The sequence below is a fragment of the Thamnophis sirtalis genome, unplaced genomic scaffold (genome assembly GCF_051295495.1).
Source record: "Thamnophis sirtalis isolate CommonGarterSnake01/CBP01778 unplaced genomic scaffold, rThaSir2_p1.2 scaffold_2, whole genome shotgun sequence".
In the NCBI taxonomy this organism is placed as follows: domain Eukaryota; kingdom Metazoa; phylum Chordata; class Lepidosauria; order Squamata; family Natricidae; genus Thamnophis; species Thamnophis sirtalis.
The window spans coordinates 79584316-79728494 of record NW_028261382.1 but is presented as its reverse complement, the minus strand read 5'-3'; the positions used below and the strand labels follow the sequence as shown (position 1 = coordinate 79728494).

At 39.7% G+C, this 144179-nt stretch overlaps 2 protein-coding genes across 2 annotated transcripts; both read right to left on the bottom strand.

Annotated features, from left to right (window-relative positions):
• Window positions 1-53509: 53509 nt before the first annotated feature.
• Window positions 53510-90368, bottom strand: LOC106549216 (zinc metalloproteinase-disintegrin-like MTP9). Its single transcript, XM_087703600.1, has 17 exons — window positions 90302-90368; window positions 87711-87817; window positions 81861-81937; window positions 79762-79840; window positions 78782-78858; window positions 76879-77071; window positions 72904-72966; window positions 72164-72235; window positions 71006-71175; window positions 70064-70148; window positions 69260-69390; window positions 66513-66690; window positions 60315-60404; window positions 58941-59139; window positions 56247-56361; window positions 54629-54752; window positions 53510-54065 (listed from the first exon to the last, which is right to left on the bottom strand). Exons 1-17 carry the CDS (start codon window positions 90351-90353, stop codon window positions 54021-54023), a joined length of 1857 nt encoding a protein of 618 aa, XP_087559726.1. The 5' UTR covers window positions 90354-90368; the 3' UTR covers window positions 53510-54020.
• Window positions 90369-112440: 22072 nt separating this feature from the next.
• On the bottom strand, window positions 112441-143408 carry LOC106546180 (zinc metalloproteinase-disintegrin-like BmMP). Its single transcript, XM_087703607.1, has 17 exons — window positions 143250-143408; window positions 141578-141684; window positions 140768-140844; window positions 139324-139402; window positions 137015-137091; window positions 135915-136110; window positions 131257-131319; window positions 129817-129888; window positions 127406-127575; window positions 125667-125751; window positions 124449-124579; window positions 122225-122402; window positions 120290-120379; window positions 119055-119256; window positions 116545-116650; window positions 113844-113967; window positions 112441-112895 (listed from the first exon to the last, which is right to left on the bottom strand). The coding sequence occupies exons 1-17, from the start codon at window positions 143299-143301 to the stop codon at window positions 112824-112826; spliced, it is 1881 nt and encodes a 626-aa protein (XP_087559733.1). The 5' UTR covers window positions 143302-143408; the 3' UTR covers window positions 112441-112823.
• Window positions 143409-144179: the final 771 nt, after the last annotated feature.

The window sequence follows — 144179 nt, the reverse complement described above, 5'->3', positions numbered from 1 at the left end:
TTTATTAGGTGGTTTTTTTTAAAGAATTCCAAACAAAAGCATTTTCCCATGGCAAGGATTTTTTTTATAATTAATTCCAAACCTTATTCCAAATTTATCTGGACCCTTAGTCTATTTACAGCTTTCTAAAATTAAAATTTTAACCATCTTTTCCCTGTTTATTCTATTTTTTTTAAAAAAGAACTTCAATACCTATTTGAAAATCTTTTGCTAAAGATTGAAAAGAACCTCACTCAGGGCTATAAAACATATTGATGGAAAGATTTTTTTTTGTAGCAGAAAAGCAGTTAACAACCAATTTCTGAAAGTGTTTAGAAGAGAAACAAGGTGAATTTAGTGTCCTTTCTAGTCTTCCATTTTAGAAAATGTGAAAATAAATAAATAAAAAGGATAAATATGGTTATTCCTTGGGTAGTTAATTATTTCCCAAACAATTAACAAAAACAGAATTTGGCAAAAATATATGTTTCAACACTTCAAATCAGGAGCAAGTAGTGTTTTGATGGCTGGTATAATGATAGCAAGTAGTGAGTTAATACACACCGAAATCACTATTTGGTTGCTAATATAAGTAAATGGGTCTGTTTCAGAGCTGCATAGATGCCAGTAGTCCAGCATCATTGTTTGAACTGTTTTATAGCAATAGAGAATTTTTAGAATTTATAGCATTGGGCAAACTCTAGTTTTCCTCTGCTAAACTTCGCGATCTCCTAGGACCTAAACCAGTGGCGGGTTATGAGCGGTATGCCCCAGTACAGGCGTACCGGTGCCTGCTGGAAACACCAGGTACCGTTTCAGTATGGTGATCCAGAGGGCCACCCACCCACCCGCGCTTCTTACCGGTATTTGAGGTTTTTGGGGCTTACGCGCATGGAGCATACGGTCCCTGCGCAATGCTCTGCTGAGCAGCTGGAGCATCATGGAGCATCGCAGGTGGTAAGTATGCATGCACATTCTGCACATGTTCATGTGGTGGATGCCCAGCCTCATTGTACCGTACCGGTTGCAATGGGATCTGGAATCTACCATTGACCTAAACATTTTGCCTTTTCTATAATTGCTTTTGTGACCCAGGACAATCTCTCCCCAATATACAGCAGGCCTGCAACTCTTCTCACTTTCAGGCATTTGGATCAGGCTGAAGAGAGTTTTCTGCTGGTTGTTTTATCATGGTTTTTGCTGCCATTTTTTCTGTTACATTTTGGCTATGTTTTTAGTGTTATGTGGTTCTTTGGAGCTTATTGATTGTTCCTTGTGATACACCATTCAGAGTCACACTATTGAATTGAGTGGCTCTATAAATAAAATAAACACAATTGATATCCTCAATTTGTCCCTGGCCATTGGCAAGAGCATTGTTCCCCTGGAGTTTTAAGGAATCTTCCCTCAAGGTTCCAGATGGGTCTAATGCTGTGATGGCGAACCTATGGCAGATGTGCCAGAGGTGGCACACAGAGCCCTCTCCAGGTACATGCACCTTTTCCAGCTGCTCTCTGGTTTCTGGTGCACACATACATGCTGGCCAGCTGGTCTTCCTTGGCTGTGGAAAGCGGCCTGAAAATGGCCCCAAAATGCCCCCAAATCGTATGTATGTATGTATGTATGTATGTACATATGCATGCTTGCTTGGAAACAAAACCTTGTAAATCCCCACCTTACTGAGTTGCTAAGAGGATCACTTAAATATTCATTCAAATACCTATTCTTCTTATGACAAGGATGCCATAAGAAAAAAAGTAAAGCAAATAAGTTTAATTTAGGAGGCCTGGAAGATAATATTAATTTTATTTCATTTTGGTTACATCTAAACGTAAATTCAAATATTGTTCTTACTAGGATCCTTTCTACTATTATTGCATTGTTTAATCCTCTGTTCTGAGACCAACTCCAACTCTTGCAGAGCATGTGGGAGGAAGATTCACTTCTCACCTGAGCTAATATAGAATATTTCACTTCTCACCTGAGCTAATATAGTTCTTAAGATGCTGTTCTAGGACCAAAGAGCCAAGTTTTGGGAAGTTCACTTTTAGAATTTGAGTTTTGCACCTTGACTTCCTGATGGGTGAATCAGGAAAGTTTGAGTTAAAATGTGAAACTTCACCAGTGTACTTCAAAGTACTTCAGAAGAGAACCTGACTCATTGTAACTCTTCTATGTTGGGAAGAATTCTGAAACTGTGTAAGAACAACCAGCAATCTTCTTATTATTGGTGATCCTTTTTCTTTTCTTTTTTTCTTTATTTTACAGTAAAATAGATCCCTTCAGCCAAATTTAAAAGCTTAATAACCTTGAAAGAAAAAAAATGAAAGTGTACTGGGGATAGATTTGAATCTAGATTTTCTAGGAGACCAGCTGCTGCTCTGCAAGATGAATAGGGCAAATGCAGCATTGGGTGTTACCTCCTGTAGCTTGTTCTTCAAACATGCAAGCCAGCTTCAGCCTCAAGCTACAGATTTGGTAAGTCTACCTGGCTGGATACGGTTGCTAAGAGCTCAATGATAGCCTGGGGCTGCCTGAATATAGAAATGCAATATTAAATGTCCTAGCTAGCAATGCTTTTCCCATCTCCTTTTAATGGTAGTGCAGTTGTGCTACTTTTAAATATCTCCTGCAATGGCAGAAGGAGTAAGAAAAAGCAGCCTTAATTACTGCAGATGAGATAAATCAGGCTTGTCTTGTTAGAAATGCAGCAGCTTCCTGAGTCATTCTGCCAATAAGGGCTATTAATTTTAGATTTTGAGAGACTGTCTACCTAAACAGAGAAGCACTAAAAGCTTTCAAATCCGCAAGACTTGGAAACCTTTGAAAAAATGCCCATATCTTGTGGGTGGACTAGCCAGGAGCTATAGAAATGACTTACTTGAAGGTCGTTTGAAGGAAAGAAATTGAGATTATGAACTCTTCCATATTGATGGGTAGGCTTTATGAATATAGATAGAGTGATTTGGGCTCTGAAGGATTCTGCAGCCATTGCTAAACTGGGAAGACATTTTAAATGGGAAATCAAATTCAAAAAGTTGATCACAACATTTAAGAGAACTGTAATCTAAAAGCCTAAATACACAAAGAGTTTACTCTCAGAGGAACTAATGATGGGATGGTCTGATTAATATGTCCTTTCCTCAAAAATCTACTCTATTTGTCTATCTATACCAGGGGTTAGCCCTTCCTGGAATGTCAAACTCGATTTCATTGGGGGCTTCATCAGGGTTGTACTTTACAACGGGGGGCCATGATGGGTGTAACCAGGGTGGGCATGCCCAACTTGACATCACTTGTGTCGTGGGAGCCGGTGGTGGCCGGAGTGCTCTGCCAGAGAAATCGGGCTGCCAAACTCTGTTTTCAGCTGGGATGGCCTCCTGCAACCCTCTGCCAGTGCAAACCAAGCTCGGGGAGAGGGCACACATGGTCCTCCCAATTTCCATTTCCAGATGGGACAGCCTCCTGCAACCCTCTGGAAGAGGAACTGTGGGCTGGTCCTTCATTATTTCCAGGGCAGCCCTGGAGAGACAATACCTCCACATCTAGTGGGTCTAAATACCCCACAGGCCAATCCTGTCTGCAGGCCTTGAGTTTGACACTCCTGATCTATATCATCTACATCTATGTCTGTCTGTCTATATCAGAGGTGGGTTCCTACTGGTTTGGCCCAGTTCAGTTGAGTAGGTAGTAACTCGGTGGGCCACACCCCCAAACTAGTTCTATTGGTGCCATGGTAGGTGCCACTATCTTGTTTTTTGCTTCTGCACATGTGCAGAAGCAATTTTTACTATTGTCCATGCGAACCAGCAGTAACAGAACCAGCAGTAACAGAAGCCAGAAGCCACCTCTGATCTCTATCTATCTATATCTAATATTGCATGATCAGGTTGTCATTCCAGGAAGTTCTAGTGAAAAGAAAATTCGTCAGAGGGTAGTTTTCCAATGGGCTCTTAGATGTTTGACATGTCTTATTTTTCTTCAGTTCCTTACTTCCTGAACTAGAGGTGGGGATATTGTCTCTCTTAATAATGCTGCACTCAATCTCCCAGCATTCCTCATAATTGGAAATAATATTTGATGCCATTGAAATTATGCCCATGACTTGGGCACTGCCCATCTCTTGCTGGAATAAGTGAAATGTAACTTTGCTGCAGGCCTATTGTCTACCATAGTGTGGTTGTGAGTAGAGAAGAAAAGGAGATTTATGATGTTGACACTTAACTACCCATGGGCATTCCAGGAACTGCAGTCAGGTCTATCTGTTTATATTATATCACATGGAAACAATGCAGCATAATCAATAACAAGCATGTTTCCTTACTATATTGACCTGTGTATAATTTCACCATATATTGGTAGTTGACCTTTCTCCCCAAGTGCTTCAAAGTACTCCCATTTCTTTTTCATAGGCTTGCATCTATTGATAATTTTCCACCTCTTTGAGTTCTATTGATTTTTAAACAGAGCTTGAGCACAAGGTCTCCAATATGTACATATCTGTCCACACTTCACCAAACAGCTAAAAGTCAAGATTTATCAATGTTTGCTGATATAAGCTGAAAGCAGGAGATGTTCAGTAGGCAGGAACCACATTTTCAACTTTTAGGAGAAGGAAGAGTGACAGCCATGGTCAGGAGGGTGATAACAATGTAAAATGAACTGAATCATATCCTGAAGGAGAAGAGGGAGGGCTTTTAAACTGGCATTCTGGAGCTCCACCAGTGACGTGCGGTGAGGTTTATGGCTTGTGAGGCAGTCTCCTCCCCCAACATCCCACTGTCTAAAGCACTTTCTTTCTTTCGCTCGCCTGAGCTCTTACAGGAGGGCGAAAGAAAGCGCTTTAGACAGTGGGATGTCGGGGGAGAGGAGAGAATGCCTGAGCATTCTCTCCTCTCCCCCGACACCCCACTGTCTAAAGCACCTTCTTTCTTTCACCCACCTGAGCTCTAACAGGCGGGCAAAAGAAAGCGGCAGCCCACCAGCACAAGCCGGTGAAAGTCTCTTTCACCCACCTGAGCTGGCGGGCTGCCCTCCCTGCCTCTCCTACCCCCTTCCCCCTCTTCACTCATCTCAAACAAACAAACACACACACACACACACACACACACACACACACACACACACAAAGTTGCACCAGGATTATTAAGTTTGAATTCCTCCCCCTCCCTCCGACACACACGTACATGTACCTTTTCTTTTCCAGCTGTTTCACAGAGGATTTCAACTCTGTTCTTGCCTGCCATCAAAAAAATGTAAAAATGTAAAAGGAAAAAGGCAAGAGCTGAGGTCAGGCTGGGCTAGTTGCTGCCAGAGTCACCATGGATGATTCTGCTTAACTGTTTAAAAAAGCCTCTAAAAAAACACCCTCTACAGAAGGAGGCAAGAGAACTACGTGCCTTATCTACATCAGGATTTTTTTGGCTTTTAACTCTTGCTTAACTCTGCTCGAGTGATCATAAAGTCAGACTAGATGACGTGGTTCTCCTGCCTCCTCCTGTAGAGGGCATTTTTTAGAGGCTTTTTTAAACAGGTAAGCACTAAGCAGAGTCATCCACTGTGACTCTGGCAGCAACTACCTCAGCCTTTTTCCTTTTACATTTTTTTTCTTTTCATGATGACAGTGGTGAGCTCTGCCTCCCCTGCCTCCCCTGACTGCACGTCCCTGAGCTCCACCATACCATAAACCTGTAAATGGAAGTTCTGCTTGCCAGCTGTTGTTCTGGTATCTACTGTCAATGTTAAATTGTGTCAATGGATGCAATTACCCTTGGGCAGATGAACTTGGCTGGGTCTGTCTGTAATAAAATCATATCCATTCATGATTTGGTGACTGGTAAACAGGCACGTTTGGTGTATACTGTATATACTCGAGTATATGTATATGCTCTACATGGGGCTGCCCTTGAGGAGCATCCGGCGACTTCAGCTAGTGCAGAACGCGGCCGCGCGAGTGATTGCGGGTGCACCTCGATTCACCCGCATAACACCTATCCTCCGCGAGCTGCGCTGGCTACCTGTCGATCTCCGGATGCGCTTCAAGGTGCTATTAATCACCCATAAAGCCCTACATGGCAGTGGATCTGGATACTTGAGAGACCGCCTTCTGCCAATTACTTCCCTGCGACCTATAAGATCCCATAGACTAGGCCTCCTCCGCATTCCATCGGCCAGCCAGTGTCGGCTGGCAACTACAAGGAGGAGGGCCTTCTCAGCAGTAGCCCCGACCCTTTGGAACGAGCTCCCCGTGGAGATTCGTACCCTCTCCACCGTCCAAGCCTTCCGCATAGCCTTGAAGAACTGGCTCGCCCGTCAGGCCTGGGGATAGGATAGTTACCCCGCCCGAATGATGAATGTATGTTGGTTATTATTTTACTATATGTTGTTATCTTAATGTTTGTATTCCCCCCCTTCCCGGTTTTGTGTGAGCCGCCCTGAGTCCCCTCAGGGAAAAGGGCGGCCTACAAATGCTAATAAACCACTAAACCACTAAACCACATAAGCCTAGTTTTTCAGCCCACTTTTTGGGCTGAAAAAAGCCGCCTCGGCTTATACTCGAGTCAGTGAAAAATTTGCCCGAAATGGAGGAGAAAAAGGGGCGGGGCCATGCCGCTGGGTGACACTCGTGAATGGCCCAGTGCCCCTGTGAGTTTCCCCTCCCTCTGTGTCAGTTTGCCGCGCAGCGCGCACCGCACCATCCCCCCTCCTCACGTTCTAATGTAATGCAGGGCTGTCTTACGATTCCCCTTCCTCCCCCTCCTGCCGCTCTGCAACGATGTCCCACCTCCTCCTTGTTATGGCAAGCAGCCACATAGCGATGTCCCACCTCCTCTGGTACAGTGATCCAATGATAGGAATCACTGTGCCGTGTGTCATAGGAGGCGGGACATCGCTCCTGCGGCTGCACGGGACATCATCATCACAGCGGGACATCAGCATCATGAGGTGAGTGAAGTATTTCATTGAATACACCGCTAGTTTACTGTTTTTCTTTGAAATAAATATTCAAAAACATTATTGGTATCTATTTTTATTTTTGAAATTTACCGGTAGCTGCTGCATTTCCCACCCTAGGCTTATACTCGAGTCAATAACTTTTCCAGTTTTTTGTGGTAAAATTAGGTGCCTCGGCTTATATTCGGGTCGGCCTATACTCGAGTATATACGGTATACCAAAACTTGGTTGAACAAGGACAGCAATCTGCTTAGCAGGGGTTTCAGCTCATAAACAGCTTTGGGATCAGGGCTGAAGAAGAAGTGACTTGAAGATCCTACTGGATTCGCAGCTCTTGCAGGAACAGCAGGTGGAGACTGTGGTCAGTGGGGTCCTTGCTCAAGTTCAGCTGGCACATCACCTTGGGCTCTACCTCAGGTGAGAGGATATGGTGGTATTGGGGCTTATGCCCCTTTTACTCCCAACTGAGACTCTATTCTAAATGGAACTGCTTATAAAGATCACTCAAAAGCTTCAGATGGTCCAAAGTGCAGTGACTTCCAGTATGAGTTGGAAGTTGCTGGTGGGAGAGCATTGCACCCATGCTCTGAGCCCTGCTCTAGTTAGCATTAGATTTTTGGAGGAAATGGAAACTGCTACTCTTGATCGTCAAGGCACTTTTATGTTGTGGGACCAAGTGAACTTCAGGATGACTCCATTCTCCTCCTGGAATCAGTCCGACCAGTTTTATTTGTTTCCTGGTGATTTTTCACTTTAGAGGGGATTAGCTGAGATGTTGAGATGCTGAGATTTTGGAATGGCATCCCAATGGAATTAGGCTAATTTTCACTTGAATTGAGTTTTGGAAGTAGCTGAAAAAGGATTCCTCCAGATGGCATTTGGGGCATTTTGCTACCTTGGATGGAATTTTATAAATCGATGGCTGCTGGTCATGTTTTATTCAATTTTATATGTTTATAATTTTCAACTAACCACTAATGTTTGGCTATTACTGTAAATCCAGCTAACCACTATGAGTCTTTTGGGATTGTGGTGGGATATACATAAAATTAAATAAACCAACTAATTAGTTAATTAATTGAAAATCATGTATGTGGGGAGGATTTCACGTTTCCATTTCTGAAAGTTAAGTATATTTTAGAGTATACGTTATAGGTGCCCAAGGACCACAAAATCATGACTTGTTGTATATCTCTAATCTTCTGTTCAAAATTACAGGAATGATTTTGAAAGTAGGGGAAAGCTACATTTGTCAAAAGCAAGGGAAATCAATGTACAATGGATTTTCCTTGGGTTGACTTCTATTAGTGGATGAGTAAGGGTCTGTTAGAGAAAAAAAATCAAACAGGATCATTTCCATATAGAGCTGTGAACATAAAACAATAATGTAAGATAATGATGAGACTATTGAGTCTAATTTTCAAATATTTAACTAGCCTAGAGTGTTTTACAACATTTTGTAGCTGGACCTTTAATTATAAATTGGGCAGATTGAAATTAATGTGGAGGCCAGCCAGTTTATTCCCAGTTGTTTTGTGTTGAGAATTTCATTTGCTTTTTTGTTTTGTTTATTATTCACAAAACAATTGCTGAAGAAGAAATGTGGGAAGAAGAAAAAAAATATATGTGCAAAAAAGGAGGGAAACATATCAACTAGAATCTTGTGGGATAAGGGGACTTTAAAGAAGTTGATGGACTTGCTTTCACACGATGTACTGTTTTAACTATGGTCTGGAAAAGAAGATTGACCTTTGTGTAATGTCTTTCTGAATATGGTAACCTGCAAAGCTGTGCAGCGTTAAGAATCTAAATAGCTCAAGATTAATTTTTGAAGAGCTTGATTAATTGATTGATTGATTGAATGAATTTATATGGTGCTTATCTATCTCCCAATAAGGCAACTCTGGGAGGCTTTCGAACAGTAAAAAAGATAAATAGAAACACAATTAAATTGTATTAAACTATGAAAAACAAATAAACCCTAGGACCAAGGAGATGGAGGACATGGGGTTGAAATATTCTTAACTAAGATTTCCAAAACTGAATGGAAAGTCATACTTCTTAAATCATTATTTAGAGCCCTGAGTAAGGAAATGCCAGATTCTATGAGGTTGTTTGGACCATAGCAATAGACCAAGAAACATTGAATTGAGAACAGACTAGAAATGATTTAATCATTCTGAGTGATGGTGCTTTTAAGTTGGATTTTATTTGGGTTGGGAAAAGGTTGCTGGTCACAGAAAAAGACTGCTTCTTCATTTACTTATTTTATTTTTTTATTATTTACGTGATTATTATTATTTTGTATTTTTTGTTGCCTGGCCCAGTTGGTTATGGCTTTTGGTAATGAATAACACCCGTTGGACACTGTTGTCCTCTTTATTTAACTTTTTTGACTTTAGCTGTCATCTTATGGGATGAATGAAGAAATAGTGCTTTGAATAACAACAAACAATTTTTTGCAACGATCCTGGATCATGGCCAGTCAAGAGACACTGTGTTCTGAGGTAGGTCACCCAGTAATAACCATTCCTCAAAACTTCTTTCTTTCCACCTACTTCCAAAGCCTAAAATGAATTATCTCATACACTAAGAATTCTAATAGGATTAAAATTTGGAGATCTTCTTAACATGAAGACAGTTGCCCAAATGTGCAATTGGAATCTACCCAAATGTAATTGAAATCTATGGGAGCCGGTCTTTACAGACTTCTGTGTGACAAACATTTATTTATCAAATTTAGATATCACCAGTCCAGATGTGAAATTCAGCAGGTTGTGACAGGTTCTGGAGAACCGGTAGCAGAAATTTTGAGTAGTTCGGAGAACCAGCAAATACCACTTCTGGCTGACCCCAGAGTGGGGTGGGAATGGAGATTTTGCAGTATCCTTCCCCTGCCCTGCCCACCAAGCCACACCCACAGAACCAGTAGTAAAAAATTAGAATTTCATTACTGCACCCATCTCATTATCAGCACCAAACACATTAAATAAACTGTAACATCATATTACCATTTCTGTCTTCAGGTTTTATCCAATTTCTTTAACAATTTCTCATAAGACTTTTTGTTTTACTGTTAACCATTTTTGTCTTCCTGAAACCTAGACCAAAGACTGAACACGGTATATCCCAATGAGCTTGCATACAATTCTTCTTGGATACAAGTCAGTTGTCTTATTTTTAATCACATTGGACTCCCAAAGCATGTTCAGATTGTTATCAAATATAGTTTAGGATCTTCTTTGGGAAGTTTGACTGATATACTCCCAGTAGTGGGATTCAGCCAGTTCGCATCACTTCGGAAGAACCAGTTGTTAACTTTCTGAGCAGTTTGGTGAACTGGTTGTTGGAAGAAATCATTAGGGCAGAGAACTGGTTGTTAAATTATTTGAATCTGCAAAATGGGTTTTATTTTTTGTAGAAGTCATGCAAGAATATCCCATGACACAATAGATCCTGGCAAAAGCAAAATGAGAGCAGGATCTAATTGTGGACATCATTCTAGGTGGCACTTTCTGTCTGCCAGCAGCTCCTTGCTGTGGCTTATGCAGCCAGTGAATAATTTGCTCTGAAATACAGATATGATGTAATGCCTGCAGTGGAACCCTTTGGGCCTTGAACTCAAAAGGAAGGAATACATATTCTGAATCTGTATCAGGAACAAGGGGAGATTAAATGAAATGGCACATTTTATGGTGCTGAGTCACTGAGGCTTTGAGAATCAATGTTATGGTGATAGAGCATCTGAACATCTCTCCTCTTTCAGGATTTTTAACTCTTTCTTCCTCACCTTCTAAAGATCTTCCTTTTCTCTCCATATTTTTGCTTCCAGAAGGGATTCCAAACCATGTCAACCTTTAAAATAGTATTCAAATCAAGACTAATTATTTTAACATCTGCCAGGCCAACAATGTGTCATTACAAATACCTTTTCTTCTGAATGTAGGCAGTTTAAGCTGTTCCAATATTATCAGATGAATCATTTTGGTACAAGCTAGACTAAACCATTGGGGTTTAACTTCCTGGATGTTTCCAAAAGAAATTGGCAAAAATGGCTGAAATGACAATTTGGAAGGAAATTGGGGAGGTTGCATCATACATATATGATGAGAACATAACTTTGCCTATCACCGACTTGCTGCCCTCCAAAATAGACTTTCAGATGATACCGCCTCCCTTTCTCTCTTCTCAGTTGCTGTAATAAAAAAAAACAACAAGATGGGAGATCCATTGCCTGCTGGCTTCTTACAGCTCTAAGAGGAATTCCAGATCATGCATAGGAGAAGAAATAGCAGAATCTGCAGGCAGGGTTAAAAGAGGGATTAGTTTAGAATACTTACATAGCCATAAGTGGACTAAGGTCAGCACCCCCACCCTCCAAATTCTATGTACCCAACTAATTCCAAACAGCTGCTAACCATTAGGGAGAAAATACTTGTGCATAGACTGCTTAGCAATAAATACATTTAATTGGACCTTCAAGTGTGGATCTAGTCTTTCACCCCTGACATTACTCCACTATACTTCCACTACAACAGCCGTTTTCAACTTTCTTTTTTGCCTTCAGAAGATGCAAAATATTATAGGTACACTAAAAGGGAGACTGGAAGGAGAATTTCCATAGTGTGGACATATTCCAAGAAATCATAAGCTTTAATTTAGCTTGGATATTAAACCCAATTAGCAAAAGAAGCTCTGAGGATTTGAAAACATGATTATAATTTAGGAGAGATTCATGAGCCTTTCTGGTTAATTTTTATCATTGCATTGATCATGTGAATAAGATATTTACCTTGCTGTCAATATAATCTCTTGGAACACTTTCTTTTTAAACAGGATTCATTAAAGTTTGGCTTTACCAAGCAAACAGGGAAAGGAAGTTAAATGCTTTTGCTCTAATTAAATTGTTTTGTTCTTCTGCATAATGGGTTGTTGTTTAAAAAATATCTCTGTAAATATTGAGACTTCACACAGATGATGGGGAAGAGGAGATAAACATAATAATAATGGTTGCCTCTTTAAATACCTCAGTCTTTCAGCCTGATTTTTTTTCAAAATATCCAAAGCCCCGCCTTGCTTTCTGCAGTGTCTGCGTATTGTTTTAAAAAGTCTTCTGGGATCCTTAGTCAGGAATGAGCAGAGCTGACATCAGTCTGCAGCACATGCCCACATAAAAACATGCTGCAGATATCTTGCTGAGCCAGTTCTTATAGAGAAGAAAATCCTATTTTCTTTTTGTCAATGCAATTAGAACTGCAAAATGTAGCTTTCTGGAAGGATGTTCTATGCTCTGAATTCCTAGGGACTTATCCTGTCCCTGGGTTGGACCATTTCCAATTCCAGGGACAGAAATTCATATAATGGAATGTCCCATTTCTGCATCAATGAATAAGTAAAAGACAAAAGCAACCAAAAACATTGACGAATGAAGGCAAATATACATTTCCCAGGATAATGTTGCAGGGCCCATCTGGGTCAGTTACCAGGACCAGAGGTTTAGTCTTCTGAGCTTTTGGACTCCTTCTGGAGTCCATCCTCAGGAAATGTCTAACAGAATATACCAGATGTTCTCTGAAGATGGGCTCCAGCACAAGGAGAGGTCTGATAGAGACAAGTTCCCTGAGGATCAGCTCCAGCACAAGTCTGAAAGCTTAGAAGACTAAACCTCTGGTCCCAGTGACCGATCCAAATTGCATCTTGCAAAAAATAAATAAATAACCTAGAGACCCCAAGGGTGCTTTTTCAGAAGGCAACTGGACTTTCTTGGTTTTTTTAAAAGATGTTTTGCTTCTCATCCAAGAACCATCCATAAACCTCCAAGTGCTTCAATGACCCTGTAAAACAGGACTGTCAAACTCCCAGCCCATGGGTCAGATGCATCACATGCTGGTTTAGCGAAGGGGGGGGGGAGTCCCAATATGTCACCTGATGCTGTCATGATGACGTAGGTTTTACACCTCTGCTCTAAAAGAATGCCGATTACCAGCTGTCTGTAAGGAATATAAATCCTTCCATTCCCCACCTTCCTGTCAGAGCTGAAGAAGCTTCTTGGATGAGAAGCAAAACATCTTCAAAAGAAAGTCCAGTTGCCTCCCGAAAAACTATCTTTGGGACAACCATGACTTGGATGACTGAGAATCTGTACAGACTTTTAACCTAGAGACCTTTTTGAGACATGCCACCCTGGAAGACTCTAGGTGTAGCTCTAGATGTCCATGATAGAGAGGGATGCACTTTTGTTGTGAGAATTTAATACCTAGTGGGGAAAAAAAGCAAATATGACAGAACCTCCCAAATTTATGGTTTGAGTACTGTACAGTCTTCAGAAGATTTCCTTACATCCTTATCTTCCTCCTTCTCCTTGTTGACTGTGGAGGTAAAAGGATCTCCCTCAACCCAGCAATGAAGAACATTGCATTGCAGATGTGGGTATCTGGTCTGTTTTGAAGACATGGATTGGGGCAGGGAGTAACACAGGAAGATTTAAGAATTTGTCACTGTATCCAGAACATGTTTGTAGATGTGCAAGTTGCAATGCAAGGGAGGGCAATTTCACCAGAAAAGGTATCAACTAGCAGTAATGGGCTTTACACAGCCCAGTAGCACTTTGAAAAATAACCGTCAAAGGCCCCCTTCCTTCCTTATTGCACTTTTAAAGTAAAAGACCAACTTCTGCCTTTTACTAAAGAACGATCTGAACTAATGTGCTACATTTTCAGTAGTCATGATATATTTTATCAAAGAAAAACAAATACATGCAGAAATGAAAATTTGCGCTTCAGCCTTCTATAGATGACCTTCTTGCAGCCTTTCAAGATCGGGACCCCGATAGATGTTGTACAGAGCAGCATTTTTTCCAACATGGTAACTTTAAGTTGTGAGGATTTCAACTCCTAGAATTCCTGGCTAGAAAATCCCTGGCTGGAGAATTCTGGGAATTGAAGTTCACAGGTCATAAATTTGTCAAGTTTGAAAAACATTGTGTATTGGGACATTGGGAAATATTGATTGAGTTTGGATTAGAAGACCTCCAAGGTCCCTTCCAGCCTTAAGATTCTATGATTCTATGAGTTCAATTCCCTCTTTTTGTAGCTACTTTTGTCCTGTTCCCACTGTAACTGCCCATGGTCACCTTGCAGGGGAGATGGGAGACAGAATAAACAAACAAAAAATAGTTTATAGATTAAGCTGTCTGAAAATACATGGAGAATCTATTTTCCATCTTTGTATGGTTTTCCAATGGTGGGATCATATTAATTGATAAAATGCCACATCAATTGTGTTATGCATTGGACGGTTCCTTTCATGCAGTTCACAAGACTCCAGAATCTAACATGACCTGAAATGAAAACTTTAATCACTTGTAATGATAAGTCTCTCTGACTGATAAGGCTACAGCAATCTTTGGCCATCAGGAGGCAAAACATGACTTTATATGGATTGCCTGTAATACTCAATGATTGTATTTACTGCAGTAATACTTTTCCAAGCATTAACAATATGTTGAACAATAGGTAAAGGTAAAGGTTCCTCTCACAGATATGTGCTAGTCGTTCCTGACTCTAGGGAGTGGTGCTCATCTCCGTTTCAAAGCCGAAGAGCCAGTGCTGTCTGAAGATGTCTCCGTGGTCATGTGGCCAGCAAGACTAAATGCTGAAGGCACACAGAATGCTGTTACCTTCCCACCAAAGGTGGTCCCTATTTTTCTACTTGCATTTTTACATGCTTTCGAACTGCTAGGTGGCAGAAACTGGGACAAGTAATGGGAGTTCACTCTGTTACACGGTGTTAGGGATTCAAACCGCTGCACTGCCAACCTTTCTGATTGACAAGCTCAGCATCTTAGCCACTGAGCCACTGTGTCCCTCATGTTGAACAATAAGCTAACCAAATAAGTACTGTATAATAGCCATGGTTAAACCACCAAAGAAGCCCAACTTATGTTGTCTAAATTCAGCTTCTGGTGTGATGGAGGAGCTAGTTTCTCACACATTTTTATGTTTGCTCTTGGTACTCAATCATAATGTTTACATGGTTTTAGCCTGACTTTTTCCCATGACCTCTGATGGAGTGGCCTGCAGATCATGTTTATGCTTTAAGGTTATGCAAAAACAATCCATTATATTTAATTCCCCAATACTTGATGAAGCAAACCCTGCTTTAGACTGATGTGTGAACTGCTATTGCAATTGTCATTGTAAGCCTGCTTGTTTGGATATGAAGTAGCAGCTTTACATTTATGATGTTTGAGGATTGACTGCCAGAATTCTTTTGGCACAAACCAAATTGCTTTGTAAATGAAGCCTTGATTCCTGCAGATTTACAGGATCAATTTACACTTGCATCTATGAAAAAAATATAACAAGGGATGGAACCTGCAAAGAATCCCCAACTCTTAATCTTCTTCATCCTTTAAAATTTTCACAGTAACCTCCAGAGGCCTTCCTTTGCTTTGTTTAAACATCTGTATACTGTACTTCTTTGCTGCTCAACAGAGGAGTGGCCTCAAATTTGCAAGCACATGCTTGCCTGCATTGCAGCTGAAGGAAGCTGGAACTGGATAGCAAGTGAAAAAAAAGATCTCTGTTGCCTGTAAAAGTGGTCAACTGCTGTTTAGGGGTGGAGGAGGGTTATATAAATTTTAATAAAAGTTTTATAAAAATATAAAAACTAAAATTAACAAAGAGTAAAACGAGCAATGAAAGGAGGGAAGAAAAGGGGAAGAAGAAAGTGAAAGTGTAAAAAGAGAGCACCGTAGAAAGAGAGAGGTCAAAGAAGTTTCTGATTTCTTCAGCAGCACATAGGCAAAGGTAAAGATTTCCCTCGCAAATATGTGCTAGTTGTTCCCGACTCTAAGGGGTAGTGCTTATCTCGGTTTCAAAGCCGAAGAGCCAATGCTGTCCGAAGATGTTTCCATGGTCATGTGACCAGCATGTCTAAATGCCGAAGGCACACGGAATGCTGTTACCTTCCCACCAAAGATGGTTTCTATTTTTCTACCTCCATTTTTACATGCTTTCAAATTGGCAGAAGCTGGAACAAGTAACGAGAGTTCACTCCATTACGCGGCGCTAGGGATTCCAACTGCCAAACTGCTGATCTTTCTGATTGACAAGTTCAGTGTATTAGCCACTTAGTCAGCAGTACATATACAAGTATAATTATGGTATTAATTCTTACACTATGTTTGCAAAACAATCTCACTTTTGATACATTTTTTCCTAATCATCAAAACCACAAAGCCTGAGTGCATGTGTTTCTGCTTCATGCAAAAAGTCCATAAGAATTTGCAGTCATCCATAAATTCACATACTGTTTGTTCTCTAATCAAAGATGCTAATTTAGTGATCTTATGGGGCCTGATAATACTATAAATTAATTAATTTACTATAAATTTACTATAAATTAATTAATTAAGCTGATATGGCTGCCCCTCTCAACATGCTGGTTAGGAGCTGAAGTCCACTTATCTTAAAGTGACCATGTTTGAAAAATTCTTATTTAGGCAATGGCTCAATGCATTCTCATTGTAGGTTAATTTAGCAGCCACTGTCAATGTATGGTAGAATTGGATCTATTGGAAGACAAATTTTCTGGGTTCAAGTGTTCTTTCTTTCATTTGCTCTATTTTCCATCACAACATGGTGTCTTAGCCAGTTACACAGGTTGAGTATCATTTGAGAAATGGTTACTTTTAAAAAATAAATGTTTGATTCACACAGAGATTAACAGAGTTGGAAGGTACCTTGTAGGTCTTCCAGTCCAAAAAGCAGGAGACCCTACACTATTTCTGACAAATGGGAGTTCAATCTCTTCTTGAAAGCCTCCAGTGATAAAGCTCCCAGAACTTCTGAAGGAAAGCTATTCCATGGGTTGATTGTTCCCACTGTCAGAAAATTTCCCCTTATTTCCAGAATCTCTCCTTGATACGTTTCCATCCTCTATTCCTTGTCTGGTCACCAGATGCCTTGGAAAATAGTTTGACCCCCTCCTCTATGTGGCAGCCCCTTAAATATTGGAAGACTGCTATCATGTGTCCCCTGGTCCTTTTATTCTTGAGACTACCCATGCCCAGTTCTTCATATGTTTTAGTCTCCAGTCCCCTAATCCAGTCCCCTAATGATGCTCTAACCTTGAGGGCCAAAGTGGGACTCCTTGTGCATGTGTGTTTTAAGCTAGGAAATGGATCCCTTTCTGGAAAGGCCCAGGTTCTATGACCACAATTTAAGCAGCTTAGCAAACTGTTTGCTTGAATTCTAAAAGCCTCTAATCACATCCTTCCCTAAAAAAATGCTGATGAAATGAGCTCCACTGCAGGATATTTTACACAAAGCTGCAGACAAGCAGTCTTGGCATGCACACCTGGCTGGTATTCAGAAGAGCAATTAATAATGGAAAATGGAGATGACAGGTGCTTGCAAATAATTATTCTTTCAGACTCTTACCTCATCCTTTGGAAGAGCCAATGCCAATGTTCTAAAAATGTCCTGGGATAGCTCTCTTAAGATGAACTCCTTTGGACTTCTGTAGTGACCACCACAACTGAACTACAATGACCTCTTGGCCAACAGTTTTCATTTGCTTTTGTATTCATTCTGCCCAGTGTATTCCCAATTGCCAGGAGAGAAGACAGATAAAAATGAAGGGTCATTAGGCTGCAGTCCAAAAAAGAATGTAGATGGCTGTTAAACCAGCCTGCTTTGTGTTAACCTTGCAGGACATATTTCTTCTCCAACAGATTAATGATCAACTTTATCATGTAATATCTTTACAACAACATATCCAGAGATATTATCCCAGTCCATTTTAGGACATGGGAGATGGTTCTTTATTTCTGTGAATGTATTCTGGATTTTACACTTGGTTTTTATTTTATTTTCACAGTGAAGGTTACAGAGAATACTGTCCTTTTTTGACACTTCTGGAATGATTTTGTAGTTACAAAATATCACAAGCTCATTCCCAAAAGTGCTACAAAGGTGAATCTGCCTCACAATGCAACATAGTTGCAATTTATTTTTATATTCATAACTGAACTGATTTAGGGGGGTTGCATATAATTACATAGATACATATAGATATGTAAATATGTATATATTTATATGCATGTACATTTGTTCTATGCATTTGAATAGTATTTGCTGTTGTACATTTATATTATGCAGTTTGTTATTTTTAATTTCTTATATATGTGCATGCTGAACAAGCCTTCTAGCATAGTTTATTTAATACTGTTTTGAACAAAATACTTTCTTAACTGTCCTGGCATTGTCAATTTAGTTTTGGATATTTTGAATATCTGAATGTCAGTTTTCTTGTGCTAGTTGATTAGTGCAATAAAGTTTATTTAAAAAAAGATAAGTATGGAGAATCTGGGCTGTTGGTTTTTCAAAGACAATTCTGTTTCTACAGCAGGTGCATTGAAGTAGATCCATTTTGCAATTTCTTATCATAATGACTACGCTGACCCTAATCCAGCTGAATTTCAATGTATTCATTAGCTTTGAGCTTGGCAATGGACAATTTATGATATTCCAGATGTTCCATGAGTCCCAGCATCCTTCACTATTGTTTGATAAAAGATGGAAGGTGAGGATGGGTGGAGGTTGCCCATCTCATTCATAACTCAGCATTCTGGATAGTAAATTTTCCCAGATCTTCAATTAACATATCTAGAAGCATTAGATTGAAGACAGATGTTCTTGATATCTTAAAGCCTCTTGACACTTTCTTTCTTCCTAAAAGTACTTTTGACTGACAATGAGACACACAGACACACACACAATCTGTGTAGCCAAGGCACTTTTCATTCCTTATAATCAAGAACAGACTCATTAAAGGAAGAGTAATCATGCATTCACTGTATAATTTTTTCTCCCTAAAGTAATGAAGTTGGAACACTTATTTACTTATTTTGAAATGTGTGAAAAAATGGTATTTCAGGGTCACTTCAAAAGTACTTGCAGTTTCATGAGATAGTCATCTATATCTGGAATGTGTTATTAGTATAATCTGCAAATTTAGGATACATTTTAAAACATTTTTAAAATGATGGTTATGTCTGACTTAGGAGGAACAAGTGATATCTATCATTCCAAATATAAATGAAACCTCTAAGATGAATTATAAATTCTGGCTTTTCTTTTGTCCATGAGAGGTTGACTTAAATGACAAACCACAGATATTAATTTTACATTGCACTGAATGGAATGCTTTCTAAATACTTAGACAGTTTGAATAAGTCAGCATAAATTTTCAGAGATTCATTTTAGCAGATGTCCATGTCTTGGTCCAGGCTGGAGAGATTAAAGTATCTCACATTCTGGTCAGGTATCCATTCCACAAAGATGCCTCAGCCTTCTGACTTTAAGAAGTGGACTGCAAATTCCTTGAATGAAAAAAAACCCCTGACCTCATGGATGCTTAGAAAAGCCAGAACTCACATGAAAAGGATGCCAGATATTCTATATTGGTGATATAAATTAAGATGACAGAGTTTCTAGGCCAGGCATCCCTAAACTTGGCAACTTTAAGACTTGTGAACTTCAATTCCCAGAATTCTCCAGCCAGCAGTGGTGGCTGGAGAATTCTGGGAGTTGAAGTCCACAAGTCTTAAAGTTGCCAAATTTAAAGACCTCTGTTAAAGGCAGACTCTTCTGAATGGCTATTAAAAGGAGCAAAAGCTCCAGACTCACATGTCTCTACCTCCAAGCCTTGTAGAACTTTCAAAGCTAACCTCAAACTAGTCAGATAGGAAGGGGACAGACAAAAAATACTAAGGAAATAATTATAATTGCTTTAATTTTAATAAAGGTCTCTTTTTACATGACATTTACTTAGTCTAAGAAAATTGTTATTGATATCTAATGCTAAGAGTAAAATGGCCATGCAGCAACTGACTTAGTGCTCTCCATGGTCCTGAAGCATTCACCTCAATATTGCAAACTGGACCACTATCTCCACTTCGATAATGTGGAGTAATGACAGTAGTTATGCAACTTCTGTGTTTTTCCAAGTCCCTGCTGGTTGCATTAGAATTATGCAAAATCACAGCGCTTGTTGTGAGGTCAAACAAGTACACTTCACAATAAAAACTACTGAAGTGTTGCATGAAACTGAAAGCAGCAACTTTGTAGATTCTAGTGATTGACCTTTCTCTGCATTGAAACCAGGCTTTTTTTTTTTTTTTAAAAAAAAGTCTACTTTAATTCTCTTCTCTGATTACAAATCTATTCCATGTATGATTTGAAAGAAAGATGATTACATCCTTCACCTTTTCCAAAATGCCAATTAATAATCCTCAGTTATTAAGATGCTACCTGCCTACAAAGCCAGAGGTGGTGTAATTGCTGATGCTATGTACTGGCTGTAGGGAGATTCAGGTTCTATTCCATTTTTAGGTTTCAGAAGCACTTTCAGTGTAACAGTCACTTTCTCCGAGTCCTATAGACAATACCTTGCAGGACTGCTCTTGTGGGGAATAATAGGAAACAGAAACACACTAAGTGGGATTCTATTTGTGGTCAAGAATTTCCAGTGAGTTAATGTCATGCAACAGCATTCCATGACCAATAGTTAGCAATCAAAAAGAGTGTTTTTCCAACAAGCTTAATATAGTTATTAAGTGAATACATTTTCTGGGGTTACATAATACAGTGAATCATAAACTAGCCAAAGAAACTGAGTTCATATAATTTGCAAAGCCAACACCCACACACCTACACCCACAAACAAACACCCCTAGCTGATTTTACAATTTTCTAAGTACATTGTGCAATGCAATTACTCTCTTTTTAATTGCACCAGTCAACTATATAAAAAGGATGGGAAAATATTTTTTGGAAATAGCATGATAGCTATTTTTTGGAGTGTTATTTGGATGGTCTAACAAAATACTAGCAAATTAGTAAATCTTTTGCAGAAAGAACCTCAATATGACTATGACTTGTATAGGCATAAAATGAATCTTGGCACTTTGGGTACTGTTTTAATAATCCATTAAAACCTCTGTTGGCATAGAGAGGAGGAATATGTGGAATGCATTGAGGGGGAAAATATCAGTGACATTTGCTGCTCTGTGCAAGGTTAAAAAATATGAGAGGGATAAACAGAGAATATGCAATATATAAATTGTATTCTGGAAGAAAACCAGCTAACATAAAACCAGGAGAGTATTTTAGAATTTAACAATATTGTAGACTGGAAAATATAAAGCAGAAATCTGATTTAGTTTTTTTTTTTTTTTTTAGTTTTATTTGTATTTGTAGGCCGCCCTTTTCCCTGAGGGGACTCAGGGCGGCTCACAGAAAACCAAGGGAAGGGGGAATACGACATTGAGATTACAACACATAATAAAATAGCAAACAACATGCATACTACATTCGGGCGGGGTAACAGTCCTTATCCCCAGGCCTGACGGGCGAGCCAGTTCTTCAAGGCTATGCGGAAGGCCTGGACGGTGGAGAGAGTACGGATCTCTACGGGGAGCTCGTTCCAAAGGGTCGGGGCCACTGCTGAGAAGGCCCTCCTCCTTGTGGTTGCCAGCCGACACTGGCTGGCCGATGGAATACGGAGGAGGCCTAATCTATGAGATCTTATAGGTCGTAGGGAGGTAATTGGCAGAAGGCGGTCTCTCAAGTATCCAGATCCACTGCCATGTAGGGCTTTATGGGTGATCAATAGCACCTTGAAGCGCATCCGGAGATCGACAGGTAGCCAGCGCAGCTCGCGGAGGATAGGTGTAATGCGGGTGAATCGAGGTACACCCGCAATCACTCGCGCGGCTGCGTTCTGCACTAGCTGAAGTCGCCGGATGCTCCTCAAGGGCAGCCCCATGTAGAGCACGTTGCAGTATTCCAGCCTAGAGGTCACAAGGGCCCGAGTGACTGTTGTGAGGGCCTCCCGATTCAGGTAGGGTCGCAACTGGCGCACCAGGCGTACCTGGGCGAATGCCCCCCTGGTCACAGCCGCTATATGGTGGTCGAATGACAGCTGTGGATCCAGGAGGACTCCCAAGTTGCGAACCCTCTCTGAGGGGTGTAAAATTTGACCCCCCAGCCTGAGTGTTGGATTATTGGTCAAATCTTTGGGAGGAAAACACAACAGCCACTCGGTCTTTTCCGGGTTGAGCACAAGCTTGTTAATCCTCATCCAGTCCATAACGGCTTCAAGCCCCCGGCCCATCACGTCAACCGCTTCATTGATTTGGCACGGGGCGGACAGATACAATTGAGTATCGTCCGCATATTGATGGTATCTGATCCCGTGCCTGCGGATGATCTCCCCCAGCGGTTTCATGTAGATGTTGAATAGTAGGGGGGATAAGACCGAACCCTGCGGCACCCCATATTTTAGGGGCCTTGGGGACGATCTCTGCCCTCCCACTGACACCGACTGCGACCTGTCCGAGAGGTAGGAGGAGAACCACCGTAATACGGTGCCTCCCACTCCCACCTCCCGCAGTCGTCGCAGAAGGATACCATGGTCGATGGTATCGAAAGCCGCTGAGAGGTCAAGGAGGACCAGGATGGAGGGATGTCCCTCATCTCTGGCTCTCCAAAGATCATCCATCAATGCGACCAAAGCGGTTTCTGTGCTGTAACCGGGTCTGAAGCCTGACTGGAAGGGGTCTAGATAGTTTGCTTCCTCCAAGGACCGTTGGAGCTGAAAGGCCACCACCTTCTCAACAACCTTCCCCAGAAAGGGGAGGTTGGAGACCGGGCGATAGTTGTTAAGGGCAGCTGGATCCAAGGATGGTTTCTTCAGGAGGGGTCTCACCACCGCCGCTTTCAGTGCGGCGGGGAAGTTCCCCTCCCGAAGGGAGGCGGTTACAACCGCCTGGATCCAGCCTCGTGTCACCTCACTGCAGTTAGAAACCAGCCATTTAAAATAAACACTTTCAAAGGTTTTTGCAATGGTGTTATTTAAAGATGATAATGCTGTCTAAAAATTGCTGGAATAAAGTTAAAGCAATATTCTTCTAAAGCTAAAACAGCATATTTTGCATTAGCATTTAATCTGAATGAGTATCACAAGGATATCTAGGCCATTATTCTTAATTGTTGTGAAATAATCACTTATTTAACAACATAGAATGCTGCTGTTTGAATACATCTGTAGGTCACTAGGCAGGAGAAAGTGACATAGGTCATAGTCCAAACAATTAGTAAATATATTGTTTCATTACTACTGTTGAGTGAAATATAGTTTTCACCCATCAAAAAGATTCAATTCTTCAATAATGTCCATTTTTGTTTGTGCTGGAGAGCTGTCTATAACGTACAGTAACTTTAAAGTAGTGTTTCTCAGCCTTGACCCCTTTAACATGTTTGGACTTCAACTCCCAGAATTCCCCAGCCAGCATAGCTAGGGTGATTACAGATTACAGACTAACAGAGTGGGAAGAGATCTTGTAGGACATCTAGTCCAACAGACTCTACACCATTTCTGACAGATGACAGTCCAGTCTCTTCTGGAAGGCCTCCAGTGATGAAACTCCCACAACTTCTGAAGGCAACTTCTGTTCCATGGGTTTATTCTTCTCACTGTCAGGAAACTCCTCCTTATTTCCAGGTTGACTCTCTTTTTGTTCAGTTTCCATCCATTATTCCTTGTCTGGCCTTCAGGTGCTTTGGAAAATAGCACAACCTCCCTCCTTGCTATGGCAGCCCCTTGAATATTGGAACACTGCTATCATGTCTCCCATAGTCGTTCTCTTCTCTGGACTATCTATGCCTAGTTCCTGCAAGTGTTCATCATATGTTTTAGCCTCCAGTCCCCTAATCATCTTGGTTGCTCTTTTCTGCACTCTTTCTAGAGTCTCAACATCTTTTTTATAATGTGGTGACCAAAACTGGATGCAGTACTCTAGGTGTGGCCTTACTAAGGCTTTATAGAGTGGTATTAGTACCTCACTTGATCTTGATTACATCCCTCTTTTAATGCAATTTAGGATTACATTGGCTTTTTTGGCTGCAACCACACACTGTTGATTCATATTTAATTGGTTGTCCACTAAGACTCCAAGATCCTTCTCATAGTTACTGCAATTAAGCTTGGTTTCAGCCAGTCTATGTGTGTACTTTTGGTTTTTCTTACCTAAGTGTAAGACTTTACTTTTCTCTACATTGAATTTCATTTTGTTAGATAGGGCCAAGTGTTCAACCTATCATCTAGGGTGTTGGCTATTCCTGCCAGTTTAGTATCTTCCGCAAATTTGAAAAGTTCCCCTTATATTCCCTGTAGGGTGTTTATTAAGATATTGAAGAATACTGGGCCTAAGATGAAACCTTGTGGTACCTCACTGCTTACTTCCCTTCATGTAGATGTAGTATCATTAAGGACTACTAGTTGAATACAGTTTGTCAGTCAGTTACAAATCCATCTGATGGCGATGCTATCTATCCCACTTTTTTCTAGCTTACCAAGAAGTAGGTTGTGGTCTACTTTGTTGAATGCCTTGCTGAAGTCTAAGTATATTATCTCTACAGTATTTCACTGGTCTATCAATTTAGTCACTATGTTGAAAAATGAATTGGTTTGGCATGATCTGTTTTTAATAAACCTTGCTGACTACTAGTTATTACTTTGCTTATTTCTAGATGTTGGCAGATCTGTTTTTTTCATTATCTTTTCCCTGGTATTGATGTTAGGCTGACTGGTCTGTAGTTTCCTGTGTCTGTCCCCCCCCCCTCCTTTTTTTAAAAGATGGGAAGGACATCCTCTGGTAGTTCCTTGGTGCTCCAGAATTTTTGAGAGATGTGTACAGTGGTTCTGAGAGGACATCTGCCAGCTTCTTTAGAACTCTGGAAGGTAATCTCTGGAAGGTCCTGGTGATTTGTATCCATTAAGATCAGAGGGGTGTTCTCTTACCATTTTTTTGCTTATTTTATTTTTTGCTAATTGATAATAGGAAGCATATTACAAAGTTTAGATCATGTCTGTAATAATGGACAATTGGGAATCCTTTTCAAACCAAAACAGCCACACCTTTAGCTTTAGTTGAAGTATCTGTGAGATAGATACTACCCAATTTTTCATTAATAGAGATTTATTCTGTTCCATTAAATGAGTCTCCTCTAGATAAGCAATATCTGCCTTTAATTATGTTAAATATGCTAAGATTACATTTGTTCCCTTGGGTTCTCGCAATCATTTTACATTAAGGCTAAGTAACTTCATTCTCAGTTGGATCAGATTTTGGAGGATGGGCCTAAAGTAGTAGATAGTATAGAACAGGGTAATAGCTTAATTCATAATATCTCCATATTTTGCCATCCATTTCCTATCAGTTCAGTTGTTGATAATGAACTTCACTCTAAATTAATGCAAAGATAAAACATGCTATAAAATATTTAATACTCTTCAAAACCAGAAGATGGTAAATAAATCAACGAGCTCTTATAATCATGTCATCTTGTTCAGATAATTATAAATCAGATTCAATTAATATGAGCCATCTTTGGAGATGCCGTTATCAGCATGTTCACAGTTAATTCTGCTTGTAAATGTTTTAGAAAACACTGATGTTGCTTAATGAGACAATACTTAATCTTTCGGATTCTTCCGTGACAGTAGCAAAATTATTTCTTGGATCAGGATAAAAAGAATTTAGGAAGAAATGAATTGACATTGGGAAACAAAGACAAACTGAATTTTTAAGGGGAAAAACTCTGGAAAAAATTCAGTGGTACCTCGGATCTCGGCCACCTTCTGTCTAAGGGTCTGCTGCAGAGAGGAGGGAGATCAACCTATTCTCCATAGCACCTGAAAGCAGGACAAGAAGCAATGGATGGAAACTAATCAAGGAGAGAAGCAACCTAGAACTAAGAAGAAATTTCCTGACAGTGAAAACAATTAATCAGTGGAACAACCTGCCTCCAGAAGTTGTGAATGCTCCAACACTGGAGGTTTTTAAGAAGACATTGGACAACCATTTGTCTGAAATGGTATTTCCTGCTTGAGCAGGGGTTTGGACTTACAACTCTGTTATATTCTGTTATTTTTCAATGTTTTCTCTTTTTCAGCTTATACCAACCTTTCCCAGGATCAACAATTTTTCTCATATCTTTTCTGCTCATGTTGTCTGTCCCAAATGCATGAACTTCTTGCTTCATCCCCTCAAGTGAAAAAGCAGCCATACTATTTCCACGATTCACTGCTTAGTGCTTCTTGCAATAACTCTTAGCAAGTATCTCCAATTTCATATTTTGAAGGGTTGTTCTCTTACTCTTACATCAAACTTTCATAGCCATATACAAAAATCACTGTAATTTGTTGTCACAGACTTATGTATAGACTTATGTAAGTCTTCCATCAGCTTTCTCCGAAGGATTAATGTTATCTTTATTTTCTAGCATGCTGTTCATTACTTTATTCTTGAACCCAAGAAAACAAAGCTATCTACCACCTTCTGTTCCTTCCCATTACCTTAATGAGAATTCACTAAGCAAGCTGCTTAAAGAATAACATTAACACATTTCTATTTCACTTTATTTTTATACTTTCCTGATGAGGCCTTCTTTACTTTCATCTTGCAAAGTGGTATAACCTGCAGCGTTATTTTTTGTTCAGTTGTCATTTTATCCAAATTGCTATTCTAGATTAAACAGATGGGGGGGAATATACTGGTTAAATAAATATGAGGACAATAAGCTTTTTTCTCTTGCTTCAGGTCCTATTCTTAATCACTCTTCTTCCCTAAACTTAATTCTTCCTTGTTCTTCTGTAACAGATCCTCAGCAGAATATTTGCCTTGTTGTGTTCATTATGCATCGGATTTCCTCTTCTCTTGCCTTTTCCGCAAATTGCTATTTAATTTGGCACTCCTCTGATAACGTGTGCCTCTATGTTTCTTTGTAGAGTCTAAGCAAAATTTTGTTTCACTTAGGCATTACCTTGGTAATTTGCAGATTTTGTTTTTCCTCCAGCCTTTTTCATCAATATCTTTTCCATAGCTTGGGCCATATTTCCTGATAAAGAGTTGTAATTGCCTCTTCTGCTAAAACTTAAGTTCAGCCTTCATTTGTGCCTGATGTTTTTCTGTTTGACAATTGATTGCCTCTCACCTTTCATTTCAATGGTGTAATATCCTACGCAGATTTCTATCACTCTATAATTCCATTTGTAAAGGCTTTCAGTACAGTGTTTCCATCTTCCTTCAAACGTATTTGACTCTATAATGTTCCATCCATTATTATTTTTGAATAGTCACAACCACACCTTTAAAAATGTATCTTCTATTGTTGCAGTAGTTTTCCTCTGTTAATGGAGAGATATTTTCCTTTTCTCTTTCTTGTTTGGAAATTGAAAGTGTGAATCCAGGCACTATAAATCGCTCTGATTGCTCAAGGTTTTCATCTTCACCCTGACCCTAGTTATTGTGATACACTAAGAGTTTTTCTTCTGTAATATTTTTGAAATATTGTTTGATTTGCTACCCCTTTTTCCATTTGATTAGGGGACATTTATCCACTTTCCATTTCTAGTATTGAAATGGATGTTGTCTAATACATAGGTCTCAACCTATGACAGAAGTTGTGTTCCAATTTTCTGTTGCTAAATGAGACATTTGTTAAGTGACTTTAGCCCCATTGTATGACATTTCTTGTCACAGCTGTTAAATGAATCATTGCATTTGTTCATTTAGTAACATGGTTGTGAAGTGACTCTGGCTTTCCCATTGACTATGTTTGTCAGAAAGTTGCAAAACATGACCTGGGACACTATAATTGTCATAACTATGAGTCAGTTACTAACCATTTGAATGTTGATCATGAGCACATGGAGATGCTGCAACAGTTGTAAATATGAAAAATGGCCATCAGTCACTTTTTTCAGTGCCTTTGTAACTTTGAATGGTCACTAAATGGACGGTTGTAAGTCGAGGACTGTACAGATCTAAATCTTCATTTACATTGCAAGGAGAAGGTGTTGTCAATGAAAATTCTCTATTGGCCTAGTCCTGGCTGTGTTGCGTTTACACAATCAAAAAGGAATTGTGCGGTGGGTGTCCAAATAGAATCAGAGATGCTGACGTGAACATGTCATTTTATATAAATAAATATATTTTACAACTATGTATGCAGCAAACTAGAGAGTCAGGCAAACAGGAGCATCATCAGATAAATCAGCATAGCAGGAATATCATGAGGTAAATCACAGAGCATCCAAGGCACTCAGAAGAAAAAGGCGGGAAAAGGGGGGAATTCCCCCTCCCCCTCCACACCCACAGCAACCAATCACAGTGCAGATTGCCTCATGCAGAAGCCAGCACTATGGTACCAATCAACCACAACTGTGTGTTCTGGCTCACTTGCACAACCCCACTGCTCCAGCTACCAAATTTAAATATCTCAACAAAGTATTCCTACCATTTCAAACACCAACCTTTAAAAAAAAATATCTTTGGTATTCCAATCACCTATTTCTAGTTCAATATTCTTTCTAGAAGTGGCATTTACAAGCTGCTGCAATTCTGCACCTGTCTTGGTAATAAGAGCAGCAGCTCATTAAGTGGTATGATCCTGTCATGTGTACAGTAATTTCATTTTTAAAATACCCCTTTCTAGCAAATCTATCTACAGTACTTAGATAGGCCAACAAATATCACAACAAATTAAAACAAAAATTCTATTTGAATAAAATTTCCAAAGAAGTTAACAACACAAGGTAAAGAACTGGTAGCTGTGATTTCATATTGTTGTGTAGATAATTAATAGGTTGAGATTGCTGTTTAATCTGGGATTACTCTATGTAGGTAGGACTCTAAAAGTGGCTAAAATACCAAATCCAGTCTAAACATCTGGAGGACAGGTATTTTCAATGATAGTTACAACATTATTCAAAGAAGCTTTTATCTGCCAAATTCTAAATTGCTATTGCTAAGTTGGAACCAATTTAGTCATGCTGAATGTACAGCGATTAATGAAACTTAAATTAGCTATAACTAATGGAAGTCTTGGAATTCTAATGAATTTAGAAACAGAGAAAAATGGCCTATATTTCATTAATCCTTTTCTCCCAATATTCTATGTACTGATTAACAGCAGGTTGCCAGAGATTAAGGCAGTGAATGTTATTGCCCTATTTGGCAGAGATTGAACCCAGGACAAAATCTCTTGAATTTTGGGGCAGCTCCAAAGGTTCCTGATTGGAGGAATCCATTCTTTTTTAATTGGGGGAGTATTTAAATGAGCTCCATAGCTTTGTGCAGACAAACCACTATCAATTCTTAACCATAATGAAAATATGTGAGTATAATTGTGCCTTTCCAGATGTTGCTGACTACCATTCTATGCAACCTCAGCCAATGGTGAGCAACACTAGAGTTTTATTCATTTCCAAAACTTCTACAAAGCCTTGCATTATAGCAATAGCAGTAGACTTATATACCGCTTCATAGGCCTTTCAGGCCTCTCTAAGTGGTTTACAGAGAGTCAGCATATTGCCCCCAACAATCTGGGTCCTCATTTTACCCACCTCGGAAGGATGGAAGGCTGAGTCAACCCTGAGCCGGTGAGATTTGAACCGCTGAACTGCTGATCTAGCAGTAGCCTGCAGTGCTGCATTTAACCACTGCGCCACCTTGGCTCTTATGCATCTTTCTTAGAATCAACTACATTATTCCAGGTTTAATAACACCAATTTAACATAATTATTTATCCTGAATTCTTTTTTAAAATCATAGGAATTATCAAGCACTTGGTCCCCTACCATTATGCTGTGGTTAACAAGTACATTGGGTATATGAAAAATATAAGTCATTTTCTTTGCCTAAGTGCTCATTGACAGTTTAAAATGAAGAGCAGAGTCCCCCTTACCCAAAGTGAGCTTAGAAGAAGAGGATTTTTTAAAAGCTGCCAATGTACAGACCTAGCTTACTTCTGCAATTTTATGGTCAGTGATAGGAACATGGCCAATTTTTCATGCATCCCTAGTCAATATTCTAAATCAATGATAGAGTGAGTGACATTGCAATTTGGACTTAGCAGTGGTACAAAGCAAAACCTTTGTGCATGCTGGGGATAGGGTAGAAAAAGATCTGGCAATAATACAAAATGTAAAATTCTTACATAAAATTTGGATGCTGTCAGAAAGAAAAATTACAAAAGTACTGTTCAGAAGAACCCTGGACTTTCCAGCCAGTACCTGCATAACATGGAGTGAACCCTCTTGTAATCAGTAAGTTAGATTTCTGAGTAAACATACATAGGGTTGTACAGTGAGTGTAGTCTAATCTCCCATCTAATGTGTTGGACAAGAATTTCCAACTGCTATAGATTCTCACCCTGCTGGTTGAAGCTCTAGGAGATACCAGTGTATCTTGAGCCACTACTGGTAAAGGGAATAATAAGCCTTCAAAATGTCAGGCATCTATTATCTTGACTATATTTTTATATTTTAAAACCTACAAAATTTGCATTCCTTCTTTAAGGCACATATATTCCAAAACAATTGAAAGCTGCCTGATGGAGCTAATCCAATGAAGATCTGTGTAAATACAGATTGTCCTTCACTTACAATCACAAATGAAACCAGAATTTTCAAGATGGTTGTTAAGGTTCCTGATTTAATTCCTAATTTTATGAACTTTTTTGCCATGGTTGTTAACATTTACATTGTATGTGCATAGCACCAGAGGTTTCTGAGAAAAGTAGCTCATTGTGAATGGAAGAGGAATGAAAATTTGTCTGGTGGATCAGTGACTCTGTCACTGGTTGCATTTGTATTGCATTTGCATAGTACCAGAGGTTGCTGGGAGAAGTACTTTACTGTGAGTCGAAGAGAACTGAGACTTGGTCCAGTGGATCAAGGGAATGACTATTTGTATCATCTTTGGAAAATGCTTGTATGATTGCAATTTTATTTTAGAATGTCAGGTTTAGTTCACTGCAGTTGTTTTTATGATATTTTTTAAAAGTTTGGATACTATCCTGCTTGAAAGCTGATTGTTAGTTTACATGGACTGATTGCTTGGCTTTATCCACAATTATCTATGCATTTACTAGTTCTCTGCACAATCTATCTTAAGACTGGAGTCTCTTCTGCAAAGAAATTAGAAACAGTTGTGCAACCTTTTGGAGACACTTGCGCAGAAGCAATATGGTGATAATATATACTATCTTTTCTGAAGCTTGTTGCAAGGATGAAGTATTGTAAAATTGCTATTGCTATTGCTATTGCTATTGCTATATTGCTATAAAAGGCAGAACTGTCCAGGAACAAGCCCCAACCAATTAGCTATCTTTCTGGCAATCAGTCAGGAATGGTGAAGTTAGAAGATAAGTAGCCGTTTCTTCTCCTCTTCCTGAGGTTGTTGTTCCAGAAGATATTGCCATTCTGACATGTCTATTAGTTATAGTACTTAGAGGTGACAAAGCAACTACAATTTTGAACAGAAAATGTTGACCATTGTAATGACATTTCCTGTACCATAAGCAGAAAATACACTACTAAGATTGCTCTGCGTGACTGCAAGATATCCAGCAGCTGAATCCCTTAATTTTTAATGCTGTGAGGTTTTTTTTTAGTGAATTTTGGTGCACTAGTTCTGCATATTTACCCAGCAGCAACTCCCACATTATTTAATCAAATATTTCCTCAGCAAATATGTTAAAGGATTAGTATATAATTGTTCTAAGGATAGAGAAAAAAAATCTTAGAGAAGCAATGGATATCCCATAGGAGCAAGATATTCATTTTCTTATTTTCTTCTGCCTTTTTTGCTTTCTCTTGGTTTGTACACCTAAAACCATAGTTTAGTTCAGCAAAACTTAATTTTTGAAAGTCTTGTTCATGGTGAAGTGTTTATCCTTATGTATATGCTTATTTGGAGATAAGATACATTGAACTGAACATGGATATGATTTATTTTTCATCCTACAATGAGAACTGTTTGGTTTACTTTCAACAAGATTTTTTTTAAAATGCGTAACTGTGACTAATGAGATTTTTCTTCTTTTTTTAAAAAAAATTGCATCTAGAAGAAAGGCAATGATCCCAAAATCATCCATGCCTTCCAAACAATTTTGCCATAGGTCAGTCACTAATTCTCAAAATAACATGAGGGCACTTTGGGGAAAAAGCATAAAGCAGGAAGAAAGGAGAAGCTATATTTTCCTTGGAAGGGCAGCTGTCTAGAAATGAAATAAACACATCAATGGGCTCAAGTGTTCTATTTCAGTTTCTTGTGTTTCTCAAATGAATAACTTTGGCAGTGAATCTTCTTAGTGAAATCCAGTCCTCCCCTTGGGCCGTTAAGAAAAAGAATTTCGTCAAATCAGCTTCAGACAACCCTAAAAGGGTCTCAAAGAAGTATTTTTGTTCTGCTCTAGAGAGTAAATGGCCCAGATCAAACTTTTCAATATCCCTCATTTCCCATGACAATATCCTACTTTATTGACATTTTTCATCCTACAGTGAAAAGAAACCTGGACTGTCTAATGGTATTGTGAGCATTTGTAATGTATCTCTTTTACAGGTTGGCCAAGAATTGTCCTGAAGGACACTATGGACAGTGTTCCTTGACAGCGCTAGTGTTCCTGCTGACAGCTGCATTGAATTTTAATAAAAGAGGAGGCAAAAACTTTACTAACATTTTAGCAAGGAAGAATAAGGGGCAAATAAATGTCTGAGGAGTAAGAAATAGAGAAATAATTCCCAAAGGTTATGTTTCTTTCTTTCATTATTGAGAGATACAAGGTTAGCATGTTACATAGCATCTTTGCAAATGAAAGCCCTGGCATTCATTACCTTTGTGATCAAAGAGCAATTGAGATGTTGATGTGTATTGAATTGTATTGTTGCCATTAGGCTGTTTTATGCTAGGAACAAATATCCTTCTTGGTCAGGTTCCTTTTTTCTACTATACTTATTGTTGTTTGGAAAGCCATTTTGGTGTGGTAGTCAAAACATCAGGCTAGAAACTAGGTGATTGTGAGTTATAGTCCAGTTTTGAGCATAAAGGCAGCTGTGTGACTTTGGTCCAGTCATCCCAAAGGTGGCTTTCCAAAAGACCACTGGACTTTCTGACCTGAAGAAGATTCTTAGATGAGAAGAGAGACATTTTCAAAGAAGAAAACCAAACAAGAAAATCCAACTGACATCTGGAAAAGCATCTTTGGGACAATCATGACCTGGATGATTGAGAATCTACATTGACACTTGGTCCAGGACCTGTCTTTCAGCCCTAGGAAAGAAGCAATGGCAAGCCCAATTCCTGAGAAAGCCTTTTCAAGAAAACTTTAGAGAATTGTCTAGGCACTCTACAAATTGTACACGATTGAACAGAAGAGAAATAAATTGCTGTCTGAGCAATCTGATTCTGTCTCAATGAATGTAATTAAATACTGTTTTGCTCTTTGTTGCATTTACCATAACACAAACAGCTTTTAGATTTTGGCCAAAAAATCTGATTACTGTTTTTAGTTTTATCCTTTCATTTTTAATCAGCCATACATAGCTTTCATAGTTTAGTACAATAATGGTGAACCTTTTTTTGGCTCGCATGCCGTAAGGGGGGGAGTGCAGAGGGGTCATGTGCGGGTGTGCCAAACCCATAATGCAATGCGCAACACCCCATGTGCAAGCACTCATGAGAGACACTCCCCCCATGTTTTGCATGCTTTTTTTGCCCTCCCCAGACTCCAGAGGCTTTATAGGAGCCTGGGAAGGGTGAAAACTCCCCTCCCACCCAGAGGCCCTCCAGAGACATCAGGGACCTTTAGGAGGCTTTCCTGAAGCCTACGGAGACTAAAAAGGACCCTACGAGCAAACCAGAAGTCTCCAGTTTAAGCCCTCCTGAGGCTTCAGGGAAGCCTCCTGAAGGTCCCTGAAGCTCCAGGAGCGCTTAAACCAACCCTACAAGCAAGAAAGTGACTTCTGGTTTGCTCGGAGGATCCTTTTTAGTCCTCCAGAGGCTTCAGGGGAGCCTCCTGAAGGTCCTTGAAACCTCCGGAGGGCTTAAACCGACTCTAACTTAACCCTAACTTCTGGTTTGCCCATCGGACCATTTTTTTGTGCTTCGGAGGCTTCAGGAAAACTCCTGAAGCCTACGGATGGCCTTGTGGGGAGGGTGGGGAGGCTCTTTTCACCCTCCCCAGGATCCTATAAAGCCTCTGGAATCTGGGGAGGGCAAAGAATGACTTTTAAAAAGACTGAACTTTATTGGCCAGCGCACGCATGCGTGCTGGTCAGCTGACAGGGCAATGCCTCACGTGCCCTGCCAAATGGCTCCACGTGCCATAGGTTCACCATCTTAGGTTTAGTATATTACTGTTTATTCTCACAACTGCCTAACGAGGATTGTATGTTTTAATTTTGAACTGATTTTGATCTGGTTCATGTTTATAATAAATTAAACTTACTTTCAATAGGAGAGAGAGCCCCTTCCAATCCTAAAGAAGATAACTGAAACAATTGATAGAATCTGGTACCTCAGAGAATAGCTTGCTAAAAGTGATGGCTGGTAATTCCAATAAATTAGCATTAGTTTGATGTTGCAAACAAAGTACAGACAGCCTGTCCAGACTTTGGCACCAAATCTGGCCTTGGCAGCATCCATGTCTCAAGGTAGAACAGCCCAATTTCACACTGTGTATGAATAACTTCCCTACAGGAACAAACAAGCACATAAATTATCCCACCTTCTTACATATCCACCTGATGGAAATCCTTCTGCTGCCAAAATTTAAATAGTCTTCCATCAGACTCCAGTTACTTAAGATTTTAATTTCTGTAAAAGTCAGGCCATTGTGTTTTGAGGCTACAGCTTGTCTACGCACGATAGAGCTCCAGATATTTTCAAACAACTCTACTCTCAGTGAATTATCAGAGATCTCTAGCAATCTCAGGGAATTTGTCAAGTGCCAGGGAAATCAGGAGATTCAGGCAGTTCAAATGGGTGTAAAGTTTTAATGTAAGCTTAAGCTCTGTACAAGAATCTGACCAACTAGCGATTAAGGTAAATGCTTAGGAGATAAGACAGGCTGGACTTAGATCTCTTGCAGGTGCACAGAGACTCATGACTTATGACATGTTTGAACCCTTCCTCAGACTCAATCTGATCATCTACTACAGAATTAACTCTACTTCAGGGATGTGTGTGTCACACCAAATATTGGCAATTTGCAGCTTCCAACATTTTTTTTTTATCATCATATTAGCTAACATCTCTGGAACTGCAATTCAGCAACACTTATAAAGTTCCACCCTAATTAACAATTAAAAGCTACACCCAACTAGGAACCATATAAATACAATGCATAGAACAGTCCAGTGCACATATTCTGGAAAGAGAGAAGTTCCCTGATGATGGACTCCAATATGAACCCGAAAGCTTGACAGAATAAACCTTTGGTCCTGGTGACTAACTCAGATTGGATCCTGCAACATTATCCTGGGACTCATATATTTACCTTCATTTAGCCAGGTTTACAATAGATACACACCTCTAAATTCATACAAGTTCAGGTGGCTCTTCATATCTCTTCTTTAGCCAGGTCACATCAGAAATGAAAATGAATCAGTACCCCGCTTATCTGCTTTGAGTGAAATGTTATGGAGTGGCACATTCATATCTCATGATGGTGTACAAAATTGTTTTTCTTTGGATAAATGTGTGCAAATAAAATCTAATCATATTTAGACATGAGTTGGTTCCAGAGCATTCTATGTTTTGCCATCCAGTCTGTATTCACTGAATAAGATTTGCACCTAACTTAACTTATCTAGGACACAGTGCTGCAAAAAAAGGTTCTGATATTTTGCTGACTCTATTTGCATATATTGAGTTCCCCATGAAAGCTAGTTCTATTCATATTAACAACTAATTATGAAAGCCCTGGCATTTTCCATCAGTGACAACCAAAGAGAAAACCTTCCAAAATTTAGGGACTGGTATTTGATTAAGATACCTTTCTGATAGGATTGGCTGAGAAACTATTCAGAAAGACATTTTAGGTAGGAGCAAACAAGGTCCAAATCCAGAGTGTCCTATTTAGGGTGGTAAGCACCCATTCATAGGGCATTCAAAGAGTAGCTGCCAAGGAGAGACCTCAAGATTTTAGTTTCATGTCCAAGAAGAACTAAAGAGTCAGCCCAGCTAGAAAGAATAGCAATTTGCACCAATAATAGAGAATACAAAACTAGGCAGAAATTTCTGCTTTGGAAGGACCAGCTTCATAGTGTAAGACTATGCTGGGTATGCAGTGGGGAGCCTGGAAATTAGTCTTCAGAAATTGGAACTGAAGACTTCCTTGCAGAAGATGGCTTATCTGGGTCCAACTGGGCTCCAAAAAAAAAGTTGTGTATGATCCTTCGCCAAGGCCTCCCACATAAAATGTAATGTAATGAGTATATATTAAGTCCTTTTGTGGAATTGAAGAGCTGAAGTAGGTTTTTGAGTCTTGAGCATAACACAGTTGTGTTAAGAAAAACATAGCTTTGTGTTTGCCAGGAGCATGTAGAGCAATAGCTAAATATTTCAAGGACACAGATTTGTACTATCAGATGGTTGCTGGGTCTTAGAATATTTGGTAAATCTTAGTTTTGAAAAAAAAATGTTTTCAAGTCTTTCTTCATGGCAGAACTCAATAAGAGTATTGTAGTAAGTGTTTTCCTCAAACTGATCTCTGCCTGTGAGGGAAATAATAAATCTTCTCACAGTGACATGGAGGAGGATTCAACTATATCTGCTACAATTAGATATGAATGGCTGGAGATTTCAATTTGGCTACAAGAGAGTTAATGAGAAAATTAAATCATGAAGGTGCCAACATGCGCCCTTGTCTGACAGCCTTGTCTGCCCATATGGGAAGTCATGGATGGAAGTTTAAGATTAAGGAATAGAGCAATCTATGAATCCATGCAAAGCAATTTTGACATGGATGATTACAAGCTGAGTGACCTTGAAAGTGGGAGTTTGATTTGTTCGCTGTTGCAAAAGGGTGAATAACAAATCTAAATTTAAATCCTGATCTCTCTTATTAGTTTGGAGGCATCTCTTCTTGTCTAACTCTTTTTTTCCATTCTTCTCTTTAGGAAAGTAGGGGAGATATTGATCAAGCTTTAGCTTCAAAACACTCTGGAAAAGATTATTTCTGTTTTAGTCAGGTTTTTGGGATAGCCTAATAAAGGCTGCCTTTAAAAAAAAATCTTAGTGTAATTTACAATGTTTGCATCTTAGTTTAATATACAAAGGTACATTTTCCCATTAGAAAATGGCATCATAAATTTTGAAATTATAAAAATGTGAGTTTGTTTCAAATAAATTATTTTTTAAGGAAAGCTGAAAAGTATCAGAAGCCATCTTTTCCTTTTGGATTTCAGGCTTGCCACACTTTCTACTGTGGGAAAATGTGAGGGGGGAATTATACAGAGTTGGCGGATGTGTAGCCATAATAAAATGGAAGTTTGAGGAAAAGCAAGCCTCAGAGTTTTCTTTTGTTGGGGATGTTTCTTGGAATCCTGACACACAGCTGTCCTATTGCCAGAACTCAGCTTATATTAACCATGGTGGGGTAGTGGTTAGAATGCAGTATTGCAGGCTATTTCTACCAACTGCCAATTACCAGCAATTTGGCAGTTCAAATCTCACCGGCCTATGCCTTCCATCATCCAAGGTTGGTAAAATGAGGACCCAGATTTTAGAGGCAATATATTGACTCTGTAAACCACTTAGAGAGGGTTGTAAAGCACTGTGAAGTGGTATATAAGTCTAAGAGCTATTGCTATTGGTCCATCTTAGCCCAACATGACACAGCCATGACTTTCCAGTCCATAGGAAAGGATGTCCCATCCTTACATGGCATTTGATAACTCCCTTTCTAGTGGAGATATCAAAACCTAAATTATGTGCAGGGGGTTATGTTTGCATGCCACTTATGAGCCAAGTCTTATTCTCTGCTTCTGGATGCAATTTCACTTTATTGGTTTGAAAAATTGAGAGAGCCGAGGTGGCGCAGTGGTTAGAGTGCAGCACTGCAGGCTACTTCAGCTGACTGTTAGCTGCAGTTCAGCTGTTCAAATCTCACCGGCTCAGGGTTGACTCAGCCTTCCATCTTTCTGAGGTCGGTAAAATGAGGATCCAGATTGTTGGGGACGATATGCTGACTGTAAACCGCTTAGAGAGGGCTGAAAGCCCTATGAACCGGTATATAAGTCTAACTGCTATTGCTATTGCTATAAGCTGCCAATAGACCTAGGTTTCCAATAGGACAGAATATCTGTAGCTCAGTGTAGAATTGTGGAGTTCTTGTTCTCTGAGCTTTGCTTGTAGTGATGTTTCCAAGTCAGGGAATTAAACATCTGCAAGCAAGCAACCAAATTCATTGAGCACAAGGGACTCCAAAGACCTATGTCTTTCGTGCTCATTGTCACCTCAGAGCTTGTATGCTACACAATACATATTTCTTGAAAAGATACTAACTACAGGAGGCAGGAAAGAAAGCAACATATCCTATCTGTCACCTCCCCCTTGCCCCTCTTTGGTCAAATAAATTAACTCTCTTTCCTTGCCAATCCCATTATGAGGTTTGGCATGATTGACTTTCTTTTTTTATAAAGTGAATATTAGAGGATGTAGGTTGATAAAAGACATGTCACATTTGATCATGGCTAATGAAGATGAAAGCTTCTGGGCTTTGATGTCCTGCCCGGAGCTTAAATGTGGAATTGCTTACTCGCCATCATTCTTAATCTTGGCTCCAGGTGTCTGGAAAATATATGAGGATTGCAGAATAGTTTAGTCCAAAGCTCCTTTTGTTTCCAGGACAACAATGTCATGGTATGTCTTACCCATGCAAGTTTTTCCTCAATCATTAGGATTGATAGCACAGGGACTTTTGTTTTTACAATGCATCTCTAATGCATGGTCTATAACTTTGAGAAAGAGAGGAAGAAAGAAAAAAGAAAGAAAGAAGGGAGGAAGGAAGGAAGGAAGGAAGGAATGAAGGAAGGAAGAAAGGAAGGAAGGAAGGAAGGAAAGAAGTTTCATTAGGCAGAGGTGTAGCCTTGTATGCCTAAAAGGAGATAGCAATAGCATTAGCACTTAGACTTGTATACTGCCCTATAGAGCTTTACACCACTGTCTGGGCAGTTTATAGTGTCAGCATTTTGTCCCTGACAATCTGGGTCCTCTTTTACCAACCTCAGAAGGATGGAAGACCAAGTCAACCATGAACCCTATCAAGATCGAACTCCAGGCTGTGGACAGTGTTAACTTGCAATACTGCATTCCAACCACTGCACCACCAGGGCTCTATGCTAAGAAAGTAAGGAAGCCAAATAGAGTTAGTATTTCTTTGATTCCCCCATTGATTTTGCTTATGAGAAGCCAGCTGAGAAAATTGCTAATGGTGCTCATATGAACCTAGGACAGGGCTCAGCAAGCATGTGGCTCTTTCCTCCCTCTGCTGCGGCTCCGTCATCGGTCAGCGCCACAATTTTGAGAGGAGCTTCGGAGGGAGGGGAGAGAAGCACAGTGTGCCAGGAGACTCTATGGCAAGGGGAGGGTTTTCCAGTTGTCTTCACAATTGATAGGCCTTTTAGTTATGACAGGTAGAGGAAAAAGTATGCCGCACTAGGAGGAGAATCTATGGTGGTGGAACTGAACTTCCTGTCAGTTCCGGAATTGAACAGGGGGCTTCCAGTTAGGACCTTTGTGGCTCCCAGTGTTTTCTTTTCTGTGAGAAACGGGTCCAAATGGCTCTTTGACTGTTTAAGTTTGCCGACCCCTAACCTAGGGAACTGCAACTGTCATAATACATGATGGTTGTCAAGTGCCCAAATTTTGATCATGTGACTATGAAGATGTTACAATGATTGTGTGTGAATCTGTCATAAGTCATTTTTTTTCAGTGCTGTTGTAACATTGAGCAGTTGATAAATGAATGGTTGTAGGTCAAGGACTATCTGTACAACTTTCTAAATTAAAACTTACCTTTGGCTTTTGAGTGAGCTGCTGAGGCCATGCTTCAAACAGTAATCGGTGGGGTCAGGAGAGAAAAACAACCCAAATTGGATTCTGGGTTGCATATACTTCAGTTTGTCTAAAATTAAATATAATTAGTATGATTTATCTCCAATATTCCCCATTTTGTCGCATTAAATATAGCAACTTGATGACTTCTAGAAGCCTCTTTGGGCCATACCCAAGGCAGGATCGAATGTATGTTTGTGAATGTGTATGTGCCTACAGAAGCTCTGGTTCTACATACAGTATCTACACTGATACATTTAAGCAAATCTTTGCAAAAAATCCCATCGAAGGCACAGTGGCTTGATAAATGATATTTTCAGTGAAGTTATTTATTTAGTTTGTTAAACATGTATGAGATAACAGGTATAAGCATAAACATGGACATGAACACAGGAAATGGGTACAAATAAATGAGGACAAAAAAACAGGGATGGTAGGCATGCTGGTGCACTTATGCACATCCCCTACAAACCTCTTCGGAAAGGGGTGAGGTCAACACTAAATTTACTATATTTCCAAAGAAGCAGTGTGCTGGTCTAGAAGTACAGACTCTCGCCTCACTCACAGGAGCTTGAAATGTCAATCCTAGGCAGTGACAGATGTTTCTCTATCTGGGCACAAAGAGAAAATATCTGCTGTGAACTCCATGTAAGCACCAGGAAGAAGGGTATCTGGCCAATAAATGCTCAGCTCCATTCAGTTGCCCTGATCTTATCCCAATGCAAGGGATTATAGGGACATTTTAAAAAAATACTATATTCCCAAATATTTTCACTTGTTAATTGTAAATACGTTGTCCCTTAATTAATATGCTTGTGGGTGTACCCATGGATATATGCAATGTTGGATCATTGCTTTTCCCAATAAATATGATTTTAGTGTTTCATTTTCACATACAAGCTTATGAAAAAATCACCACTGTTAAAAAGCACTTGAGTATCTTAGATTTTCATTGCTAGCTTTCCTGGAAACTAGAAGCCTACCTTCAGAAAATTATCTTTGATTGTTGCATAATATTAGCTTGGATACCTAGCATTCTCCTTTTTCCCCCAACACAATACATTTGGGGTTCTCTCTGCAGCATTATTTCTGACAACAGTATTTGGATTGGCTCCTCCCATCCATAAGTGAAAATAGGATTTTGCACAAGCAAGCTTTAAAGGTTGTTACTTTGCAATAAAATGTTAATTTTCTGCTGCTTTTTCCTTTTCAAAAAGATATATTGATTTCCATAAGAAAAGTCTATTCATATTGTTTTTTCCCCATCTTAAGACCTTATCCAGTGGATTGAATGCCATTCAAGATGCCTTCTTTTAAGTTTGCTCAGCACAAAAGGAAACTGCAAAGAAAGTAGAATCATATATTTTTAATATTCGGTCCAAAGTCTGGCACAGAATGCAAGTAAATTTGATTATAGCTGGGAAGGATAATTAAATTCCAACAACCAGATACATTAAATGTTTAATTTAAAAGTAAGTCTCCCTCCAAAAATTAGCATCCATGAATTAGTCCCATTAAAGCTTAGCATAACTCAAAGAAAATGAGTTGTAGCAATCCCATTGACTTGCCTCATTTGTTCTGAATTTTATCTAGGGTGGCTTATCACTGTTAGAGAGAAGGGACAAAATGACACTGTTTCATTAATACAAACAGTTAATGCAAACAGTTCAGAATTGTTCTTCATTCTTCTTTAACTCAGGTGGTGCACCTACACCCTCTATTGAAGTAGCTAAGAGGTGAAAAGCTGACCATACACATAGCTTCAGTATCTGTGGCTACTATTATCAGCACTTTCCCCCACCTGTAGCCTGATATTACAGAATAACAGAGTTGGAAGGGACTTCGGAGGTCTTCTAGCTCTCAGGCTTCAGGCAGTTATTTCCTTGTACAAATAATAAGCCCTAGCAACTGAAAAATAATACATATCCCTACTGAAATTTGCTGTAAGAAATGTTTGGTTCACCATTTCTCAGTCATCCAGGTCCTAGTTATCTCAAAGGTACTTTTTCAAAAGACAAGTTGACTGTTTTTTCCCTTAAGGAAGAAGAAGAAATTGTTTTACTTCTCATCCAAAGAGCTTCATCAGTTCAGTGGCTTCTTCGTTTTCCTCAAGCAAAAACCAGTCCACTTATCTTTTGAGTTCTATTCATCACGTTGGTGAGTCTTTATTGCAGGAAATTTTATGTTTTCTATATTATTCATTTTTTCTCTTCCTCTCCTCTCCTCTCCTCTCTTCTCCTCTCCCAATCCTATATTCAGTAGAATATATCCTTCTGAAAGTTGAACAGTGTTCTCTAGAGGCAGTATGTGGAAAGCACATGATTATTTCAATTATTTTATAATAAGCTCTTGCTGCACTCAGTGGTGTGGATGAGGCCTGAAGTTTTCAACCAAATACAGGTGTTAGCTGAGTAGGAGAAAACTATCTTTCAGGTTCCAGTCTAAGAGTACAAAAGATTGTGATTGTGTCTGGCTAGGAGTCCCAAAAGAACCTGGGAAATCAGGAATGGAAAATTTAATGTCTACTTAAGAATTGCTGCCAAAATTCCTGAAAGCTGTTGAAATTTCAGTTTGGCAATATTCTGAAATCCACACAAGTCCCCCAGCCTAGTCATAAGTAATGACTCAATAACCATCATAGAAGAAATATTGGATAGAAGCAAGTTTCAGTAATTATATTCTTACTAGTCTCCTTGATGTGAACATATGCAAAATAATTATTGCAAGCAATTGAAAATATTCCTCTCAAGGTTTTTGTAATCCACTGAAGGTAGCAAGGATGAAAACAAAAAGCTTCTTACAGATTGAAGAGGCCTCTTCCATAGTCAAGGCTGAGAAATTAATGCAAGTAATCCATATTCACACAAATTCAAGTGAAATAATGCAAACCGATATAAATGTGGATTGATTCCTAAACCCTACCATAGCTGATTTCAGTTGGTTGATTGATTGATCAATTGATCGATTGACTTTAGCTTAGCAAGAACATCAGATTTAAAAGTTATGATTAGTAGTTATTACTTCTAACTACTTGTACATTATCATCTCTCACAAATCTTGACAGAGGTGCTCATTGTTGGAGGAGATGGATCATTAACTACGAAGAGGCTGTCCCCATATTGATCATAGGCTGAAAAATCAACTTATTTCTCCAAGCTTTCTCTTTCACTCTTTATTGCTATAAAATATAGCCCCATGCAATATGGAAGTCTTTAACCTAACAGACAGTTAAGCAGCTGATTTATTGTAGTATACTTTATTTTATTCCATTACTCCCAGCTGGCTTGAACAAGCATGGAAATTTCATTTTTCAGACAATTAGCCTCATCAATCTAAGACAGATGGTTTCATTGTGCTATACAGCTTACCTTTTCAGATGTGATTAAGTTTTGCACTAGTGCTTGCTTTCTGAATGAAGAGAGAAGGCCTTTCAAAACCTATCATCAGTGCAATATAAATAGAAGGTTTAGATGTTTTGTTTTTAAATTTGCTGCATTGCACATATATGTGTATAGAACTTTCTTAATTCCTGGTAAACAACCTCAATCATAAAAATTGCAGATTGCAAATTAAGCTTTTGAGGTGGGGATCCTTCCTTCCCATGCAAATTCATTCAAATTGTCTGCAACAATGAGCATAGGGAAGAGATTCCCACATATCTAAGAAGAGAGGATGGAATCCATTTCAGATGCTATGGAATAGGAATAAAACACTATTTTCATTTCTTTCCCAGGGGAATGTTATAGCTCAAGGGCTAAAATGTAACTCAGAAGCCAGCCAGCCAAACAAACTAAAACAAAATCACCATTGGCTTCTACCCTTTCAATTAGTAATCAAGAACATTCAATTGCATGTGTGCTTCCAAGCATTTCTTACAAAAGCAAGCTTAAAGGGAAGTTTTTATATTGGAATTACAGGGTAGGAAAAGGGAGAACAAGGGAGAAATGAAGAGGTTTTCCAAACTGTGCTTGGAAAATCTGTTCACAATTAATTTGGATTACTCCATTTTATTATGGTGTATATTGTGACCACTTCTCATTTCCCCACCTTAAATCAAACCCATAATTAGTAACTGTAGCATTAATGCTTTCATTCCCTTGTGGCTGTCAACATTTCTTCATTTTCCTTCCTGAATAATTTATTCTTATTTCTTCAAGGTTATATATGCCTAATATTTCTGCTGATAAACTCAAGGAAGTAATTCTATCCACTAAGCATCACTCAATGGGCAAGAAAGTTCTGCTATCAGAGTTGGCTATCTAGTAGTCATGCGGAAAAGAACCAAGGTCACTGAGATTGGGGACAAACAATGGGATAGCAATGAATAAGCCAATAATTTCATTTGGATTTTCCTAATTAAAATTTTCCCCTTCTGTCTCTGTCTCCTCTTTGTAGTGTATTTTACAGTAATGTATGATGAACTATAGTTACAAAAAATACATTCTGCTTCTAAAGAAGCAAATACTTTTAACATAAAAAAAAATCTTCCTCACCCCTCACCCACCCCAAAAAGAACAGGGGCAAAAGAAGGATTGATGAACTGTTGAAACGATGGAAAATATTATTTGTTTATTTATTATTTTGCAATACCTGTCACCTTGTCCAGACCCAAATACACCCCATCAGTAAAAAGATAAATACATAACAATAACTATGGAAAGAAAAATAATGTCACAACTCAAACATAGTAGTAAAAAAATAATCCCACAGAGAGGTATGATAAGCTTTCTTAGTCAGTTCAGCCTGTTTCAGGAATAGCAGAAAAGAGGTGTATCTCTGTGTTTGTGTTGAATGGACTGCAGTATCTATAATGGAGTATGAGGATGGTCTTGGGAGTGGGGGTTGGTAGGGGAGAGATGCTGCACAGGCAGTGGTGGGCTGCTGCCAGTTTGGACCAGTTAGGGTGAACCGGTAGTTCCGATCAGCAGCTATGTCCACTCGCCAACCCATCCTGGTGCTATCACATCCTATATAATCACTGTATTTTTGATGCCACTTGCATGCATGGAAGGCACACATGTACATTTTCAGTTTGGAGCGAACTGGTTGTTACAGTATGTGATGCCCACTTCTGTGCATAGGAAATGATCAGACAAAGCGAGTAGGAGCCCACAACTGAATAACAGCAGAGAAAGAAACTTAGAAGCCTTATCAGTTTATCAGAAAGTAAAAAGCGACAGTGGAAGATTTGTATTTTCAGACTTTCAATATGCTGTTAATGTAGCCTTGCAATAAAGTAGAATTAACTCATCGGGTTGTTTTTCCTGTCTGGTCTATCTGGGAGATTGACAACCGTGGTGGGTTCAGCCAAACTGGTAGTGGTTTGGTAGTCTGGGTCACTGGAACCAGCAGTAACCCAGGCCTGTCATGCCCCCAAACTGGTTTCCCGTTTTTCACTTCTGTGCATGCGCAAAACAATTTTATTTGTACTGCACATGCACATGAAGTGCGCACAAGAGCGAACTTGCAGTAGTGCCTGCCAGAACCCACCCCTGGTTGACAAGTAACCCATAAGATGGGGGCCCTTATAGAGAAGTCCTGCTGCCTGACTCTTGTACTGTGTGGAGCTAATGTTTAGCAAATCTTCAGCCAATGATTAGACTGGAAAAGCAGATTCAACCTTGAAAGGTGTTGTCTGGTTTATCTCAGAGCAACACTATTTGGATTTTAACATTTAAGAGCCATGGTGGGGCAGTGGTTTGAATGCAGTACTGCAGGCTCCTTCTGCTGACTGCCATCTGCCAGCAATTTGGCAGATAAAATCTCAGCAGGCTCAAGGTTGACTCAACCTTCCATCCTTCCGAGGTGAGTAAAATGAAGACCAAGATTGTTAGGGACAAAAGGCTGACTCTGTAAACTGCTTAGAGTGGGCTGTAAAAAGCACTGTGAAGTGGTATATAAGTCTAAGTGCTATTGCTATTAAAGAACTGGACTTTGTAGCCTGCTGACAACTAATAGAATAGCTTTAGTATGAATAGATGATATGGTTTAATATATAGTACCAGGATTGTGTTCACCTTGACAAACACAATTGGAAAAAGGCAGTCCCACAAGTAGAAGTCATCAGTAAAAATCTTCATGAAATAGCAATAGCAATATAGCAATAGCAGTGGACTTATATACCGCTTCATAGGCCTTTCAGGCCTCTCTAAGCGGTTTACAGAGAGTCAGCATATTGCCCCCAACAATCTGGGTCCTCATTTTACCCACCTCGGAAGGATGGAAGGCTGAGTCAACCCTGAGCCGGTGAGATTTGAACCGCTGACCTGCTGATCTAGCAGTAGCCTGCAGTGCTGCATTTAACCACTGCGCCACCTTGCAAATATAAGGAATTGGAAATCAGTGCAGAAATCCAAATTAAAGCATCCCCGAGAGCTGGCTACATAAAGAAGCATATTGAAATGCTAAGAAGCTTGCAAAAATTTTTATTTTTTTATTTTTATTATGTCTATATTTAAAATAATCCCAGCATTAAATGAAGAGTTGCGGAAGGCTCAACTGCAGAGAATATAGATGATAAGATTTAATCCATAAAATTACAGTAAATTACAGGAGCAAATTGGATCACCTCTTATTAGCTATTTTGTAAGGCCTAATTTCTCAGTCATTAAGATTTTTTAAAAATCCTCCCCTATAAATCTACAGTTGCTATCATATAGATTTTATATTTATATGTTTATAAAATAAACATATTTATATTTATACAAACATTTTATATTTATATCCCCCCCCCCAAATTGTATATTTTCTATACAATTTTCAATTATACGGTGTCTAATGCATTGATTCTTCCAATACATCAGATACTACATTTAATGTCTATCTAATTTTCCTAATTGACTTTAATCCTCTCCAATTTTTCTCCAAGATGGGCTTTATTAAATGCATTTTAACTCTAATGTATTAAAATCATTTTCTAAAACAGATGTTGATTTTTCATTATTTTCTATGAACTTTTAAAACCCAGAATGACAATCAAGAAAGGTTGCTTTTCACTAATATTCTCTGTGATAGAGTCATTAAGGTCACATGTTTCAGAGGGGAAAAAATCATGAAGGATTTCTTATTCTGTCTTAAGCTTCCATTTCTGTTTTTAGGTTCTTTCTTCCTGCCAGTGGTGAACCAGGTTTTGCTGCACTGAACATGAGAGAGTGGAAGACTAGGACAAATAGGTATAAACATAGAGGTAATGGCTTTTTCACATAAAATATAGATTTAGATATATGATATAGAAGAGAGAACTAATAAGCTGCTTTAAGAATTATACTCTAGAGGTCATTAAGTCAGTAGGAAATATACTGCTGATATTTTCAGCAGCACAATAAGAGGTGTTTCAGAGACTGCATAAAAGGGAGGTCCAGGGGCCATATATTATCCTGGCATATAAGATGTCCATTCCTTTTCCTAGCCAAGAAATCATGCCATGTTTGCAATAGCCTCTGACCTCTAGGAAAAAACCCTTTATTTCAAGGAAATCCAGGGAACTAACAAAATGTCACACAATAGAGACTGAAGAACAGTCGAAGGGTAGAGTTCAGATTGTTCTATTTTGACTCTGTAGCATATTGAGGGTTTTTCTCTGGATTAATCCATAATTTCAGAGTTACAATATGTTATTATTGTACCTGTTACATTTCCTGATGGACCAATGGATGATCAAAGAAGTCTCAAAGAGCTGGAGAAAGAGACAAAGAGACAGAAATCCTATCAAAATAGATATGCCTTTTTTTTTCTCCAATAGCTCTTATAAAGACATCAATCCTTGTCCCAACCTATGGTTTCCTTCCTTTAGGCTCTTAGATCACTGAGGTCATGCATACCTGGGGAATTCTTTTATGGCTGTAATCTCAATTAGAATATGTCAATATGCCAGTCTTTGTTCTGAAGACTGGTCTAAGCATATGAGTGGTCCCATCACTGTTCTACACACACACACACACACACACACACACACACAGACACACACACAGACACACACACACACACACTCCCCAAAACTATGCCCAGGGGGATGGGTGTGGCCAGCATGAGAGGTAATGAGTGCACAGGAGTGCATGATGTCTGGCATTGTGAGCCACCAGGCCCCTTAGCACAGCACAAATATTGATATGTCCGAGCATGGAGGCAGAGATGGGGGTGGGGAAGAGAGACAATTCAAACATGCTATGCAGCTGTCTAACTCATGGGAGGCTCACGGGAGGCTTGCATAGTGGCACTGGTAGAAGGCAAATTGGCACTGGTAGAAGGCAAATTGCTCATTCCCAAGTGCTCCATAGATGACCAAACTTTTCACCTGGACGGAGAAATGATGGAGACTGAAAGCTTCATGTGCTTCCAAAGGGGACTGTTTGAAAAAGAGTGATTAGCTCCATTTCAAAGTGTGCCCTTTGCAAGGAGACAAAGCTTCATCTCCCTCTGGGTGAAAAGTGTTTGGGTAATTACTACCGGCCTCACCCTCTTTGCCTTACTGTCTGCTTGCCTGCGGCCTCAATCAGCACCAAGCTGTCAGCACGCCGTGGCCTCCAACCACCCTACCAGGAGGGCAAACTGCTCCCCCCCCAAAAAAAAGCCAGCAGCATCATGGGCAGATGTTTGGTGGCTAACACAGCTCCCATGGTGGCCAAGAAGCAGCAGCTGGGCCAGCAGGCAGGGCATGTCATGAGCTTTGCCCATTGCAGCTGTAGGCAAGCAGACAGTGAGATGGAGAGGATGGGGCCAGTGGTAGCTGTTCTCCCACTCCGGTCGGCCCCTGTGTTTGCCACCTCCTGCACTTAAAAAGACCTCCCTAAAGTTTTACCAGATCACCTTGTAATGTTCTCTGATAGTTATTGGTTTTAAATCCATGGAATGAGATTTTGACAAGGAATGAATGAATGAATGAATGAATGAATGAATGAATGAATGAATGAATGAATGAATGAATGAAGGTAGGTAGGTAGGTAGGTAGGAAGGAAGGAAGGAAGGAAGGAAGGAAGGAAGGAAGGAAGGAAGGAAGGAATGAAGGTAGGTAGGTAGGTAGGTAGGTAGGAAGGATCAGTTTGGCTGGATAACTTTTTGGTATTTTCCCAAAAAAGAAGATATCCTGCAACATGGCATTCTTTTTCTATAGGTTTAGGTTTAGGTTTATTGGGATTTATATGCCGCCCTTTTCCCTGAGGGGACTCAGGGCGGCTTACAACCACAGGGGAGGGGAAGTGCAAGGTCAAAACAAACACTTTGTGAACAAAAGAAAAATAATAAAACACAACTTTCATTCAACAATCAAACACTCGGGCGGGTAATTGAAGCCTATCCCCAGGCCTGCTGGGAGAGCCAGATCTTGAGGGCTGCGCGGAAGGTCTGGATCGTGGTGAGGGTGCGGATCTCCATGGGGAGCTCGTTCCATAGGGTCGGGGCAGCAACAGAAAAGGCTCTCCTCCGTGTGGTCGCCAGTCGACATTGACTGGCAGATGGAATTCGGAGGAGGCCTAGTCTGTGCGATCTGATTGGTCGATTTAGGGAGGTAATCGGCAGAAGGCGGTCTCTCAAGTACCCAGATCCACTACCATGGAGTGCTTTAAAGATGGTCATCATTATCCTGAAGCGCACCCGGAGACCAACAGGCAGCCAGTGCAGCTCGCGGAGGACAGGTGTAACGTGGGCGAACCGAGGTGCGCCCACTATCACTCGCGCGGCTGCATTTTGGACTAGCTGTAGTCGCCGGATGCACTTCAGGGGCAACCCCATGTAGAGCCCATTGCAGTATTCCAGTCTAGAGATCACAAGGGCTCGAGTGACTGTTGTGAGGGCCCCCCGATCTAGGTATAGATTTGGGAAAGGCGGGGGAGAATTATAGAAACTGTCCCTGAAGTAATAAGTTTTATGAGAAAAGCTACTTCTGCGGACTGAATTTCCCCTGACTTTTCCCTTTACATTTATGCAAATTAGTAACTGTCACTATTCAATTTGTATTTGATTCATAGTATAAATAATAAACTCTCTTCACTCTGTAGTTATGGTGGAAGCTTGTTACAGACTTAAACAAGTTCATACTCTGACAAAACTACTGAAAATCCAAGAATCTTTGCTTCTAGAGATGACATAGCTAGTTCAGATGTCAAGTTTTGAATACAGTTTGATACACACACACACACACACACACACACACACACACACACACACACACACATATATATACCCAGATATACCCAGTCTAGAGCTCGTTTTGATTTTTCTGCTATAGGTCATTCACCCATCTTCCTTAATTTCTGGGTTCCGCCCTGCAAATTTTGCAATTGAGCAGCTAATCTGGAACCCAATTTAAATCTATGAATAATGTGAGATTACATTAAAAAAAAAATCTAAGACCTAGCTTTCCTGAAAATATGATTCCCACAGGCACTGGATTGTTTAAAGAAAAAAAAATTAACTTTACTTATTGATTGGCTTTGGTGCCATATTGTCTGAGGCTTTTGTACTGCTAGGTTAAAGCTGTCAGAATTAATGTATATGTCTGCAAGGAGACATGGACAGAGTTTCATAATTAGTTAAGGGTAAGTGAAGTTTGACATAAAGGAGGCAATCTATTATAGTATAAGGTTCTTAGTAATGCTTCTTTTTCATTCCTTGCGGGCTAAATTCTGGTTGTCCTCTTGCTCCCCCCTCTGGCCATACTTCAATGGTACCAAAAAGAAAAGAAGAAGCAGAGAACAAGATATCAAGTTAGCCACATTTTGTCTTAATTAAACAGGTAAGTAACACAGAGGAGAAGCAATTTGTCTCACTGGGGTACAGGACTGGTACCATGTGCCTTACTAAAGCACTCTGTGCTTGCTGGGGACTTTTAAGAAGCATCAATCTACTTTTTGTAAGCAAATAGGACATTGGCAAGATGCAAGCCCATTGAATTAAAAAAAGGGGACTTGCCTACCATGTTTGCCCATATTTTCTCGTGCTGAAAAACAAAGAATGAAGCAGCCAGGAGTGGAGTCTTTAAACAACCCTAATGCCTCCAAATTTTGGTATCTGCTATGGTAGGAGGTGAAAATATTTCTTTGGGATATGGGGGCTACACATTCTGTACTTACTAAATCACTGGCTCTTAAATCTAATCATGCAGGAAGCAGCTTTATTACAGAACAGTTGAGCTAAGTCATGGCCAGGCTCCTTCCTGTCTCCTTCTTGCCCACACGGCAAATACTGTTTCACTTTCAAAACAGCCCTCTGATGCTAAGGAGGGCTGCTCCTCCTACACACCTAAAAAGAAATCTGTTCCAAATGCAAAACACAAGCAGAGGACAAGAGTTTCAATTTCTGTTTTACTTTCACAGCAGCAAACAGCTTTACTACAGAACAGTTGAGCTAAGCCATGCCCAGGCTCCTTCCTGTCTCCTTCTTGCTCACGCAGCAAATACTGTTTGAGTTTCCAAACACCCCTCAACTCTCTCACACACTGACAGGATGCTTGCCAGATGAATACCGATGGATCCTGGTAGGCAGAGGCAGATTTTTCCCCCTCTTATCTTCTTCCTCAGTTCAGATGAATCTGTTCCTTCTACTGTAACACCAGTTAAAGGGAAAAGAGGTAAAAAACACAGAAAAGGATTTACAGATTAGGAAAACACAAGTAAGGGAAATTGCACATCAATATTGTCAAATTCACCCCCAAGTCAGTAGACAGGCTATAAAACATATACATTTAATAACCCCATGTGTTAATCAGTCACAAATGAGACCAATGCCTTGGAGTAATAAGTATTTTTCTGGTTTTAAATATGAACCTCAGATTGATTACTCCAGGGACAAGGTTGTTGATCTCGGACCCCGGCTACCCTGTACCAGGTGCCATGAACTGAAGTGGCAGGATGAGAGTCCCGGGATGTACTGCAGTGGTGGTAATCAGGTTTCCTCCTGATTTCACCGGGCCCAGGAGGTCATTTTACCCAACTTCTGCTCCTCACCTAACCATCTTTTGGAGAGACAGTGAACAAGCTGGAAGTGCAATGGGCCCTTAAAGTCTACATCAGTCACACTTCTGACTTTAGGAGGTCAGAAGCACTTTTTGTATCATTCCAGTCCACGATGCTAGAATAGAAGGTGACCTCCTCAATTATCTGCAGCTGTATAGCTAGGGCATACAATTCACAGCATGAGCCGGTGCCTAGAGGTATAACTGAGCACTCTACGAGAAGTGTGGCTACTATGGCAGCCTGGGCAACACAAGCCTCTCTCAATGAGATCTGCAGGACGGCCACCTGGGCTTCACCTTCCCCGTTCATTACCAACTATAACAGTGGTGGGTTGCAGGCGGTACGTCCCAATACAGGCGTACTGGAGCCTGCCCAGAGCACTGTGTACCGTTCTGGTATGGTGCTCCAGAGGGCACACTTACCTGCCTGAGCTCCTTACCTGTCCTTTAAGACTTTGGCGCTTCCACGGACGGCACGTACGGTGCCTGCGTGACGCTCCACTGAACAGCTGGAGCATCATGGAGGCTTGCGGAGGCATTGTAGGCAAGTACGACACATGCACACACTGTGCACACACCACACACGTCCATGTGGGCGACGCCGGGCCCATTCCAACAGGTACAGTTGGAACGTGATCCGGAACCCACCACTGAACTATAAATTAGATAAATTTGCATCCGCAGAAGTGTCATTTGGCTGCACGGTCTTACAGACTATTCATTCTGCAGCACCTGTTCCAGATCAGTCTCAATCCCTCCTGTAGGGACAATAGGGCTTGAGTATGTCCCATGCATGGATATTATCTCCACCTCTTTGGGAAAGGGTGTTGGTACTTATGTGATTCGCTTCTTCTAATGGGGTGGAGATAGCATTCATCTCCTCCCTTCTATAGGACTGATCTGCATTAGACCATTCTCAAATATCCTTGATATCATTCAGGTTATTCATTGTAGAGTTGTTGTTGGCTATAACCTAATTGTTGATGAGTTACTGTTTACTAAAGTTAATGTTCAATGACACATTGAGTCTAAGTTCTTTCACCAAAAAGCTGGGTAAGGCTAGCAACAGGGGTGTGGCTTAACTAATTTTAATCCAACGCAGTCCAATCCAAAGGCGGACAAGATCAACCCATGCATGGTTGCTATCTCCATCCTATTAGAAGAGATATATTAGGTAAGTACCAATGCCCTTTTACTCACAGTGGCAATTCACCCTACAGTGCCAAACCCTTACACTTTGAGTTCACCTTCGTTTTTCATGGTTAACTATATGGCACTTGAAGGATGCCTTCTTCTCTATTCCCCTTCAAGCAGATAGCCAGAAGTGGTCTGCTTTTCTGTGGTCTGACAATGAACAGGTACAAAAGCTCAGCTATATTGGACTGTTTTACACTAAGTATCTGAAAATAGCCCAACCATTTTTGGTGAAGCCCCTGGTTCTAATCTATTCAGATGGAACACCCCCCTTCCAATCGGGAAGAAATAGCATTGTGTTGCAGGTCATGGTTGTCTCAAAGGTTATCTCAAAGACCAAGAAAGTCAGTTGCCTTTTGAAAAGCCCATGTGTTGCAATATGTGAATAATTTATATTTAGGGGCTTTCTAAGATAGAATGAGACAGAATGTCTCAAAATGAGACAGGTGACTGTGAATAAACTAAATCCAACTTCTTTAAGGCCAGTAGAAAATTCACCTGGATGGTTAAATCATGATTGCATACAAGTTCTTGATATGATTTACTTCATCAAACCAGATTTGAAAGACAAGCTTTTACATAATGAGAATAGTTTATTGATGGAAGCAGCTGCATCTTGGAAAGCCAGTGTAAAATTTTGGGATAGGAAGCATTGCCTTTGAATATACCAGCTCAAAAGGCAGAACTTGTTGCATTAAATGTGCATAGCAATTGGCAAGCATATTTTTTCTTGACAGCAAAGAAGGCTTTGGTGTTGTATATGGAGCTTTATGGCAGGTAAAAGGTTTAATTATAGCAAAAGAAAATCGGATTAAATATGGAGAAGAAATATTGCAAATTTTAGATGCCATCTGGAAGCTAAGAGTGATTTACTGGTAGGATAAAGACAAATGGGTCTCTTTGGACTTGAGGGAAGCATTCTGGAAGGAGGATCTCCAAAATCAAATTTGAGACAAACCAGTGTTTGCTCAGTAGGCTTTTTTCATATCAACACACTGCCCGTTGCTGCAGACCTGAAAGTCAAAGTAGGAGATTATCAATAGACTAACACAGCACTTGCCTCACAACTAAACTCTGTCATTCCTTAGAACTAACCCATACTTCTTTCAGTTTCTACACTGTATAAAAAACAGAGGGAAATGATTCCTCATCTGGTCACATAAGTTTTGGGATTGTTTCAGCACTGCTAAGTGGCTGTTGTCCTTTGGGTCACAACCAGCTCTGCCCTGATTTTCTCATTTCTCTCTTCCACCTTCCCTACAAGTGAAGAGAAAGGACTGTCTCTGTCCAGAAAGTGCTCCAAGGGAGAAGCACAAGGTTCTCAGAAGACCAGGCACTTTGTTCTTAGAAGAAAGAAACAGCCCTGGACATTCACCTCATTTGTTGTGGCTGCTGTTTGAAAGAAAAACAAAAGAATAAGAAAACCCAAAGAAGGCTAGAGAGATACTTTTTCTTCTGTGTACATTCATTGTAGCTTGGAAAACCTAAACCAACTTTCAGCAAAATCCATTATGACACTTATAGTGATCAACCCTTGGAATCTGAGCACATAGATTAGAGGTAATCTTTTACTAACCTTTCTATCTCCACATTTTGTTCCAGGTTCAACCATTCCATCATCTGGCCTATTTGCAAAATAGCGGAGTATGCAAAATGTGGTGTTTACTGTTGAGCAGTATAACCTGCCACACTTTATATCCCTGAAAAGGAAACAGTGAATTAATTGGACCCATATCATGAAGGGCTTTAAAAGTAATGACCAACTGCTGGAATTGGGCCCAAAAGCAAACTGGCAACCTGTGCAGCTTGTGTAACAATGGTGTCATATATGCCATCTGTCAGGGGTCTCCAGCATTGTCAGCATCATTGCCTTTTGTACCAGTTGTAGCTTCCAAATGCGCTGCAAGGGTAGCCCTATGCAGTAGTCCAGCTAGGACCAGGACATGAGTGACTGTGCTAACAATCTTGATCTTGGGTTAACCTTTATGTGTTTTTGTTTAATTAGAAATGGAAAACCAGACGTTAATAGGAACTAGTTGCCCCGACACATAACTGAAAAATCTCACAAGGTTTCAGGTTTTGGAGATCACAGTTCCTGTATCTCCAACCGGCTCACTGTGATTTCCCTGTTTTTAAGGATGAAGATGGTTGACTCAGAATTCTAATCTTAAGAGCAAGTAATGCATCCATTATCCATCTGGAAAACCCTTAAAGCAGATTTAGGAGACTTTAGAGATTTTCCAGATCTCTAGCCTAAAATTCTCATAATCTCTGATCAGTGGAGGACAGAGGATGATGGGAGTTGAAATCTAAAGACTGGGGCAACTGCACTAAACATTGGAAAGGGAAAATTGTCCTGAAAAATAGTTATTATTCCATTTCAATCTAATAAAAATATATGAGTAAAGGTGAATAAAGGTTGAAATAGGAATGTATAAAATAAAAGGTCCCCGTGTTTTAACAAAAAAACAATGGTACAGAGGTCTGTCTGTTTGTGTAAGAGCCAAAAGGAGAATCTGGATTTATACACATGACTAAAAGATAATGTGGCTTATTGCTTAGTTTGGGTTCAACATGTGGTGCAAATTTGGCCATTGTGATTTCTAAATCATGATTTATAAGTCTTTGACTTATGACCACAAATGTGTGAAGAATTTCCATTTCTGAACAAGGCTCTTGGTAGGTGAGCTGCACCCTTTTTGGCATGGTTGTTAAGTGAATCACTACAATTGCTAAATAAAACACATGGCTATTAAGCAAATGTGATCCCCCTCTACCCCCCAGTTGTCTTTGATTTTTTGGAAGCTGGCTGGAAGGTCACAAATGATGAACATGTGATCTTGGGACACTGGTGTACTCATAAATATATATTAGTTGCCAAGCACCCAAAATTTGGTCACATGACTATAGGAATGCTGCAACAATTGTAAGTGCAAGGGCTAGTTGTAAGTCACTTCTTGGAAGTCATTGAATGAATGGTTGTAAGTCAAAAACTATCTGTCATTTCTGACACAATCTTTTAAAAGGCAGTTTCCCAAGATAGAAAACAAAGAAAATTAGCCATTCAGAAATTTATTCACATTTCTACGGTTTTAGCCAGATGGCAGAATCAAATTCCCACAGATGTGGACCCTAAAACATTTCTTATTATCCTTATATCATCATCATAGAAGGAAATGATTTAGATTGCTTACTGTGGTTCACATGGAATCTTTACACCATTTTCCCTTCTGCAGTAGCCAGCCTGATTCTCCTCATTCACTGGTGATTGGTTATTCTCAAAACATTCATCTGAACCCACAGTCATATCTGCAAGAGGGAGTGAGAAACCAAGACAAATATCTGAGTGTGTAACATGCCAGCAGGATAAACAAAGGCTTAGGAGATCCCAGAGGATTAAAGAAACTATAGTTAATATTTGTTTATTTGTAACCTATTATTTTGTAACCCATTATTTATTTAATCCTCATTATGCCTGATTCAGTCTCTATCTGATACAGTGCTACATTAAACTTGCTTATTGAATTTTATGGGCATAAAAGCTGAAGCCACTTTTATGCCACTTGCAGAACATCATGCAGAAAATCAATGGCTGGAGGCAAATCTGAATGCAGCTGCATTCCTCTTTGTGCTCATTCTCCATTTTCCAACTTTAACACTGTTGTAGAAATATCCCTTTGCAGTAATGCAGTTAGATGGGGGATTCCTGGGTGCGAGGGGGTGCAGTCCAGATGAGTAAGAGGCAATTCAGACACCCCAGATATTACATGTGAGAGAAAGTGTGTGAAGACAGCTCCTCCCTAATCATTTACAGCAAGATTTTGTTTACAAGAGTGAAAGAAGAAAGAACTCAGCTTGGAAGAATTATCCTGTGTCATTCTTGATTTGAGGCCTGTCAATTCCTGGGTATAAGTCTTTTTGAATATAGCTGGAATTCTTGCAAAAGATTGAGCTATTATCATTCATTGGAATGTTACATCATGTTATGCTATTTAACTGACCAAAATAAAGATTTCTTTGTTTGAACTGAGATTTCCATTTTCAAAGCAATGGAAATAATCCAGCAAGTGTCCATTTATTGTCTAAATCACATCCTGCATAAATCCAATGGATCAATTGATTATGCAAGTGGAACAATGTTCTGATTTGGAATTCAGATTTCCAGTCACCATCACATGTCATCTGAACCTTCATAAACAATTTAGAGAAAGGGATAGAAGGGAACTCATCAAATTTACAGACAATGACTAGCTGAAAGGAATAGCCATCACTCCAGAAGATAGGCCTAAGATCCAGAAGGATCTCGAGAGATTTCAACTAGAGATACCCTATCTAATGAAATAAATTCAATGGTGAAAAAAGTTTTTAAAAAGTTTTATATATAGGCAAGAAAAATCAAATCACAGGTAAAGAATAGGTGATACCTGGCTCTATACTATAACTATAAGAGGGATCTTGGAGTCCTTAGTGGACAGCCACTTAAATATGTGCCAGCAGTTTGCTGCAACTGCCAAAAATCCAACACAGTCCTAGTCTACATTAACAGAGGGATAACATCAAGATTATGTGAAGTGTTAGTATTACTTTATAATGCTTTGGCAACACCACATTTGGAATATTGCATCCAGTTTTGTTCGCCACAATATTAAAAAATGTTGAAATTCTACAAAGAATATGGAGAAAAGCAGCAAATATGATTAGTGGATTGGAGGCTAAAACATATGAAGAACAGTGGCACAAATTGGATATGTCTAGTTTAATGAAAAGAAGGACTAGAGGTGACATGATAGTAGTGTTCCAATATTTAAGGGACTGCCAGAAAGATGATGGAGTCAAGCTATTTTCCAAACACCTGAAGGGAGAACAAGACCAACGAATGGAAGCTAATCAAGGAGCAAACTAACCTAGAAATAAGGAGAAATTTCCTAACAGAACAATTAATTAGTGGAATGGCTTGCTTTCAGAAGTTGTGGGTGCTTCAACACTGGAAACGTTTAGATTGGAAATGCTATACAGTTTCCCTCTTGATCAGGGGGTTGGGCTAGAAGACCTCCAAGGTTCCTTCCAACTCAGTTATTCTGTTAATTCTGATTCTTTTAATTAATGAACCTGTATTTGGGCTTTCTATATGCAAAGCCTCAGTGCACTATTGATCTATGGCCAAGATAAATCTCCATGCTTATTGAAAACTATCTACCTTATATGAACAAGGGGACTTATTTTCAGTTTCCTTTTTCAACATAAAACCATGCTGAACACTTTGTGAATAGTCTGAAAGTCAGGAGTGAAGAGTGACAAAAATCACATTCCCCAAGATCTGTTTCTTGTGCCAAATTATTGTGCCAAATGTAAAGAAAATTTTAATCCTGAGGTTTGAATATTCTTAGCACACAGTTCCATAATCAATTTACATTATCTCTCATTGAGATTGGCTCATATCTTTGTCCAATTTGGGAATGTATCCACAACCCACAAAAGACTCTTTCCCCAAAGTCAGTCTTTCCAGATTTCTTGACTACAACTGCCATCATCTTGGACCATTGGCCATGTTCCCTAGGGATGACTGGAGCTTTAAACCAAAGGATCTGGAGAGCTGGGCTCTAAAGCCTCCAAAGAAAGAACTTCATCTTGAAAAATTAATTCATCTGTACAAAACCCTCAGAAATTGTAGGTGCTCCAACACTGGAGATTTTTAAAGAAGAGATGGGAAATTGTATAAGGTTTCCTACTTGAGCAGGGAGTTGGACTAGAAGACCCCCAAGGCTCCTTCTTACTCTGTTATATGCAATCATGATTTACTATGGATACAAATGAGAAAATCTTTGATTATGCAGTGACTGACTTAGTCTTTTACAATAAAATTATTCTGAATCCTAAAGTTGACTTACTTGGATTACGGAACAAAGTAACACATTGGTTTACCAAGGTGGGACATTTTCCATTGTAGCAGTAACCCGAGTTGTTTTGGCATGGATGTCCATTCTCATGGAGGTGATCGGCGGGACATTCAGCAGATCGGCCAGTGCAGAATTCAGGCATGTCACAGTCATCCCTTGCTTTCCGGCATTCTGCTTCTGCTCCCTTAAACTGTGGTTGAGAATGAAAAATACTCCCAGCTTTGACTCTTTAGGGATCAAAGAGCCAAACCATGATTCACAAAACATTTCATAACCTCCTCTTCAGCTGTCTTGAGGATTACCAAACAAGGCATCCTTGCCCTGTTACAATTTTGGGTAGTGCCTAGACGTACTACTCTGTCTTATTTGTTATGAGAAAATGGTTGCCATGAAAAGCTCAATTACTGAAAGAAAATTCTACATTGGCTGACCATAGAATGAAAATCAATTAGAATTCCATGAAAAAGCAGCCAAATGCTAATTGCTGAACTTCTCATGATATATTTTTATTTCCTTTGATGGAAAAAGGCATCCATAGAATTTTCTGATGTGTTGAAAAAAAATGTGGCTGCCTTCTCTTGCTGTGAATCTAGTCTTGTGATGAAAATATGGAAAGAACAAAATGTTTTGGGCCCCTCTGCTCAAAAGGTTCATTGCAGAGTCAACTGGGATCCCATATAGAAGGAACTTGCACCTCTCTCTTCATGGCTCTGTAGCAGCTCCAGAACGTGCCACCAAAATAACTGAATTTAGAACTTTAGAGAACAGGTAGAGAACTCAAGGGGGGGGGAAAGCAATTTTTATTTCCAGACGTCTCCTGCACTTATTTCCATCCAGAAATTCTCTGAGAGAAAAATGTCACAGCATTACCAGGAACCTCTTAGAACACGAGTATCAAACTCTCCACATCACATTGCCATCATGTGGCATTTAATTATGTTTTTCCCATTTGCGGAGCTGGGGTGGGCATGGCCTGTGCATGATACATCTGGCCCAGGGGCCACCAGTTTGACACCCTCATCTTATAATCTTCCAGAAAGTCAGAAACCAAGTTAGGGCATCAATCTCAAACATTGGCCACCCTTATTTAAATTGGAATTCCGTGCAAACTCAGTCAAAGAACATTTTTTTTTCCAGAGACATGATTTAACATGCAGTGCATTTTTGATCGAGACAAGGCTGAAATTTTGTTACATTATCCTCCCTATGGATATGTTCATAAGGGTCAAAAAAGCTGGAAGAGGGGATAGGAATAGGTTAAAATGTTTTGATCATAGTAAACAGCCAAGAGATATTAAATTTTTATATGGCTAATATGGAGCAGGGTAAAATCGCTCTTGAGTGTTAAAAATAAAGAAGTCTTACTCTGCATTGCTCGCAACACTCTTCAAAGTCACACTGTGCCCCAGGTCTCAGCTTACAAGTTGCAGCATCGCAGCAGGCATTTTGACAATCCTGAAAACCAAATTGTATCAAATGATGTCATACACTTCTCAGCCTGATCTTTTTTAATTGGTCTATTTTGAAGAGGATAACTGCGAAGGAAAAAGATATGTCTGTGATGGTTTCCCTGTTATGGGTTCAAGCTAACAAATGCACAAACGTTTTTTTATTGTAAACGGTTGATGGCATATCTACGTGAAGCAGAATTATCTGATATTGCCTATGTGAAAGGAATAAAACAAATAAAAATATCCCCATCTCCCAATTGAGCCCCCATTCCTTTCTTATTCATGAGGGATTTTGTAATCTTCATGCCAGCCTTGGAGGGAGTCTAGAGAAGAAGCACCAACCATGAATATGAACACTACCTTTATTGTAAGGTTACAGTAGCAGAATCTTTAAATACTGAATGAACATTTCTATCCTCTCATTTTTATGGACCAAAAGAATGGGTGGGAGGTGTTCCTTTTGAGATGTTTGCCTTGAGTAGATTTTTCTTCCTCCTTTTGTCTTTCGGGGACATTCTTACAAACCATTATATGTTTATTTAACAATGCAAAGAGGGAGAGGCGGGACTGACTGAGCTACATCACAACATGCAATCTTGGAGCTCCAGGATTGTTGTTGATATCTCTGTTACTGGACAATCCTTTTAGACCTAAACCGTCCTGATGAGATGGTGATAGAGAAGACCATGTCCTGCTGATCTCGGGGACATTGCAAAGTCCCTGATCAATCCAGGAGAAAGCTATTTTTGCCATCTACAAGAGAAGCAGCCATTTTTAAGCTGCACAACATTGGGACAGACCCCTGAACAGAAGCTGAGCAGGAGAGAGTGTGTGTCGGAATTGGTGAGATTTACTTTTAGAGAACAACCAAAAAGATTTAGAATAAAGTTAAAATTGAAGACAGAAGAGAGTAAGCAGCAGATCAGCCTGAACTAAAACTATTGTGTTATCTTTTTTTCTTTAACATTGTTTCCTTTTTAAGGATGAAATTTTCACAAATGCCTCTTACTTTTTCAGTTGGGCTGGCCTCTTTTCCCCTTCTTCTTCTATTTTTCCCCATTTTTTGTATTTGTGGATTAAGGATTCCTTTCTTATCTTTTCTTCAACGCATGGCAGGATCGTCCTTTTTAACCATTTTTTTCTTAACCCAAAGAAAGCTTAAATAGAGAGCTAAAAGCAGAGGAAAAAGAAGTAACACTGCTATCTGGAGTCAGGAGGCTTGGAAATATTGTTTTTTTAAAAATATTTGATGTACTGTATATCTCATGCTTCAAGGCTTCAGAATTTGTTTATTGAAATAACAGAAGGAAGAGTACAGTTTGTTTACACAGGTGATCTTCTGGAATATTATCAGTAGCTGGACTGCAGTAAAGAGAAAGCCTTGACTTGAAATATTATAGTGAATTTATTTGAAACCTAGTAAAATGCCTTGGATGTCCTAGTGGCAGTGTTTACAACCTGGAAAAATGTTGCAATATGAACAAGAAGAGGAAATAACTTTGCAAAGAATTATGCTAGAAATTCAAAAAGTCCTAATAAGCACAGAAAGAATTGAAAAGAATCTGGGGATTATAGAACAAAGAATAGAAAGAATGGAGGGAAGAGTTGAGGATATTGATGAAACAGTGATGAAACTTGAAGATAGACCTCAAAAAATTGTAGAGAAATATGAACAAAGTGACAAGAAAATTGTTGATACTGACAGCAAACCGAGAGTAGAGGGAAATGATACATATGGAATACTGAAAGGAGAGGTAGATGAACTGGATCTCTATCTCATGCTACAAAACACAGATGAAGAAAGGGTAGAAAACTTGGCAGAAACAATGAAAGTATCTTTGGCAGAAGCACGAGGGATAATCAAAGGCAAGCGGATGAAAGGAACAGATGGAGGGTTTCAAGTCTTTACAAAATATGCAATGAACAACAAGTTGCCAAGAGCAGTTCACACAAGACTTATCAAGAAAACCCCTAGAATATAGATTTTACAAATGGCAAGAGATATTGGACTACACTACTACTGGAGGGATACAGGATGATGAAATGAAATATCACAATAAAATTAAGTTAAACTTAGTTAAACCTAGATTATTATGTATAAGAAAAAGTAAAAATAGTTATAGTCAAATAAATGATTAATAATGATAATAATGCATTTATATATACTAGATTGATATATGGAATTTTATATAAGCTGTAAATGAGGACCATAGAGATGATGTGGGAAAGCCTTTTTAAAATAAAAGATAAACAATTCTATATAGAATAGAATACAAAGATGTAACACCATTGGATGAGTCCAGGATGATGTAATGAAATGTCATAATATAAATTTACTTTAAATTTAGTTTTCTTCACAGAAAAAGGATGTAATAATAGCTATATGCAATGAATGTTTAATAATCATAATAATTGTATGCATATATATTAGATTGATGATATGAGCAATGGAATGTGTGAAAATGAGTAAGGTGACATATGAAATTAGAGAACAAGAAGATAAACAATTTTATAGGACATGGGATCTATTTCATTAGTGGTTAGATTAAAAAAAAGATGATATGGAATTGTAAATTTATTAGAGAATGTTACCAACACCAAAATAATTGAATGATTTAAAATGGAATATATATATTCCATTTTAAATATATTTATTTATCAGCACAAATTAAAGAAAACACAAATATAACAAAGGCAACAGTAAAAATATTGGGTTTCTGTCGTGATGGACTCTTGTGACGAGCCGATTGACAGATGATGGAAGCAGTTAACTTCCTCCCATAATTGGGGCTTACCAGGGGTTGTAAAAATCTAATAGATACCTTTCACCCTGGCTTCGCTGATAACGGATAAGAGCCTGTGGCCTAATGGCTAAGATGTCTGCCTAGTATGTAATGTAGCCCAGGTTCAAATCCCAGTAAGGGTATGGATAGCTGATGAGAGCTAAATAGCTTGAAATAGATCTATACTAGTCTCCCTTTATTCATTTATCAGCACAAATAAAAAAACATTATATATATATATATATATATATATATATATATATATATATATATATATATATATATATATATATATATATATATATATATATATATATATATATATATATATATATATATAATGTTTTATAATTTGTTACATCATCTTCAATGTATCCAATATTAAGATATATATGTATGTATGTATGTATGTATGTATGTATGTATGTATGTGTACACACACACACATACATACATACATACATACATACATACATATCTTAATATTGGATACATTGAAGATGATGTAACAAATTATTATAATATAAATAAACTCATATTTAGCATACCTTGTTTAAAATGAAGAAATAATAATGACAGTCAAACAAATGAAGTACTGTAATAATAATGTATACAAATATACTTGATTGACAATATGTGACTTTATATAAAATTTAAGGGATGACTATGGAAAGAATGCACAAAAACCTTGTAACTAATCGGAAGAAGGTGGGGCTTAGCAGTGAGAAGACGGACTTTCAGGCTACTCCTGAAACTCCTCTATTCCGAAGCATTTGGATGGTCCCTTTTTTGACCCAAGCTGTCCCGGAGAGACAGTGAAAGGTAGGAGGAGATCCAGTGGTCCCAGAGATGTTTGCAAAGTCTCTGGGGACCTGGAAAATAACCTCCTTTGCCAGTGACCTTCGGATTAGCCATAAGGCTAACTGAAACTGCAGACAGCCCTAAAGAATGTTGAAAGTGTTTCCAGCTGGTAAGATTATTTTATTACTCAGAGAAAAACAGTCCGCCTAAAAATTCAAGCTAATTTAAATTAAAGAACAGAAGACTCTAGAGGCGATTTTGATCTTTTTATTGGTTTTTGGATGGTGGTTATCCTACCTTTTAAATGTTTTAAATGTTATTCACATGGACAAAGGATAGATTACTCCAACATCTCCTCTGATCCTCTGCAAACGGGCTGTAAACCAATTCACTATAATTTGGTTGTTTACAACTTGACACTTTTATTGCTTGGCTGTGTTGGTCTAAGATCTGATAAGATTGCACAGCTCCCAGCCTGCTTTTATTTGCAAATACCTCAGAGCTCTCAAGAAAAAATACTAACTGCGTACAAACATGGCGTCTATTCAAGCGTCTATTCAAATGATTTTTTCAGCACTACAGAAATTATCTGCCACACAAGATAGAATTGAGAGAAAATTGGATTATTTGGTGTTTTTAGCAACAAAATACGAGGAAAAAACTGAGAATGTTCTTCAAATACAAACTAAGGATGTCAGAGATAAAGATTCTCAATTTGCTGATATTCGGGGCAACTGGTTTACTTCTGAGGGAGAAAAAGATGGAATGTCTGAAGGGGAAGCAGCCACACAGAAGATTTACTTCAAAAGACAGGGCGCAGGAGGAGTGAGAAGCATTAAAGAATTCATACTTTATGAAATACCATCTGCAAAACATTTGATACCACCACTGAGAATTAAAGACAAGCTGATAAAGGAAATAAAAAGAGGGCAGCAGCATTATATGAGAGGCACCATAAACAAAAAGGTACAAAGATTTCTTCATATGGACTTGCTCATAAAGATGTTTGGAGAACTGGACCTACGAATGGCAACAGATTTAAGGCTGTTCTGTTACTGGAGAGACACAGGCTGATAGATGGAAGAGTATAATTTAAAATTAGCTAAACCTTGTTAAATTCATTTGTAATAGGTATAGTTGAATAATAATTGATAATGATAGTAATGTATATAATGTTGAGTTTCTATGATAAATAATAATTGCATATGAGAAGGGAAGGTTAGAAATATCTTTGGATTATATATAAAGGTTATTAATCACAATAATAATTATTATAAAAAAAATAAAATAAAACTATATCTATATAAAGTTAAATCTTAACTAATAGGGGGAAAATGCTATGATATAGGATATAATTAAATAAAGAAAGGAGAATGATAATAAATTATATACATGGAGGATGAAATTTTTGATATTAAATATTATGGATGAAGATTTGATAATGGAGGATTTTATAAATAAGTAAATGAAATGCCAGCATGTGGTTATGGATTAAATCTTTGGTATAGTTAAGGATGAAGGATGTTTAAATAACTGTAGTCAATTAAAAGTGGAGGTATGATGATGTTAATATAGTAAACATTTGAGTTAAGATATTTGAATTAATATGAATTAATGGAAGAGATGCACAAAAACCTGTTGTAACCAGCTGATATACTTTTTTATAACATATACTTGTTTTTTTTCTGTGAGTGTGTGTTTTACTTTTTTAATTGTTGTGTATATACAAAGTGTGTTTGTGGGAGGAAATATACTTAGGATAAACTAGTAAAGGTAAGAGAATAAGAAATGATACTAAATTATACCTATTAAATGTATAAGAATGATAAATGTTAAAACACCTGTAACCAAATGACATGCTATATGTGATGATGGTTTTTTCTTCTTCTCTGTTTTGTTTCTTGTTCTTTTTTGCTTTGTTTTTTTCCCCCACTGTTGTGGGTATGTGTTGTTTATGTAACAAAATTTTTTTTTTAAAAAAAACAACCTTGTAACAAATCGACACACTGTATGCAATGGAAGATTTTTTTTATGTTATGTGTTTTGTTTGTTTATGTTTATTTTAAAAAATAAAAATATATAATAAAAAAACAATACAAAGAGAATGCTTCAGTAAATTGCAGTTCCTATTAAAATATTATTAGGGATCAGAGCATAGATTAAAGATCATATGTTTTAGGAGGAAGTAGTTCAAGAAAATAGTGGGACGGATAATCTGTCCATGTCAACAAAATAGGGGTTTTTAGTAGGGAAGGATTTTGTTGGAGAGGTAAATTACCCATGTTTAAAAATACAATGTCTTCCCCAACTGGTAGTGAGATACCAGTTCTTTATTCCTCCACAACTGGTTCCCCAAATCCAAGAAACCACAACATATATGCATGTATATAAAGGGCACAAACATATGCCATTCACAAACCAACCTATTGGATGGCTCAAACTACTTAGAAAGCCAGATGATTTTTCAAGGATTCCCATTTTTGAGAAAAATTTTCAAATCACTCTTTTTGATTAAAAAGAAAATTTACCTGAGGAGAGCCACAGTCACAGTCTTCTCCCACCTCCAGTAAGTAATTTCCACAAACTGCAGGTGCAACAATATCTGTGCTCAAGGGTTGGTTGAGAATGCATTGTGGTCTGTTATTAATAAGATATCTCTGATGTTGCTGAATACTACAAGAGCTGAAGTAATAGACAGGTTCATCACTGTAGAGATGAAATAAAATAAGTTTAGGACATCATCCACATCTGAACTAGGAACAGAATTCATAGCAAAAGCATATAAGATGGAAAAGGGATGACTAATGAAGAAATACAGTGATTTTTTTTCTCTAAAGCTAACAAAGTGATTTGTTAGTGATTCTTTTCCCTAAAGCTAACAAAATGACTAAGAGAAATATTTGTTTCCTTGATCTTACTCCCAGTTTATGCTCCCTCAGTTTTATTTCCACCAATTTTCTTTTCTTTTTTAACCAAATACATTTTCAATGACAACACAATGGGATATTAGTTGATTGAGCGTCTTCTTGTGTTTGAATGAGCTGCCTTTCATTTTCATTTTTAGTCAGCCTCTCTGTGGAAGGACAATAATATAATTGAAGGGAAAACAGGTGGAGTTTTGTTTTTCTTTTCTTCTTTTGGAGAGAGAGTACTTTTTATAGCAATGAATACTTTGAGGCAATTGAAGAGCCAAGTATACTAACTCTCTATTTGCCTTAAACCATTCATTGATTATTTCTTTTGTTGTAAAGGTCATAATATCAGCGGTGTCACACTGACCTCTGAAACTGTATACTTAAATGGATGCAAACATGTTATCATAAGCCCACCCAAACACCTTCCTAATGTTAATACAAAATAGGAATATAATCATTGGCCCTCAGGTTAGGGGCTGAAAACAAGAACACAAAGACAATCCACAGGTGGTCATTAAATAGACAAGATGGTCTTCTTTCAAGGTCAAAATTGCACCAGACTGATTTCGTGGCATTCATTGAAGCAACATTGTTTTCTAAGCAAGGTCTTCTGTACAAAACACCATGAAGTGTCTAGAAATATTATAAAGTAACCATGATGCCCAGAAATCCTTCAGTAAGTATGGGAAAGGCTACATAGCATTCTCTACACTTCCTGACCTCATTGCCATTGCATGAAATATGAGACAAGGAGGTCGTAGGGCTGTGATGGCGAACCTATAGCATGCGTGCCACAGGTGGCACATGGAGCCATTTATCAGGGCACGCAAGGCGTTGCCCTTTCAGGTGGCCAGCTCACATGTATGTGCTGGCCAGCTGACTTTAGCCTTATTTTGAGGCCATTTTTTGCCCCCAGAAGCTTCAGGAAGCGTCTGGAGCACAAAAAACAGGCCCTACGGGCAAACCAGAAATTCGGGAATGGACTTTTGGTTTTCTTGTAGGCCCATTTTAGTCCTCCGGAGCCTTCAGGAGGCTTCCCTGAAGGCTCTGGAGGGCAAAAAATGATCCTATGAGCAAACCGAGGGCCTCCGGGGGTGGGGTGGGGCTGTTTTCACTCTCCCCAAACTCCTATAAAGCCTCTGGAGCCTGGGGAGGGCGAAAAAGCATGCCAAAAATGGGGGAGAGCGTTGGTCATGCGTGCATGCACACTGGAGTCATGTGCATAGCATTATGGGTGTGGCACGCCCATTCACGACTTCCCCTGCACTCCTCCCACTTTTGGCACAAGAGCTGAAAAAGGTTTGCCATTGCTAACCTAGGGCTTTAGCAGAAGAACAGAAAGTGATCAATAGGGGGCATGCTCACCAAGGCTACAAAACTGTTACACAAAAGTTATGGGGAGTTTTGCAATAGACAATTGCTGAGAAGATTCCTTCAATTACTTTTGCTTCCTTTTTCCTTTTCCTTTTTCCTCTTGATGAAGCAAAGGCTAAACATGGACCTGGAACAAAATATTTCTAGTCCTTGACTTAGTACCACAGAATTTCCATTGCAAGGCAAGCCAGTGGTTAAGTGGGTCATGCTCAGTTTTATAACCAGTTTTGCAACTCTGTTAAGTGAATCACACAATCATTAAGGGGCTCCAGCTTGCTCCACTGGCTTTGCATATGGAAAGACAGATGGGAAAGTCACAAAGAAGGATTACATGAACGCAGGATGCTACAACCACCGTAAATACATACTGATGTCTCCAATTGCCAAAATTTTGATTCTGTGACTGAAGGGAGACTGTGACGGCTGTAACTGTGAGGACCAGTCATAAGTCACTGATTTTAATGCCATTGTTACTTCAAATGATTGATAAACAAATGGTTGTAAGTCAATGGCTACCTGTATGTTGTTGGTTTCAGAAGAATGCAATATATGGCAGAAATGTAACATAGAAGATAAGGGGTGAGGCAGGAAAACCCCAATGACAGTAATTTATCTCTTTCTTTCTGCTGTTGCATGGTTCAGAATACCCCCCCCCTCCTCTGCTTCCTATTGTGGAAAGTCTTTAATGTCTAACCTGCTTTCCTCTGTTATCCATCACAGATATTTTGTTTCTTGGGCTATGCTTCCTATTCTGTTCCTTTAAACTCTTGTGTTGCTATTCAATTGTTGAGAGCAGTTTTACCTTTTTAAATATGACACATTTTAACTACACATAGTAAAGTGACACACAAATGAGCCAAACTCTCTTTTTTAATAACTCCCTATTTCATTTTTGTAAGTCCTCAGTATATTTAATTTCACAATTAATTCCAAGTATTTAAAAATAATTTAATTGGAAAGACATTAAAAGTATTCCTCAATCTTACGTTAGTGTCGGAATCATAATGCATGTTTTAGCAGGACATTTACAGGTCTTTGTGTCATGATTCATGCCCAGATTATGACCCAACTCATGGACCATTGTAGCTGCAATCAAACGTGTTTCTTGGGTATGATCCTAAGGAAAAGAGAATACTTTTTTTGTTGTTAGTCTGCCAAGAAACTGAAAGTAAATCCAATTATTATTAATACTAAGTGTGTAAAATTGGTGATTAAGTGAAAAATTTTGAGTTGAGGATATCATCTCAGAATTCCTCTAGCTAACTCTTCTGAATGCATGTATGCCCACCAAGACTGAGAACATACACAAATACATCCAGAAGAAAACTTTAAAGCCCTGAAGCAACAGCACAGGAGAAGATCAAAACCTATCCATCCATTTGCTGTCTGCATTCATTTAGTTATTAAAACTTACAGGCAACTTCAGTCCAAAAATATTCAGCGGTTTTTGTGCAACTTAGTATTTTCAGAATATTGAAGGCTGAAGCCATAAACACACTTAAGAATGAGTTGCTCTTTTTAAATAAAAAAATTGAGTACAGTTTGATTTCTTCTGATCCAGAAACATGATAGTATATTGGCATACAAAAAGCTCACTCTACGTGTCTAGAATGCATTGTGCCAAAATGCCATCAATTGAGGCAGGCCCCGGAGATGTCAAATCTGCATATAAAGATGGATGAAAATGATGTGGATCAAAAATAAGAAGACTCTTTATTTGTAAGGAAATTATGACTGTATATGAGTTTTCACTTGAGTACAAATAGGTAACAGGTAACCTTTCTACTAACCTGAATAATTGCTACAGATTCCTTTGGAAGGCAGAGGCTGCCCACGGGAGCATATCCTAGAGTTCTTCCACTGAAGTCAATGCCCCTATAAGAAAGAAAGGGGATTATTTTTATAGAAGATAGAAGCACATTATGTAGTCTTAATATTCTCCCTTGCACTTAGATCTGCCCTCCATTTAGCCCCTAACATATTTCATAAGACCAACGTCTTATGCCCGTATCCTATAGGATTGCTCACAGCACAATTGTTATTTGCCCAATATCTTATAGAAATAAGACAACAAACGTGTCCATTTATAAATAGATTTGGTATTTTATTATTCTAATTTATTCTTGGTTTATCTGTTGTGTGATGTACACATTCATTTACTTGATGCAGAATTGGAACCAAAACATTACACAATTGAATGAAAAATATATGTGTAAGTACAGTTAAAGCATTGCAGAATAAGCATTGCAGAATAAGAGCCAAGGTGGCGCAGTGGTTAAAATGCAGCACTGCAGGCTACTGCTAGATCAGCAGGTCAGCGGTTCAAATCTCACCGGCTCAGGGTTGACTCAGCCTTCCATCCTTCCGAGGTGGGTAAAATGAGGACCCAGATTGTTGGGGGCAATATGCTGACTCTCTGTAAACCGCTTAGAGAGGCCTGAAAGGCCTATGAAGCGGTATATAAGTCCACTGCTATTGCTATTGCATTTGAGTTTCAATTTTAAATCCAAGTGTAATGAAATCAAGCTAAGGTTTTGACCTGCAATAATTCAAGGACTTCTCAAAACCAGCTCTCATCTACAAAAAAAATAATAGTTCACTTTGACCCAGAGATATAGTTCACATATAGTTTAAAGTACGCAGCATAGAGTGGAAAAACTGTATAAGCAGTAAACTTTCCATAATCCTCCACTCACAGACACCCATCCCCCTTTCCCCACAATGAGACGTACGTGAGTAATTGAGCATTATCATTCCATTTGCGTGGCAGCAAATCTGTTTCTCTCCATGTTTCAAATGATACCAAAGTGGCATCGTTTGATTCCGTCACGTTAATCTTATCTTCGTCGGTCCAAGTTTCTATGCCAATCAGTGCTACATAAATTTTCAAAGGTCTCAACATCTGTCAGGTGGACATGGCAACAATTAGAAACTCAAATACAAATAAACCCTGAGAAACCTTTCAAGATTAAAAAGCAACTGACATTGGCGTCTAAGGGCAGGTGAAGAAAAAAAATCTAGGCATCAATAGAGGAAACATCTCTGTAGCTCAAGGCTGAATTGTGGAATCCTTGGTGTTCTCTGAGTTTGTTGCTTTGCTTACTCAAGTAAGTTATTTAGTCAGATAATTAAATGTCGGCAAGGAAACCACCAAGCTCTGACAGCACTATGGACTCTATAATGTACATTAAGCAGGAGAAATAAATAAAATGAAAAAAGGAGCAGGGGATTATTCTCTGTAATCAGGAATAGAAGAGGAGGAGGACTAAAGGGATAGTTGGCTCATTGATCTTCTTGTTGTCTCCCAGATTCCAAAAGATCATCAACAGTGAAAATGTAAAGAAGGCAAATAGGACACTACAATATGAGTGTATCTCCTCCTAGGTACCACAATCCAACTTAAATTGAGTTCCTCTCTCCAGGATTCTTCTCAGGGATCAGTTTCACAATCTATTGGCTGACTTTGTCCATCTCTTTCTAATGTCCAAGTTCAGAACCATTAACCACAGCCTTCAAAGAATCCAGCTACAGGTGCTGTTCTGACTGTATTCTTGCAACACTTTTGGATTTGCAACCTCTCAACATAGTGGCTGTATTCACATAATAGGCTTATTAACCTAGTTACTGAATTAACCCATTTTTTGGGATGGCCTTACATGCTGAATCATCATGCTGGCCAAATGATCTCTTTTTTCTTCACTCGAAGCCCCAAAGGCTAGCATTCTTATAGAAGTCCATCTCCTAGCTCTCTTTACCTTACTTAAGGTAAATACATCACACACTTAACTTTATCTGGTTAAGTGTGTTATGTGAACACAGTGAAAATCTGGGAAGGGCCTGAGAGAAGTTTAAATCCAAGAAGTGAAATAATTTTTGCCATGTCCTCTTACCATATTTAAAGTGTTGACAAGTTCATATACTCTTGTGTTTATAACAGTTAAATCGCTGTTGTATTTCATGTACTACAGAAAAGACAAAAAAAAGTTAAGATGAGATCATAATTATAGGAAGAATGGTGTGAAGGAAGAAGAACATAACAGTGAAAGGATCATTGCATTTATTGATTCAGACAAAAATATTTTTATCCAAGCAGTCCAAATAATTGTTTTCTGTTGATTTTTAATATTCATTTATGCCATTAATATATTAAGATTATTAACAGTTCAGCAACATACTTGTGCTCTCCTCCTGGTTGGAGAAACTTTTGGTTAGCCTACTGAGATGCTTTCCTAAATTGGATACCATATTTCCATGTTTAGAGAAGTGTAACATACCAAGCATTCTCCACTAGACATCTTATTGTTCATGTGTTGTCAACTTGGATATAGAAATTGTGCAGGAATGTTTCAAAGAAACCTATATAACTTTTAACCAGTGTGGGATAAAAACAAATTTAGATGGAATCCCGGAAGAACAAATGTGCAAATTAGAGTATATTTACACAAATGTCTCCTAACTTTGTAAATATTGGTTGGGTCCAATAACAAAAAAATACATCAAAGTTTATGATGAAGCACATGTTAAGAGAAATCCAGTTAGCATGTTTGTTAATGTCTTTAAAAATGCCCACATTAAAATAAGGCAGAAATGAATGCAGAATAAAAATTAGAACGATATCCACGATACTTACCATTCTGTTGTCCACAACTATGAAAAACTCAATGTATTTTGGGGCTTGCAAGTATCTGTCTTGCTAAATGAAACAATAAACAAAAGGCTGTTCAGACATGTTGCTCTCAGCAGCCAGCAAGAATCTTGGTCATCATCAGATAATCAGAAAATTGCTTGTTACACTCCTGTCCCTGGTCAAAATACTTGGCCTTTCAGAAATATTGGCTCTTTGAGGAAGACATTTATAGGGAGACAGATTGTTTAAATTTTAGTACTTAAAGGGGGGGGGGGTCCCCAACCCCTGGACCACAATCCACTACCAGGCCTTGGAAGTGGTAGATGAGCATTGGCATGAGCATGGGCATCTCCACTTGCATGGGCAGCGAGAAAGCATGGATGGACATGCTCTATTTGCCCAAGTGGGTGTGTGTTCCCACTGATTACATGGAGCTGTGCATACATATGACCCCATTGCTCACGTGGAACCATCCCCTCTCCCCCCCCTGCAAGTCTGCAAAGCTGGAAAGGTTGGGGAACGCAGAGAATGTGCTGATAAATTTTTGAGGAAAAATTACATTATGCAATGGATTGTCAAGCAGAAACAAAATTTGTCACCTTTAAAAAAAATTTGTCATGACATAAACCACTTTCTTTTGATACCATCAACCATGGTATTCTCCTGGAGCAGCTTTGGGGGTTGGGAGTGGGAAGCCTTGTGCTATCCTGGTTCACCTCCTTCCTCTGTGGCTGCTCTCAGTCAGTGTTGATAGGAAGAGAGAGTTCCAGCTCTTGCCCACTGCTTTGTGAGGTTCCGCAGGGCTCAGTACTCTCTCCGCTCCTGTTCAACATTTATATGAAGCTGTTGGGTGAGATAATCTATCACCATAGACTGAGGTATCACCAATATGCTGATGATACTCAGCTGTATGTCTCAGCCCATGGTGACTTAAGTGATGCTGTGTCCTCCCTTTCACAGTGCCTGGAGGCTGTTAGGGGCTGGATGGGGAACCCTGGCAACTAAACCCTGGCAAGACCAAGTGGCTCTTGGCTTGGGGTTTGTTGGCTCAGAGAGAGTTTCCACTTTTGGTCTTAGATGGGAGGGTCCAAACAGACCCTCTACATAATATGGGAGTTCCCCTGGACTCACTACTCTTGCTCAAAGAGCAGTTGGCAATCGTGCACAGGAGGGCCTTTGTGCGACTGTGGGTTGTGTGCCAGTTATGCCCTTTCCTGGACCAACAATCCCTACTTGTAGTCACTCATGCCCTAGTCATTTCCTGTCTTGACTATTGCAATGCAGTGTACATGGGGATGCCCTTGAAAAGCATCTAGAAACTCCAGTTGGAGCAAAATGCAGTGGCCCAGAATGCGGCCGCACGAGCGATTGTGGGTGCACCTCGCTTCACCCACATAACACCTATCCTCTGCGAGCTGCACTGGCTACCTGTCGATCTCCGGGTACGCTTCAAGGTGCTACTTGTCACCCATAAAGCCCTTCATGGTAGTGGATCTGGGTACTTGAGAGACCGCCTACTGCCAATCACCTCCACTCGACCTATTAGATCCCATAGATTAGGCCTCCTACGAGTCCCATCTGCCGGTCAATGTCGACTGGCAACTACGCGGAGGACAGCCTTCTCGGTGGCAGCTCTGACCCTATGGAACGATCTCCCCGTGGAGATTCGTACCCTCACCACCCACCAGACCTTCCGCACAGCCCTCAAAATCTGGCTATCCCGTCAGGCCTGGGGCTAAAGACTGTAACCCACCCGAATGGTATGAATGTTGTGTTTTTTAATGACGTACTGTCCTACGTGTTAAATGTTTGTTTCCCCCCCCCCTTTTCGAGTTGTAAGACGTCCTGAGTCCCCCCAGGGAAAAGGGCGGCATATAAATAAACTTCTCAAATCTCAAATCTCAAGGTGCTGGTTATCACCTTTAAAGCCCTTCATGGCTTGGGATAGGGTTATTTGAGAAACCATCTCTTGCCAGTCACATCTACCTGATCCATTTAAGCGGGAAAGCATGGAATGTGGGGGTCCCAAAGAGATACACGTGGTGGGATCCATAAGAAGGACCTTCTCCATGGGGGCTCCCTCTCTCTGGAACATCATTCCCCCAGAGAATAGAAGGCCCCCACTCTAATACTATTCTGGAAGGCGCTGAAGACCTGGTTTTGCCAGTGGGCCAGGGGAACCCAGAGTGGGATGAAGCCCATTAAATAGTTTGTATGATCTGCTGTCGCCGGGACAGGGGATGGGTGTGATTTTGTTATGATTTTATGATATCAATTTATTTGATTCTTTTTATTAGCTTTATTGTTTTAAATGTGGCTTTATAGAGTCTAAGCTGCCTTGAGTCGCAATGGGCAAATAGAGGGCAATACTAAATAAATAAATAAATAAATAAATAAATAAATAAATAAATAAATAAATAAATAAATAAAGTGTGGCATTTGCTTCCAATTAATCTGTTTTTGAATTTATGATAATGACACTTAAAGATAAATTTATACATGAATACCTAGTTCTGAACAGAATTTAATAGGAACGAAAACAAGCATGTGAAGGAATGGCTTTCTTTGACCTATTTTTCAGCCTGATGCTCCAATGACTTTCTTACTTTTCCTCCCCTTTCTCAAACAAAGGATCTCAACCAATCATATGAGAAATATGGTGATGTGGTCCTGCTATGGAACTAATTAGGCCCTGCCTACAATGATATCACATTATGCATCATTGACAAGATAAGGGGAGGCAATCAGACATTGCCTCCCCAGAATTCACTCTAAATGGTCAAAGATTTATATCTTTCTTTTGATGTAATTTTAAAATGATTACTGAAGTATTGTTTCAGACTTCTTGGGTACAAGGAACAAGAACAAGAACAACATAGTTAAAGGCCCAGAATAGTTTCTTTATTGCTGCTCTCCTATAGACAGGAATTTTGCCAAACTAAAGTACACTCTGTGTAACCATTGGATACATCCTGTGAAAGTTTTAGGGAAAGAATCCCTTCTGAGCTTCTTTCTGCAATCCAAGGACTCATTGTTAATCTGCCGCTTATTTTCCTGGCAAAGAGCCAGGGATGGGCTTCAAAATTTTAGCAAACGGTTCTCTCCCTGGTTGCTGGGTGGGCATGAGCATGGTAGACATGGCCTAGTTGGCCTCCTGCACCATGGAGGGGTGGGGGGTGCGTTTTTTCCCTCACTGGGCTCTGGAGGCTTTCCTTGAGCCTTCAAGATGGCAAAAACAGCCTCCCCTGCTCTGGAGGCCCTCTGGAGGCTGTTTCTGCCTTTCCTGAACTTCTGCTAGGCCTGTTTTTTGCCCATCCCGAGCCTTTGTGCATGCCCTACACTTATCTTCATCCAAAATGGCTGTGTGGGGACTCCTGAGAGAGGAGCCTGGAACCAGCTAGGAGTGGGATTTGGGGGGGGGGGTCTCCAAACTGCACAGAATCTTAGCTAGAGGTTCTCCCAAACCCCTGCAAACCCCCGGCAGTCCGCCCCTGGAAAGAGTCCTTCCCTCCTGCATTCCATTGTTAAATTTCACCATTACAATGCCCAAATTACTCAGGAAGTTTACTCATGCTAAGATCTGCATGTGTGAGGGTGTATTACTTGCTTCTTTCCCTAGGAAAAAGTATTCATGTTTTTCAGCATACAGAACTACAAGGCCAATTTTCCAGTTCTAGAATGCAATTTCTCTACTTGCTGTCTGTCACTTTCTTAACTCTGCTGCACAAGATCCAGTTTGAATAAAGTGAGCAGACATTGAGGCTAGAACATTCAAGATAAAGGACCAATTAAGGATCAATTAAACATAATGTATATAACCACAACTTGCTGGGGATAAAGAATTTAGAAAAGGGGGCTTCTCCCTTATGAATTCTATCCAATCACCCCCCCCAAAAGAATTTTTCTTTTACTTTACATTTTAGAAACAAGTAAATGAATCCCTGTTATCTAACCATAAGATTTCAATATAAGACTTACTTCAGGAGTAAGATTTAACTGAGAGTTCATTTTGATGGGCTCATCCAATTCCCAAGTATCAGTTACCCCACAGATTTTTGGGCTCTCATCCTCCTTTTCTATATTTTCAGAATTGTAGACTGCATGGGCTTCATTGTCAGAAAGCTTCAAGGGTTCAATAAGGTATGTCTTCCCTTGATGCTTGAAATGTCCTCTGTAAAATAGTATATAAAAGGGTGGTCACGGATGGAGAACTGATAGAAGAGACTATTGTTAGTTTAGGGATGACCTGCAATGCTGATGTTACCTAGCTGGGTAATGAAATGTCTGCAAGGAAATAACTAAGCTCTGAGAGCTATTTTTAACTGACCAAGTCAACATTCCCTGTGCTTTTCAATCCCTTCTTAAAACCAATTGAAATATTTATTTTCTACCCTCAGAACTCATGTCACTTTCTCATGCTTCTCAAAGATACAGCTATGATGAGAAAAATACAAGAGATTGCACACACTCAGTACAACCATAAAATATCTTTATAATATTTGTACGGAGATAGTTTGGCATGGAATCCAATATTGTATATTTCTAGGGTTTAAAAAAAAACCCTAAAGTTTACAGCTACACAAATGCAAAACTACAACTCTTTGAAATATTCTGTTTTTCTGTAAGGGTGAAATACTTTATATTTTACACACACACACACACACACACACACACACCCACACACACACACACACCCCACTCTTGTACACTTAAAAATCTTTATTCAGCCATACATCAACAGATAAAAACCAAAAATCAGATCCCTTTTAAAGGATAAAGAAGGAAAATATAACTATTCTAAAATATCTAAAAATAATAAGAGGAAATACTACAATGTACTGTACATACTACTATAGCACTGTATTTGGCTGTGGTCAAATAAATAAAATCAGATTAATCTGATAGCAATTTAAGATAAGAGTCAGGATGACCAGGATATTTAATAAAGAATGGAAATAAAAATTATTGGCAAGCATCTGCTTAGAGAGGGCAAGGTAGAATAACATGAATAACAATAGAGTATAGCAATGTAGAATAACAAGGAGCTGAAGGCTAAAACATATGATGAGAGATTGCAGGAACCAGGTACATCTAGTCTAATGAAGAGAAGGACTATGAGTGACATGATAACAGTTTTCCAATATTTAAGGGGCTAAGAGGGGGACTATCTATTCTCCAAAGCACCTGAAGGTGGGACAAGAAACAACAGATGGAAACTAACCGAGGAAGAAGCAACCTAGAACCAAGGGGAAATTTCATGACAGTTGGGAAAATTAACCAGTGGAAAGGTTTACTTTCAGACATTGTGGGTGTTCTATCACCACTGGTTTTTTAAAAAGATACTGACAGCCACTTGAGCAGGAAGTTGGACTAGAAGACCTCTGAGGTCCCTTCCAATTCTGTTATTCTATCATTCTGTTGTTCCTTTATTATTCTGTTGTTATTCTGTTCTGTTATTTATTCATTCCTCCACTCCATGGACATGGTCTCTGTACACAGGGGATCTTTTAGTGTTTTTCTTCAATATCAGCTGTTGGGAGGATGCTGAATCTGATTAATGATAAGGACCTTCTGCATTTTGAGATCTTTATGTGGCTAAGATATCTAGCTGGTTTGAGAAGGTGTGCAGAGTGGATCAAGAAAGGAGGCATGGCCTTGGAAGCTCCTTTAGACACACCTGATTTAGCTCCCTAGTGTGTCTGCTGACTGGTAGCAGCTTGTCTTGGTATGCAACGAAAGTCGTTCTAAATTCTGCAGAAGTTGTATCCAACTAATTTGCTTAAAAAAACTGATGTCCTTCATTTTAAGTTGGAGTTATGGCAACTCCAAGAACAGTGTTTTATTCTTAATAGAATACATAAAAGACAAGAGACTATCTTACTTCAAGCCATTGCATGCACTGATGACTGCAGTTGAGTCAGCTTCATTCTGGATGCGTCCATGATAATAGCAGTGATCCTGTATGGGGGCAAAAAGATCACACTGGTTAAAGCCTGTTTGTAGTACGATTTAATGAGAAGTGCAGTTCCAATGTATTCCACAACATCAATGAAATATTAAGACAATAATTATTAAGAACATTTTAATTCAGGGAAGAAGAAGACCTGATTAATATTGATTGTTCCAAAATGAACATAGGATAAATATAAATCTTCATAAAAACAAGTCACACTCCAGGGAAGATACCAATTAATTATTATTTCCTTGAGCCAACACAATGAAAGCTTTCAGAAATATACACAGAGATATAATTCCTAGCATTATTTAGAAACAGGATCCATATAGACATTACACTCAGTCGGAACAATTTGTATGAACTTTGAAGATGTTAAGCCAGAAGTAGATAAATTTTGGAGACAGAGGATGCACTTTTAGATCAATTTGGGGGAAGGGGACAATGACTTCATGAAACATGGTGGTGCTAGGGAACCATGTTCTGGATCCTTTTAATGTGAGAGGTATCAAACGAATTTCTGTATAGGAGGAAAGAGAATTTCTCTGACTTTTAGTATTACAAACAAATGATTCCGCATTTATCACAATAATCTGGTTTAAAAATGAAAATGTAGATCTTATAAACCTGATAATCAATCTATTTGTGAAACTCACTCCCCAAAATGTTTGCTTCTAAACAGTAGGAAATAACTGGTTGATTGAAATCTTTTCCTATTAATTCAATGAATAAAACAAACTGGGTTTAATGTTCCATACATCCTTATATGACTATTTCAGTATAAGATACTTTATACATATGCAATCCTTCTTGTTTGAATAGCCTGGTCTGGTATATGCATATTTGGAATATTGTGCACAAATATTCTTTCCCTTTACTTTATAAAAGTAAGACACTCTGGATATTACCTCAACCGGAGGGTTTGTTGTAATTCGTTTGCCATCAGGGGAATAATGAGTCTCACTGTAATCTTTGGAAAAAAGTCCTCTGGAAGGAATGCAAACAAGAGAACATCTATGTCAGGAATTAAGTAGGGCAAAGATAATTTTATAATATTTCTATAACTACTGTATTTTAAGCCTATATTGTTTGGTATCAAAAGAAAGGACCAGGAATTTCAATCTCAAGAGGTTATCTATTTAAGAGGAGCACTGAGCATACTAGATTCACCTGAAGAAAATATTTGCACCAAGGAAGCAGTGCAATTCTCTTCATCAAGGTTCAGAGGTTATATGATTGTCTAGGAGAAGACATTTTGCATTGCCTCTTCTTTTTATTCTTCTGGTCTATGCAACAATTGGATGAAACTCCTTGGTCTATAAAGGAGAGCTGCATAGCTCTATTTACCTAAGAGTAAAATGAAGCAACCTCAAAAATGGATGCTTCATACAGAAGCATGTGCCTTGAAGTTTTAAACCAATATATGGAGTCACTTTCCATTCCTAGTGTCACAACTATGGCTTCTGGCATTGCCTTCTATTTTTCTAATCTACATCTTCCTTGCTAGTCTTCCACTTCTAGCCCTGCTTGGCTTCCATGCCAAAATGTGATCATCCAGATGCTGCCTTTGAAATCATGATAGCCTTTATATTTAAACAAAACAAAAGGGGGCACTTGAATTTAGCATGCAATCTCGCCGGTGGTACAAGATAGTGATATAGAAATGCCCACATATAGGGCAATTTCTTTATAGCCTGTACTTAATAATAAAGGGAATATACATTTAGAGGCACATATAGAATGGTCTATGGAGATTCTCAGTCATCCAGATCATAGTTGTCCCAAAAATGCTTTTTTTTTGAGCCAACAAAAAACATATTTTGGATATAGCATGGTCAAAAGGAAAATACATTCTAAAATCAAAGCCAGGTTGTTAATCTCAATGTACCAAATATGTATCTCGGTCTTAGCATTAATTTTAAATTGCACCAGGACTTCAGAGACTTCCCATGTTTTCAGAACAGTGACAGCCGTACTAATTTCAATGGTGATATGGCATTTACACATTTGGGGGGTAATGGAAATGGCGTATTTTCTTTTAGTGGTGTTAGTAGTTTATTTACATATGAGAAATCCAACCTAGAATTAAGATAAATTTCCTGACAATGAGAACAATTAATTGGTGGAAAGGCTTGCCTTGATAAATTGTGGATGTTCAGTCACTGGAGGTTTTCAAGGAATGATTGGACAGTTATAGAATGGTATAGTCTCCTGATTGAGCAGAGGGTTGGCCTAGAAGACCTTCAAGGTCCCTTCCAACTATGTTATTCTTTTCTGCTGAAAAATGATTATGTTCCTTTTTGTTTCCTATAGTGAAACAAAGCTGCCATTTTTTAAAAAGTCTGGCTAGATGAGTCAGTGAAAGACCAAAAACTTGTTTCAATAGTTAGTTATTATGTAAATATAAGCCAGGTGGCTTATATTTGCATAACATATTTATTACTACCTTGATTTACAGTTAAAATGGGACACAACCAAGAAGACTCACATGGCATTCTTTAAAAAAGTGTAGTGAAATCTGGGCTTATTTAGCCATGTCCCCTTTTGGGCCTTAATAAGGCACAATATTTCATATCTTTCATACTTCAATATGTAAATTCTGATATAAGTTGGCTGGCTACATATATATCTCTTAGGAAATGTTATTCAGATTGATGGGGTATCTGTGAAGCAGCATAAGTAATAATTTTTAAAACTATAATTTTTCATACCTAACCTAGGTAATTCTAGTGATAAAAGGTTATGAGCTTTGAATGGTTGAACTTTATCTAAATTGTTATAGTCTAGCAATTTACCATAGAAAGCACAAATAAAAAATTCTCAGTTCTGGGATAAACATAATTCAATTTTTTACCAATATATCTATTTTTCCTGTAGTGTAAAATGTAAATTACTTTTAGTTTTCCAAACATAGCAATACAATTATTATTTCTCTAAGATTATGTCTGAGAATATACATTTTCCGTATAGTCCTAGTACAGTTAAAAGAACTTCTGTGTTAACATACTTATTTCTTTCCAGGTGAAGGACTACTGGCTCTCCATTCACTTTAAATTCATATTGCATTGTATCTTCATACTTGGTCTGAAATGCAAAAAGTTCAGAGTTAATTTTATTTTTTTAAAAATAGGCAAATTAAATGTGTACCCTCTTAATAATTCTATACCTGTGTCAAATGGAGAGCTGTAGCCAAATTATTTATTAGATTTAGAGTATTTCATCAGGTGCTTGAAGGGCACTATAAAATCTTAAATTAAATTAAACATTCCTGCATAAGTTCAAGATCTCAATCTCCAATTGAACATTTTGGTGAATGAAGTTGGGCTGGGAGAGAGAGACTGACTCAAAAGTCATCCAATGATGGTCTTGAATCTGGTTCTTACTGCTAACCTTAAATTACCATCTTCACCTAGAAAAAGAACTTCCCCTTCTCTTCAGGACAGAATAGATAAAATTTAATGGAACTTCCATTTTGTGTGTGTGTGTGTGTGTGTGTGTGTGAGAGAGAGAGAGAGAGAGAGAGAGAGAGGGAGGGAGGGAGGGAGGGAGGGAGGGAGGGAGGGAGGATGTTACTCCTGGATCTGTTGCAGCTATGAAATGATCCAAGACTAATTTCCACCTTGATCCCTCTCCCCTCTACGGCTGGGTGTTTCTCAACACTTTATTAGCTATAGTAACCTACTAATATTAGGAATTCTATTCTAAGTTGCAAGGAGTCTCCTCAATTTTGTATGAATTGAGTGGCCATATAAATTTGATGAACAAGGTGTTGAATACTAGCGCGGGAAATACAAGCGCGGGAATAAGGACTCCCCTTCTGATTGGTTCCCGGGCGGAGCCGGTTCAATCCTCGCCCTGATAGGTCGAGCTACTCGACGCCCCATTGGCTCCTCGTTCAAACCCGGAGGTATAAATGTTCGGCGCGAACCACGCCATGTTGAATCGTAGTTACTCTGTTCTAATAAAGGTTGCTGTTTGCATACCCGCTTTGTCGCGTCCCTTCCCTTCGCTCCAAGATGCAAAACTGGCGACGAAGGTGGGATTCCGATTCCCGCGACCACGGAGAAGAACAAGCCAGCTGCCACCGCGTCTGAACCAGCACGAGCGCTATCCTCAGGCTGAGAACTCCGGCAGCGAACGCAAAATTTTCTCCACCCTCTTCCTCCCCCTCTCTGGCTCCTCACCACGATGGCATCATCGCTTCCTCCTTTCGCACCATTCGGATCCGCTGGAGAATCATGGGACGGCTTCATGGAGCGTTTCGAGTGCTACTTAATCGCATCGAAGAACCAGGCACAGACCGACGAGGAGAAATGCAGCTTCTTCTTGTCCTGCTGTGAGCCTTCCATGTTCGCCTCTGCGAGAGCCCTGGCCGCCCCGAGGCCAGCCTACAAACTTGGGTGGGACGAGCTGATGTCCAGGCTGAGGAACCACTACGCTCCCTCACCCTCTCTGATCGCACGCCGTTTCACCTTCCGCCGCCGAGTGCAGAAGCCCAACGAATCCATCAGCCAGTTTCCAGAGGCTTTGCGCACAGTGGCCGCCCAGTGCGAGTTTGCAGACCTGGAGGAGAACCTCGTGGAGCAGTTTGTATGCGGGGTCCGCGACGTGCATTTGCGCAGCCGCATGCTCCGGAACCACAAAATCACCTTGGTGCAAGCCGTGGAGACCGCGCGAGCAGCGGAGCTCTCCGAACAATCCACGGCCGACATCGAACGCCTCCAGCTGAAACCCCCCGCGCAAACCGCCGCGGGGCCTTCCACCCAGACGAACCTCGTCGACGACCTCTCTCCTGCTGAAGACGAGGAGGAGGAAACTGTCGGACAAATGAGGACGCAGCCGAAGCGGAGGCCACACCAGCAACCACCGACGCCCGCTCAGCCAGTCTCAAACGCACCTTGCCGCGGATGTGGCGGCCGCCACAGCCGCGCATCCTGCCCGTTCCGTTCCGCCGTCTGCCGCCGCTGCCGAGGAGAAGGACACCTCGCCAGGGTCTGCCGGGCTCTCGTGCCAGCCCCATCGTTCATGCAGCCCAGCGACCAGCGCCAGGCACCGCAACGCCGCCAACAGCCACGTCCTGCGAGGCGAGCAGAGGACTGCCACTCAACCTACCAGCCCTCCGGCGCCGACTGCGTGGTCTACCAGGCTTCCCACGTTCCCGCCGGCGATCGCAAAATCAGCACCACCGTCCGACTCGAAGGTCAGCTTTGTCGAATGGAGGTGGACTCCGGGTCTTCCCGTTCTCTCCTTTCTTGGGCCTTGTTTTCCCGCCTTTGCCCCGGGGTTCCCCAGAGCCGTTTGCGCCCCGTCGGGGTCTCCCTCTTAGACTACCAGGGAAATGGGATTCCCACGGCAGGAATATTCCACATCCAGGTGGAATACGGAGACTTTAAGGGGAAACTCCCAGTTCTAATCGTCAGGAACGATCTGCCCGCTCTCCTTGGGTTGGATTGGTTTCCCGCCTTGGGCCTCACCATAGAGGGGGTGCACAGGGTAGTCCCCCTCACCGTAGATAGCGTTCTAGATGAGTTCGCAGATGTGTTCGATGGGAAATTGGGCTGTTATAAGGGCACCCCCATTTCCCTCTGCCTCGATCCCCAGGTCGCTCCCATTAGGCTGAAGGCTCGCAGGGTCCCCTTCGCATTGAGAGCAAAGGTAGACGCTGAACTTGATAAGCTTATAGAGCAGGGGGTAATCGAGCCCGTAGATCACGCCCGTTGGGAAACCCCCATAGTCCTCCCGGTCAAACCCGACGGATCGGTGAGAATATGTGCCGACTATAAGTCGACCATCAATTTGGCCCTGCAGGCAAATCCATATCCGGTTCCCGTAGTGCAACACCTACTCCACTCCTTAGGGCAGGGCCGCATTTTCGCCAAGCTAGATATGGCACAGGACTACCAGCAGCTTCCCGTAGACGACGATGCGGCTACAGCCCAGACCATCGTCACCCACCGCGGGGCCTTCCGTTGCCGCCGCCTCCAATTCGGCGTTTCGGTTGCCCCGGGGATTTTTCAGAGCCTCATGGAGCGGTTGCTCCACGGGCTCCCAGGCGTCATTCCCTACTTCGACGACGTCCTGGTCGCAGCCCCCAGCCACTCGGAACTCCTGAAAATACTGCGGGAGGTTCTCACACGTTTTAGGGAGGCAGGACTGAAACTAAAGCGCAGCAAATGCGAAATTGCTGTTCCCAAAGTAGAATTCTTGGGGTTCCTCATTGATGCCCAAGGCATCCACCCCACTCCTTCCAAAGTCGCCGCCATCAAAAACGCACCCGCACCCACCTCTAGGGCGGAATTGCAGGCGTTCCTGGGGCTTTTAAACTTCTACGCCCCTTTTATTCCCCACAAGGCGTCGCTAGCTGAGCCGCTACACCGACTGCTTGACCGGTCAGCGGCCTGGCAATGGGGTAGCCGTGAAGCGCACGCGTTCGCGGCTATAAAAGACATTTTGACCTCGTCGGCAGTCCTAATTCAATATAGCGATAGGATGCCCCTAGTTCTGACTTGCGACGCCTCTCCCTATGGTATAGGGGCGGTCCTGAGCCATGCCCTCCCGAACGGCTCAGAGGCCCCCATAGCTTTCTATTCCCGGACACTCTCCTCCACGGAGCGGAACTACAGCCAAATCGATAAAGAAGCCCTGGCTGCAGTGTCCGGCATTAAGCGGTTCCATGACTACCTCTATGGTAGGAATTTCACCCTTGTCACGGATCACAAGCCGCTCCTGGGGCTACTGGCAGGCGACAAGCCAACCCCCCCCATTTTGTCTCCCCGCATGACACGCTGGACGGAGTTCCTAACGGCGTATTCGTATACGCTGTTATACCGTCCGGGTAAGCAGCTAGGGCACGCAGACGCCCTGAGCCGTTGCCCTTTGCCAGAGACGGACACAGCCCACGTGCCCGCGCTCTCTATTTTGTCCATCGCCGAATCCGACCTCCCCGTCTCTGCCGCGGACGTCGCAGCTTGCACAAAGGCTGACCCCGTCCTATCCCAAGTAGCTTCATGGGTTTTGAGGGGTTGGCCCGCGGAAAAGGTAGCGGAAGGATTCCGACCATTTAAAGCACGACAAGCCGAACTCGCCCTTCACGGGGGTTGTCTTGTCTGGGGGGATAGGGTAGTGATCCCCACAGCCCTGCGGGCACGAATCCTGCCCGCACTCCACAAAAACCACCCTGGCATAGCGCGAATGAAAGCCTTAGCCCGTAGCTATGTGTGGTGGCCCTTGCTAGATTCGGAAATTGCAGACTACGTAGACCGATGCAGGATCTGCCAAAACTCTAGGCCGAATCCCCCCACAGCCGCCCCTCGTGAGTGGGAAATCCCTAGAGGCCCATGGTCCCGTTTACACATTGATTTTGCAGGCCCCTTCCACGGCCGAAACTTCATGATAGTAGTCGATGCTTACTCCAAGTGGGTGGAGCTGGTAATCATGACCTCCACCACAGCAGAGAGTACAGTGAGGGCCCTTCGTAAGATGTTCGCCACCCATGGGTTACCGGATGTGATAGTCTCAGACAATGGGCCCCAGTTTACCTCCACCACGTTCCAAGAATTCCTGGCCGAACAAGGAATCAGACACGCAGCCACAGCCCCTTATCACCCAGCTAGCAACGGCCGGGCGGAGCGCGCAGTTCGCTCAGCCAAAGAAGCTTTGGGCCGCATGGACCAGGGCGACTGGCAAGAAAGAGTGGCGGCTTACCTCTTGAGCCAGCACTCCATACCCTGCCCAACGACTAATAAAAGTCCCGCGGAGCTCTTGATGGGTAGGAGATTGCGAACCCCCCTAGACAGGCTCCATCCACTTTACGCAGGGGATCTGCCGAGCAACCTGGGGGCCCTCCCTTCCCACGCGTTTAAGTTAGGGGATCCTGTATGGGCCCGCTCCTTTTCTGGGGATCCACGGTGGGTTCCCGCAACCATCACAGCCCTGACTGGCCCCTGTTCCTTCAGGGTCGGCCTGGCCGACGGAACACAATGGAGGCGCCACGTGGACCAGTTAAGGCGACGCCTCCCCGCGGAAACAGACGGCCCGAGCCTCTCAGACACCCGCTCTCAGCATGAGCCACCCTCGATGACCTTCCCCCCAACGGACCGCCTCCACCCGGGGAACGGGGGACAAGCCGATACGAACTTTTCGGACAGACGCGCCTCACCCGGCTACTCCCTTCCTCGAAGCCCTTATCGAGACTCTGAACCTACACCCCAACCAGACTGCACAGGGCCACTGTCGGACGCTCCTGTTGCCACGGAGACGCCACCCCGGGCAAACGGACATCGGGCACCGGGCCCGGGGCCAGCGCCATCTCTCGGGACCGCGTCGCAGATTCACCGCCCCGCCACGGACACACCTCCGCCGGCGGTTTCCCCCCCCGACGACAACCGCCGGGGAGCCACGAAGGTCGGGACGAGAACGTCACCGTCCCACCTACTTACAAGACTATGTTTGCCCTTCCTAGGGAACTCTTTGACTAGGGGGGGAGGGGTGTTGAATACTAGCGCGGGAAATACAAGCGCGGGAATAAGGACTCCCCTTCTGATTGGTTCCCGGGCGGAGCCGGTTCAATCCTCGCCCTGATAGGTCGAGCTACTCGACGCCCCATTGGCTCCTCGTTCAAACCCGGAGGTATAAATGTTCGGCGCGAACCACGCCACGTTGAATCGTAGTTACTCTGTTCTAATAAAGGTTGCTGTTTGCATACCCGCTTTGTCGCGTCCCTTCCCTTCGCTCCAAGATGCAAAACAAGGCACATAGATAGCGATGCAAACATTCAGGTAATCATTAGATGGCAGCATAGGAATACCCAAAATTATATTGTCTGGCAAGAAGTAATTTGCTGTGGTCTTTTTCTTACCTCTGGCTCAGCATTCTGAACTTCTCCTTTGGGCAATGCAGGGACTTTTTGTGGATACACTACTTCATAATCTTTAACATTTCCAGATTCCAGGATTATAGAGCTTCCTTCAAAAGGGGGGAAAAGAAGAAGAAAAGTTTGGTTTACTTTGGGATATTATTCTATCACTCTCACATTCACAACTTAATTTGTTATTCTTTTTTTTTTTAGTGGAACACAGCATAGAAATCCAGGTTTTCTTTGGGTATGCAATTTGCTGAATGATGTTTGACAGCTGGGAGACTATCTAGAGACATTGATTTGGGCAGCTGGAAAAGAAAGGTTTTGGATTGTGAATAATCAGAAAAATAAATATATCTCAACGAATGTGCAATTTTGTACGTAAGTGATAAGGATAACATGAGAAGCTGTAAATCACAATAGTTAGATTCACACAATTCAGTAAACCATATTACATTATGTACATACATTATTCAAAAAGATAGACAAACTTAGGTTGTTATGCAAATACAGCTTATTAAGAATTTCTTCCAGTTGAACTGCTACTTTGTAACAGTAATAGAGTTGGAAGGGACATTGGAGGTCATCTAGACCAGTGTTTTTGAACCTTTTTGTGCAAAGGCACACTTTTTTCATGAAAAAAATCACGAGGCACACCACCATTAGAAAATGTTAAAAAAAAATTAACTCTGTGCCTATATTGACTATATATAAAGTAATTTTCCCATGGCACACCTTACACTATGTCACGGCACACTAGTGTGCCGCAGCACAGTGGTTGAAAAACACTGATCTAGACCAACCCCCTGCTCATACAGGAGACTTATACTAGGGAGTACTATACTAGCCAAACTGCCAAGCTTTCTGATCGACATGCTCAATGTCTTAGGGTTAGACGTAGGCTTAGGGTTAGAGTTAGTTAGGACTTGCCCAGGCAAGTCCCTCCAGTGCAGTTGCAACAGGCAACAATGTGCACGTGTGTGGCCAGCACATGGAACAGGGCAGCAACGCAGCACGTTCAAGAAGCGGAGCTGCTCCGGTAATTTTTGCTGCAAGAAGCCTGCACAACCGCCGTCTCTCTTTGGTGCAAGAAGCATTCATCCTCACTGAAAAAAAGAAGCAGCAGCTGCAAGCATCTCATAACAAAGGGGGGTGAGATGTGGACTGGCGGCAACAGCTCAACCCTGGTTTGCCTTCCGTGGCAGCCAGCCACGGGAAGAAGGTAACAGAGGTGTGTTCCTACTGGTTCGGACTGATTCAACCGAACTGGTAGTGGTTTGCCGGCCTGAGTTGCTGGAATCAGCAGTAACCCAGGCCTGCCATGGCCCTGAACCTGTTCCCCGGTTGGCATGGCATGGTGTTTTTTAAGTATTCTCTGCATGAGCAGACCTATATATGGGTAACTGGGCAAGCGCGCATAGCATGCGTCAGACATGCGTATGAGCAAGGAGAGAACATGCACACAAAATTGCGTATGCACTGAACCAGCAGTAATGCTGGCAGCAACCAACCCCAGAAGGTAAGGATGTGTTGCTTGGCGAAGGGAGAGTGAGAGGCCTTTGACAGATTAGTCCAGGCCTGGGAAGAAAATAGATAGAATAGAAATTGAAACTTTTTTCCTACCAGGTTCTGTGGGCATGGCTTGGTGGGGTGGGGGGTGTCAAGTGACTAAGTGGCATGGCCATGAGTGATGTCAACCCCCCCACCAAGCCACGCCCACAGAACCGATAGGGAAAAAAATTGAATGTCACCACTGCTTCCATCTCCCTCTCTTCTTTAATATAGTGTTCTTTATAAATTATTTTTCTAATTTTGAAAGCTGCTCTCCCGGTAAGGACATCCCCATCTTTCCTTTCTTTACAAAGCACCCAAGGCTATCCCACTGAGCTTCTAACCCTTACTTGTGTTTGGACAACCATCTGAATCAATTGAATATCATGATCTGTAATGATAGGTGGGAATGACTTGGGAGACAGGAAGAAGAGCCACAGACTGGTCAACTGGCATGTAAAAGGTATCTCAGCCCACAGAAGGAATGAGAACATGGGGAGGATTTAGAAGGGGCTGCCCTGATTTTCTGCAGAGTAAAAGGAAAGGAGGAAAGAAATCATTTAAGATAATTTAAAATCTTGCATTAAGGAAAGTTAGTATCATATTACTTGAGTACAGTTGGAAGATTCTCTGTAATAACAATAGCATTTTCTTTTGTTTGGCTGAATGTTATGCTAGCTTAAATACAGGGTGTCAAATTGTAATTCAAAGAAGAGTAAAAGGGAAAGCTCTTTATTTTTCTTTAACATTTTGCTTCCTGAATTTTTCTTGCCACAAACTCTGCCTCTCTGTCCTCTTCAGTCTTCTAATCCTTTTTTTGAACTCACATTATTGGAAAACCTTGATGATTAAGCAAAAAATCATCTATGTAACTTTGGAATAACTGTGATCTTTGAGAGCAAGCACTCTTTTGCTAAGTCTCTAGAAACTGAAGTAGAACAAGTTTTGGTTAGCATCAAAAGAAAAACCATAGAAATTTGTTGGGCACCATAGACATTTAAATAAGAATATGGAAAAGGAAACCAAAGAAAACATCTTACCTTGATATGGAAAAAACGCTAAGCATATAGTTACCAAGAGAGCTTGGATCATTTTGGAGCCTGGATGGGCTGGTGGACAGGAAATCTCCTTCTGCTTCCAAGCCAACCTGAGCTCTTCTCCTGTTGACTGTGAGAAGCATGTTCTTCAGTTTCATTCATGCCCTTATAGGAGAAGGTGTTTGCTAAAGGATTTGCCCAAATTCTGGAGGGCAATTTTCCAACTGGCTTAGTGCTTGTCACTCCAACAATGACATCTGGTAAGCTTCTCTGAAGGCATCCCTCAAAGCAAAAGCCAAAAGGAGAGCATTAAATGCTCATATCAATGCTGTCCCTGGCTCACATGTTAATACAACTAAAGTTGGGGGCTCTTGGGCATGGAGTCTTAAATGCCAAGACTTGGTTTTCATAGTAAAGAGGCACTTTTTGAGCAATGTAGCATCTTTTCAATATTGCTAGCATTAGTGATAGTTGCCAGTCAGGGAGCTCAATGAGCTGACTTGTAGCCTCTGAAAAATTCAATAGTGAAAAAAGTAAGGTCCTACATTTAGGCAAGAAAAACAAAATGCACAGGTACAGTATAGGTGTACCTTGCTCAATAGTAGTAACTGTGAGAGGGATCTTGGAATCTTAGTGGACAATCATTTAAATATGAGCCAGCAGTGTGTGGCAGATGCCAAAAAAGCCAACAGCTTATCTTTGTCAAAAAGAAGAAACGTTAACAGAAAACACAGCAATGTAATCTAAGAAAATTGTTGCATAAGAGCTATATTAAAGAATCTATTTTGTTCTCTTATTTTAATCTCCCACATTTCCTCCCTGGAGCGCAAAATATACATGAGATCACTTCTCATTTTATCCTCACAGCACCAGTCTTGGGAATTAGTCTGCACTAAGAAAAGCAACGTCCAAAGTCATCCAGTGAGATGCATGGTAAGCAGAGACTTAAACATGGCTATCCTGAATCCAATCCAACATCTTAATTTATATAACACTGGCCCTTGAAAAAGATACCAAAGTAAAATAAATGTTAAAATTCAATTAGAAAATCTAGGATAGACGTTGGTAGATTTGTAAATGATTCAAAGCATGCTTTGATTTTTATTATTATTATTATACAATTGTATCACAGCGGCCAGTTGTTTCGCCGGATTTGGCACTGGTTACTAGTCGGGCCCCACCCAGGGGCCTAGGACGTCGTAACATATTTTCGTAATATGCGTGCAGATCCAAGCAGTGCAGCTTTTTGCATTTGACTGATGGTGATTTTGTCATTTTTTAACTATTTTAAATGTAATTCCAGTGCTTTTGGAATAGCACCAAGTGTGCCAATTACCACTGGAATTACCACTGCTGGTTTGTGCCATAGTCGTTGAATTTCGATTTTTAAGTCCTGGTATCTTGAGATTTTTTCATGTTCCTTCTCGGCGACCCTGCTATCACCTGGAATTGCGATGTCTATGATTGTGACCTTATTTTTCTCAACCAGTGTGATGTCTGGTGTATTATGCGCCAGTATTTTGTCTGTTTGTATACGGAAATCCCACAAGATCTTGACCATCTGATTTTCGGTGACTTTTTCAGGCTGATGTTCCCACCAGTTTGTTGCTGTTTTAATATAATTTTTGCACAAATTCCAATGGATCATTTGTGCTACTGAATTGTGCCGCAATTTATAATCAGTCTGCACGATTTTTTTACAGCAGCTGAGTATGTGATCAACAGTTTCATCAGCTTCTTTGCAAAGTCTGCATTTGGCATCATCAGAGGATTTTTCGATTTTGGCCTTAATGGCATTTGTGCGGATAGCTTGTTCTTGGCAGCCAGGATTAGTGACTCTGTTTCTTTCTTTAATGTACCTGTTGTTAACCATAACCAAGTTTGTTCACTGTCCACTTTATCTTTTATTTTTTCCAGAAATTGGCCATGCAGTGCTTTGTTCTGCCAACTCTCCATTCTTGATTTTATCACATCTTTTCTGTATTCTTGTTTCGTCTGTTGGGTCTTCAGTAGATTTTTGTTCTTTACTTCGATTAATAGATGTTCTTGACTTTCTTTTAAATAATCAGCCAGTGCATGTTTTTCTTCTTCAACTGTTTGCTTCACTTGTAATAATCCTCTGCCACCTGATTTTCGGGGCAGATATAGTCTATCAGTATCACCACGTGGATGTAAACTGTAGTGCATTGTCATTAGTTTCCTGGTTTTTTGGTCCAAAAGGTCCAAATCAGCTTGTGTCCAGTTAACTATACCGGCTGTGTATCTGTAACTGGTATTGCCCAGGTATTTATGGCCTTGATTGTATTTCCACCATTCAATTTAGATTTCAAAATTTTCCTAACTCTGTTGGTGTACTCTCGCCTGACAATAGTTTTTACTTCTCCATGCTTGATGTTATCCAACTGCAGAATGCCTAAGTATTTGTAGGCTTCATTTTCTTTGCATTTAATTAATTGACCATTGGGCATTTCAATTCCCTCACATGCAGTGATTTTGCCCCTTTTTATGGATACAATGGCACATTTTTCCATGCCAAACTGCATTGAAATATCGGTGCTGAATACTCGGACTGTGTTTGTCAATGATTGGATTTCTATGTCTGACTTTCCATAGAGTTTCAAATCATCCATATATACTAAATGTGAAATTTTTTCATCTTCTTTGGTTGTTTGGTAGCCTAATTTCATTTTTTTTAAGATTACTGATAGTGGGATCATTGCGATGATGAAGAGAAGAAGTGAAAGTGAATCACCCTGGAAAATTCCTCGCTTGATATTAACCATTCCGTAGATCTCATTCCATACTGCCAACTCAGTTCTCCATTGTTTCATTGCCTTTTCAGTAAAGGATGTAATATTTTTGCTAATGCCAGTTGTTTGTAAGCATTTTATGATCCAACTATGTGGCAGTGAGTCAAATGCCTTTTTGTAATCAATCCAGACCATATTCAAGTTCGTTTTTCTGTTCTCACAATTTTCTAATATCATTTTATCAATTAGGAGCTGATCTTTTGTGCCCCTGCTCCTTCTTTTGTTGCCTTTTTGCTCTATTGGCAAGATGTTGTTTGTTTCCAAATAATCCATCATGTTATCTGCAATAATGCCTGTGAGTAATTTGAAGGTTGTTGGCAAGCATGTTATTGATCTGTAGTTTTCAGGTGTTGTTCCTTTAGTTGCATCTTTCTGAATCAAGTATGTTTTTCCAGTTATCAACCATTTATCAATTTGGCCTTTTTGTAAAATTTCATTCAGTTGCCTGGCCAATATTGCATGTAAACTGGTCAGATATTTGAGCCAGAAACCATGTAATTGGTCCTTTCCAGGTGATGTCCAATTCTTTATCTTTTTAACTCGATTTTTGACCATCTCAGTTGTTATTTCTAATACTTGCATTTGTTTGTTGCCAATGCTTTTCTCAAAGTCATGTATCCACTTTGCTTCCTTGTTGTAGTCCTTTGCATTTTCCCACAATTCTTTCCAGAATTCAACTGTGGCCTGTTTTTCTGGTTTTTCACTTTTGGTGTCACCATTTACATTAAGACTTTGATAAAAACGCCGTTGGTCTGATCGAAATTGTTGATTTTATTTATATTGGATGATTTGTGCCTCATATCTTTCAATTTTTCTAGCCGTTGCTGTTATCTGCTGTTTTACAATCTCTACAGCTTCATTGATGTTTCTTGTATCCAATCTATATCTTCTGATTAGCCGATCTATGATTTTGTTGTTTTTAAGCCGTTGCTCATGCATGTTCTTTAAATTACTAGCATCTGCCCTTAATTTTTTGACATTTTGTTCTAATCGGATTTTCCACTTTGACTTTGATGCTTTTTCTGTTGTGTGACTAGGTATTTTGATTTTAATGCCTAGTTCATGAGTGACTATTACAGCTGCACTGTACATTAACTGGTTCGTTTCCAAGATGGATCCCGATTCAATTGTTGAAAACACTGCATTAACCATTTTCATGATAGGGGCCAAAATTTTCTTAGGCACAGTTTTTAGTGATGGTAAACGTTGCCTTTCCTCATTAAGCAGAAAATGCTCCATGATCTTATCCTTCAATTCTTTTTGTTTTTGAGTTAGTTCATCAGTTGGTTCAGTGATAACTGGTTCTAGTGGTGGTAGTGTTATTTCCTCCCCGAGAGCTTCTTCTGGGAGTTCTACTATGTCTTTAGTTGTGTCTTGAATATCAATTATTTCCGCTTGTGATATTGTTTTTTTGGTTTTGCAATTTGCCTGAATTTCCTCTAGTTCAACTTCACTAAACACTTTATTCCGTATAATAAATCGCCTTTAATGTGCTAGTCATTGTTCACTAACATTTGAATCTGGATATTGTTGTTTCCATAATTCATACATTCGCTTTAAATAGCCTCTTTTTTCTGGCTCTGAGTTGTAGTAACAGGCCATTATGGCACGGTTTTCATCTGTACTATATTTTTGTTGTTTTGTTGGCTGGTAGCCCACTTGTAGCCCACTTGTTGACGGATGTCCAGGCATCCCAACATCTGCCACAGCCCTTGTTAACCCGCGCGACGACCGATGCGGTATGGAATTCTTATTCGTTTTTTTCACCATATTGTATGGGTTGGCAGGTTTTTTTTATGGGATCAGATGCCAACCTGACCCCAACACTCCTCCTTTCTCATCCGGGCTTGGGACCGGCAATGGCGGAGTTGTTGTTGTTGTTGTTGTTGTTGTTGTTGTGTTTATTATTATTATTATTATACAATTGTATCACAGCGGCCAGTTGTTTCGCCGGATTTGGCATTGGTTACTAGTCGGGCCCCACCCAGGGGCCTAGGACGTCGTAACGTATTTTCGTAATATGCGTGCAGATCCAAGCAGTGCGGCTTTTTGCATTTGACTGATGCTGATTTTGTCAATTTTTAACTGTTTTAAATGTAATTCCAGTGCTTTTGGAATAGCACCCAGTGTGCCAATTACCACTGGAATTACCACTGCTGGTTTGTGCCATAGTCGTTGAATTTCGATTTTTAAGTCCTGGTATCTTGAGATTTTTTCATGTTCCTTCTCGGCGACCCTGCTATCACCTGGTATTGCGATGTCTATGATTGTGACCTTATTTTTCTCAACCAGTGTGATGTCTGGTGTATTATGCGCCAGTATTTTGTCGGTTTGTATACGGAAATCCCACAAGATCTTGACCATCTGATTTTCGGTGACTTTTTCAGGCTGATGTTCCCACCAGTTTGTTGCTGTTTTAATATTAAAATTTTTGCACAAATTCCAATGGATCATTTGTGCTACTGAATTGTGCCGCAATTTATAATCAGTCTGCGCGATTTTTTTACAGCAGCTGAGTATTATAAAAGGTTTAGGCAGGGAACCTTAGAGAAGTATTTTCTCCAGGAAGTTAGTATCCTTTTCACTCCACTCATCAGTTGAGGGAAACTTCTTTACAAGGCAAGGAAAACAGACTTTGTAGGCTGTAAGCCCTTCTGAGTCACAACACCAATAGAAAAAAAAGGACAACAAGGTTTACCTTGTCATTTGTGACAAGAGAATGATGTTTATTTGTGAAGAAATGGTACTTTCCCAAACCACAATATTCCATAACTGGCAGCAGCCATTTCAAACACACTTATAGCATTGTTGCCCTAGGATTAAAGTCTTAATTTTCTTGGAAAGTAAGTATTGAAGATTGAAGGGCCAGATTAAAGTCTTTGGAATCACAACAAGCCTATGAATACCAGCACTATCTACAATGTGCAGTTCTCATAATATAATTATAGACCCATTGTCAGGTGCAAATAACCAAATGGAATCCTAGAACACAGGAATGATAAAGTTGGAAGAGACTTTGGAGGTTTTCTAGCCCAAGTTCCTCCTATGTCAGGTGCTCCTATACCAATAGAGAAAAATGGATGTCCAATCTCTTCTTGAAAACCTCCAGTGATGGCGCACCCACAACTTCCAGAAGCAAATTGTTCCACTGATTAATCATTTTCACTGTCAGAAAATTTCTCCTTAGTTCTATGTTGAATCTCTTTTTAATGACCTTCCATTTGTTACTTCTTGTCCAGCCCTCAGCTGCTTGGAAGAATAAATTGACTCCCCCTTCTCTGTGACAGCTCCTCAAGTACTGGAAGAGTGCTATCATATAACCCCTAGTCCTTCTCTTTGTTAGACGGGACATATTGAGTTCCTTCTTCTTTCATCATTTTATTTAGTCTCCAGACTCCTTATCATCTTTGTTTCTGTCATCTCATCGCATCTCATCATATTTTTTATATCATGGTGACCAGAATTAGATATAATATTTCAAGTGTGGTTTCACTAGTGCAATAGAAGCCAGTATTATCATTTCTTGAAATTATCCACCTGTTTATGCAACCTAGGAGCACATTAGCCTTTTTGACAGCTGCAGCACATTGCTGGCTCAAACTTTAGTGGTGGTTCTACTAGGACAGCTAGATTTCATTCACAGTTACTACTGTTGAGCCAGGTATCACCTAGTATGTATCTGTGGATATGGTTTTTCCTGCCTCTGTGTAAAATATTGCTTTCCTAACCACTGAATTTTGTTAGATAATGCCCAATGTTCAAGTCTGTCATGGTCATTCTGAAACTTGACCTTATCTTCTAAAATGTTGACTGTTCCCCTCAGCTTGGCGCTGCCTGTAAATTTGATGAGTTCCCCTTCTATTCATTCATCTAAATGACATGAAGATGTTTAAGACTACTGGGCCTAAGTCAGAATTTGGGTAACCCACTGCAAACCTTCTGCCATATAGATATACTTCCATTGAGAACTACCTGCTGAGTGTGATTGGTCAGTCAGTTGCAATCTGGTGGTGGTACTGATAATCCCACAGTGTTCCATCTTTCTGAAAGGTAGGCTGTTGTCTACTTTGTCACATGCCATACTGAAGTCTAGTAAATCTATGTTCACAGTGTTTCCCTTATCCACTGACGTAATCACTTTCTCAAAGAAAGAAATAAGTTTTTTTGACAAACCCATGATGACTTCTTTTAATTGTGGAAGGAATTGAGGGTCAGCTATACTGGGCTTAATTCTTACTAACAGAGATGGAATGATAAGGGGAATTGAAGTTGCAGGAATTTTGGCAGAGAGTGACTGTCATGTTGGAATTCAACACAATGCAGGCACAATTAAACAAAACCATTGAATTCAAAGCACACTGTTGCCATTGAAAAGATGTATCAACTAATGGTAAATGCTAAATTGATACTAGAAAAGGGTCAATGAAATTCATGGAAGGCGGGGCTTGGGTCTCTTTGGCAATGCAAGAACTCCAAACTGATGTCACATTTAATTCCATTCTCCAGCTTTGTCTGTTCTTCTCCTATATGTATATGATTTATGGCCAAATGTTTTGTTCTTTATTTCTGGTTTATGTTTAGATTCCACGCCCCACTTTTATTATTCTTATAAATAAGTCAAGATATTGAACATTCCTTATATTCTTTCATTGTCCTATTTTCCATAGCAACATTGTTGGGGAACCTTATGTGTTCGGTTGAGCTACCAGTGAAGCTCAAAGTCATCCAACTGGATTTTATGCCTTAGATAGGCTCACAGTCTCCTGGTTTCTATAACAGCATCTTAACCACTATATCAAATGGCTCTTTATGACTCCATTTATTATTCATTTTGCTAATGAACTTCTCCCCAAATTCTAACAACCACCAACAAGATCCACGCTCAACTTCAATTTGCAAGTCCCGGTACTTTGTGATTTTTTCTTGCTGTTTATCTTCAATTCGTGCATCTCCAGATATTGCAATGTCATTGAACCATACTTTTTTCTTTTCAACTATTATTATGTCAGGTGTGTTGTGGGCCAACAGTATGGATTCTGAAGTCCCACAAGATCTTGACTTTCTCATTCTCTAAAACCTTCTGAACCTGATGTTCCCAGTGGTTTTTGCTGTACTAAAATGCAAAGATTTGGCACAATTTCCAGTGAATGATCTTAGCAACTCGGTCATGGCATTGTAGGTAGTCAGTTTGTGAAATTTTGCATTATTATTATTATTATTATTATTATTATTATTATTATTATTGATGAAGGCTTTCTTACTGTAAAGCTATTATATTATAGTGTTGATATTACTGCTATTTTTAAGCAGCTATTGCTTATAAATACTGTGGGTCCTTTTTTCTTGCAGACATTTCACTACCAAATTAGGTAATATCATCAATGTTATTGTTGGCTGGTTTCACAGAATATAGAATCATCATGATGGAAGGGACCTCAGATGTCTTGTAGTCCAATTATCTTCTGTAGCTCCCATAACCATTTTTTCTCCTTCAGAAAAAGATAAGATTAATTCATAGAAGTGATGGAAATAATCATGTAACCTTACCTGGCACTGTCCACATTTACAAAACTTTCATATGACTTGTGATGGCATTTCATTGCCTTTTTGGATATGGTCCCAATCCTTGAAAAACAAATATAAAACATTTAGCAGAGTAAATCTCATCCATGCCAAGAACCTGTAATAATAAATACACACTCTGACATTTAGCTTTCTCATGGCAGGAATTAGAAAATAATAGGAAGACACATTTACCCTAATCACTTCCGCAAAAGAAACATTTGAACAAAATGAAGAAGCTACAGCCCTTATTTATATTTTATTGCCTTTTTTCCCTGGCACTTGATGGCATCTTATAGTCTTATCTAATGGCCCAGCTCTGGATCAAAAAATAAGAATCCTAAATATCCTGAATCACCAAAGCTTTTCTTAAGATTTTAGCATTTATAATTAGGATTTCACAAATTAGTGTTCTTCAGATAACTCTTCAGATTTCAACTTAAAAAAGAAATGGAAGACTGCACTTTGATTCAAGTTGTGACTCCTTGGCCACCTTCTCACATTTGAAAGAAGCAAGAATCCTGCTGCCAACTATGGTCCATCTCCCACTACTTATTGTAGTGTGTTCTACAGGGGCTTCCCTTGAAGAGTATTTGGAAGGTACCTTTGAAGAGTATTTGGAAGCAACAATTTGTCCAGTTTTGGTGTGGATCGTTTTGGAGGCTCCTTGGATATCATATGTAACACCTTGTTACAAGAGCTGCACTGATGTGTTTCTGGGTGCAATTAAGAATGTTGATTATTATCTTTAAAACCATTCAGATCATGGATCTAGAATATCTACAGAATCATCTTCCCCCAAAACTTTCCCCACTCACGCTGGCAGAAGGGGGTTTCTGCAGATCCTTCTGCCAAGAGTTTCAGCTGGTGGGATCCAGAAGAAGAACATTTTCTGCCATTGCTCCTCCCCTTTAGAACATCTTGCTACAGGAGATATCATTCACTCTCTTTCTTTTGTCCCTCAGGCAAAGCCTTAAAATGTGGCTATGATGGCTTGTTCTCTCAAAATCCCTGGAGTTTTTTAATTATTATTTTGTTTAATTTTTAGTTTAATGTTCTTATATTTATAATTGTCAAATGTTTTGTGTTTTATCTTTTAAGTTGCTCAGAGTCACCTTCAACCTTGAGATGGATATGAAATGTATGTATGTATGTATGTATGTATGTATGTATGTATGTATGTATGTATGTATGAATGAATGAATGAATGAATAAATAAATAAATAAATAAATAAATAAATAAATAAATAAATAAATAAGACTGTTAATGGCCTAAAGCAGGGGTATCAAACTCAAGGTATGAGGGCTGGTTCCGGCCTGAAGGGTGCTTAGATCTGACCCACAGGGCTGACGTGGAAATAATGAAGAATCAGCCCATGGTGCCCCTGCCAGTAAAAATGGAGGTAATTTTTGCTATAGCATTCAATTAGGAGATTGGGAACAGTTGTGGATGAAAAATTATAAATTATTAAGGTCGGCCTCATACAAAGAGAATTTATATAAAATGTTCTACCATCGGCATCTAACACTGGCAAGATGGGCAAAAATATATCCAAATTTGAGTCCTAGATATTGGAAATGTAAACATCAACATGGGTTATACTTTCATATGTGGTGGACTTGTCGAGAAGCGAGGAAATATTGGAGTAAAATAAGAATTTGTTTTCAAGAAATAGCAGGCCTTCAAATTTAAACCAGAGATGTTTTTGATAGGGATAATTAGAGGAACATTTACAAAGGAAATCAATTATATCATAATTCATATGCTGACAGCAACAAGAATAGCATTTGTCCAAAATTGGAAAATAAACAGCATACCCTCCAAAAACATGATAATTAAATAAATAATGAACTGCACAGAAATAGTTAAATTCATGCTCAAACTGCAAGATAAAGAATAAAAAGAATACTATACAGTATGGGACAGATGGTATCAGTGTTTAGAGAATAGGAATAACCAATGAAAGTTAAATATTGATATATGTAAATATTAAATTATAAAAATTATAAATATAAAGAGGAAATCACAAATGAAAAATGAATGGAAAGTATGTAAAATGCTAAACAAAAGGGGGTATACTGATGTCTTAGGAATGGGAAGAATTGATGTTGAATTTGGTTTTTATGTTTTGTATTATAAAAAGCTTAAAATTTATGAAAAAAAATGGAGCTCATGAGGACTGTGAGTACCCCACCTTGAACTCAATTTTCACTGGCAGAGGGTTGCCACAAACACCCTCTGACACAAGTGACATCATGCTATCCACACTCACCCTGCCCACATTCACCCTGCCCACATTCACCCTGGCCACCCGAAGTCAAACACAACCCTGATGCAGCCCTCAATGAAATCGAGTATGACACCGCTGGCCTAAAGCCTATTTCTGAATGTGTTGGCTGGTTAGGATTTGGGAAGGCTGCAGCTCTGGAAGATTGTAATCTAAAACATCAGGATTATGTTGAGGAAAGTCATTCTAGCTCCCGTCAGAGAGTAAATCCCTCCATCTTGATTGTCAAGGGGGTTAATTAGCTGAGAAATACTCAAACTTTTGGAGTCAAACATTGATTGGCTTGGCAACACAATGGGATATAACCAGATAAAGATTAATTTAATTCTGTGCAAATTCAATTCATTAAATGGAATTCATATGATCATTGCCCCCTTCTATCAAATTATAAAATGCAGGGGGCGGGAAAATCAAAATGAAGGTCATTAATGGCTACATCTGGCAGTTTTGAAACTGAGCCTATAATTCAAGGAGAATTAGTTTATAAAAAGGTTTCTCTGCTATGGTCATTTTTAAAAATATTGCTTCACTGGTGCATTTACTTAGCAATAGTTCCTGTTGAGTTCAGTAGGACTTACCTATGAGTAAAAACGTGTGCAGAATCATCATCTTGGAATGGAAGCTAAGAGGACCACGAACTATTGCTATTTCTTGAGGAATACCTGAAGTCATGAAAACCTGTTCCACAATTCACTAGGCTTTGCCATTGTTGTATATATACAGCTAGTTTATATTTTACAATTATTTCATGACTCAGTGTCATCATTTTACAAGACAGTCCCCGCAGTTTTATCTGATCCATTGCAGTTTGAAAAACTTCAAAGCCACAGAAGATGAGTAGAAGAACAGCATAAGTGAAGAAGGTTTAGAAAAATGTCTATCTGCATCAGCATGCTTATTGTAACACACACCTTTTTTTGTAATTTTGATACAAAGAAGCTTGAAAAATCTTGGTGCTCATTAAAGACCATCAGAACGTCTGACCATCAGAAATCCTATAGAATATTTTGATTACCTTCTTATCTTTATCACCCATTTCAAACTACAAGGAATAAAATTAGAAATTTCCCTTGATATTACAGGTAGCCCCCAACATATGTTCACAATTGAGCCACAAATTTGTTAAATGAATTTTGCCCCATTTTATGACCTTTCTTGCCTCAGTTGTTAAGAGAATCACTGCAATTGATAAGTTAGTAACCTGGTTGTTCAGTGAATCTGGTTTCCCCATTGCTGTTGCTTATAAGAGGGTTGCAAAAGAGAAGATATAGAAGTCTTAGTGCTATGGCTACTGCTACAAGAAAGGGATCAAGGCTATGCCAAAATGGCTTTTACATATATGGAAATTGTCAGGGAATTGGACAGCAGGTGTCATGCTAAATAAATATATTTTACATCGATGTATCCAGAAAACTAGATATTCAGGCAAAAAGGAGCCTCATGAGGTAAATCAAAGAGCACACAGAAGAAAAAGGTGGGAAAAAGAGAGACTTCCCCTCCCCCTTCACACCCATAGCAACCAATCACATTCCAATTTGCCTCATGCAAGAGCAATCAGCTTTAACTGTGTGTTGTGGCTCACTACTCCACCCCCACAGCTCCAGTTACTAAATTTTAATGTCTTAACAAAAGCAAACAAATATATGGCTGGCATGCTTACCTGCTATATAACAAAAAAGTGGACAAGAATTTTAAAAGTCATATTTTAAGGAATGCTTTACTGCGGGTCTGGAAAAAATATCAATACAAATTAAATATAAGATACCCATGTGGGTAATTCCTAGACATGCAATATAAAATATGAACATAATACAAAAACAGGATATAACTACTTACAGACAGCTTCTTACCCTAGAAAGGGGTGTATTGCAACTAAAATCCTTGGATGAATTAAAAGAAGAAAAGGTAATTCAAACATGGTTCCAGTATGGACAGCTACAGGCCAGGTGGAAAACAGATAAAAAAATTGGTTTTATGCAAGTCGAGGATAATTTATTTAAACAAATAAGAGATCAAAGCTTAATGCATATAAAGAGACTATACAATGTATTAATACAGATGGATTCCGAAACAGAATTAGTTTCAGACTGTATGAGAAAGTGGGTTCAAAATATTGAAGAACCAATAATTTGGATACATGGGAAAGGATCTGGGTAAGAAATGTAAAATTTACACAAGCCCAAAACTTGAGAGAAAACTTTTATAAGATGTTTTATAGATGGCATTTAGATCCTAAAAAGTTGGCTTCTATGTATCTGAACTTACAACCCAAATGCTGGAGATGTGATTCTCTCGATGCTACATAGTTTCATATATGGTGGACTTGCAAAAAGATTAAGGAATTTTGGATAAAAATATGGTGGATTATGCAAAATGTTCTTTAAAAAAGGATAAAGTTTACCCCTCAGTTATTTTTGTTAGGTATAATTACTGACTGTACAGCTGTACAGATTAATTTGATTTTGCACTTAATAACTGCAGCGCAATACTGGAAGAAGGAAGACTTGCCTACAATTCAAGAATGGACATTGAAAGTCATAAATTTAGCCAAGATGGCTAAAATATCTGTATATCTTAAGGACCACTCAAATGAGAGATATAAACGAGACTGGAAAAAATGGATCGATTATATACAAAATAAATATGGGACTAAGAAATTCCAAATAGCTTATGATTAAGATCAGGAATGGTATAAATTGTTTAAAGTTAGCCTAGCAAGGAGGAGCTAAGTTCAATGTAAAGATGTTATCAATTTTTTATTCTTTTTTCCAATATATTTTAGTTGCTCGGTTTCTGTCGGACTTAGACTCCACCTCTGCAGATCCAGCCGAGACACAGGGGGATTACTCGGCAGACCACCTCTGGGTTGAGTTTCAGGATGTTGCCTCTGGGGATGTGGACAAGGCCATACGAGCTGTGAGTGCCTCCACCTGTATACTGGACCCGTGTCCCTCCTGGCTGGTTGCCAACAGTAGTGAGGTGACCCGCGGCTGGATTCAGGAGGTCGTGACCGCCTCCCTTCGGGAGGGGCACTTCCCCACCGCACTTAAAACAGCGGTGGTGAGACCCCTCCTGAAGAAACCATCCTTGGATCCAGACGTCTTTAACAATTACCGTCCAGTCTCCAACCTCCCTTTTGTTGGGAAGGTTGTTGAGAAGGTCGTGGCCTTCCAGCTCCAACGGTCCTTGGAGGAAGCTAGTTACCTTGACCCCTTCCAGTCCAGCTTCAGACCTGGTTACAGCACAGAAACCGCTTTGGTCGCATTGACCGATGATCTCTGGAGAGCCAGAGATGGAGGCTATGCGTCCATCCTGGTTCTCCTTGACCTCTCGGCGGCTTTCGATACCATCGACCATGGTATCCTTCTGCGACGACTGCGGGAGGTGGGGGTGGGAGGCACTGTTTTGCAGTGGTTCTCCTCCTACCTCTCGGACAGGTCGCAGTCGGTGTTGGTCGGGGGGCAGAGATCGTCCCTGAGGCCCCTAACATATGGGGTGCCACAGGGTTCGGTCTTATCCCCCCTACTATTCAACATATACATGAAACCGCTGGGCGAGATCATTCGGAGGCACGGGATAAAATACCATCAATACGCAGACGATACTCAGCTATATCTGTCCGCCCCGTGCCAACTCAATGAAGCGGTGGACGTGATGAACCAGGGTCTTGAGGCCGTTAAGAACTGGATGAGCGCTAACAAACTGGTACTCAACCCAGACAAGACCGAGTGGCTGTTGTGTTTCCCTCCCAACAATTTGGCCAGTGTTCCATCGCTCAGGCGGGGGGGTCAAATTTTACACCCCTCAGATAGGGTTCGCAACTTGGGAGTCCTCCTGGACCCACAGCTGACTTTCGACCATCATTTGTCAGCTGTGACCAGGGGGGCATTTGCCCAGGTTTGCCTGGTCCGCCAGTTGCGACCCTACCTGAACTGGGAGGCCCTCGCAACAGTCACTCGAGCCCTTGTGATCTCTAGGCTGGAATACTGCAATGTGCTCTACATGGGGCTGCCCTTGAAGTGCATCCGGCGACTGCAGTTAGTCCAGAATGCGGCCGCGCGAGTGATAGTGGGCGCACCACGGTTCGCTCACATAACACCGATCCTCCGCGAGCTACACTGGCTACCTGTTGATCTCCGGGTGCACTTCAGGGTGTTACTTACCACCTATAAAGCCCTCCATGGTAGTGGATCTGGGTACTTGAGAGACCGCCTCCTGCCGATTACCTCCCTCCAACCAATTAGATCACACAGATTGGGCCTCCTCCGAATTCCATCCGCCAGTCAATGCCGACTGGCGACTACACAGAGGAGAGCCTTTTCAGTAGCAGCTCCGACCCTGTGGAACGAACTCCCCGTCGAGATTCGCACCCTCACCACCGTCCAGACCTTCCGCACAGCCCTTAAAATCTGGCTATCCCGGCAGGCCTGGGGATAAGTTCATAATTCGCCCCGCCCGAGTGTTGAGTGTTGAATGAAAGTTGTGTTTTACCGTTTATTTTTATTCACATATTGTTATGTTTTATATTGCACCCCCCTTTCCTATGAATGTAAGCTGCCCTGAGTCCCCTCAGGGAAAAGGGCGGCCTATAAATTCCAAATAAATGAAATGAAATGAAATATTTTAGACTGCTTTTGTTAAAGATTTATACCGTGTATGGGTTCTGGGAAGTCGGGGGAGGGAAGGCTAGGGGGGAGGGGGGAGGGAGGGATGAATATTAGGCTTGATGAGTAGTGTTAGATTTTAATGTAATATGATTGCACATGTATACTGTCTTCTCTTATTTTTTCTTTAAAACTAAGCTATATTAAGTATATTGATATGGAAGCATAAATACCATCAACATAGAATGGAGTTTGCTCAGAAGCTGAAATACACCAATAAGAGGAAGTTATCCCACCAGAGGAAGTTATTTTGTAACTTCTAATCTATTTGGTTTCAATATACTCCAGACTTTGCTTGATAAAGAACGATGCCGGGAATGGGACCTGGGAAGTCGGAAGGGGGTCAGGGAGGGGGGTTCAGGGGGTGGGTGGGGGGGAGGGTGGAAGTATAGACTCAATTTTCAGAACAATGAATGCACTTGGATACTGTTGCTTTTTTTTCTTTTTTTCTTTTCTTCTTTCTTTTCCTTTTATTTTTCTTTTGTTTTAGTACAAAACAAATAGACCAATGAATACTAGAAATACACCGAAGCGTGGTGTAGAGGGAAAGAAGAGGGGGGGAATTAAGAGGGAGTGAGAAGGGAATGTAAGGAGGGTGAGATGGTGGGAAGGGGAGAAAGGAATGGCTGAGGGGGAGGGGAAGTAGAAGAGGGGATTGTTGGAAGGGAGAAATGAAAGTTGGAGGGGTAGAAGGAAGGGTGTATGTAGGATAGAAGTGTTATGAGTTGTTTATTGCTTCTTTTTTTTTAACTGCACAGTATTTAAGTGATTGTATAAAGGAAAATGAAAATGTAATAAAAAACTCAAACAAGAGGAAGAGTGGGAAACAGAGGAGAGAAGAAAGATAGGAAGAGAGGGATAGGAGAGAGGGTAAGGGGGGAAGATGAGGAGTATAAGGAGGAGTGGAATGAAGAGACAGGAGGAGAAAGGAAGGGGAAGTAGAGTAGAAAAGGATGATGGAGGGAAGAAAGGAGGTAGGAGAGAGGTAGAAGAAAGAGGTGTATGGAGAGCAGAAGAGCTAATAATGGGTTTTTATCTTTCTGGGCGTTGAGGAGCGTTAAGAGGAACTGATGTAATTACTACTTAATACAATAGGATATTGGCTATGTAATAGTATACATGTGATTATATGTTATGAAAGTGGAAAATAAAAAAAAGTATATTATAAAAGTCAACAAAAGCAAACAAAGATTTAGGAGACTAATCTCTATAACATCAAACAAGCCACATGGCTTTCAGAGGAAAAAGTTTTCCATCTCTGCAGGAAGTTCAAGGATTGCCAATTAGATGCAATTGAGAAGAGCAAGTATATCGTAGCAACTAAGATGTTAAGTTTGGATTGTGGTGATCCAACTCTTCACTTATCATCAACCATGGATCACTATTAGCTTGTTGCTCTCTTACTCCAATCTATCTCAAATGGTAATTATTGTAGAAATATAAAATGAGAACCGATATCGATCTCCATCTTGCATGGAGATTCTTCAATCTGCACTGTGAGGAATTATTTATTTATTTCTGCGAGCGTTCTTCTGTGGATCGCACATCCCACACTTCTTGGGGAAGGTCGTTGTCCACTGCCAGATGCTCGATGGCATCCAGGTTGGCCTGCACTCTTTCTTTCCATGTAGGCATCACTTCCTTGTCCTGGCCCCATCAGAATAGCCCGGCATACGTTCGTCAAATGGCCTTTTCCCCCCGCAACGGTGTCAGATGGCTGTTTTAAAATGGCAATTCAATCTATTGTGATTGCCACCGCAACTGAGGCACCCATTCTGAGGGAATTTGGGGGGGCTATCCATTCCCAGTAGCTCTGGTTTTCAGGCGGGCAATCTCCTCGTAGTCATCCACTAACTCCCCTTCAGGGCTTCCTTGCTGATTGACCAAAGCTCATTGGGGCCCTGAGGTGGCTGGATCTGTGCCATAGATCTCTTGGCCATTTCAGTGGCCCTTGCCTCATCTACTGCAATTTGGAGGGTGAGCTCAGATTTAGCCAATAGCCTCTGTTGTAATTTCAAGTCCCTAAGCCACACACAAATTGTTCCACTAGTGTGTCATCTAATTCAGGGAACTGGCAATTGATCGCTTCTTTACGTAGCGAGGCCACATATTGACTGATAGACTTTGCTCTCTCTTTGGATACATTGTCTAAAGACATACCTTCTTGCGATCTTTGAAGGGGTTGGGGCATAGTGATTCTTTAATTTGGTTAATTGTCTTCTTATCATCTGGGTTAGATATTAGTGCCTGCTCTTTCTTTTTTATCTCCTCTGCTAGTTCCCTCCGTTTTCCTCCTGTCTATGTCTGTACAGGTTATTCAAATTTATTAGAGCACCTCTCATATATGCTTTACTTGCATTCCAAATCATTTCCCTTATGTCTTTCCCTTATTTATTGATCAGGAATGGTAACCTCAGAGCCGAAATTAGATTTGCACAGTCCCTCCCCAACACTGTTAACATTATACTCTATGCAATCTTTGAAAACCTTATTGAAATAAGTCACACAAGGAATGTACTTTTTGATTACCGGTATATGTGAGTATGGATACACAGCAGCTCCTCCACTTGTTCTCTGGAAATACTGCCTTTCTAGTGGTCTACCCTTGTGACCTGTTACCCCAGAGACAAGTCTCCAAAAGACCCTTCAGATTAATCATAAATACCCATCTTCACACTCTTCCTGGCAAAAATTGGCTGGCCCTCTACTTCCCATCTCCCGGATATGGTGAATTTTTTGATTCTTATGGAAGACCTCTGGATAGTCATGACTTTCCTGGCTCCATAGTGATGTTTTTAGAACAGCAAGCTGAGAAGTACACATTTCACCAATGGCAATTGCAACAACCCAGTGCTGTGACCTGCAGACAACATGGTGCATTTTTTCTACTGAACCGTACTAAAGGAGTGACCTATGAAAATATTTTAAAGATGTACTCCAATGCCGATATTAAAAATGATCAAATGGTAAAGTTGTTTGTAAAAACTATAAAGGTGGGGAGGGGGCTTGGACCCTGTAACCATCACCAGTGCATGCATGCCTGCATGCCTTACTGTAAAATAAAGAAAAAGACTTAAATGTTTTTACATGTATCACTGTGTTTTTATTCATTTTAAAAATTGAGCTAGTCACCAAACCTGAGCTGACTTCTAGGTTTTATTGTCCAAGGGCTAGTGGGAGTTCCTGTAAACATAGGCTTCTGACCCCCAAAAGGTGCTGTCATAACAGAGTCAGGGCTAGCAGCAGTTTCATCCTTAACAACCAGAGTATCTTACAACTTTTCTATTTGCTCTTTAATAGCAGTAGACCCCACCACAGAAGTTGAAACATTCACTTCAGCCATAGCATTCATAAAATCATTCCATCCTTTAGGTTTCTGCTTCTCAGTAGGGGCTCGTTGTTGCGAGGTGCCTTTCTCCAAGTCTAAAATATTAGTACCAGGAATAGGTACACCTTTGTAGAAAAAGGTACTGCGATCATCCCAGGTTGAGACGTCCTGGTGTTGTTTCATTTTGTTCAGCAAAAGTTCTGCATTTTTCCTATAATGAGCACTCACACCGCTTAGGATATCATCCATAGCTGTGTCCTGTGGAGTTAGATGTGGCAGATGTTCTGGTAATGTTGGCAGTGGCTGAGGATCTCCCGGTGGATAAATTAGATTCAGTTTGTCCTTTTCAGACTCATTTTGCCTGGTCAGTCTTAGATACCTCTGCAGTACAGAATTGTAGAGCTTAATCTTGTCATCCTCACTCAAATCATGTCTCTGAAGGATCTTGCGCATCTCATCATCCAACCGGTTAGTGGCTGTAGTCCCCATAGTAGGCGTCCTTGCCCTGTAGCTGCTCCATCTGATGACGCAACACCAGATACATTTTCTCAGCATGATCCATAGTTTATCCTGCTAACAGGCTTGTCAGCAGAGGAATAGCCATCCCTAGTAAGGGATCTATAAAACCACCCGACTGAAGTATGATCTGCTTCTTCTTTTTGAGTGAAACCTTTCTATCACTCAGCTTTTTAATAACACCCTTCTTACTCTTTAGAGACCAGAATTGTGAAGGTTTCAGAGGAAGATTTCCTTTTAGGGGGTTCAGTGCTATTTCTGCTATTGACCCCACCAGGTCATTATTAGCATTGCATAAGATGGCTTTTCTCTGTCTTGGTCTGGCCTTTACTAAGATTTTTAAAAGCCCCCAATTTCTATGTAACATCTCTGACATCTTAAATGAACTAGTGCTAAGGTAACTGGGCTACAACTTTTTACTCTTCTTTTTCATTGTGTAAACAGTAGGCCAATCAGGGGGAAGAGTCCTGTTCTTAGCCTATAGGATTCTGGAGTGGTGGCTGACAAATCTACTAAATCTACTACCCGTGTGGTTTGGGATGGCATCTTGGAATACTTCTAAAAAAATACTTTGTGTTAGTGGGGTACATCTGCCTGGCCAGTGTGACAATTTGATCTGATCACCGGGGCTTCTGAATAATACCAAATATTTGGAATTCAGAGCTATTGTCCTCATTTTCTTACCTTGAAAAAACAGGTTTTGTAGTATGAGAATAATGCTCAGGTTTCTGTGATGAATGTACTGTGTAAAAGCCTTCTCTATTTAGTCGCTGTCACCGGCAGATGCCATGAGATCATCTATCACAGCTAGAGTTATTTGATTTGGCGGAAACAAAACATAGTTTTCAAAAGAAGACTGAAGACCTTCCATAAACTTAATATAAGGGAATTTATTAAGCAGATCTTTGTACAGAGGTTGCCAACAGCTATAAAACCATACAATATTTTGAGGACTTTGAGACAATACCCCATCGCCATGTTCTAACATTTGTTTAATAAAAAAAGATTTGCCAGAATTGGACAGTCCATTATAATACAGGAAAAAGGGTGTACAAATTGTTCAATGTTTTCCATAATCCTTAATAACCATAAGGCAGTGTACAGCAATCCTCACTCTTTAATAACCTTTTATTATACACTACTTTTAGAGTTTTTTGGTGGACCCTCATTTCTAAGGTCCACTGTTTCTTAACCCGGACAATTCCCAACTGTTCTACCCTGATCTCTTTTTCTCTCTCTGCATCAGACAGACAATAATCATCTACCAAATCTTTCAAACTGCCAAAGTTAACTTTACTGCTATTACCACAATTTAGCGTGATTCCCTTCACTTTTACCACCACCGTTGGACAAAGCATAAGCATACGTTTTGGGGCTGGCGGCAACAAACTCTGTTATCATAGTGTTTGGTGGAATTTCGCTTGTCAGTTGTCCTAAATAATCACCCAAAGGGGGTGTCTACACCCCCTCTTTACTTACAAAGATGACTGAATCGGTGTCATTGTACAGACACCTATCACCCAGCCCCTTCAGTAGTCTGTATAATTCCAGCTGTGCAAAGCAGTCGTAAAGCTGGCAATGAATACATTAGTGCATGTGGATCCATGGGTGGGGCTGGGTGGGTGGGTGGGTGGGTAAGGCATGCCCAGGCATGTCCCACACATGTCTCTTGTGCATGCCCAGAATCATAGTGGAACAGGTTGATGGGCAGGTATGACATGCCGGGCATTTCCCAGGCATGTCTGAACAAGACTTATCACCCGCATGCAACCTGGCGGGTTGCCTCTTGTGAACATTTTAATTCCTGTTAATATTCCTTGTCTTTTCCTGTAGGCGGACTTCAAAATGTAAATCCACCTAGAAATAAAAACCTTTTAGAGAAAAAATGGTTAAATGTAGGCCCCTGTTTCCACAAAAAATAAAAGCATCATTGCCTAGAAATAAGTACCTTCTAGGGAAAAAAGTGGGGTTAAATGCAGCCCTTAGGAGAATGATTACAAATAAAAAACATTTCTTTTTTTTCACAACCCACCCTCCCTCCTTGTATGTCCATAGAATTATTCTAGGGTTAAACTAATCATGTACACAGAGTCTTGGCATCTTTCTTGATGGGGTAAGTTTCAACACATCATATCTGAAAAAATAGGATTATGATCTTGCACAACACCTTATCTGTTAGGGCTACTCATCATGATGGGCTCAGGCCAATAGAACATATCCGGCTAGGGTTATGACCTTGTGAATCCTGTACCACATGGGGTCAATTATGCACACCCAAGCCAGGGAAGAGGGCTATGCACATCACATCCGGAGGGAGGGGGCTGTGCACATCACTTCCGCTTAGGGGCATGATCTGGTGATGTAATCAGCAAGTGGGTTTGTTTACTTTGATGATGTCACTGATCAAAAGTACTGATAATTGTCATTAAAAAAGGGTATGAACTACTTTCCAGGTTATTCATCCATCTTTCTTAATTTCTGGGCTTCATCCTGGAAACTTTACAATCAGACAGATAGTCTGATACCCAGTTTAAATGAATAATGTGATATTATATAAAAAAAGAACCTTTCTAAGGCTTTGCTTTCCAGAAAATATTATTGCCACAGCAATGGACTATTACAAAAAAAGAACTTTACTTATTGATTGGTTTTGGTGCCAGACTGTCTGAGGATTTTGTACTGTTATCTGTTCACTTACAGTGACAATTCACCCTACATTATAAAAGTGAAACATTTTCAAGGAAAAAACAATAAAGTCCAGTTGCTTTTTGAAAAGCACACATGTTGCAATATGGGAAAAATTTATATTTAGAGGCTCTTTCTGAGCCAGATTGAGACAGGTGACTGTGAATAAGCTAAATTGAACTTCTTTAATACCAGTAGATATTTCACCTAGAAGGTTTAACTCATTACATGCAAGTTCTTGATACAGTTTACTTCATGAAACCAGATTTGAAAGATGAGCCTTTACAAATGCAGAATGAGAATAGTTTATTGATGAAAGCAGCTACATCTGGGAAAGCCAGCATAAAATTTTGGGAGAGGAAGCATTGCCTTTCAATACACCAGCTCAAAAGCAGAACTTGTTGCATTAAATATGCATTGCAATTGGCAAGAGGTAAAATGGCTATTTTTTTCTCTTGACAGCAAATATGCCTGTGGTGTTGTATGTGAGCATGGAGCTTTATGGCAGGGAAAAGGTTTGATTATAGCAAAAGATAATCAGGTTAAATATGGAGAAGAAATATTGCAAATTTTAAATGCCATCTGGAAGCTAAGAATGATTTGCTAGTAGGATAAAGACAGGTGTGTCTCTTTGGACTTGAAGGAAGCCTTCTGGAAGGAAGATCTCCAAAATCAAATTATAGAGAATCCAGTGGCTGATCTGTAGACTCTCTGCACATGAACACAACGCCCGTTGCTGCAGACCTGAAAGTCAAAGTAACAGATTATCAATTATCAACAGATTATCAATAGAGCAGGGGTGTCAAACTCAAATTTGTGATTGACATTGAGGGGGTGGGCAGAATAGGCATGGCCAGGGTGGGTGTGGCCAGCTCAACATCATTTTGCTGGGTTTGCCTGTGGTGGCTTGAGTGCTCTGCCAGAGAAAACAGGCTCCTAAGCTCCATTTTCGGCTGCAACAGCCACCTGCAACACTTTGCCGTCAAAAGTTGAGTTTGGACCTCCATTTTCGCTGTCAGAGGCACCGTGGGCAAGTCCTTCACTGTTTCCAGGGTGGCCCTGTGGACCAGATCTAAGTCACATGTGGGCTGGATCCAGCCCCTGGGCCTTGAATTTGACACCCCTGCAATAGAGTAAGACAGCACTTTCCTCACAACTAAACTCTGTCGTTCCTTAGCACTAAGCCAAATTTCTTTCAGGTTCTACATTGTATAAAAAGACAGGGTGAAGTGATTCCTGATCCTTTCCAATAAGCTTCGGGATTTCTTCAGCACTTCTAAGTGGCTTCACTGAACTGTAGACCTTTGGGTCACAACCAGCTCTGCCCTGATTTTCTCCTTTCTCTCTTCCACCTTCCCTTGTATGGAGATACCTACAAGTGAAGAGAAAGGATTGTCTCTGTCCAGAAAGTGCTTGCCAGGGAGAAGCACAAGACTCTGAAAAGGCCAGGCACTTTGTTCTTAGGAAAAAGAAACAGCCCTGGACATTCACCTCATTTGTTGCGGCTGCTGTTTGAAGGAAAAACAAAATAATAAGAAAACCAAAATAATTCTAAAGGGATACTTTTTCTTCTGTGTACATTCACTGTAGTTTGGAAAATCTAAACCAGCTTTCAGCAAGATTCATTATGACATTTGTAGTGATCAACCCCTGGAATCTGAGCACATAGATTAGAGGTAATCTTTTGCTAACCATTTGATCTCCACATTTTGTTCCAGGTTCAACCAATCCAACATCTGGCATTTCTGGTTTATAAACTTTAAGGCACCTCTTTTCGTTTCCATGTCTGCAGAATAACCTGCCACACTTTACATTCCTAAAAAAAGCAAACAATGAATTCATTGTAATTGAAGACAATGGAGTAATGCCCCTGACACATAACTGAAAAATCTCACAAGGTGTTTTGGAGATCACACTTCCTGCATCTCCAACCGGCTCACTGTGATTTCCCTGTTTTTAAGGATGAAGATGGTTGACTCAGGATTTTTATCTTAAGAGCAACTAATGCATCCGTTATCCACCTGGAAAACCCTTAAAGCAGATTTAGGAGACTTTAGAGATTTTACAGATTTCTAGCTTAAAAGTCTCATAATCTCTGATCAATTGATGATAGGAGATGATGGGAGTTGAAATCTAAAGATTGACACTACAGTGTGTAAGAGCCAAAAGAAGAATTTGGATTTATACACATGACTAAAAGATAATGTGGCTTATTGTTTAGTTTGGGTTCAACATGTGGTGCAAATTTGGCCATTGTGATTTCTAAATCATGATTTATGACTAAATGCAATTCATAAACACATAAACCGGGGTTTCCTCAGTATTATGCAGGGTAAACAAGCTGGGTGATGTCAGCCCAAAGAGAAAAGCTGATTATAGCGTAGTTCTTGATTTATGACCACAAATGTGTGAAGAATTTCCATTTCTAAACAAGGCTGTTGGTAAGTGAGCTGCACCCAATTTTATAATCTTTTTGCCATGGTTGTTAAGTGAATCACTACAATTGCAAAATAAATCACATTGTTGTTAAGGAAATCTGATACCCCCATTGTCTTTGATTTATTGGAAGCTGGCTGGAAGGTCCCAAAGAATGAACATGTGATCTTGGGACACTGCACCAAGCCAAGCACCCAAATTTTGGTCACATGACTGTAGGAATGCTGCAACAATTCCATTCCATTTCATTTATTAGACTTGTATGCCGCCCTATTCCCGGAGGGACTCAGGGCGGCGAACAGAGATATAGGGAAGAGGGAATACAAAAACAAACGAAACAAAACAAGACACAAAGACAAGTTAAAACCACACAAAAATCAGCAATTCGAGTGGGGCTGGAAACTCATCAGGCCCAGGCCTGCCGGAACAGCCAGGTCTTAACGGCTTTGCGGAAAGCCTGAAGGGTGGTGAGGGTCCGAATCTCCACGGGGAGATCGTTCCAGAAGGCCGGGGCAACGACAGAAAAGGCCCTCCCCCGGGGAGTTGCCAGTCAACATTGGCTGGCTGATGGTATCTGGAGGAGGCCTAATCTGTGGGATCTAATTGGTCGAAGGGAGGTAATTGGCAGGAGGCGGTCTCTCAAGTACCCAGGTCCGATACCATGTAGGGCTTTAAAAGTTACGACTAGCACCTTGAAACACATCCGGAGTCTAATCGGCAGCCAGTGCAGCTCGCGGAGGATAGGTGTAATGTGGGTGTACCGGGGTGCACCCACAATCGCTCGCGCGGCTACATTCTGGACAAGTTGAAGTCTCTGAATGCTCTTCAAGGGCTGCCCCATGTAGAACGCATTACAGTAGTCCAGTCTTGAGGTCACAAGGGCGTGAGTGACTGTTCTGAGGGCCTCCAGGTCCAGGTAGGGACGCAATTGGTGCACCAGGCGAACCTGGGCAAATGTTCCCCTGGTTACAGCCGACAAATGGTGTTCTAAAGTCAGCTGTGGGTCCAGGAGGACCCCCAAATTGCGAACCCTGTCTGGGGGACGTATAATTTCACCCCCCATCCTGAGAGATGGAAAACAAGGCCAATTTGGGGAGGGAAAAAACACAAGCCACTCGGTCTTGTCGGGATTGAGTGCAAGCTTGTTCACACCCATCCAGATCCTAACAGCCTCCAGGCACTGACGCATCACATCAACTGCTTCATTGAGTTGGCACGGGGCGGACAGATACAACTGTGTATCGTCCGCATATTGGTGGTATTTTATCCCGTGCCGCCAAATGATCTCACCCAGTGGCCTCATGTAGATGTTAAACAGGAGGGGGGACAGGACCGAACCCTATGGCACCCCATATTTGAGGGGCCTAGGGGTCGACCTCTGCCCTCCAACCAACACCAACTGCAACCTGTCCGAGAGGTAGGAGGAGAACCACCGAAGGACAGTGCCTCCCACTCCCACCTCCCTCAACCGCCGCAGAAGGATACCATGGTTGATAGTATTGAAGGCCGCTGAGAGGTCGAGGAGCACTAGGATGGAGGCATGATCCCCATCCCTGGCTCTCCAGAGATCATCGATCAGTGTGACCAAAGCAGTTTCCATGCTGTAGCCAGGCCTGAATCCAGACTGGAAGGAATCCAGATAATCGGTTTCATCCAAGGACCGTTGGAGCTGAGAGGCCAGTTGTAAGTGGAAAGGCAAGTTCTAAGTCACTTCTTGGAAGTCATTAAATAAATGGTTGTAAGTCAAGAACTATCTGTCATTTCTGACACAATGTTTTAAAAGGTACTTTCCTAAGATGGAAAACAAAGGAAAATTAGCCATTCAGAAATTGATTCACATTTCTACTGTTTTAGCCAGATGGCAGAATCATATTCCCGCAGATGTGGACCCTAAAATATTTCTTATTATCCTTATATTATATCATCATCATAGAAGGAAATAATTTAGATTGCTTACTGTTGTACACATGGAATTTTTACACCATTTTCCCTTTTGCAGTAGCCAAAATCATACCCTCCTCGGTTAAATTTATTAAAACATCCATCTGGAGACACGTTTGCATCTTCAAGAGACAGTGAGAAACCAAGACAAATACATGAATGTATAACATGCCAGCAGGATAAAGAATAATTTAAGAGATTCCAGAGGATTAAAGAAACTATAGTTAATATTTGCTTATTTGTAAGCTACTATTTTGTAACCCATTATTTATTTAATCCTCATTATGCCTGAATCATTCTCTATACGAAATTTCCTTATTGTATTTTATGGGCACAAAAGCTGAAGCTACTTTTATGCCTCTTGCAGAAGATCATGCAGAAAATCTATGGCTGGGGGGGAATCTGAATGCAGCTTCATTCCTCTGTGTGCTCATTCTCATTTTCCAACTTTAACAGGGTTGTAGAAATATCCCTTTGCTGGAATGTAGTGAGGAGGGGGATCCTGGGTGGGAGATGGTGCAGTCCAGATGAGTAAGAGGCAATTCACACAGCACAGGCATTACATGTGAGAGAAAGAGGGTAAAGGCAGATCCTCTCTAATACTTTACAGAGTATATTGTATGCAGGCAGTAGAGTTCTTAGTCCAACAAGATTTTGTTTACAGGGATAAAAGAAGAAAGAACTCAGTGTGGAAGAATCATCATGTGTTATTCTTGATTTGAGGCCTGGGTATAAGCCCTTTTAAATATAGCTGGACTACTTGCAAAAGATTCAAGTATTATAATTCTTTGGAATGTTGCATCATTTCATGCTATTTACTGACCAAAATAAAGATCTCTTGGTTTGAATTGAGAGTTTCCATTTTCAAAGCAATGGAAACAATCCCACAAGTGCCTGTTTATTGTCTAAATCACATCTTCCATAAATGCAATGGATCAATTGATTATGCAAGTGGAACAATGTTCTGACTTGCTGTTTGGATTCCCAGTCACCATCACATGTCATCTGACCCTTCATAAACAATTTAGACAAGGGAATAGAAGGGAACTCATCAAATTTACTGACAACAACAAGCTGACAGGAATGGCCATCATTTGAGAACATAGGCTTAAGATCCAGAAGGATCTTGAGGCACTTCAACACTTGACCCTATCTAACAAAATAAATTCAATGGTGAAAAAAGTAAAAAAAAAGTTATATATTTAGGCAAGAACAACCAAATCACAGGTACAGACTAGGTGATACCTGACTCAATACTATAACTATAAGAGGGATCTTTCAGTCCTAGTGGACAATCACTTAAATATGCACCAGCAGTGTGTTGCAACTGCCAAAAATCCAACACAGTCATAGACTACATTAACGAAGGGATAAAATCAAGATTGTGAGAAGTGTCAGTACCACTCTATAATGCTTTGGCAACACCACATTTGAAATATTGCATCTAGTTTTATTCGCCACAATATAAAACAGATGTTGAGATTCTAGAAAAAATACAAAGAAAAGGAGCAAATATGGTTATGGAATTGAAGGTTAATGAAGAAATTTCCTGACAGAACAATTAATCAGTGGAAAGACTTGCCTTCAGAGGTTGTGGGTACTCTAGCACTAGAAATTTTTAAAGAAGGGAATGGCAAAGGTATATGGTTTCCCTCTTGATCAGGGGTTGGGCTAGAAGACCTCCAAGGCTCCTTCCAACTCAGTTATTCTGTTAATTCTGACTCTTTATTTAATGACCCCAAACATTTATTTGGGCTTTCTATATGCAAAGCCTCACTGCACCACTGATCTATGGCCAAGATAAATCTCCATGCTTACTGAAAACTACCTTATATGAACAAGGGAACTTATTTTAGTTTCCTTTTCAACATAAAACCATGCTGAAAATTTTGTGAATAGTCTGAAAGTCAGGGGTCGTGAGTGACAAGAATAACATCCCCCAAGATCTGTTTTTTAAATTATTGTGCAAAATGTAAAGAAAAGTTTGATTCTGGGGTTTGAATATTCTGAGCACACACTCCCATAGTCAATTTACATTATCTCTCATTGAATTCATTGAGATTGGCTCATATCTTTGTCCAATTTGGGGATGTATCCACAACCCACAAAAGATACTTTCCCCAAAGTCAGTCTTTCCAGTCATTTCTTGACTACAACTATCATCATCTTGGATCATTGGCCACGTTCTCAAAGGATGACTGGAGCTTTAAACCAAAAGATCCGGAGGGCTGGGCTCTAAAGCCTCCAAAGAAAGAACTTCGTCTTGAAAAATTGTTCCATCTTTACAAAACCCCTAGAAATCATAGGTGCTCCAACACTGGAGATTTTTAGAGAAGAGATTGGAAATGGTATAAGGTTTCCTACTTTAGCAGGGAGTTGGACTAGAAGACCCCCAAGGCTCCTTCTTACTCTGTTATATGTAATCATGATTTACTATGGATACAAATGAGAAAATCTTTGATTTATGGAATGACTGTCTTAGTATTTTTCAATAAAATTACTTTTGAAATCCTCAGGTTGACTTACCTGCTGAATTATTTAATTGAACAAGACATTGTTTCTGCATGGTGGGGCATTTCCCATTGTAGCAGTAACCTTGGTTGTTTTGGCATGGTTTTCCATTCTTTTTTAAGCTATCTGTGGGACACTCCGCTGATTGGCCAGTGCAGAGATCAGCCTCGTCACAGTCATCCTTTGCTGGCCGGCACACTGTTCTTGCTCTCTTAAACTGTGGGTGAGAATGGAAAATACTCCCACCTATAATTCTTTAGCAGCAGAGATCATAACACATTTCAAAATTTCCTCTGCATCTTCTTGAAGATTACTAAGCAAGGCATCCCTTGCAAATTTTTTTGCCATTTTGCAATTGTATATTGTGCCTAGAAGACAATTGCAGCCTGTCTTCTTTGCTATGGGAAAATGATTGCAATGAAAGGCCCGATTCCTGAAACACAAGACTTACATATTGGCTGACCATGAAGTGAAAATCAATTGGGCTGCCATGAAAAAGCAACCAAAGTTTAATTGATGAACTTCTTGTCATATATTTTTATTTTCTTACATGGGAAGAAGCATTCACAGAATTTTCTGTGGTGCTGAAAAATTTCTTCTCTTCCTATGAATCTGGGCTTGTGATGAACATTTGAAAAGAACAAAGTGATTTGGGCCTCTCTGCCCAAAAAGTTCATTGCAGAGTCAACTGGGACCCCATATGGAAGGAATGAGGAAATTGCACCTCTCTCTTCATGAACCTGCAGCGCCTCCAGAAAATGCCACCAAAATAACTGAATTTAGAGCTTTAGAGAATTTAAGGAGGGGGTGGGAGAGAAGCAATTTTATTTCCAGACATGTCTTAAACCTATTTCCATCCTAAAAATCTCAGTGAAAAAAATGTCACAGCATTACCAGAGACATCCCAGAACCTTCCAAAAAGTCAAGGAGCTAAGTTAGAGCATCAATCTCAAATATTGGCCACCCTTATTTAAATTGGACTTCCATGCAAAGCACATGAAAGAACAAATGTATTGTTTTCAGTGATTTAATGTACAGAAAGAGTGCATTTTCGATGAAAACAAGGCTGAAATTTTGTTACATTATCTTCCCTGCAGATATGTTCATAAGGGTCAAATAAGCTGCAAAAGGGGATAGAAGAGGTTAAAATGTTTTGATCATAGTAAACAGCCAAGAGATATTTCATTTTTATATGGCTAATATGGAGCAGGGTAAAATCTCTCTTGGTGTTAAAAACAAAGCAATCTTACTCTGCATTGCTCACAACACTCTCCAGAGTCACACTGTGCTCCAGGTTTCAGCTCACAAGTTGCAGCATCGCAGCAAGTACTTTGACAATCCTGAGAAACAAAACATATCAAATGATGTCATAGTCTTCTCAGCCTGGACTTTTTTAATTGCCCTATTTTGAAGAGGGGAAACTGCAAAGGAAAAATATATTTCTGCAATGGGTTTCTTCTTATGGGTTCAAGCTAGCAAATGCACAAACAGTTTGTTATTGCAAACCGATGATGGCATATCTACATGAAACAAACACTGGATATTTCCTATATGAAAAATGTAAAACAAATAAAAATATCCTCATCTCCCAATTGAGCCCCCATTCCTTTCTTATTATGAGGGATTTTGTAATCTTCATGCCAGCCTTGGAGGTAATTCTAAGAAGAAGCACCAACAATGAATATTAACACTACCCTTATTTTAAGGTTACAGTAGCAGAATCTTTAAATACTGAATGTACATTTCTATCCTCTCATTTTTATGGACCAAAAGAATAGGTGGGATCTGTTCTCCTTGAGATGATTGCCCCTTGCTTCAGCAGGCTAATCTGTTACACTTATGTGACCATTGAGTAGATTTTTCCTCCTCCTTTTTTCTCTCAAGGACATTCTTTTTTTTTTATATATATATATATATTTTATTATGTTTTCATTCTATACAATCACATATTCACTGTGCTTAATCAGGGCATATAACATTGAATAATAAACATGGCCCTCACTTATATAGAAAATGCCCTCTACAATACAAACCCAGTATACCACCTTAGCCCACCATACACCCTCTTTCAACCCCCTCCAACTTTCATTCTTCCTTCTCACACACCCCTCTACGCCTACTTCCCCTCCCCTTCTTTCTAACCTTAACCCTATCACTCCGTCTCCATTCCCTCCCTCCCTTCTCCTCCTCCTCTCTCTCACCCTTTCCACCCTCCTTCTTCTTTCACTCGACTCTTTCCTTCGGTATCTATTATACCTTCCAGTATATTCGGTTTGTTCTATTTTCGCACTAACATAGAAAAGCCACAGTATACAAATACAATCATGGAATTTAACACATATTGTATTTCCCCCCTCCCCCCTCCCCCTAAATCCCCACCTCCCTTCCCTCCCCCCGACTTCCCAAAGACCATACATGGTATAACTTTTGAACAATCACAGTCTAAAATATCTCTACATTGAACTCAGCTTCTTACTGTTACCCAAATTTTAAACAATTTAAATTATTACTGATACTAAGCATACGCTATCTGGAGTTTCTTAGTCCCATATTTACTTTTTATGTAATCAATCCACTTTTTCCAGTCTCTTTTGTATCTCTCGTTTGAATGTTCTTTGAGATATGCTGAGATTTTGGCCATTTCGGCTAAGTTCATAACTTTCAAAGTCCATTCTTGAATTGTGGGTAAATCTTTCTTCTTCCAATACTGCCCCACCAAGAGTCTCAAGGACATTCTTACAAACCATTATATGTGTATTTAACAATATAAAGAGAACACTTAAATAAATTACAGTTCCTATAAAAATATTATTAGGGATCAGAGCATAGATTAAAGATCATATGTTCTAGGAGGAAGTAGTTCAAGAAAATAGTGGGACAGATAATCTGTCCGTGTCAATAAAGTAGGGTTTTCAGTAGGGAAGGATTTTGTTGGAGAGCTAAATCACCCATGTTTAAAAATATGCTGTCTTCCCCAATTGTTAGTGAGATACCAGTTCTTTATTCCTCCATGACTCATTCCTCAAATCCAATAAGCCACAGCATTCATGCATGTACACAAAGCACATAAACCTATGCCATTCAGAAAACAACCTATTAGATGGCTCAAACCACTTAGATAGCCAGATGATTTTCCATGGAGAAAAATTTTGAAATCACTCTTGTTGATTTTAAAAAAAACTTACCTCAGGAGAGCCACAGTCACATTCTTCTCCCGTCTCCACAAAGTAATTTCCACAAACTGCAGGTGCCTCAATATCTGTTTTGAAGGGTTTGTTGAGAATGCATTGTGGGAGTTTTGAAGTTAGATACTTCTTGTATTGCTCAACACTACAAGAGCTGAAGTAATATGCAGGTTCTTCACTGTAGAGATGAAACAAAATAAGATTAGGACATCATCCATATTTGAACTAGGAACAGAATTCATTGCAAAAACATATAAGATGGAAAAGGGATGGCTAATGAAGAAAACAGTGATTTTTTTTTCTCTAAAGCTAACAGTGATTTGTTAGGGATTCTTTTCTCTAAAACTAACAAAATGGGTAAGAGAACTATTTGTTCCCTTGATCTTACTCCCAGATTATGCTCTCTCAGTTTTATTTCCACCAATTTTCTTTTCTTTTTTAACCAAATAAATTTTCAGTGAGAGCTCCATGGGATATTAGTTGAATGAGCTTCTTCTTGAGTTTGAATGGGCTGCCTTTCATTTTCATTTTTAGTCAGCCTCTCTGTGGAAGGACAATAATATAAATTGAAGGGGAAACAGTGGAAATTTGTTTTTCTTTTCTTCTTTTGGAGAGAGAATACTTTTATAGCAATGAATACTTTGAGGCAAATGAAGAGCTAAGTATACTAACTCTCTATTTGCCTTAAACTAATCATAGTTGAATTCTTTTGTTGGAAAGGTCATAATATCAGTGGTGTCACACTGACCTCTGAAACTGTGTACTTAAATGGATGCAGACATAGTATCATAAGCCCACCCAAACACCTTCCTAATGTTAATACAAATCAATAGGAATATAACCATTGGCCCTCAGGTTAGGGGCTCAAAACAAGAACACAAAGACAATCTGCAGGTGGTCATTAAATAGACAAGATGGTCTTCTTTCAAGGTCAAAATTGCACCAGACTCATTTTGTGGCATTCATTGAAGCAACATTGTTTTCTAAGCAAGGTCTTCTGTACAAAACACCATGAAGTGTCTAGAAATAATATAAAGTAATCATGATGGCCAGAAATCCTTCAGTAAGTACAGGAAAGGCAACATAGCATTCTCCATACTTCCTGACCTCATTGCCATTGCATGAAATATGAGACAATAAAGTTGTCGTGTTTTAGCAGAAAAAAACAGAAATTGATGAATTGGGGGCATGCTCACTGAGGCTACACAAAAGTCTTACACAAAAGTTATGGGGAGTTTTGCAATAGATAATTGCTGAGAAGATTCCTTCAATTTTTTTGCTTCCTTTTTCTTTTCCTTTTCCCTCTTGATGAAGCAAAGGCTAAACATGCACCTGGGACAAAATATTTCTAGTCCTTGACTTTCTGCCACAGAATTTCCATTGCCAAGCAAGCCCGTTGTTAAGTGAGTCATGCTCAGTATTACAACCAGTTTTGCCACTCTGTTAAGTGAATCACACAGTCATTAAGGAGCTCCAGCTTGCTCCATTGGCTTTGCATATGGAAAGAGAGCTAGGAAAGTCACAAATGAGGATTACATGAATGCAGGATGCTACAACCCCCATAAATACATACTGATGTCACCAACTACCTAAATTTTGATTCTGTGACTGAATGGAGGCTGTGATGGCTGTAACTGTGAAGACCAGACATAAGTCACTGATTTCAATGCCATTGTTACTTCAAATGATAGATAAATAAATGGTTGTAAGTCAATGACTACCTGTATATTGTTGGTTTCAGAAGAATGCAATATATGGCAGAAATGTAACATAGAAGATAAGGTGTGAGGCAGGAAAACCCCAATGACAGTAATTTATCCCTTTCTTTCTGCTGTTACATGGTTCAAAATAATCCCCCCCCCCCACTTCTGCTTCCTATTTTAGGAAAGTCTTTAATGTCTAATCTACTTTCCTCTGTTATCCATCACAGATATTTTTGTTTCTTAGGCTATGCTTCCTATTCTGTTTCTTTAAACTCTTGTGTTTTGGAGACAGCTACTGAATGATGGCTATTCAATTGTTGAGAGCAGTTTTACCTTTTTAAATATGACACATTTTAACTACACATAGTAAAGTGACACACAAATGAGCCAAACTCCCTTTTTTATAACTCCCTGACTATTTAATTTTTGTAAGTCCTCACTATATTTAATTTCACAGTTAATTGCAAGTATTTAAAAATAATTTAATTGGAAAGGCATTAAAAGTGTTCCTCAATCCTTACTTTAGGTGTGAAGTCATAATGCATGTGTTAGGAGAGCAATTACAGCCAAATGTGTCATGACCAATGCCCAGATTATGACCCAACTCATGGGCCATTGTATTCGCCATAAAACTTGTTTCTCTGGTATGATCCTAAGGAAAAGAGAATACTTTGTTTATTGTTAGTCTGCCAAGAAACTGAAAGTGAATCCAATTATCATTAACACTAAGTGTCTAAAAATGATGCCTAAGTGAAATATTTTGAGTTGAGGATACCATCTCAGAATTCAACTAGCTAGCTCTTCTGAATGCATTTATACCCACCAAGACTGAGAACATACACAAATACATCCAAGAAGAAAACTTTAAAGCCTGGAAGCTACAGCACAAGAGAAGATCAAAACCTATCCATCCATTTGTTGTCTGCATTCATTTAGTTATTAAAACTTACAGGCAATTTCTGTTCAAAAATATTCAGTGGTTTTTGTGTGAGTTAGTATTTACAGAATATTGAAGGCTGAATCCCTAAACAGACTTACAAATGCGTTGTTCTTTCTGGATAAAAATGACCTTATTGAGTTTAGAATTACCTCATATTACTTGTATCCTAACTCTGCTTCTTAAGAAAGATAACTTTATGAGTTTTGTTGTATAAGTATTTTTTATTGCCATGTCTCTCCATTCTTTCTATTTGAACAAAAAAAAAGGGTTTTTTTTGTTTCTCAATAAATGCAATAAATATAAATATAATTTTCTTGTAGGGTCTTAAAATACTGAAGTTTTTTTTAAAGTAGATTTAGTATTCCCTCATTTTCTCACTGCACATTAATTCAATCATATGCAATCTAATCCTAAATTTCTTGTAAGAAAATAAGAGTGATTCATGTTTGTCGTTAGGATTGCTAAGAATATTGTTCAGAAGCATTATTTGGGAACGTTGTAATCTGATGTAACCTGCTTATTTGCCAATCAGAGCACAGTTAGACTCTTCCAGAAACATTATAATATATTGTCACCTGATATATAGCTCATGGCATACAAAAAGCTCAATCTACATGTCTAGAATGCATTGTGCCAAAATGCCATCAATTGAGGCAGGACCTGGAAATGTCAAATCTTGAAATAAAGATAAAAATGACTTGGATCAGAACTAAGAAGATGCTTTATTTGTAAAGAAGTTATGACCGTATATGAGTTTTCACTTGTTTATAAATAAGTAACAGGTATCCTTTCTACTAACCTGAATAATGGCTACAGAATTCTTTGAATTGCAGAGACTGCTCATGGTAGCATATCCTATAGTATCTTCACTGAAGTCAATGCCCCTATAAGAAAGAAGGGGAGATCTTCATTATCAGAATGAGGAGGAAAAAAACCCATTAAAATAATATTATGAGAAACTGTATAATAAGGAGAACATTCTGGAAAGTAGCATACAACAATATTTGGAACAATCTGAACTCTCCAAAGTACCAGACACAATTAAAGATATGTTGAATGAATGAATAGCCATGAAGGAATTGAGAGAAGAATAATTAAAAGACAAAAGAAAAATAAAACATCAAGGCCTGATGGGCTACTGGCAGAATTTTTAACAACTAGAAGAGGCACTAAGCCCAGTGATGTTGGAAGTATATAATGAAGTACTGCTAGAAGCAGGAATACCAAACTTATGGATGGAAGCAAACAGCATACTCATACTAAAAGATGATTCAGATTTAATGCAGATAAAAAATTACAGGCCAATATCTTTACTGAATGTGGACTATAAAACATATGCTTAGATAATAGCAGAGAGAATTAAAAATGTATATGAATTTATACATTTAGGCCAGAATGGATTTCTGCCAAAGGGACAGATTAAAAACAATATGAGAATGATTTTAAACACACATTGGAGTATTATGAAATGCACCCTGGAAAACAAATGGCATTGATGCTTCTAGATTTGCAGAAAGTATTTGACAATGTTAATTGGCAATTTATGTTATTACAACTGAAATATATGGACTTTGGGGAAAGTTTTATTAATATTATTAAAGTAATATATAATAAACAATCAACTAAGGTAATGATAAATGGGACACAACAGAGAACTTTGATATTAAATAAGGCACTAGACAGGGATATCCACTGTTGCCGCTGCTATTTATACTGACTTTGGAAGTGTTAGCCAGGAATATTCCACAAAATAAAGAAATAAGAGGAATGGAAATTTAAAAGAGAAATACAAGCTACAGGCATTTGAAGGTGACATGGTCTTCATATTAGAAGACCCCTTAGAAACTGGAGTGAAGCTAATTAGAAAAATAAAAGAATATTGCTCCAGCTCTTGCCAACCTAGCACATAAACATGAGTAGATAAATAGACACCATTTTGGTGGGAGAGAGGTAACAGCATTCCATGTGATTTTGGCATTTTGACATTGACAAAGGTGGCTCTTCAGCTATGAAAAACAGCTTGTGTGTTTGTGTGTGTGTGTTTGTACATATGTGTGTATGTATGTATGTATGTATGTATGTATGTATGTATTTATTTATTTATTTATTTATTTATTTATTTATTTATTTATTTATGTATATTGCTAAGCATTATAAATAGATTGGATATTTTATTATTTTACTTTATTCTTGGTTGATCTGTTGTGTAATGCAAGCCTTCATTTAATTGATGCAGAGTGGGAACCAAAGCATTACTTAATCAAATTAAAAATGCATGTGTAAGTACAGGCAAAGCATAGCAGGATAATCATTTGAGTTTCAATTTTAAATCCAAGTGAAATGAAATCAAGCTGAGTATTTGACCCGCTTCTCAAAACCAGCTCTCATCTAAAAAAAGCAGTTGACTTTGACCTAGAGATATAGTTCACATATGGTTTAAAGTACACAGCATAGAGTGGAAAAGCTGTACAAGCACTAATCTTCCCATAATACTCCACTCACAGACATCCCTCTCCCTTTCCCCACTATGAGACGTACGTGAGTAATTGAGCATTATCATTCCCTTTGCGTGGCAGCAAATCTGTTTCTCTCCATTTTTCAAATAAGTCCAAAGTGGCATCCTCTGATTCCTGAACGTTAATCTTATCTCCGTTGGACCAAATTTCTGTGCCAACCAGTGCAACATAAATTTTCAAAGGTCTCATCATCTGTCAGGTGGACATGGCAACAATCAGAAACTCAAATACAAGTAAACCTTGAGAAACATTTCAAGATTAAAAAGCAACTGATATTGGCTTCTATGGGCAGGTTAAAGGGAAAAAAAGATCTAGGCATCAATAGAAGAGGAATTTCTGGAACTCAAGGTTGAATTGTGGAGTCCTTGATGCTCCTTGGTGCTCTAAAGTTGTTTAGTCAGATAATGAAATGTCTGCAAGAAAACCAACAAGCTCAGACAGCACTAAGGACTCTATATATTGGGAATAATAATAATAATAATAATAATAATAATAATAATAATAATAATAATAATAATAATAATAATAATAATAATAATAATAATAATAATAAACAATTAATAATAATAGTCCAGAAAAGTGAAGAACCAATGATTAAGGAAGTAAATAAAGGAGGCCTTTTAAAGACAACTAAGTCAAAAGCTGAATATAAGAAAGAAGTAATTGAGAATTGAGCTGGAAATTGGAAAAACAAAGCTATGCATAGCCAATACTTGAAAAGTATTGAAGGCAAAGCTGACCAAAAGCTAACTTGGAACTGGTTAAGATCAGAAGCACTGAAAAAAGAAACAGAAGACTTTACTTTGGCAGCCCAAGAACAAGCCTTAGCCACAAACTACCTGAAGGCAAAAATTCAACATGTTACCACCAACAGCAAATGTCGCCTCTGTAATGAGAAAGATGAGACAGTCAACCACTTGATCAGTGGGTGCAGGAAAATTTCACAAACTGACTACCTACAATGCCATGACTGCGTTGCTAAGACCATTCACTGGAAATTGTGCCAAAAGTGTGCGCTTGAGTACAGCAAAAACCACTGGGAACATCAGGTTGAAAAGGTTTTAGAGAATGAGAAAGTCAAGATCTTGAAGGACTTCAGAATCCAGACTGACAGGCACTTGGCCCACAACACACCTGATATAACAATAGTTGAAAAGAAAAAGGTATGGTTCATGGACATTGCAATACTTGGAGATGCACGAATTGAAGATAAACAGCAAGAAAAAATCCCAAAGTACTGGGACTTGCAAACTGAAGTTGAGCGACTATGGGGGAAAAAATTGTCTGTTGTCCCAATTGTAATTGGAGCCCTTGGAGCAATACCCAAAGGGCTACATCGCTATTTGGAAATTTTAGATTTATCAGACTTGAACATTCTGATTCTACAAAAAACAACCCTACTTGGAACAGCTTATATCCTTCGACGTTACCTTAACAGTTCCTAGGTCCTTGGTTAGGACTTGAGCAGTTGAGCTACCAACCATCCCCAAAGGCTGTGAATTTCACCAAAGATTAACCACATAATAATATAACAATAACAACTTGGAACAACATAAATTTAAGAGGATACTTGGTTGATATGTAACATGTCACATATCACATGTCACATGTAACAGTGATACCCATGGTCATCAGGGCACTTGGTACCGTGTCTGAGAACTTTCCAAAATACATAAAGAAATGGCAGCTGTTCAGCGGAACTGAAAAAAACTGTGCAAGTAGGAACATCATGTATTTTAAGAAGGTACTTGCTTGATACCTAGGACGCTGGCAGCAACCTGTATCAACAACCATCAGTGCCAGTCAATGGTATTTGTGATATAAGCTATGTTTACTAATTTTCATGTGTAATGATTAAAAGTTTATAATAATAAGGATAATATAATAATTATCAAAGGATAAAAAGAAGCAGCTGATTATTCTCTATAATCTGTTACAGAAGAGAGGAGGACTAAAGAGAGATTTGACCCAGCGAAGTTCCTGTTGTCTCCCTGATTCCAACAGATCATCAACAGTGAAAATGTAAAGAAAGCTAATAGGACACTACAATTTAAGTGTATCCTATGTATCACAATCCAACTCAAATTAAGTTTCTCTCTCCAGGTTTCTTCTCGGGGATCAGTTTCACAATCAATTGGCTGACTCTGTCTATCTCTTTCTAATGTCCAAGTTCAGAACCATTAACCACAGCCCTCAAAGAATCCAGCTATAGGCGTCGTTCTGACTGAATTCTTGCAACACTTTTGGATCTGCACCCTCTCAACACAGTGGCTGTATTCACATAAGAGGCTTATTAACTTAGTTACTTAATTAACCCATCTCCTAGTTCTTTTTACCTGGTTAAGTGTGTTATATGAACACAATGAAAATCTGGGATGGGCCTGAGAGAAGTTTAAATTGAACAAGTGAAATAATTTTTCCATATCTTCTTACCATATTTATAATGTTAACAATTTCATATAGTCTTGTTCTTATAGCAGTTAAATCTCTGTTGTATTTCTTGTACTGCAAAAAAGACAAAAAAGTTAAAATGAGATTATAATTATAGGAAGAAGGGAGAGAAGGAGGAAGATTGCAACCCTATTTAGATCGGGAGGCACTTCAAACGGTCACTCACGCTCTTGTCACCTCAAGGCTGGATTATTGCAATGCGCGCTACATGGGGCTACCCTTGAAAAGCGTTCGGAGACTGCAGTTAGTTCAGAATGCGGCTGCGTGAGTGATATTGGGTGCACCGAGGTACATCCACGTTACACCTGTCCTCCGCGAGCTGCACTGGCTACCAATTGGTCTCCGGACACAATTCAAGGTGTTGGTTATCACCTTTAAAGCCCTACATGACTTAGGGCCAGAGTACCTTCGAGACAGCCTGCTGCCACATACCTCCCAGCGGCCAGTAAGATCCCACAGATTGGGCCTCCTTCAGATGCCATCAGCCAGACAGTGTCGGCTGGTGGGCCCTCGGAGGAGAGCCTTCTCTGTGGCTGCTCCGACTCTCTGGAACCAGCTACCCCCGGAGATCCGGACCATACCCACTCTCATGGCCTTCAGGAAAGCTGTAAAAACTTGGCTGTTCCAGCAGGCCTGGGGCTGTTGACCTCACTGTTGAGGTCCAGCCCCGATTAGAATGAATGTATGAGGTGTTGCTGTTTTTAAACTGTTTCTTTCGCTATGTGTTTCGTTATGTGTTTTTTCTCTTTATTTTTGTAAACCGCCCGGAGTCCTTCGGAATTGGGCGGCATATAAATGTGTCTAATAAATAAATAAGATAAATAAATAAGATAAAGAACATATCAGTGAAAGGATCATTGAATTTGCTGATTTAGACAAAATATTACTTTCTATCCAAATAGTCCAAATAATTCTTTTGTGCTGATTTTTTAATTTACATTTGTGCCACTAATATATCAAAATTATTAACTTTTCAGCAGAATACATGGGCTCTATTCCTGGTTGGAGAAAACTTTGGTCACCCTACTGAGATGCTTTCCTAAATTGGATACCATATTTCCATGTTTAGAGAAGTGTAACAGAAGCATTCTCCGCTAGACATCTTATTCTTTATGTGTTGTCAACTTGGATATAGAAATTGTGCAGGAATGTTTCAAATAAACCTATATAACTGTTTAACCATTGTGGGATAAAAATAAATTTAGATGGAATCCAGGAAGAATAAATGTGCAAATTAGAGTATATGTATACAAATGTCTCCTAACTTTGTAAATATTGGTTGGGTCCAATAACAAAAAGAAATATCAAAGTTTATGATGAAGCACATTAAGAGAAATCCAGTTTGGATGTTTGTTAATGTCTTCAAAAATGCCCACATTAAAAAAGGCAGAAATTAATGGGAATGATATCCCAGATACTTACCATTCTGTTGTCCACAGCTATGTAAAACTCAATATATTTTTGGGCCTGCCAGTATCTGTCTTGCTAAAAAAAAAAAGCAATAAGCAAAAGGATGTTCAGACATGTTGCTCCCAGCAGCCAACAAGAATCTTGGTCATCATCAGTTAATCAGGAAACTGCTTGTTATACAAATTGGTCAAAATACTTGACCTTTCAGAAATATTGGCTCTTTGAAGAATACATTTATAAAGAGACAGATTGTTTAAATTTTAGCCCTTAGAGTGGGGTTCCCTAAGGTGACCAAACGTCCCGCTTTTGGCGGGACACCCCCGCTTTTTAATGCATTTTCCCGCGTCCTGCACGCTTTTTTCAAAAGCACACTTTTTTTGGCGCTCGCAGCTCCCGCCCATCAGCTGCTAGCTTGCTGGGCTGGCTCACCGTTCTGTTCTCTATCCTACCTACCTACAAATTTAAGCCAGCCCAGCCTGCCGCTCACTGATTGGATTGGCCTTGACTCCAGCCAATCAGTGAGCTGGCTGGGATGGGAAATTTTCAGCACGCCACGTGCTGAAAATTTTCCATCCCAACCAGCTCACTGATTGGCTGGACTCCGCTTAGCTGAGCACGCCTGCGCGAGTCTCCATTTCCTTTCGTCTTTTGGGGTTGCAGCTGCGCTTACTCACTGGTGAGTAATCTAATCTATTCTATCTACTAATCAGAGAATTTTCCGCTTGCCGCGGCAGGAGGAGAGGGTGGGGGCAGCTGCAGCCGCCTGCAGAGAAGTTCCTCTTGCTTCTGGGGCTCCCGCCGCCCGGCAGAAGCCCCTGAACCGCATGGAAGGCCGGGCGGCTGCCGCTGCCCCCCACCCTTCCGCGGAGTCCGTTCGTGTTTGGGATCGATCGCCGCCTCCGAGAGGGTGGGGGCAGCTGCAGCCGCCCGCAGAGAAGTTCCTCTCGCTTCCGGGGCTCCTGCTGCCCGCAGAAGCCCCTGAAGCGCGTGAAAGTTCTCTGCGGGCGGCTGACACTGCGCCCACCTCTCCTCCTGCCTCTTCGTGAATGGGATCGCCGCCTCCGAGAGTGTGGGTGCAGCGGCAGCCGCCCGCAGAGAACGTCCTCTCACTTCCGGGGCTCCCGCCGCCCGGCAGAAGCCCCTGAAGCACGTGGAAGTTCTCTGCGGGCGGCTGCCACTGTGCCCACCTCTCCTCCTGCCTCTTCGTGAATGGGATCGCCGCCTCCGAGAGCGTGGGCACAGCGGCAGCCGCCCGCAGAGAACGTCCTCTCGCTTCTGGGGCTCCCGCCGCCCGGCAGAAGCCCCTGAAGCGCGTGGAAGTTCTCTGCGGGCGGCTGCCGCTGCGCCCACCTCTCCTCCTGCCTCTTCGTGAATGGGATCGCCGCCTCCGAGAGCGTGGGCGCAGCAGCAGCCGCCCGCAGAGAACGTCCTCTCGCTTCCGGGGCTCCCGCCGCCCGGCAGAAGCCCCTGAAGCGCATGGAAGTTCTCTGCGGGCAGCTGCCGCTGCGCCCATGCTCTCATTCGTGCAGAGAATTATCCCATATCCAATAAAATTCTGATTCTTCTTTTCCCTGTATTTCTTTTTTTAATATATCCATTTCGGCACAGTCCATAATTTTTCTTATTATTTCTTCTTCATTTAGGTTTAGTTTATTTTTCCACTTCTGGGCGAAAGCTATCCTTGCTGCTGTAAGTATGCATAATATTAGATATTGTATTTCTTTTTTGTATTTCGTTGGTATAATTCCTAATAGAAAGAGTTCAGGTTTCCAATCTAACTTAACCTTTGTTATTTCTTCCAACCAATTTTTGATCCTTTTCCAGAATTTTTTTGCCTCTTCACAAGTCCACCATAAATGATAATATGTGCCATGATGTATTGAATCACATTTCCAGCAATTTAGCAAGGTATTTGTTGAAATTTTGGCCAACTTTGACGGTGCCAGATGCCATCTATAATAAAGCATTTTGTACTGGTTTTCCTTGTATGGGATTGATAGTGTCATTCTTAAATTTATTCCCCAAAATTTTTCCCATTTGTCTAGTTCAATGTTATAGCCAAAGTTCTGTGCCCATTTTATCATTGGTTCTTTTACAGTTTCCAATTTCCTCTTCCATTTGATACTTCAAGAGGAATTTGTATATTTTCCCTATCATCTTTCTGTCCAGACTTTGAATAATTTTATTCAATTCGTGTGGTTCTGTTTCAATACCATATATTTTAGTGTCTTTATTGTATTTAGTTTTAATTTGGAGGTAGGTTAGCCAATCACCTTTCATATTCTGATTTGCCAATTCTTCAATTGTTTTTAAATTTCCCTGTCTGTCAATTAGATCTCTGTATCTTAGAATTTTGTTCCAATCTGTAAAATTTGGATGTGTCGTTCTTTCTGTTGGTGATAGCCAATTTGGGGTTTTCACATAGTGGATTTTTTTGATTTTGAGCCATTGTTGCAGTAAAGTTCTAATTAAATGATTTTGAAAGTATTTGTGCGTTTTATGTTTGTCATTCATTCCATAAGAAATTATGCCAGCCTGCCTGCAGGTCATGGCCTTCTAAGATCAGAATTCTTTTATTCTTTAACTCAATCCAATCCTTCATCATTGTCATTGTTACTGCAGTTGCGTATATATAGGCTCCCTGTGTGCTTCCATCCATCGCTACGAAGATCTGCTGACTCTGCCTGCCTGCTGGTAAGTGAGCCGGGTTTTTTCATTTATTTTTTTAATGTATTTTAAAATAATATTTTATTTATTGTGCATATGATTTTTTAAAATAGTGGTATTCTGTGTTGATTCTTTTTTTAAATTGTCTTAGACTATTTAAAAAAAGATTCTATCCAAAATAAATTGAAACAAGCCATTTTTAAAATTTCTATGCACAATACTTTGAAATGGACTCAGGAGTCATGATTGACACTGAGTGAATTTGCACTTTTAATAATCAGGAAGATACAATGGCATTGAAAAAAGTGACTGATGACCATTTTTCACACTTAGCGACCGTTGCGACCATTTTTCACACTTAGCGACCGTTGCAGCATCCTCATGGTCACGTGATCAAAATTTTGTTTGGCAACAGATTCGTATTTATGCTGGTTTCAGTGTCCTGGGGTGACCTTTTGACAAAAAAATTTTTTTTAATCAAGCCCCCCCCCCCCCCCCCCGGAAAAGGGCGTTCCTCTTTTCCAATCTGAAAATCTGGTCACCTTAGGGTTCCCCAACCCCTGGGCCATAGCCCACTACGTGGAAGTGGTGGGTGAGCATTGGCATGAGCATGGGCATCTCCACTAGCATGGGCAGCAAGAAAGCATGGATGGGCATGCTCCATTTGCTCAAATGGGTTTGTGCACCCACTGCTCACACAAATGGACCTGGGCGCACACATGATCCAGCTGTTCATGGGGAACAATCCCTTCTCCCTCCTGCCAGTCTGCAAAGCTGGAAAGATTGTGGAACTCTGAGTTAGAGAATGTGCTGATAAATTTTTGAGGAAAAAGTACATTATGCAATGATATTCAAGAAGAAACATACAGTAAGTTATCACCTTTTAAAAAATTGTCATGACATTTGTTTTTGGAATTTATGATCCAACACTTAAAGATAAATTTATATATGAATACCTAGTTCTGAACAGGATTTAACAGGAATAAAAACAAGCATGTGAAGGAATTGCTTTCTTTGACCTATTTTTCAGCCTGTCAAAACGATGCTCCAATGACTTTCTCACTTTTCCTCCCCTTTCTCAAACAAAGGATCTCAACCAATCATATGAGAAATATGATGATGTGGTCCTGCTATGTAACCAATTAGACCCTGCCTGCAATGATATCACATTATGCATCAATGACAAGATAAGGGGAGAATATATGATATTCTGACTCACTGAATTCACTCTATTCAAAGATTTATATCTTTCTTTTGATGTAATTTTAAAATGATTACTCGAGTATTGTTTTCGACTTCTCAGGCACAAGCAACAAGAACAAGATGGTTAATTGCTCAGAGCAGTTTCTTTATTGCTGCTCTCCTATACACAAGAATTTTGCCAGACTAAGTACACTCTTTGTAACCATTGGATACATCCTGTGAAAGTTTTAGGGAGGATCCTTTCTGAGCTTCTTTTTGAAATCCTAGGACTCATTGCTAATCGGCTGTTTATTTTCCTGGGAAAGAGCCCTTCCCTCCAGCATTTTATTGCATTCATCACTAAAAGGCCTAAATTACATAGGAAGAACCTTTTGCTAAGATCTGCATGTGTGAGGGTATATATATTACATGCTTCTTTCCCTAGTAAAGTGTATTCATGTTTTTTCTGTATACAGAACTGCAAGGCTAAATTGCCAATTCTAGAATGCACATTCTCTCCTTGCTGTCTGACATTCACTTTCTTAACTCTGCTGCACAAAATCCAGTTTGACTAAAGTTACCATGAGTAGACAACATTCAAGATAAAGGACCAATTAATGATCAATTAAACATAATGAATATACCACAACCACAACTTGTTGAGGATAAAGAATTTAGAAATGGGGGCTCCTCCCTTATGAATTCTATCCAATCACACACATCCCCAAGAATTTTTCTTTTACTTTACATTTGAGAAACAAGTAAATGAATCCCTGTTATCTAACCATGTTAGATACCTGAGATTTTAATATAAGACTTACTTCAGGAGTAAGATTTAACTGAGAGGTCATTTTGATGGGCTCATCCGATTTCCAAGCAGTCTGGGTTACCCCACAGATTTTGGGGCTCTCATCCTCCTTTTGTATATTTTCAGATTTGTAGACTGCATGGGCTTCACTGTCAGAAAGCTTCAAGGGTTCAATAAGGTATGTCTTCCCTTGATGCTTGAAATGTCCTCTGTAAAACAATATATAAAAGGGTGGTCACAGATGGAGAACTAATAGAAAAGAATATTGGGACTAAGAGGGTGACAATCTATTCTCCAAAATATCTGAAGGCAGGACAAAAAACAATAAATTGAAGGAGAAATTTCCTCACAGTTTGAATAATTAACCAGTGAAAAGGTTTATCTTCAGATGATGTAGATGTTCCATCACCATTGGTTTTTAAAAAGAGATTAACAGCCATTTCCCAGAATGATATAGGTCTTGTAGTTGAGCAGGAGGTTGGACTAGAAGACATCTACGGTCCCTTCCAATTCTAATATTCTATCATTCTGTTCTTCCTTTATTACTCTGTTGTTACTATCTTATGTTCCATCATTTCATTTATTCCTCCACTGTATGGACATAGTCTCTGTACAAAGGGGATCTTTTAATGTCTTCCTTCAATAACAGCTGTTGGGACAACATTAAATCTGACTAATGATTTTGAATTGTGGGGTCTTTATGTAGCTAAGATATCTAGCTGGTTGGAGAAGGTGTGCAGAATGACTCAAGGAAGTGTTTCTGGGTAGAAATGAAAAGTCTACATGCCTCTTCCTGTATACAGTACATTCTAGCAAGGGTTGCAATCTGAAGCTTACTTATCTTCTCTACCTGTAACATTACCTCCTATATACAAAGAAGATATAGGCTTGGCAGCTCCTTTATACAAACCTGATTTCGCTCCCTAGTGTCTCTATTGACTGGCAGCAGCACTTCTTGGTATTCAACCAAAGTCTTTCTAAATTCTGCAGAGATCTTAGATCAAACCCAACTAATTTGCATGAATAACTGATGTCCTTCTATTTAATTATGAGATCTCCAAGAGGAGTATTTTATTTTTAACAAAATAAATAAAAGAGAAGAGACTATCTTACTTCAAGCCATTGCATGCACTGATGACTGCAGTTGAGTCAGCTTCATTCTGGATGTGTCCATGATAATAGCAGTGATCCTGTGTGGAGGCAAGAGGATTACATTGGTTAAAGCTTGTTTGTAGTATGATTTGATGAACAGAAGTGTGGTTCCAATGTATTTCACCACATGAATGAAATATTAAAAAAGCAATTATTCAGAACATTTTGATTTGAGGGGACAAAAGACCTGCTCAACAATGATTGTTCCAAAATGAACATAGGCTAAACACAACTCTCCATAAAAGCAAGTCACTCTGCAGGGGGAGACCCATTGATGATAAAATGCTAAGAACTTTTGGGCGGAAAACCAACACACAAATAGAGAATGTGTTGTTGAAATTACAAGCCTTTTTCTCCATCAAACTTGTCTCCTTGGAGATCATCTCTAGTGATAAACCGCAGGATTTGCTGAACAAACTTTCAGACTTGATGATTGTCCTACATTCTGAAATCATACCATAAAGTATTTAAAATTCCACAATTACTAATGATACAAATTAATTGTTATTCCCTTGAGCCTGCATAATAAAAGCTTTCAGAAATTTACACAGAGATGTAATTCCTAGCATCTGGAAGCAGGGTCCATGTAGACATTAAAGTCAGGAGATTTCTGTTACACACTCAGTAGGAACTATTTGTACGAACTTTGAAGATGCTAAGCCAGAAGTAGATTATTTTTGAAGACAGAGGATACACTTTTAAATCAATTTTTTTGGGGGGGGAAGGGAGAAGCCAAGGACTTAATGAAGCACTGGTCAAAAAGGCCCAGCAGAGATTATAATAGTTGAGACTTCTCAGGAAACAATAACTGAATGAAAAAGTTCTGGTGACCTTCTACCGCTGCACCATAGACAGCATTATGATTTACTACACCTGTGTATGTTTATCCAATTGTCCAATGACAGATAAAACAGTGCTCCAGTGGGTTAACATCATTGCCCAGAGGATCATTGATTGTCTTGTCCCCTCTTTGGAAGCACTTTATAGCTCCCACTGCCTTAAGAAAGTTCAAAACATTCTTAAATATGCATCCTGGACACCCTTTTTTGAACTATTATCATGTGTGGAGGGTACAAGATAATAAAAGCAAGGATAAATAGGTTGAAAAACAGCTTCTATCTCAGAGCAGTAACTATATTTAATTCTACTGTATAGTGCAATATTAATGCAATATCAAGGGTTTTCAATTCAATTGTATAGGATGTAAAGAGAGTGTATCTGTATTTTATTTTTGTGGTTATAATGTACACTGAAGATGGCATTTCATTCTAGGTGCAATGACAATAAAGTAAACTAACTGAGTATGTTAATGTTAGTATTTCTGCAGCTGGTGGATCCACATTCTGGGTCCTTTTAATATGAGAGTTTTGAAATGAATTCCTGTATAGGAGCAAAGTGAATTTCTCTCATTTTTAGTATTACAAAGAAATGATTCTAAATTTATCACAGTAATCTGCTTTAAAAATCAAAATGCAGATCTTATAAACCTGATGTTCTCATAATAAATCTATTTGTGAAACTCACTCCCAAAATGTTTGCTTTTAACTAGTAGGAAAGAACTGGTTGATTGAAATCTTGTCCTACTAATTCAATGAATAAAACAAACTGGGTTTAACAATCCATACATCCTGTTGTGGCCCAACAGCGGCCGGCTGAGCTGTTGGTGGAATCTGACAGTGATGAACACTATGGGACTGCCCTGGAGGCTGAGGAAGACTCTGGGGAGTGTTCGGAGTCTGAGCAGGGACTAGAGAGGCCTCTGAGTCAGGGAGCAGTGAGGAAGAACAGAGGGAGACTGTCCCTGATGTACATATGCAAAGGGCTGAGAGGAGAGAGCAGCTTTGGAAAAAGGCTCACAGAAGGAAATAGGAACAGGTGGCTACTGATTGCCTCCCCCGGAGAGCTTATAGGTGGGGTGATGGGAGGGGAATTTTGCAGGAAACAACAGTTTACTCTTCCAGCCGTAGAGAATGAATTGGGAGAATTTCATGAGTTTAACCCGCGCTTTATAGAGATAGCTTTCTGGACTCCCAGCCAAAGGGTTGCTTATTTGCCTCCTTAGTCATGGCAGACAGCCAAATCTGTGTTCGTATATATATAGTAGAGGCCTGGGCCAGAACACATCCTTATATGAATATTTCAGTAAAAAGATACTTTATGGTTTACAGACGTTGTTTGAGTAGCCTGGTCAGGTTCTTATATATTTGGAATATTGTGCTCAAATATTCCTCTCAGTTTATTTCCTAAAAGTAAGACACTCTGGATATTACCTCAACCGGAGGGCTTGTTGTAATTTCTCTGCCTTCAGGGGAATAATGAGTCTCAGTGTAATCTTTGGAAAAAAGTCCTCTGGAAAGAATGAAAAAAGAGAATATCTATGTCAGGAATTAAGTAGGACAGACATAATTTTTTAGTAAGTCTACAACTACGGTATTTTAAGCCTATATTGTTTGGTTCAAAGGAAAGGAGCAGGAATTTCAATCTGAAGAGGATACCTATTTAAGAGGAGCGCTGAGCATACTAGATTCACCCGAGGAAAGAGATTTGCACCAAGGAAGCTGTGCAATTCTCTTCATCAAGGTGAAGAGGTGGTATGATTGACCAGGAGGAGACATTTTTATTGCCTCTTCTTTTTATTCTTCTGGTCTATGAACAATTTGATGAAACTGCTTTGTTTATAAAGGAAAGCTGCATAGCTCTATTTACTTAAGAGTAAAATGAAGTGTCCTCAAAGAAATTGATCCTTTGAAGCTTCATACAGAAGCATGTGCCTTGAAGTTTTTAACCAATATATGGCGTCACTTTCCATTCCTAGTGGCATTGCCTTCTCTTTTTCCAATCTACATGTTCCTTGCTAGTCTTCCACTTCTATCCCTGCTTGGCTTCTATGCCAAAACGTGATCATTCAGATGCTGCTCTTGAAATCTGGATAGCCTTCATATTTAAACAAAACAAAAGGGGGCACTAGACTTTCTAAAGCACACGTTAGAATTTAGTATGAAATCTTTCCAGTGGTACAAGATAAAGTGACACAGAAATGCCCATATATAGGGGAATGTCTTTATAGCCTGTACTTAACAATAAAGGCAATATACATTTAGAGGGACATATAACATGGTCTATGGAGATTCTCAGTCATCCAGAGGCAAAATAAAATCTTTTGGATACAGCATGCTCAAAAGTAAAATGCATTGTAAAATCAAAGCCAGGCAGTCACTCTCAATGCACCAGCTGTATATCTTGGTCTTAATACTAATATTAAATTGCACTAGGACTTCAGAGACTTCCAATGTTTACAGTAAAGTGACAGCCATACTATTTTCAATGGTGATGTTTTGGGGTAATGAAAATGATACACATTCTTTTAGCAGTGTTAGTAGTTTATTTACATATAAGAAATCCAAACTAGAATTAAGAGACATTTCCTGACAATGAGAACAATTAATTGGTGGAATGGCTCGCCTTGAGAAATTGTGTGTGTTCTATCACTGGAGGTCTCCTACTTAAGCAAGGGGTTGGACTAGAAGGCATTTAAGGTTCCTTCCAACCAGGGGTGGGCTACTGAGGGTTCACAGCCACCACTGTATAAAATTTAATTTAGTTATAGTTTCCCAAACAAAGCAATACAGTTATTATTTCTCTTGGATTATGTCTGAGAATATACATTTCCTATATAGTTCTAGTACAGTTAAGAGAACTTCTGAGTTAACATACTTATTTCTTTCTAGGTGAAGGACCACTGGCTCTCCATTCACTTTAAATTCATATTGCATTGTATCTTCATACTTGGTCTGAAATGCAAAGAGTTCAGTTTTTTTTTTAAATAGGCGAATGTAATGTCTACCCTCTTAACAACTCTATACCTGTGCCAAATGGAGACCTGTAGCCAAATTATTTATTTGATTTAGAGTATTTCATCTAGTGCTTGAAGGGTACTATAAAATCTTAAGTTAAATTAAACATTCCTGCATAAGTTCAAGATCTCATTCTCCAATTGAACATTTTTGGTGAACGAAGTTAGGCGGGGACAGAGAGACTGACTCGAAAGTCATACAGTAATGATCTTGAATCTGGTTCTTAGTCCTAACCTTGAGCTATACCTGCTATACTATCTTCACCTAAAAATACAACTTCCCCTTCTCTTCAGAACAGATAGATAAGATTTATTGCAGAGGGAGAGAGAAAAGAGATGAGAGAGATCTATTGCAGCTAAGAAATAACTCAAGGCTAATTCCCTGCTTGATCCCTCTTCTCTATACAGTATGGCTGGGTGTTTCCCAATATTTTATTTGATATAGTAACCTATTAATATTAGGAATTTCTGTGCTGTTACCAGGAGCCGCCTCAATTTTGTGTGAATTGGGCAGCCATATAAATTTGTTGAATGAATAAATGAATTAATTAATTACTTTATCAGGCACATTGATTGTAATGCAAAATTCCAGGTAATCATTCCATGGCAACAAAGTAATACAAAAACTTTGTTGGCTGGCAAGAAGTAATTTGCTGAGATCCCTTTCTTACCTCTGGCTCAGCATTCTGAACTCCTCCTTTGGGCAATGCAGGGACTTTTTGTGGATACACTACTTCATAATCATTAACATTCCCAGATTCCAGGATTATAGAGCTCCCTTTGTAAGGGGGGAGGGGAGAAGAAGAAGAAAGGTTTACATTACTTTGGGATGTTATTCTACCATTCACACATTCACAACTCAGTTTTTTATTCAATTATCAGTGAAGAATGGAATCTTTTTCTAGTGAAAATCAAGCTTTTCTTTGGGTATGCAATTTGCTGAATGATGTTTGACCACTGGGAGACTGTCTAGAGAAATTGATTTGGGCAGGTACAAAAGAAAGATTTTGGAGTTGAATAATCAGAAAAATAAATAAATAAATCTCACTGAATATGCAAGTTAGTACACTGAGTGATAAGGATAACATGAGAAATTATAAATTACAGTAGTCTGATTCACACAATTCAGTAAACCATATTACATTATGGTTTAGCATATCCATTAGTCAAAAAGCTCAGCAAACTAAGTTTGTTATGCAAATGCAGCTTATTAAGAATTCATTCAGGTTGAACTGCTATTTTACTGCCATCCTAATGGTTTGGTTGATTTTCCTTTCTTTCAGTTTCAGAAATAGTCCATAGCATCATAATTATTGCTGAGCTAGCTAACATCTACATAATCAAATTCAGTGATTTCAGAATTAGACCAAAATTGAAGAATTTAGAGTCACCTATTTGATCTTTAACATAGTTTATAAATATATGATCACAACTGAGACCAAAATTTGTTAACCGATTAATGGGCTCTATCCAACAAAATGAATTTCAATGTGGAGAAATGCAAAGTTTTACATTAAAACCTCTAAAGAATGGCTGCAGGATTTGGTTTTGGGTAGTCTAGAAAAAGAAAGACTGGGGGAGGACATGATAGCATTATTCCAGTATTTGAGGGGCTGTCACAAGGAAGAGGAGGTCAAATTATTCCCAAACCACAGGAAGGCAGAACAAGAAAAATAGTTGTAAAGTAATCAAAGAGAGAAGCAAACTGGAATTAAGGAGAAACTTCCTAACAGTGAGGACAATTAACCAGTGGAACATCTTGCCTTCATAAATTTTGGGTGTTCCAGTACTGGATGTTTTAGAGAGGGAGAGGGAGAGGGAGGGAGAGAGAGGGAGGGGTATCTCAGACCACAGAAAGAATGAGAACATGGGAAGCATTTAGAGAGGACCCTCCCTGGGTTTCTGCAGAGTAAAAGGAAAGGAGGGAGGAAATAATTTAAGATAACTTAAAATCTTGCATTGAGAAAAATAAGTATCATATTACTTTGGGTACAGTTTGAAGACTCTCTTTAACAATAATAGCATTATTGTAATACTTTTTTTTACTCACATTATTGGAAAACCTTTTCTTCAAATTGAACATGATTTTCTTCTGAGGATATTAGGACTTTTCTTTCTTAGGGCCTATTATCTTGACAAAATTTAACAAATACCAGAAAACCATCTAAATAACTTTACAACAAATGTGATCCTTGAGAGCAAGAACTCTTTTGCTCAGTCTGTTGAAACTGAAGTGGAGCAAATTTTGGTTAAGTATCAAAAGAAAAACCATAGAAACTTGTTGGCTTCCATAGACTTTTAGCAGTAAGAATTTGAAGAAGGAAACCAAAGAAAACATCTTACCTTGATATGGAAAAACCGCTAAGCATATAGTTACCAAGAAAGCTTGGATCATTTTGGAGCCTGAATGGACAGGAAATCTCCTTCTGCTTCCAAGTCAACCTGACCTCTTCTCCTATTGACTGTGAGAAGCATGTTCTTCAGTTTCATTCATGCCCTTATATGTGAAGGTGTTTGCTAAAGGATTTGCCCAAATTCTAACTTGTAACCATATGACGGGAGGGCAGTTTTCCAACTGGCTTAGTGCTTGTCACTCCAACAATGACATCTGGAAAGCTTCTTTGACAGCATCACTCAAAGTAAAAGCCAACAGAAGAGGATTAAATGCTCATATCAATACTGTCCATGGCTCACATGTTAATACAAATAAATTTGGGGCCTCTTGGGCATGGGGTCTTAAATGCTAAGAATTGGTTTTCATAATATTCTGTGAGTAAGAGGCACTTTTTCAGCAATATAGGATCCTTTCAATATTGCTCGCATTTAATGCTGGTTGCCAGTCAATGAGCTCAATGAACTGACTAGTAGAGTCTGAAAAATGATGTTATTTTGGGATAGACTGAATCCATGTCAATGCATTCACCTAAGGTACCCCTGACTTCACTACAGGGGGAAAAACCCTCTATGCCATAATAGATTTCTTCCTTTGTAGAGAACTCAAAAACATTTATTTCCCTTTAGGGTTAGAGTTAATTCTCCTTCTGCACTGTTAGGCAATTTTGGGAGAAAGAGAAGCCACAGTAGAAACAGCAGCTTCATTCCAAGAGGAGAAAGGCAAAACAACATTCTCTTCATTTAGAAACAAGAAGATATATGAGCCTTTGAAACTCTCTTTGGTGACCAGCTTGTTTTCTTTCAGAATTTCTGCCCTTACCATCACCAGAACTCTTCTCCTTCAATGAGACCAAACTAATTAAAATTGCAAAGTTGTTG

What these genes read in the sequence shown, in the direction of transcription:
- LOC106549216 (XM_087703600.1), bottom strand. Translation starts at nt 90,353, where the DNA reads ATGATCCAAGCTCTCTTGGTAACTATATGCTTAGCGTTTTTTCCATAT. An exon ending in AGTGCATGCAATGGCTTGAA is followed by an intron (nt 77,072 to 78,781) that starts GTAAGATAGTCT and finishes ACTATTTTACAG; the next exon opens with AGGACATTTCAAGCATCAAG. An exon ending in TTGTCAACACTTTAAATATG is followed by an intron (nt 71,176 to 72,163) that starts GTAAGAGGACAT and finishes TCCACCTGACAG; the next exon opens with ATGTTGAGACCTTTGAAAAT.
- LOC106546180 (XM_087703607.1), bottom strand. Translation starts at nt 143,301, where the DNA reads ATGATCCAAGCTTTCTTGGTAACTATATGCTTAGCGGTTTTTCCATAT. An exon ending in CAACAAGCCCTCCGGTTGAG is followed by an intron (nt 137,092 to 139,323) that starts GTAATATCCAGA and finishes GCCTCCACACAG; the next exon opens with GATCACTGCTATTATCATGG. An exon ending in AAAATTCCATGTGTACAACA is followed by an intron (nt 113,968 to 116,544) that starts GTAAGCAATCTA and finishes TGCTTTTTTTAG; the next exon opens with GAATGTAAAGTGTGGCAGGT.